This window comes from Cheilinus undulatus, linkage group 17, assembly GCF_018320785.1.
Source record: "Cheilinus undulatus linkage group 17, ASM1832078v1, whole genome shotgun sequence".
NCBI classification, from domain to species: Eukaryota; Metazoa; Chordata; class Actinopteri; order Labriformes; family Labridae; genus Cheilinus; species Cheilinus undulatus.
This window is the reverse complement of record NC_054881.1, coordinates 35,558,304-35,690,977: the sequence shown is the minus strand read 5'-3', so window position 1 is coordinate 35,690,977 and position 132,674 is coordinate 35,558,304. Positions and strand designations below refer to the sequence as shown.

At 40.2% G+C, this 132,674-nt stretch overlaps 3 protein-coding genes, 1 long non-coding RNA gene and 1 other non-coding gene across 5 annotated transcripts; 2 read left to right on the top strand and 3 right to left on the bottom strand.

Moving 5' to 3' along the window:
• Positions 1-36,239: 36,239 nt before the first annotated feature.
• Positions 36,240-85,617, bottom strand: zswim6 (zinc finger, SWIM-type containing 6). Its single transcript, XM_041810189.1, has 14 exons — positions 85,129-85,617; positions 55,977-56,333; positions 52,965-53,113; positions 52,738-52,888; positions 47,573-47,752; positions 45,373-45,549; positions 45,132-45,278; positions 44,741-44,887; positions 43,690-43,953; positions 42,324-42,459; positions 40,271-40,428; positions 39,890-40,053; positions 39,714-39,795; positions 36,240-37,529 (listed from the first exon to the last, which is right to left on the bottom strand). The coding sequence occupies exons 1-14, from the start codon at positions 85,544-85,546 to the stop codon at positions 36,667-36,669; spliced, it is 3,393 nt and encodes a 1,130-aa protein (XP_041666123.1). The 5' UTR covers positions 85,547-85,617; the 3' UTR covers positions 36,240-36,666.
• A 15,870-nt stretch (positions 85,618-101,487) lies between these two features.
• Positions 101,488-117,602, bottom strand: LOC121525622. Its single transcript, XR_005993236.1, has 3 exons — positions 117,544-117,602; positions 116,962-117,060; positions 101,488-101,606 (listed from the first exon to the last, which is right to left on the bottom strand). It is a non-coding gene; the product is annotated as an uncharacterized LOC121525622 (long non-coding RNA).
• A 47-nt stretch (positions 117,603-117,649) lies between these two features.
• Positions 117,650-122,115, top strand: LOC121525621 (iron-sulfur cluster assembly scaffold protein IscU-like). The gene is made up of 5 exons (XM_041811692.1): positions 117,650-117,805; positions 119,060-119,173; positions 121,125-121,235; positions 121,345-121,423; positions 121,509-122,115. Exons 1-5 carry the CDS (start codon positions 117,704-117,706, stop codon positions 121,598-121,600), a joined length of 498 nt encoding a protein of 165 aa, XP_041667626.1. The 5' UTR covers positions 117,650-117,703; the 3' UTR covers positions 121,601-122,115.
• A 1,967-nt stretch (positions 122,116-124,082) lies between these two features.
• Positions 124,083-130,212, bottom strand: LOC121525404 (transmembrane protein 119-like). The gene is made up of 2 exons (XM_041811390.1): positions 129,960-130,212; positions 124,083-125,257 (listed from the first exon to the last, which is right to left on the bottom strand). Exon 2 carries the CDS (start codon positions 125,239-125,241, stop codon positions 124,423-124,425), a length of 819 nt encoding a protein of 272 aa, XP_041667324.1. The 5' UTR covers positions 125,242-125,257; positions 129,960-130,212; the 3' UTR covers positions 124,083-124,422.
• Positions 130,213-131,632: 1,420 nt separating this feature from the next.
• On the top strand, positions 131,633-131,714 carry trnas-gcu. Its single transcript has one exon. It is a non-coding gene; the product is annotated as a tRNA-Ser (tRNA).
• The last annotated feature ends 960 nt before the right edge of the window (positions 131,715-132,674 follow it).

Genomic DNA, 132,674 nt, shown 5'->3' with positions numbered 1-132,674 from the left:
TCACCATGTAGCAGTTAATGGGCTACTGTTGATGTTATTGGAGAGAAATGGTGTGTCCCACATCACACATCCATCTGGTGATCCTCCCATAGACAGCGTTTGGGAAAGGGCAGAGCCTTTGAAAAAAAACACTCAGAGGGTGATTGGATGAACGTTCTGTCTGTCGCATCTTTACGGGCCAATCAGATCAACAAAACATGTGACGTGGAGCCGCTACAGAGGAACTGCATAATGTGAACCATGGCGACTGTAGACATGTCAATACATGACTTTTGTTGTTTTTGAAAAGAAACAACTCACTGCTATTCTTTGTTCGTCTTTTAACGAAGAAATGTCGTCAAGTTCTGAAACTGGCGCTTTAGCAGCATCCACGCTAATTTCTTCCACCATAATTGCGCCGGCCTCTGGGCTCTGCTTGCATATACCACGATTCCGCCGTGCCTGAAAGTACTGCCACTCAATGCTGATTGGTCCTGTCACTTTCTAACCGGATCCAAACGGTTCAGATAGAAGCTTTGCAAAATGGATTTGCCAGTAAGAAACACAAAAACAGGAAAATCCATCTGCTTTGCTAGGTTACATTTCATACTTCTCTTCTAAAAGCAACATCACTGAAATAACTTGAAACTTACAGCAGTAATTAAATAAAAATCTCACAAAAATTAACTGAATGAAAATCCAAGATTCAAAATCAATTTAAAAACAAACTAATGAGGGAGCACAGATGGTTGAGTGGTTTTAGGCGCTACCCATGTTCGCGGGCGGCCCGGGTTCAAATCCGGCTTGTGGCCCTTCACCGCATGTCTCTCCCCACTCTCTTCCCTGTTTCTTAGTCTATCCACTGTCCTTCCTCTATCAAATAAAGGCATGAAAAAGCCAAAAAAGAAATCTTAAAAAAAGAAAACTAATGAAACTGATGGCACCCCTAAAAAGATTGTAAATAATGTGACCATAGAGACATGCTAAACTAAGGTGTGTCCTGTTATTAGTGTCACAGGTGTCTTCAGACTTCTAATCAGTCTGCTTATTTAAAGGGTGAAAAGTGGCTTGTACCACACTGAACATGGCCACAGAAAGCTAAGGAGACAGTCATCCCACGAGATTATAGGACCATCTCCAAGCAGCTTGATGTTCTTGTCACTACAGCTGCAAATATTATTCAGTAGTTTTAGGTTAACGGGACTGTAGCCAACCTCCCTGGATGTGTCCGAAAGAAAAATTGATGACAAATTGAGTGGAAGGGGTTAATACGAATGTTAACCAAAGAGCCCAGAGCAACTTTTAAAGAGATTAGAGGTAAACTCCAAGGTCAAGGTACATCAGAGTCAGAACGTACCATCCGTTGCTGTTTGAGCCAAAGTGGACTTGATGGAAGACAACTGAGGAAGACTCCACTGTTGAAAGCAAAAAGCCAGACTGGCATTTGCCAAAATGCAAAGTGACAAGTCAAAAAGCTTCTGTGAGAATGTCCTTTGGACAGACGAGACAAAACTGGAGCTTTTTGGTAAGTCACATCAGTTCCCTGTTCACAGACACAGAGATGAAGTACTGTAGATACTGTTAAACATGGAGGAGGTTCAGCTATGTTCTGGGGCTGCTTTGCTGCATCTGGCACAGGGTGTCTTAAATCTGTGCAGGGTACAATGAAATCTCAAGACTAGGATAATAGCCCAAAACATGCAGCCAAGAATGGCTAAGAACAAAACATTCAACTATTCTGATGAGGTCTTCTGTGAGCCCTGATCTAAATCCTAATGAAGAGCTGAAACATGCAGTCTGGAGAAGGCACCCTTCAAACCTGAGACAGCTGGAGCAGTTTGCTCATGGAGGGAGCCAAAATGCCTGTGGACAGGTGCTGAAGTCTCACTGAAAGTTAAAGAAATCTCTTGATTGCAGTGATTGTCTAAAAAGGTTGTGCGACAAAATAAAGGGCACCATCAATTCAGTGCAGACCAGTTTTATTAGTTAAAAAAAATATTCTGTTGAACTACAATTTAAAAGCAATGTCTAATTTTTTTTATAAGTTAATTTTTAGTAAATTGTTTTCATTACTTCTGTCAGTTTCAGATTAATCAGTGACCATTGTGGGTTTTCTTTCTTTAACAGAAGGGTACCAACAATTTTGTCCACTTGTGCAACATGCAGGGGTGTGCAGATGCGGAAGGGAGTATATTGAAGGAGTAAGACATTGAAAAATGTTTATGTTCAATAAAATTGCATTACAGCAGTTTTTGATAGCCATACCTTCTATATGTTTATCAAGTTGTCTTGCATGGATCTTCTACACTGTTTCTGTGATGAGTTAGAGTAATGTGGCACAAATATCCAGTTTCACTCTTCTAAACCAACAAGCAACATAAACTGGTTCATAATACCATAAACTGGTATAAACGGACTTAAGTCTTTACTGCCTGGAAGCTCTGAATTTTGTCTTTTACTTCTGAGACATCAGCACGCTGAAAAAGTCTTGTCAGATGATGTTTTTTGCTTTTTACAATGTGATTCTATCATTTCCTGTCTGTCTGTTATCTCCAGCTCGTGTGTGTGCCCTTCCTGTTGCACCTTCTTGTCACTTATTTCAATATGTCTGTTCAATGGCGAGATGATAAAGCCATTATCTAGCCTATTCAAAAACTGTCACACGCCGGCACCAGGCGGGTAACAATTAATTTTCTCCTGTGACAATGCCTCTGCCTACTTGAATTGAGATTACATTTATTTGTCAATTTGTATTTGAAAATGTATATTTCACAAAACGAGCATTTGACGTTCAATCGCTTTGCTCACAATACATTTGATTTCCCTCAGTGGGGCCTCCGAGCTGTCAGCTGCAGAGTCAGTGGGATGCTGTGGATGGTGACAAACTGCAGGAGATGACAGATGAAAGATGACTGTGAGTGCTGCACTGCTGGCAGATTGGGAATTCAACATAATATAAGCAAGGCTGCACATTTTACATACATTTTAAATGAGTACATGCCATTTTGCTGTTGTATAAATCCAAAATACAGTCACCCAGCACAGGTGCATTGCAATCAATCAGAATATTGTGGAAAAGTTGATTTATTTTGGTACTTGAACTCGAAAACTGAAACTCATAGATTGTATAGAATCATTACACACAGTGAAAAATTCAGAGTCTCTATTTCTTTTAATTCTGATGATTATCGCCAAAATTTAGTACCTAAAAATTTTAAATATTAAAAGAGCAATAAAAAAAGGCTTTAATTCAGAAATGCTGGCCTTCTGAAAAGTATAGTCATTTATATGCAATCAGTACTTGGTTGGGGCCTTCTTTTGCATGAATCACTGCATCAATGTGGCGGTTTGGCATGGAGGCGATCAGCCTGTGGTACCGCTGAGGTGTGGAGATTGCTCTGGTAGCAGACTGTTTTTGGGTCCAGTGTCTCTCATCTTCCTCTTGACATTTCCCCATAGATCTCTACGAGGTTCCGGCCCGGTTTTGTTGCCCATTGTTTTTTAATGGATTTACCCATAGTGGAGAAATATCGTGGATTTTTAATGTCAGACAAAAAGCAAATTACATTTTAGTCTAGTTTTAGTTATCTTGAAGAACACTAAGCTCACTTTTTGTCAGTTTTAGTCATCACAGATTTACCTTTGGCTAGTCTTAGTCTAGTTTTTGTCGACAAACATTTTTAGTTATAGTTTTAGTCAACGAAATTAACACTGTAACCCTACAATGATATAAAATCTCCAAGCAGTTCATCTCAATACAGCCTGTCGTAACCTGATGTCACTACCTTCGTTTAAGTTAACAGCCAGCTACATGCTTTGATTTCGTTCCTTGTGAGGTAAAAGCTGGAGAGCTTGTCTATTTTTGACTTGAACCTGATTCAGCTGGAACAAATAACTTACCTGCTGAAGGTGTATTGTAATCCATATTTCATTTGTCTTTCTTGGATGATTAACAGAAGTGGACTGGGGCTTTGTCTCTCTCGAAGCAGCTGCAGCTCAATCTCACATGTCTGTTAGCATCGTGATGCTAAAGTTTAGTAAAGTATCCATTAATAGACACATTCTAACCCTGCCAAGTCTGTCACAATAAAAGCCTCCAATGATTATCAACATTGAAGACTTTTATGGAGTGTTTTCAGGGGTGATTTAACAACACAGATAGATGGGAGAGAGACATAGCTTCACATAACTCATAAAATGAGATATAAGGAACACCTGAATAGTTAAAAACAGAATGAAAAAAAAGAAACATCGGCCTTTTAAGCTCTAAAGTGTTAGTCATGACATAAATATGATTATTTCTCTGGTGGCTTAAAAAGAGAGTTGTAACATAGCAGAATATCAGACAGAGGATTCCCCAAATCTGGTTGTTTTGTTTTTTATTTCAGAGGATCCTATTTCTTGTGAGTGGGCGTAGCTTCAGCTCATTCAATGACACACCCACATCATCCAAGAGCAGACATTACTGCCTCCGTTTTCATGATTTTGAGGCTTAATTGTACTAACTTAGAGATGTTTTTCATGACTGAAATTTGGCCCGGTGGTTAGTAGCAGAGTGGCCTGTCATACAGCAAACCTAAAACACAGAATTTTTTATCACTTTATGGACACTTTAAATGTGCCGATGAGTGTGTTATATAGCCCATTAGAGACAAAATGTGAGTAGGGAATGAGCGTGGGATTTTGGACACAACAATAGAGACTGCATGGACCTCTTGGAGGCTAGTCATAACAATTAGACCGTTTGCTCATGAGGCAATTTGTTTGATCATGGCAGTTTTGTCTTGTGGCTTCCAACATTTCTATAATTCTAGGTCAAGAATGCTTTGAACTTACGGTAAGAGCTGTACTTCTGGGAAATAAACTGCTATGGAAAGAAAGATAAGTGGATAATCTTATTTTTCACTTCATTCATCTGAGTCATTCTATTTCTGGTCGTCTACTTTTGCTTTGCCCTGCTACAGCCACAGTTAGACTTAAAGCGCACAGATCTCCTGAATAAATACCTCTCATTAAAGACCAGACTGATGGTTTTAACCCAAAACACAAGGTAAGCAAAGACTAAGCCAAACTCCACTTCCTCAGATTTCTTGGTGAGCACCAGCAGAGTCCTCTGAGTCTGTAGGCTGGTGGGGAGAAAACATTTTTTCACCATGAAATATGCATGGTGTATTCAGCACAAAATATGTCACGGCTATCTTACTCCAAACTGCTTTCCATGAGCTTCTTTTTATGAAAAATGCATGTGTTGTTGTGCCTGAGAACTTGTGCTCAGCCGAACTTCAGTTCGATTAGGGGAGAAATCAAAGTGCTGCTCCTCAGTGAGGAATAATTCATCTGCACTGAGACACATTTGGATTCCCAAAAAAGTAACATGACATCGAATGAAGCCGAGGATTCCTCCTTTGCACGAGCAGACTCCCACATCGTGGGGATACACAAAAACAGAGCGACAATAAATCTGTCTCTGTGCCACTGATCCTGGAAATATGCTAATAAATCATTAATTGCAGCACATCGCAGAGGGATAAAAAGTTTTAAAAGAGCTGCACAGAGTAAAAACAGCCCTTTTTAGTATGATTGATAGATTTAACCATAGACAGAGATGCATCTTAATGCTGCATCCGTCATTATTTCCTTGAGAAGAGTAGATTTATAGCATTAAACCTGCTGAAGGCCTCGCCCTCCACCTCTCAGACAACTATTAATCACCTCCACCTGGATTAGAGGAGCCTGAATGGCCATAATTAATAACCATGAACCTCTGGGGATTTCATGCAGCCAGTCATATTTATTTCTAGACTTTTTGCCCTGAACCAACCTCTATTCGACCAAATACCGATGCCTTATATTAGCTGTTTCAGAAATCTAATGTGTGCATAAGTTATTTCAAAGAATCTGATTAAGCAGGTTGAGATCTGAGATGCTGCTGAACAACATGCTGCATTTACAGTCATTGACCGTTAGGGGGCACTGCACGCCTCTGAACATGCCTGACCTGTGAGCGCTTTCATGCAGCTTCAGTGATCACAGGATAGCGTCCACTAAACAGAAGGAGATGACAATAAAGACAGTGAACCAGACAGAATGAGGCCTCATGTGTATTCATTCAGACAAACATTTCCTCACCATTTAACACAGAAATGCACACAAACTCTCTTTAGACAGCCCCATCAGCATGTGGTTGTACAAGTAAAATCCCATTCATTTTTTCCATAGCTGATTTACAGTGCCTGTAAGAAGTATTCACCCTCTTGGATGTTGATTTTACACATTAATCATGGTATTCATCAGTATTCATGGCTACCATTACACCATGAGGACAAAGGAACACCTCAAGCCCCTCAGAGAAAAGCTTAATGAAAAGTACAAGTCAGGGGATGAATACAAATACATTTCCAAGGTGCTGAACATCCACCGGAGCGCAGATAAATCCATCATCAAGAAATGGAGGGAATATGGCCCATGTGTGAATCTGCCTGTACTCAAGCTGTCCCCCAAACTGAGTGACTAAGCAAGAAGGAGGCCAGCGAGAGAGTCCACCAAGACAACCATGACTACTCTAAAGGAGTAACGAGCTTCAGCAGCTGAGATGGGAGAGACTCTGCATACAAGAGTGGCAAAGAGAAAGCCACAGTTGAAGAAAGTTACTCTGAATTTTAAGAGTTCACCAAAAATTCACGTGGCAGACTCCATGGTCAAGTGGAAACAAGTTTGTTGGTCTGATGAGATGAAAAAACTGTGCTTTTTGCGATCAGACGAGATGCTATGTTCGGCAGACACATAACCAGAAACATGCCATCCCCAGTGTGAATCATGGTGGTGGCAGCATCATGCTGCGAGGACGCTTCTTGGCAGCCGGACCTGGAAGGCTTGTAAAGTTAGAGGGTAAAATGAATGCAGAAAATATTGGAAAGGGGCTAAATGCGGCCAGCAGTTTTTAATTGGCCTTCAGCAAATTCTTGATATAAAATGACACATGGCCCACATTTGAACATGAACATTGTGCTTGACTGTGTTGAACTTTGTAGCCTATCCCAGCTGTCATTGGGTGAGAGGCGGGCGACACCCTGGACTGGTCGCCAGTCAATCACAAGGCTGACATACAGAGACAGACAACCACACATGCTCACATTCACACATACGGCCAATTTAAAGTCACCAATTAACCTAATGAGCATGTTTTCGGTGGTGGGAGGAAGCTAGAGTACCTGGAGAGAACCCACGCGTGCACAGGGAGACCATGCAAACTCTGCACAGAAAGGCCCTGATTGGGAAGCGAACCAGGGACCTTCTTGATGTGAGGCAACAGCGCTAACCGTGCAGCCCTGTAAACAAACATTTTGAGAAAAAAACATTTATGCTTTCTAACTAAATCAGAACAACACTGTAAATAGTAAACACATTTTCAGCCAAATAATAATATCTTGATTTATAACTCCCTAATGGATTACAGCAGCAGTAATATTCTAGCATGAATCTGAATCAGAAAATTGCAATAGAACGGCCCTTGAGCTCAGGGCTCCGACTCGGGAATTCGGGTAGGATCCTAGCAGCCCAAGTCGGTCAGAATGACGTAGCAATATGGCGTCGCACACAGTGAGAGTCACTTTCTCCTCAACTTTTACTTTTATGTGTGGTCTAATTTAGCGTTTATGTAACTACAGTACAGGCCTCTGCACAGCTCACTTTGATGCCCATATAAATTCAATGATGCATGCAGGATTTCCCTCACTGGTGCGTTCAAGTCATACATACGTTTCTCTTTCTCTCTCTCCCTCAAGTAGCTAATATATTTCCCCAACAGTAATTTCTGATCCTCGAAAAACATCAAAACAAACATCAGCTTACTGCAGCATGCCATGTTTTCCGAGCTTATGCAATGAAACGCATTTACCTCGGAAGCCGGAATTTCCGACCCGGATCTTTCCAAGTTCTGAGTACAATCGGACGCAGCATTACGCTACTTTTAACAGCTTTTCCTCTTCATTATGTATCATTATCATGAAATGAAAACAGTGGTTTATTGCTTTGTTCATACACCTTATAGAGGTCCCAGTTTAAAATAATTAGGAAGCAATGGAGCTGTACAGCATCTCTACTCATCATCTTTTGTTATTGTTTTGATTGAGAGCCCCCTGCTGGTGGATTTACACACTGTGCACTTAAGTGAGGCATAAAGCTGTGCTTGAATTAATCCAGACACAGGTGGCTGCATTCAATTCCAAATTGTTATAGATTTGTCAGTGTTACAAGGTTGCAAATGAGGCTCTGTGCATAATAATGACTATGGGAATTTAGACTCAATTTGGTGTTGAACATTAAGAGCTGAAAATATTTATTACAGTATTTCCCTTGTGTTTGAAACAGGCTTTTGAAAAAGTGTTTATTCTTGTTCCAGCTTTGTGTTGTTTCTGTTTCTGGCCTGTAAATATATTCATGTAGAGGCTCCCTGTCTCCCCCTCAGACATTCATTTGGTCCTCTGGCAGCTTTGGCAGCAATCACTGGAATGACCCAGCCTAATGTAGCGGGGAGATCAGTAGACCACAGTAAAAATCATCCAGCACACACACTCCCTACACACACACAATCATGCGCATGGAGGCAGAAACATCTGCGACAGACTGAACAAAGGAGCCGAGAGTCCAAACTGGATCATCAGCACTGAGCCGATACCAGCGTGTTTGTTCACAGCTGAGAGGATAACTCTAAATGTTCGTGTTATTTTGTCTCCCTCTCTCTGTCTCTCTGTGGGGTTTATATACAGGGCCTGCTCATACTTTCACCTCTCAGAGGCAGTTTTGATCTGATGCTAGGTGACTGATGCTGTGAAAAGAGCCCGGGGCAATGTTCTTGTAAGCATTAAAATGTGTGTTTCATCATGGCAGCACTCTCCCAGATGAGTAGCAGAAGGTGGGACAGCAGCAGGATGTGGTGTTAGAAACAGTGGTCACTGCATGATGACACACAGTGTTGCTTTTATATTATCCTGTACGGTGGCCCTGAGAACTCAGTTTCTGCAACTATAAAAAGACGTGATTATTTATTTCACTTACCGCTCTCAGATGTTATTGCGCATGTTTACGTCTGCTCTACTGTAGGCTTTTATGCATGCACACAAGTGAACAAAATTGTTGGTACCCTTCTGTTAAAGACAGAAAAACCCACAATGGTCACTGAAATAACTTGAAACTAACAAAAGTAATAATAAATAAAAATCTACTGAAAATTAACCCATGGAAATCAGACATTCCTCTTGAATTGTGGTTCACATCTCATACTGTGCGACTGAATCGTTTATGACGCACAACCATTGCGCACGAGTTGTGTGCTCACACTGTACGGTCCGACGGTCGTGCATGACCTGAGTGCTCACACTGTGCGACTGAAGTCGGGACGGACTGTGACAGAAATCCGCAGAGTTTCCTTTTTAAAAAGTCTCAGGGTCTGAGGGTGAAGTGTTTCTAGTCATATTCTCTCTCTTTCTCCACCCTTTTTCTCTCCCGCTTTCTCTCACTCTCGCTCTCTCTCCCTCTCCCGCTATCTCTATCCCATAGACACAAACAGCATCACCGTCTGTGTTTATTTACGCTATCACAGCGGGATGCATCAGATAGTCATTCCAGCCATTGTCATGGTAATTTAGGATGTTGTCGGACAGTTTAGAAAGGAAAACAATCCCCCAAAGTTGTTTATTCTGCTCGTGTTTCTGCTGTCACTGTGAAGTGTTTGGAGTCATATGATGAAAATATCAAACATGCCAGAAATCCTCACGACCAGTCGGGAGCAGGTCATAAGGTCGTACGACGGCTGTGGTCAGCCGTTGTATGCCCCTGTACACAGCACAAGAAACGATCTCCAAATTCATGGCTGAATCGCAGGAAAATCGCACAGTGTACACCCGGCTTTAGTAAGAGAGGTGTCCAAGAACCCAAAGGTCACTCTGACTGAGCTCCGGAGATCCTGTGTGGAAATGGGACAAAGTCCCAGGACAACAATCACTGCAGCCCTCCACTGATCTTGGCTTTATGGCAGAGTGGCTGGATGGAAGCGTCTCCTCAGTGCAAAACACATGAAGGCCTTCACCTCCATGTGAAAGCAAAGCAAAGTTCTTTGCAGGAGTTATGACCCTCTGACACCGACGTTGCATCACAAGAAGAGACACAAAACTTTTGAACCATAAATTGTAGCCACTTACTATTTTGCCCTCTGGAAGCCCTCCATTGTGCCATTCTAATGACGCTATCCATGCCTGTACAGCCCTAGCATATGCTTCTTGTTGTGTCTGAAACTTTGGTGACTTTCTGGGGCATTTAAAGATTACATTCACAGTGGTGTCTCTGATACTGAACATCTTTGTACCCATTTTTAAAATCAATTTTCCATTGTTTATGCTGCTGGGGGCTAATGCTGTTCACCATACTGTTGCAGACTGGCACTGCTGCTATTCCATCATTCAGGCATGTTTGCCAAACTGCACATCTTTCCTCAGAGCCATTCAATAGACGGCTTGTCAGTATGTAACGGAGAGTAAGAGAGCCCATGACGTGGCCCTCTGTGTCACAGCAGACAGAAACTGCTTTGGATAATGGCACATAAAGAGCCTTTTCAAAATAAGTGCAAGGACTTTTTTTTAGAAAAATGTGAATATTTTGAAGACGTTTTGTCACAGAATGGTTATGTTTTCATTTTTTGGTGCCCAAGAGATGGGAGAACGAGTTTGTGAAAACATTTTCTTAGTCAATATACTTTTCCTTGTGTCACACATAAAAATCTTTGAGTTTTGATTTCCATTTACTTTTTCTTTTTGTCCTTTGTTTTTTATTTGTCACGGCACTTTTGTTTCCCTTAGGATCCATAACAAGTTCCTTTTATCATGGTTAAGTTCATGTGAAAATCTTAGATCGGCCTATAAAAGCAGGTCCAGATCCAAACAGGAAGTCAATAAGACGATGAAAAAAATCCCAAATGTCCCAAAACCAGAAAAAAGAATGTCAAAATGTGCTAAAAGGATGATTAATCAAAATTAGCTACAGAAATTCTGAGATTCATCACAATTAAAATTTTAGTCTTTTGACAGCCCTTATTCCGTGCATGTTATGTTTTCCCATTACCTTATAGTCTGACCCTTGTGAGGCTGCAGAATATTGAATGATGGGATCAAAAGTTCTTATAACAATTCATATCTCTGACATTTTATGTGCTCAAGGGTTGCACATTGTGCCCCTGCAGAAAAAGCAATCAATGTCCTCAGCGTTTCTCTGCGGACCCCCGATGCTCCGCAGTGCTGGGAGAGTGTTTACCACACACGGCAGCATCCTGCTCCTGTGCAACCCTGGGGATCGCTGTGCACACAACCCTGAGGACCCACACAAGGTGAAAAGGTGGTGGAGATGCTGCTTACTCATCTATTCTGCTCACGCTTGAGCCAAGGAGGCAGACAGACAAGGGGAGGAAGGGAGGGGAAGGGGGGGGCACCTCCTTCACAGCTAAACCCCAAAATGTCATGGAGGGGGCGGCACATTATTGCCATGGAAACTCAGCCTCAGAAATGTTTGATTTTTAGCAAGGCTCAGATTGTTCTCACCTGCTTTCTGCTCTCCAGGTGCAAGATTTTTAAAAGTTAGGAAGCAACCTGAAACAGATTAGAGACATGCAGCTGCATGGATCTATTTTAACTCTACTTATAATTTGGAAAATATAATCATTATGAACTGACTACTTATGGGAGAACGATCTCTTTTAAGGGACAATGTGTGTGGCCAGCTCCAGCTTCTGTTCCTAGTGCAAGAGGAAGGGTCCTCTACTGTTTCAATGAGCTTCAGTAGTCTGTGTGAGAGCAAAAGAGGAATAATGTTTTGGCTGTTTCATTGTTTCAACCAGCGTCAAATAATTTGGCATTTTTGGCAAAACAAGACTCGGGTAAAACCAAGCAACTGTCTATGAATCCTGTTTAAATGCCTAAGTGTAATTGTGTGTTGTTTGGGGTGTGTAATCATGCTGTCCCTTATGTCCGTGGGTTGAGAATTGAAGGACCCTAAAAGTTCAACATGCCAGATCAACAAACCAGGCCAATTGCACTGTGCACATGCGCAACTCTTGTGCATGCCACCATTGCCTAAGATTGTTAATGGCAGAGCTTCATCTAAAATTGATTCCAAGGCAGGCCAGGAGATGTGCTAAAACATCTTCTCTGACAAGACAAGCTTTCGTTGTGGCTCTCTGCTGTGGTTTTTAAAAACAAACGTGGTCCAGTTATGACTGAACTGCCACTTTCCTTCAGCTACATCAGAGCTAACGGGTACCGCGGCAGCAGCCCCTGGATACCACGGAAAACCACACTGTAATGATCCCAAACCCATACCGAAACAGAGCAGGAGAAGAGATAAAACTAGAAAAGCACTCAGAGAGCGCAGACCTCTGCCATTAGCCCAATCTCTTAATAGTGAAGAATCCTTGAAAAACACTCCTGGATCCAGACGGTGATCTGAATCACTCCCGCAATCTACTTTGCCGATTACTCCCTACCCGGTGGGGTGGAAACACGGTGAGGCAAAGCATTGGCTTTGCTACATGTGGATTGTCATGGCGGAAGCACCCATGGTCTCACCGGACAACTGAAAGTCATGACAGAGGGTGAATATTCCTCTATTCCTCCCAGCATTGTGAGTATTCTTGCTACAGTTCGCTGTCTTTCTCTCTGTTACGCTTCGACTTGTCTTCTCGACCGGGCGTGCATCTTTCAAACTCTATAAACTCCTGAACTAAACTTTGAATAGAAACACTACCAAAATGTTGCTGGGATTGAAGTTACTCATGTCTGCCATCTCCTGGTGTAAAGTGGTTACAGCGCAGACCTCCGCCATTAGCCCATTAATGCAAGTGGGAGTCCTTTGTAGACCAGGTTGTCGACTTTCAGCTTGATTTGAGCTGTCTAAGCAGGTTTTGAAGGCTTGACACTGGATACTTTGGTGGGTCTCTCAAACTAGGATACTTCCTCTGAATTGGGACACAGCTTATAATAGCCCATCTCTGAGATCAAGGAAGCAAGACCCCTTCTTTTCTTCCCTTTCTTATTTGATGTTATACTTTTGTAAGTTTGTCCAACACATATTATCTCTTCATGCTGACATACCTGCTCTGAACACAAAGATCTAAAGCGCCATCAGTGTTCTAATACACCACAAATTCATTTCATTTTCAAGAGTTGAAGACACACAAAAACAATCCACCCTAGTCATGAACAACATCCAGATTACTGTATCTAATACCGCTGTATCTAATACTCTAATACAGCCGGGCTGCCTGCAATATGAACCCCTATGTCTAGACACACATTACCCGCCTGCACCTAAAACACAGGGATCAATACAATCGCAGGGAGTCATAATGGGCCAATTACTGTTTGTAGGTTTGTCAATGCCCCGTCTCTGAGGATGCCTGCAAAGGCCACACGAACATACTGAGCATTTGTAATGTGTGTATGTTTGTGTGTGTGTTGGATTGTATATTCTAGTCTGCTCTGCTGTGGCATTTAAGAGAAAAAGGTGACCGAGCTGTTGTGTTCAGACTTCTGTTTATATTGTGGCAAAGGGTTTTAACAACCGCCTGAACACATTTAATGGAATGAAATATCTTATAAATCAAGGAAAGCAATGGGTTATCAGAAAATCATGTGAAAAGCCAAAAATGTTCTTATTCTTATAGACTGAAACAAAAGGGTATGTGACAACACTTATTCAATACCACTATAATCAATATTTTTCACAAAAAAAGGTTAAGTGACTAGAAAACTTTTCTAATGCAAGCAATGCTGATATTAAAAGTTAGTGATAAAGATTTCAAATAAAACAAAAAAACATTTTCTGTCACATACTGAAAGACAGTTTGGCTGCACAGGATACATCAGCTTCTTAATAAGCTTAGCTTGAGCTACTTTAGCTATTTATCTACATTATCTGTAGCTAAGTTTGCTTTAGCAACATGAACTTTAGCTTGCATAGCTAAAGCTAACTTAGCTTTGTAGAAAATGTAGATGCATAGCTTATGTAGCTGCTTTTAGAGCTTAGCTTAAGCATTAGTAGTTATGTAGCTGCATTATTTATAGCTAAGTAAGCTTTAGCAACATGAGTTTCAGCGTACATAGTTAATGCTAACCTAGCTATGCGGACAATGTAGAAACATAGCATACGTAGCTCCTGTGCAAGCTTAGATATGTTATCTATTGCTTTGTAGCTATGTCATCTATAACTAAGTTAGATTTAGTAACATGAGCTTAGACAGCTATGTAGATGATGCAGACAGCTTACATAGCTGCTTAATGAGTGTAGCTTTAGCTTCATTAGCTATGTAGCAATGTTATCTATAGCTAAATTTACTTTACCAACATGAGCTTTAGCGTACATAGCTTAGCTATGTTGATAATGTAGATGGTAGCTTACTTAGCTGGTTTTTTAGTTTAGCTCTGGCTATGTTAACTACATAGCAACATTTTCTTTAGCTAAGTTAGCTTTATCTATGTAGATATACAACTAACGTCGCTTGCTTAGCTGTTTTGTTATTGTAGCTAGATATGTTAGCTATGTAGCTATGCAGCTACATAAATGAATAGACATATGGTCTTAAAATGATCTTCAGAGACCAAAATAATTTCTTGAACCAGGCTATCAAACTCTGCTGTAAAGTTTAGTATTTCTATATTGGGCCCTGTGGGGATTGACTCATTTAAGGGCCAGCATTTAGTGGCCATTTGAGGAACTGCAGAATCAGGGACTTACTTTGCTTCATTTTTTAAAACAGATGGCCACTAGATTTTCAATCTTACTCTTGTTAAGTACATTTTACATAAAACACACTCTAATTTTGATCAGGGTTTGTATGGAGGACTTTTACTCAGTTTGGATTATTTTCAAAATAAGACATTGATATTTTTCCACCCCAAGTGCTCTCTGTTTCTCCAGTTTTGCTGTTACAATCCTTTCGTTGAATGGTTTTTTAACATTAAGGCAGCCTCTCTGGAGGTCAGTGTGAATGTCATTGTAATAGCTGCTCTAATAACGTATGAATGAGAGTCTTTCCCCTTTCTACAATGTCATTAATTAATGTGTATAGCTTTGTGGGTAGGCCAATTGCTTTCTTTGTCTTAGCACTTTCTTGCCCTCCATTTCTCATCAGGACTTTGTTCTCCACCCCCCACTTCTACCTTCTCATGAAGAATGGCTTCATATGAACTACATAAATCAACAGCCATAGAGCAGGTACACACCTACAAATGGGCAAAGCTTACTGTGAAGATCAGTTAAGGAGAAAAGGATGAAAAATGAACAGAACAGAACTAGATTCATGTGAAATGGTCTTTCCTTGAACAGACCATCCCCACAAATATGGCCGTATAGGTTGCCTGTTCTTGTGGCTTAAATGTGTAAAATTAAAAGTGGACTTTAAATACAGAAGTGCCTTTAAGTTTGAATTACTTCTTATGGCCAGAAGGAGGCGATTTCACCACGAGCAAAAGAGGTGTTATCTATCGAAGGTAAGCTAATTTAATTCTGAGTTTATAGTTATTCCTTTTTTTTTTCTTACTATGGCATAGTCTCCATAGTCCTATGGAGAAGGACTTTCAGTTGGCTGCAAAGTTGTTCTGGCAAACTCAAACTGGGAATATCGTTTGTCGGTGGAAAGAACTCTTTGAGAAACTCCTGAACCCAGCCAACACGACCTCTGAGAAGAAGACCCTTGCACAACTTCTCGAGGGAGCATGGGAGTTTGCTCATCCAGTCCACATGCATTTTGTGAACTTGGAGAGTTTACGATCAAGTCTTACGAGGGTCATGTGAGGGGCACTGCAGAAATATGGGGTCCCAGAGCCGCCGAGGCGAGCTGTCAGGTGTCTGTTTTATCAAAGAAAGAGTTGTGTCGGCACCCTAAGCACAAAGTCGGACACGCTCCCGGTGCGTGTTGGCCTCCGCCACGGCTGCCCCTTATCCCTGATCCTGATTGTGATTTCCATGGACAGGATCTTGAGGCAAGTTCAAGCAGTCAAAATGAGTTTCCTCAGGAGGGAGATTCAGCTTTAGCGATATGGTGAGGAGCTTGAACGCGAGGGTGGAGCTCAAAGTAGAGCCTCGTCTCCTTTGTGTCAAAAGGAGCCAGTTGAACCGGTTCGTGCATCTTATTAGGATGCCTCCTGGATGCCTCTCTGTGGAGGTCTTCCAGGCGTGTCCGACTGGGAGGAGACCCAGAACTCGCTAGAAGGATTATATATCTCATCTAGAAGGATTATATATCTCATCTGGCCTGGGGCGCCTTAGAATCCCCCCAAAAAGAGCTGGAAAATGTCGCTGAGGAGAGAGATATCCGGGCTGACTTGCTTACCCTGCTGCCACTGTGACCACTACTGGATAAGCAGGAGAAAATGGATGGATGGATGGATGGATGGATTGATATCTTAGCCTTTTGGTCTGAGGAGTTGTAATTTTTAATCATCCTATCTATAATCTAAATAATACAATTGTCACTGGCATTGCCAATAAGTTGCACCTTGATAGCCAAACTAGCCCTGGCTTTAGCTCACAACTGGTTTTTAAGATTTATTTTTGAGCTTTATTGAGATAGGATGGTGGAAAGAGCTAGAAACTGGGCAGACCGAGAGTGGGAACTGACATGCAGGAAAGGAGCCGCAAGTGGAATTTGAACCCAGGCTGCCCAATTCAGGGATAACCGCCTATGTCTGCACATTGGGGCAGCCAGAAAGACAGAAGAAATATAAGATGGCCTACAGGGCTTCAAAATGGTATTTTGCTCACTAATGGATGTTCACCATAACCCCAATGTGAAGCTTAAACAAGAGTCCCAGGGCTTATATTTTAAGACATTTATAATTTGATAATTGGTGCCATAACCTAAGGAAATACAGCCTTTTCACCACTCTCTGGAGTGTTACATGTGTTACTGACTCATGTGAAGTCATTTCGGGAGTTAATAGTAATTGAATTATTCTGCTTGGCTCCCTGTTCTACACAGGTATCTCGCCTGTATTTGACTGACAGGAAGGTCACTCTGATAAAAAAAGATTCGACATAACTTGCCCTCCCACCCTGCCTCGCTCTCCCTGGAGGTCTGTATCACACTGAGAAAGGGGAATTGAATAGGCAGGCTGTAAGAGGCTTCTTTTTAGGACCATTAGTCAAAGGCGGGGACACTATCAAGGCTTTGATTACAACGGTGTGGAGCATTCCCGCGGGGTCCTCTCTCTTCATTCATATTCAGCTCCTTAAACATCCCATTCATCAATTACCACCGCTGCAGCCACATGGTCGCCATTGTTCATGTGCAGTAAGACCCATACACATACTGTGGGTGCTCACACATTATGCAGGGTATGCATAAGCACCCCCCATACATGCAAGTCCATTATCATTCACATGCCCGGATGCACACTTGCATGCACAAATGACAAATTTAATGATTTGCAAGATGTTGCTGTTTGCTGGCCGCACACAAAGACACAACTGCTGATCTGTAGAGGAGAGTGAGATTGTTCTCTTTGTGCTCTTAGAGTGGATACTGTTGGGGAAAAATATCTTGGCACTTAAATTTACAGACACATTTAAGCCTGTGCCATGCCACAGGAAGGTCTGTCCACCATATTGGTTTGAATGATGCCTGGGTACAGAAATTGTACAATGTGTCTATTAAAAGAATTTACCTCCTTGGATGTTTAAGCCTATGAATGATCTATCATGGTCAATATAATTTGGCTTTTTTCCCAATAAAAAGACAAAAATCATCTTTTTCAGGGGGGCTTTCACAGCGGTGCAGGGGTCAGTGCTGTTGCCTCACAGCAAGAAGGTCCCTCGTTCGCTTCCCAGTCAGGACCCTTCTGTGCAGAGTTTGCATGTTCTCCCTGTGCATGTGTGGGTTCTCTTTGGGTTCTCCAGCTTCCCCCCACCACCAAAAACATGCTCTTTTAGGTTAGTTGGTGACTCTAAATTGACCGTAGGTGTGAATGTGACTTTGCCTGGTTGTCTGTCTCTATATGTCAGCCCTGCATTTGACTAGCGACCGGTCCAGGGTGCACCCCCCTTTCGCACAATGACAGCTGGGATAGGCTCCAGCCTATCCATTACCCTGAACAGGATAAGCGGTAAAAAAAAATGGATGGATGGATCTTTAATATGGAACAAAAAAACAGATTTCTACAAAGTAATGCCAATTAAATAAAATTCTCTATTGGATCGAGGTCTGGGTGTTGACTTGGCCACTCCTGAACATTCATATTGTTGTCCCAGGCCATTACAGGTTTCCCTGTATGCTTTGGGTCATTGTCTTGCTGGAAAATATATATTCTCCCAAGCCTTAGAGCTCTTCCAGACTGAACAAGATTGCCCTCCAGGATTTTCCTGTATTTTGACACATTCATTTTACCCTCTAACTTTAAAAGCCTTCATGAGCTGGCTGCTGAGAAGCATCCCCACAGCATGATGCTGCCACCACTGTGCTTCACAGTGGGGATGGTGTGTTTGCATCTTGTCTGATGGCCAAAAGCCCCATTTGACCACTTGACCATGGAGTCTCCTACATGCCCTCTGGTGATCTCTAGTCAAGATTCAATGTGACTTTCTTCAACAGTGGCTTTCTCTTTCCAACTCTCCCATAAAGCTTTGACTGGTGAAGAATCCAGGCAACAGTTGTTGTTTGCAGAGTTTCTCCCATCTCAGCTGCTGAAGCCTGTAACTCCTTCAGAGTAGTAATGGCTGTCTTGGTGGCCTCTCTCACTAGTCTTCTTCTTGCACGGTCACTCAGTTTGTGAGGATGGCCTGATCTAGGCAGATTCACACATGTGCCATATTCTATTCTATTTGTTCAGTGCCTTGGATCTTTTTTTGGTAACTCTCTTCTGACTTCTACTTTTCAATAACATTTTTTCTGAGTTGCCTGGAGTGTTCTTTTGTCTTTATGGTGTAATGGTAGCCAGGAGTTCTGATTAACCAGTGGCAGGACCTTCTAGACATAGGTGTCTTTATACTAAAATCACTTGAGACACATTCACTGCACTCAGATGATCTCAATTTCACTAACTGTGGGACAACTAGCACCAGTTGGCTGGACCTCTGTTGAATTAGGTCAGTCACTTTAAAGAGGGTGAATACCTTTATTGGCATCGTATTCACTATGTGCTCCTGTCCTGATTTTCCTTCTCTTAAGGTGTTTTTAAGGGGTACAATCCAGGCTTGTCTTGATTGGTTAGTGCATACAGTTTAACAACAACTTCAATTTATTAAACAGAAATAAAACTGGTTAAAACATATGGATGGCAACAGAGACCATGTACTTGTCTATAGTGTGCAGAAGGAGAAGGCAGGTAGTGGCAGCTAGCTGCTGACTTTGATTGCCACATTTCATCTGTAGGATACATCACCTACAGTATGATCACCAGCTTTCCAAACAATGACACTTACCAGCAGAAAATCCCTTCAGAAATGTGTGGCTGTGAACAAAGAAGAGAACAGCACAAGGCAGAGCTGGACATCAAACCAGATCTGGCCCCCTTTGAGGCCGGCAGCTTCAGAGTTCATTTGTCACTTTACAGATCACTACCTTCTCTAACAGACACAGAGGGCCATGAACCCAAATCGAGCACAGCTAGACACAGGATGGGGCCGAGTGGGGGTTGGAGGAAACTGGTGGCAGTGGAGCCAGACATGAGAAGATATCTGTGATGTTTTTATGCGAGGAAGAGGAAGGTGGGCTGGATGAGGGTCTTATTTGTGGGTCAAAATGAGATAGGCTGAGGTGTATAGAGGAAAAACAGTCTTTATGTGGTAAACAAAAACATAGAGACATGCCATACTACATACTATCATAGGCAGTGTTCTATTGATATTAGTCTCTGTGAACACAAACAGTGCCTATAAAAAGTATTCACCCCCTTCAAGTCAGTATTTAGTAGATGCACTTTTGGCTACAGTCACAGCACTGGCTGTGTGGATAGGTCTAAATCAGACTTGCACATCTGGACATGGAAATTTTACTCCATTCTTCTTGCAAAACTACTCAAGCTCTGTCAGGATGCATGGGGAATTGGATGTAAATAGCCTTTTCAAGTCCAGCCTCAAGCTCTTCATCAGGTTGAGGTCTGGGCTTTACCTTTACAAGCCTTCTGAGACCGTCTGCTGAGAAGCATCCCCACAGCATGCTGCTGCCACCCCAGTGCTCCCCGATGGGGGGATGGTGTGCTCACAGTGATGTGCAGAGTTTGGTGTCTGCCAATCACCTGATGGCCAACAAGCACCGTTTTGGTCTCATCAGACCAAAGAACTTTCTCCCACATGCCTTTTCAAAGTTTAATAGGAGTATTCCTGTATTCCTTCCATTTCTTGATGATGGATTTAACTGAACCCCAGGAGATTTTCAGTACCTTAGAAAGTTCTTTGCATCCATCCCCTGACTTATACTTTTCAATCACCTTTTCTCTGAGTTGCCTGGAGTGTTCTTTTGTCCTCATGGTGTAATGGTAGCCAGGAATACTGATTAACCAGTGACAGGACCTTCCAGACACAGGTGTTTTTATTCTACAATTACTTGAGACACATTGATGCACTCAGGTGACCTTAGGCATTGTATATATTTCACTAACATTCTTATTTGTCATGTGTCTTCATGGCCTCTTACTTCAGCTGCTCTCCTCTTTCTCCGTGTTAGAGTTACCCAACACTACCACCTCTTTTACAGTCTGATAGTATCTATATAATTTTTTCAGCCACACATCCTAGCTGTCAGTCACAGCCTCCCCTCAGCCTTTCATCCGCTCCTTCCTTCATCTGTTTTCCCCCTGGTGCCTCATTTGCCCCCGTGCTCTGTTTGTTTGCTCTGCAGACGTTCAGGTGGGCTGGACCTCAGCGAGTCTCAGCTTGCTCTTTGGAGGATTGTCTGTGCAGCTGAGATAAGGTATAGGGTCAGGACTAATTTAGAGTAAAACCACAGAGCCTTTATTTGGGCTTCTGTGAGTCAGTCAGTGGTCAGTTATGGTAGGTATATGTGTATATTATGTTTTTCTTTATATTTTACTCTAAAGCAGCAGTTCGTAAACATGTATTATTTATTTTTTGTATGTAGTTGGGATGTACAGTGCTTAACAAATTTATTAGACCACCTGTCATATTTGTCTCAGAGACCATCCAGCACCATGAAGTGCTTTAATGCAGACTCTTTCATTTCCACTGAGCTCTCCATGTTTTACCATTTTGAACAGGAATGAGGGATTTCAAACTGAATTCACCCTAATTTGAGCTGGCTCGCTGGGCTTCTCTGAGAAGTCAGAAATTAATCAAGCATAACATTCAACCACTAAAACTAATTTTTCTGTTCAAGAATGCAAGTAAATAATTGTAATTTGACATATTAATCAAGCAATAATAATGTGCTTTACTATTTTTTCAGTTTTTTTGTAAATCAGTAAATTTGAAAATCCATGGATAACAATAATAATTCTATTTTAGCATTAAAAATATCATTTGGGTTAAAGAGCTTCTACATATTGGTGTATTAACCATTGCAGAAACATAAAAAATGATTTTGGTAATTACCAATGCTGTTAATTTAGGGCAGCTGTGGCATAAACCTGACTTTGGGTGGTGGTCTAATAAATTTTTTTAGCACTGTATGTGTGTGATTAAATGGCTTAGTATTTTTTCAGTATTATTTGTTTTTTTTTTTGCCTTTATTTGATAGAACAGCTGAAAAAAGAAAGGGAATATGGGGGAAAGCATCCAAGCAGCTGCAGGACCAGGATTTGATCCTGCAGTCAGTGCATCTAGGACTATAGCCTCTGTATGTGGGTGCCTGTTCTACCAACTGAGCTAAACTGACAGCCATGATTAAACACCATTGCTAGTTCTCTCCTGAATAACTGGCAAACTAGACTAGTGGACTAAACTAACTTTATTTTTATCATTGTGCTGACAATGTAACCTTGCAAAGCAGAGGGATACGCCTGTTTTGTTTCTCACTGGTGAATCCATCTTACAAAGCTCCAATCTAAAACCGTTTGGACGCTGTTAGAAAGTGACAGGACCAATCAGCGACGAGGGGCAGTACTTTCAGGTGCGACGGAGTCGTGACATAAGCAAACAGCAGCAAGAGGCATGTGCAATTATGGCGGAAGAGATTAGCATGGATGCTGCGAAAGTGCCAGTTTTATCAGAACTTGACAACATTTCTTTGTTAAAGAAGAACAAAGAACAGCAGTGAGTTCTTTTCAAAAACAACAAAAGTCATGCACTGACATGTCTACAGTCACCATGATTCACGTTATGCAGTTCTCTGTGGAGTTTACTCCTCCGCAGGGGCGCAGCTTGGTAGCAGCTGCGTCCCGTAAAGATGTGACGACAGAACATTCATCCAATCACCTTCCGACTTTGAGTGGTTTACCACACCAGATGGATGTTACAAACTGTAACTGAGCTCTCCGGGGTGGTAGCTCTGGTTTTAGGACAGCTCTACTGCTCAAATATCAATCAGCACAGTGGATAGATGAAACTAATGAGAGCAGAGCAGGTAAACTGACAAATAACCACTCAACCTGATCACTCCGAGTCCTCTGAGTTGTTTAGAGTGTTCCTTTGTCTTCATGGTGTAATGGCAACCATGAATAATGTTTAATTGACATAACTTTGTGTTACACTTTGACATTAGCATTTGCTTTTTTTGTCAAAAAATCCAAATTTTATTGACCATGCATGATTTATAAAACCAATGAAAGGGTAATAATTTTTAAAGGCACTGTAATTACTTGGTCTGGCTGACTCTCACTCTGAGGTTACTTCTGTTGAAGGCTTCACTGTGAGGCTTCCTCCACTGCTAGTTTTTACCATGCTGTGCTATGCATGTTTTTTAATTCTCCAAAACATTGAAAATCTTCTGATTGCACCCGAACATACACTGACTCACCCTCTACCACTTTAATGAAGCATAGATGGTGGTGGTGGTAAGAGATGATATGTATGACACATTCAGGCTCCAACCCGAAACGTCTCTTTCATGTCAGCGAGTCAGCTCTCAGGTTCACACAGAGTGTCCGACGTTGAGAGGCTCTGAGAAGGTTTGAATCACTCATGAGGCAGAGTCTCATTTTTTCCATCTCCTCCGCTGTCACCTTTCGCCTTTGTCTCTGCCTCGGTTCTCCACAGCTGACAGAATGACACCAAAGCCTTGTTTTATCTCTGCTCCTCAAGCAGCCGATGACACTTCATTCAGGTGAGGAACACGGGGTGAGTGACACATTGCTGTGGGTGAACAGAAGGAGACAGACTTTACATGATATCTCATCCTTGGGATGGGGCTCGGTGGAGACAGAGAAATCAGGATTGATCATCATAGAAGCAGGGGCCGAAAAACCGCCGATGCAGGAAACTGCAGTTCGTTGCGTGTCCACCTTCCTGGGATGAGATGTGGTCACTCTGGTGGTCTAAGTTACCGAACATAACTTTTCTGCTGTATTTGTGCAATTTTTGTACCCTTTTTTGTACCCTTTCCAACTTTTGCTCTATGGAAACACACAAAAAAAGCGTGCCGTTCCGCACCGAACAGAGCCAGACCGCTTGGTAGAAATGACCTATTTGAAGCAGACCAGAAGTGGAGTGAAAACATCTTTTCTGTTAAAATAAGCTTTCAGTGTTGCTCTTTGCTCTTGTTTTGATAAAGTAATGTGGTCCAGTTCTGATTAAACTGATGCTACACCCTTGCTAACCGCTAATAGGCTGCAGCCCTAGCTACAGACTCACAGTAAAACATAACCACCCGAAGCTACGCGTCTCTTTAAATAACACTGATTGGTCTGAACTGTGTTTGGTTCAGCACAAACATTGTGGATTGGAGGTTTTTAAGATGGATTTCCCTGCTTACAGACATGGAGTCTGGCTGCTGCATCGACTTTGCAAGGTTATCATGACCTGCCAGGCCTGACTTTTTCTTGCAGCTTGCTTAATTTTTTTAATGTTTTAATTTATTCACTTGCATATGATGATTGGCTTTCCCCAGCAATGTGGAGTTATCATACGTCCATATGTCCGTTTACCCTTTGTTCCCTGTCAGGCCTAAACTAGTCCCCAAAAACTCTCTTACCAGAGATTAAAGTGAGCAAGCTATAAGTCTGCTTAGCCTCAGAAACCCTTTAGCATCACACATCAAATCAGAAAGGTCCGGTTATATCAGATTCTTTAACATATACTGAAGAGGTAAATCACTTAAACAGGTAATGCACGGTCAACATTAGACCCAGTCTTTAAACAGCCCACCGAGCTTGAGATCACAGATGCAGTCCCAGAAAAGCACATTAATTAACTGCTCACACTTTAATATATTGTAAATGTAATAGATGCCCTCAGGTGATATCCAACAAAGGCACATAAATTAAATTTAATGTATTAATTTCCTTTTTTTACCATAAATCTCACAGCACAATTACATTACACAGTTAAATTGGATGGTGGGGAATTATTGCAGCGGGTTCAAATGTTATCAAGAGGAGCAGTTCTGATATTAAATCCAGGCTGTTTTTTTTAAAGTGCTTTGATTGAAGAGATTGCTTCATTTTCCTAAAAGCTGGGTTTGCAGGCTTCTCAACAAAGTGAACAAATCAATCATCTGACAGGGTGGATGTGGAAGACTCTGCTCAGGCCGTGATACCTCTGGAGGTATTAATTAGTGTTTAATTACAGCCCCGGTCATAAATATCAATAACGGAGTTCTCTGATTCCACTGGGGAGTAGACGCGTCTCTCTGGGGTGCTTATGTGATATTTTAGTGCCTGGAAATGTCAAAAAAACAGGGACATAATTACCTGACAATGATTACTTGACCACACTAAGGATCAGTCCTGACAGAGGGGTACAGGGCTGTATAAAAAGAACATTTCCAGAGGTACTCTCCAAACCAAGACCATGATATTTCAATGCATTATGATCTTTTTATTTCAAATATGCATTTTTGAAAAATTCTAATAGTAGAAATTGTCTGCAATGTTGTTTCTGTTTAAGAAAAACTACTTTAGAACAGCTAAGATCGAGTCATATGACCACCTTACACCTTATGACTGAGATCAGGGTAGCGCACTGCAACTTCAGCAAGACTCTCATGATTTTACTCTGACTTTGGAATTTTGTCTGTAACTTTGAAATCACTTGAAATGTCATTAGGTGTAAGGCCAATTTTTTCCAAACCTCCCCAACAGTGAAGCATGGTGGTGGCAGCATCATGCTGTGGGAGGTTTTTCCAGCAGCAGTGACTGGGAGACTGGTCAGGGTTGAGGGAAAGCTGAATGAAGTAAAGTACAGAGATATGCCCAGGACCTCAGACTTTGGACCCCATATGGGTCTTTGGGTATAAATGCCAATACAGATATTAGGGAATAAAACATTCTGATAACCAATAAATGAAATTTTAACAATCTTTAAAAATTCTCTATAGATAAAACAAACAGCTGCTTCTAATCCCTTGAGTATAGGTGAAAAACTATTGTGAATGAAATGCTGTGCAAAAATGCAACAACCTCTAGGAAACAAAAATGGTGTACATTACTTTGCACAGATGTGTCTAATGAAGTGGTCAGTGGTTGTGTTTATAAATGATGAATTAAGTGTCATTACTGAGACTTTCTGGGGTTACAAATGTTGTTTTATCACGAGTGTCTGATGCTGAGTGTAGATTAATGAGAACAAATGAATACAACAACAGTAGCGTCAGGCTGCAACATAAAACTGAAAAAGGTGAAGGGGGTCTGAGCACTTTCTGTATAACAGAGATTTAAACTACAACAAAGCAATCGCAGTAAAATAGGATATATACATACTTTACTTTTACCACTGACATTATTTTAATACATTTTATAGAACAAATAGGCCTATTATTTGTCTGTAAACACAGTGGATGGCTATGTAGGCTCAAATTTTGATATGTGAGCTTTTATTTTGAAATATTCATCTTTTCCAATGGGTCACATTGCTTTTTTCTCAAGTATTTCATTAAAACAAGAAAACAAAGTAACGGAACTGAAATAAACAAAAATGGACAACTTTATTAATATTTTGCTATTTGTCTTTCTGTTTTTGACTGAAATGATTCGGTGTTTTTGTCGAAAATTAAAAAAAACAAGAACACGGATTGTTTTTTCTATTTTACTTTCAAATAAAAAAAATAAAAATAAAAATAATAATGAGAGTTTGTCCCATTGTCCCGAAAATACACTGACCCGAGAGCATACATGAAGACGAGAGAGGCTTTTAGTGTTTTACTTATAATAATAGTGGCTCTTGAAGAAAGTTCATAACTGCAGCTGTTGGTCGCGAATAATTTCCAGCAGAAACTCATCCTCCATGTTGTCTGAGCGTCTTCGTGGTAAACAATCCAGCATGGTCTGCCTTTGGCTAGGGGGGGCGGCTCCTAGCTTAGCTAGTAAGTAATACGGGGTTTTTAACCCTTTACCTACTGCCAGAGCGCCGGCGCTGTGTTTAATATGTCCGTGGTATTACCGCAACTCCATCAAAGTTTGTCCGATCAGAAAAATTCCAATGGTGTTGGAAAGCTGAGAATTGTGGGCATGCACACATATATGGCTCATTACGGTACTTGCAACCATATGAGGTGGGCATTCATAGCAAAACACCAGTTTTGTCTTGTTCTTCTTTTAAACTGCTGACAATTCTATATTATGTGCAATAATCATTAACCAGATGTTGAAAAGTCAAGTTCAAGTACTCCTGGGAAAAAAGGGACCACAGCTTTCAAACTTCCAGCCATAATAACAAAATATGTCCAAATCGCCATTTTAAACTCAGTAGGTAAAGGGTTAAAAGTCTACGGGTACCTCAGTTGATGTCGCGACAGTTTGTGCAAATAACTTCAGTCTTATCTGGCATTATCTTAAATCTGAACCTGCGATTCAAAAGTCTATCCTTTATCCGTATCTGCTCGCTTGTACCTCATCACCACGGCACCGCTTCCTGGTCTCAAGAGTACCTTGAGGCAGACAAGATGGCCAACATTTCAAATTCATACCGGAAGTTTCAACCGGAAGTCCGTATGTCTAAGGTTAGGCTTAGGCATTAAAACCCGAGTGGTTAGGTTCAGGGTAAGGCGGTGGGGAAGGTGATATATTTGAGATCCAGCACCAAGGGTTAGGCTTAGGCGTGAAAAAGACTGACAAAGACTGGCAGCCGAGTCCAACACGAAGAAGAAACTTCCGCTTGGGACTTCCGGCATGGATTGGATGTATAGTGACGCCCATGTCAGCCTTCTTGACTCTCCCTGGTCTCGCAAACTACAGGATGGGTTGAGGGTCATAAAGAACATGCGTGTGCTAATTGTGCGACAAAAAAATAGTGGCCTCAAAATGAATGTAATTTAATGCATTAATAGTGCTTTGACAGCCCTTATACAGAGGAAGTTAGAAACAAAGAAAATTAAATAGGTAATCTATAGTTTATGAATATTTATGTTCGTTTTGCAGATAAAAAGTAGAACAGACAGAAAAACATTAGTGTTAAGAAACCTTTCATGTCCATCAAATTATTGTTTGTGACTTAAAAAATCATTATGTTTCATGAAAAGGATCACACCAATCATTTTTCTGATGCATTTTTTGAATCATTGTTCTCATCTGAAAAGCTCCTAACTAGGAGATAATAATAAATAGTTGGGCTAAAGAGCCTCTCCATCAGCCACACTCGTTAGTGCCGATCAACAGGAGGAGAGGCCCGCTCTGTTGCCAGGCGACAGGAGAGGTTATTTTCAATCGGTCCTGGGAGACTATCATTACTGGCTGCTTGTGTAACTGACCATGAGAGCAATTACTCCATATTTGTCTCCAGAGTGACAGTTTTTAAATCGAGCACATTTTTAGGTAAACTGACTAAAAGTAGCTGAAAGGTTTGGCATGGTGATCAAAGCATTTCAAAGAGCCTGTAAACATAAAAAGGCTTGTCCTGGCTCTACTAAATGGAAATAAAAGGAGGACTCTGAAAGAAAAACATCTTTAATAAAATACAAGAGTAAATTAAAGGGAACTGAAATTAAAAATCAGATTAAATTGGTTGTTTTTCACTCGATGCTGTCTTTGTGTGCTTCAGTAAGAAGGGTTTGGCCTTTTAGGAAACACCTAATTGCTATTGGCTGTTCCATCCGCTCTGACATTTATGAAAACTTTATGGGCAGCAATCGCTCCGGCTTGTGACATTTTGGATTCCCTCTAAAGCTGTGAATATGAAGGTTTTTTTCACCTTACGGGTTGCTGGACTCGAAATGAAAACGACAACAGCTCCCACACAGAGTTTCTCTTTGTTGCAGATGAAAGAGCGATGAGAGAAAAGAGAGCGACGGCGTTTTCATCCTGCCAGAAAAAAGGTCATAAATATGATGCATCCTGATGGAGACAAAGGTCCCGTTTGGTTTGGAGACTAAAATCCTTTCACAGCTGGTTTAAGTCTGCTGGTAATTGAAATGATAAAATAATGACCAGAGAGTCTAGCAGAGGCACACCAGCTCCAAAATGTTTCTCCTGATACTCTAAATAACGGTTGAAATAGCACGGTAAGTCTCAATAAGACACGATACGATACAAGATGATTAAAACAGGATACACCAACTTTGCAGTAAGTCCTATATTGTTAATGCACAGTATGCAAATTCTGCATGCTACTCAGCTCCACCTACATACATTACTTACTACTTGTTCTTAACTGAGTCCTGTATTCAATAAAACTGCTCTTGCCAAGGTGTTTTCCCTTTCATGGATGAATTTCACATAATGTGGCAGAAAAGCTGTTAAAAGTGGCCTTTCTGCTGCAAGCAGATTGTAAAACAATACTGGATTGTTTCAAAAATACACAGACCTCTCTTTAATGTAAAAGTGAAAACAGATTTCTGTACAGTAATGCCAATTAAATAAAAATATTTTATGTGAAATAACTGACTGCATTAATATTCACCCTCTTAAAACTGACAGTCCTAATTCAGCAGAGGTTCAGCCATTTGGTGCTAGTAGTCTCATGATAAGTTAAATGGGGATCACCTGAGTGCATTCAGGTGATGGTTGTATAAAGACACCTGTGTCTGGAAGGTCCAGTCACTGGTTTATCAGTATTCATGACTACCATTACACCATATAGACAAAAGAACACTTCAAGCAACTCAGAGAAAAGGTTGTTGAAAAGTGTAAGTCAGGAGAGGGACATGAAAAAGTTTCCAAGGTTGTGAACATCATGAAGAAATGGAAGGAATATGGCATGTGTATAAATATACCTAGATCAGGCCGTCCTTAAAACTGAGTGAGCGTGCAAGAAGGAGACTAGTGAGAGAGGCCACCAAGACACCTATGACTACTCTGAAGGAGTTCCAAGCTCCAGCAGCTGAGATGAGAGAGACTCTGCATACAGCAACTGTTGTTCTTCACCAGTCAAAGCTTTGTGGGAGACTACAAATGGACTCCAAACACTGCACATCACCACAAACCCACCATTCTCACTATGAAACATGGTAGTGGCAGCATCATGCTGTGGGGATGCTTCCTGGCAGCCAGACCTGTAAAAGTAGAGGGTAAAATGATGCAGGAAAATCCTTGAGGACAATCTTATTCAGTCTGCAAGAGAACTACAGCTTGGGAGAAGATTTATTTTCCAGCAGGACAATGACACAGAGTAACAACAAAAGCTACGCAAAAATGGTTTCAAGACAACAAGGTGAATGTTCTGGAGGGGCCAAATCAAAGTCCGGACCTCAATCCAATAGAGTGTTTGTGACTGGACTTGAAAAGGGCTGTTTATGCCATATCCCTGTGCAACTTGACAGAGCATGAGCATCTTGCAAAGAAGAATGGAATAAAATTGAAGTGTCCACATGCACAAGAGAACCGATCCACTCAGACTCAGAGCTGAGATTGCAGCCAAAGGTGCATCTACTTAAAAGGGGTGAACATTTATACAGTCAGTTATTTTGCCTTACATATTTATTGACATTACATTGCATAAATCTGTTTTCACTTTGACATTGAAGAGATTTTTTTTTTAAATCAAAAATCCAAATTATACTGACCATGGTTGATTTATAATGCTAATAAAAGGGTAAGGCATCCAACAGATGTTTTGTTGAATGGAGACAAGGGTCAGTGGGTGCAACAGGAATGATAAACATGCCTTCCAAACATCCCCCATATGAACATTTCTCATCACAGCATCATCATCTTTGCATGTGTGTTGAAATGCTTTCAGCAGGACCAGACAGTCTAATTACCTAAGATAGCGTAACCGTCATGGCGCATTAAATCAGTGGGCTCCTTTGACATGGTTAGGAAATAGAAAACAACATTTCACATACTGCTTAAACTGCTGCTGTTAATCTCAAAGAAGGCTAAACAATGTTAGCTATCCCTGCTGTCTGAAACTGTCGTTAAACTCCTTTTTACTACCTTTTAAACTCAGTCGTTCCAGCTTCTCCCCCTCTTTGCTTTGAGCCATTGTGGTCCTCAATCTGACAGCTGATCAGTATTTAGGGGCCACTGGTGTTGTGGGGCAGGTGGGATGCTCTCCCTGCAGTCACCCTGCTGTGTCTTCATTTGCATACTGGATCAGATTATCATTACATTATGTATTCCAAGGACAAGCCTAAGCGTGATGGATGATTGGTGCAGTCTAGTAATCTTCACCAAGGTGTTTTGTCCAGCCTCATATTTCTGCCTCCAGACCGAGCTGCAGTGATCAAAAACGCTGCTGCATCAGGGTCAGATTATCAGTCCATGACTTATTCATGAGTAGTTTCTATTAATGCCGCTCATATTGTGTTCCATTTATTAATTAACCAGGTTTCTCTTATATTACACACATAACAGATAAAAAGACTCCATAAATTCAAGAATTTATATACCCTAAATTTAAAGGTATCTTTTCTTTTTTCCTTGAATCCCTACAGATATTTAAATCACTCCAAAAACCCTTAAAAGTCCATGTAAAGTAAAATCCAGACTTTGTGTCTTAAAGGGGACATATTTTATCCCTTTAAGACAAGTTTATATTGGTCTCAGAGGTCCCCAAAACATGCCTGTGAAGTTTGTTGGTGAATAAACACTCCAGCATTGGATTTTTGCATGTTTATAAAACCCCTCTGTTTCAGCCCTGCTCAGAATGAGCTGTTTCTGTGTCTTTATATGTTAATGGACTGTCTGGCTCCGCCCCTGGCCACACCCCTCTCAGGAAATGGATGTGGCTTAATCAGTGTGGCTCTCCTGATTCTGCTCTCAGCTGGTGAGGAGGATCAGGAGAGGAGGGCAGAACTTTCTTGCAAAAGGGGAGGGCCAACCGATGCTGGGGGCGGGGCTAACTTCCCACATGACATCATGAGGGGAAATCTGAGAACAGCTTGTTTTTTGAAAAGTGTGTGTATGTGTGTGGTGTGTTTCTGGTACTTGAGGGGATTTTGGAGAGGCCAGGGAGAAAAGAGAAAAATGTCCCCTTTAACACACTATACATGTTGGAATAAGGTTGCTGTAAACGTGTTGAAACACAGATGTATGTGTGACTGAATTTTGGAGTTAGAATCTTAGAAAGTTGTTCACCTCTTTCTTGGCTTGGTTTAATTTGAGTGGGGCAAATAAAGGGGCCCATGACATCACCAGTCTTGATGGGGAATTACCCCGCCCCCCCCCCCAATGCTACAATGATATAAAACCACCAAACAGTTCATCTCAGTACAGTCTGTCATTAGCTGATGTTACTGCCTTTATTGAAAGTTCACAGCCTGCTATGTTTTCGTTCATTGTGATCTCAGCAGAGGTGTGCAGTCAGGGGTAACAAGGCTAGCACTGCCCTGTAAAAACAAAAATGATATTTATATATACAGTGCTTAACAAATTTACTAGACCACCTGTCATATTTGTCTCAGAGAGACCATCCAGCATCATGAAGTGCTTTAATGCGGACTCTTTCATTTACAGTGAGCTCTCCGCGTTTTACCATTTTGAACAGGAATGAGGAATTTCAAACTGAATTCACCCAAATTTGAGCCGGCTCACTGGGCTTCTTGGAGAAGTCAGAAATGAATCAAGCATAACATTCAACCACTAAAACTCATTTTTCTGTTCAGGAATGCAAATAAATAACTATAATTAGACATATTAATCAAGAAATAATAGTGCGCTTTACTATTTATTACGTTTTTTTGTAAATCAGTCAACCTGATAATTCATGGACAACAATAATAGTTATATTTTAGCATTAAAAATATCATTTCAGTTTATGAGCTTCTACATAATGGTGTATTAACCATTGCAGAAAGACACAAAATGATTTTGGTAATTACCAATGCCGTTAATTTAGGGCAGCTGTGGCATAAACCTTACTTTGGGTGGTGGTCAAATAAATTTGTTAAGCGTTATATATATATATATATATATATATATATATATATATATATATACATATATATATATAATTTTTTTTTAGTGAACAAATGGTTACATTTGTGGCACATAAATTTCCAATGTCCTAAATGCATCACAGCTCCTTTCCTCTGCCAGGGCCAGCGGTAGTTGCATTGCAAGCCTTGAGCTGAAACTGGGCGTTACTTTTGGGGTTACAACATTAAGTGACAGTGTCATCGGCCAATCAAATTTTGATGTGTTGACAAAACACCCTAGGACCAGCAGACTTTCTTCTGCTGGTCTGGGAGTGGCCATTCAAATGAGCGGAGGTGCTTGGCCCATGATCGGCACACTACTGGATCTCAGCCACAGTGGCCTACGGGTCAATAAAAGCATCATAACAGAGAGATTTGTGCCAGAAAACAGTAAATTTAATCTCCAACATCTCTCTGCTCTGGCACAGAGCCAGACAGCTCCGCTCTGATCAGATGTATTTTTTTTAATTTAAGAGGATATTTTTTCTTATTAGTGGGTGTGTCTTTCTTCAGCATTCAACTGACACGCCCACACCACCTGAGAGCAGATTTTACTGCCTCATTTTTCAGGAGTTTGAAGCTTAATTTTATAAACTTAGTTATGTTTTTCGTGACTAAAATTTGACCTGACATTTCACAACACTGTGGCCGGTCTGATAACAAACTTAAACCAAATATTTTTAAATCACTTTACAGGGACTTTAAAGAAACATAACACTGGGATTCAGCTAGAAAAATCTGATTTAGTTGAATATCCTTGATTTCAGAGGGCAAGAGCTTAAATAAAACAGACACCATCCTCTCAAAACGCTTTTATTCAAAACAAATGATTCATTAACAAGTTTATAAAACAGTGATTTAGTTACATAAATAAATTGATCAGTGTATCAAATCTTAGTAACTTCATGAGCATGATGACATGGTTGTACAATCATTTACCTAACGTAATAAATAAAAGGGAGCATACTTCTCAACAAAAAGGAGCTACTAACAGACCTCTAATGAGGCCACCGACAAGAGACAACACTGAGAAACAGTTGAAATGAGCTTTAAAAGCACAGAATACAGAGCTGGTTCAGCTACAAATTAAAGACACTAAAAAAAGGTTGAAACCAAAGTTGTTTGTCATATGAAAAAAGTTTGGTAGTTAGAACTCCCATTTGGTTATTTTAAAGCATTAAGAGAAGGCAAGAAAGAAGGCTGTTCTTGTGTGAGGAATTCCAAAGAGAAGTTAAAACCATTTCAACTGAGGAAGAGGAACAATTGGAAAAACAGTCAAGACCGACAGTATAGAGCAACTTTCTGTCCTGCACAAAGTCGAGGTGTCAGAATAACAGGCATGGACACTGGGCGTAAAAGACAGCATTAAAGAGCAGATCAGAATCTGGAATCCTGCAGCAGGCGCCAGCTGAATGATGCTACAGCTCTGCATCCACAGTCGTCTCTTTCTTTCAATCCTCAATACGCCTCTGTATTCAAGAGAATACCACTTTGCAAGTCCGTTTCCTGTCAGAAACAACTGGCCAGTATCTGCAGGGCATTACATGTCTGCAGAGTTAACCATTCGAGTCTTTGAACTGGCCCCTGCTGCAATGCAAGGCGAACATTTTGAAGTCCTTCTGATATGTTTTCTTTTTACTTGTTTCAAAACCAAAAGTACTGCAGCTTCAAGTATTGTGCCTTACATAGAATATTCTGTCATAATTTAGTTAACATATACATTATTTCAATATTCAGACATATACTTTCATATATACAGGACAATAAAATGCTTTTGTTCTCTTTTGTTTTCTTTTTTGTCCACTTTCTTCCAAGAGAAATCCCTGAGAATGAATGTTTTGCCAAGTTTCCACAAGAGCAAGCACTGCAACTGTTTGTTTTTGTGTGTCTCTGTAAAATTAGCATACTGAATGTCTGAGGCAACACTGCACAGCCAAAACAATCAGCCCAGAGGTGGCGAGAAACAAATCCATACTGTGGAAATGCATTCTGACAGTAAATCTGGAGTTCTTCGTTTACTCCACAAAGCGGATGGGTGAGGTGTTTTAGAAGGGGGGCGCTGTAGAGTAAAGCTGGGTCCTTTAAGAAGAGGTACTTGTCACTTCAGATGGAGCTGCTCCATTTGGTTTAAAGCCGTTTCTTTTCTTTTTGAGGCTATCAGCGTTATTTGAGGGAAGGAGTGCAAGGTAGACATTTTGCCACTGGACAATAAGGATATACTCAGTGTACAACTATTTCTCTCTTACTTCCATACATATAAAGGGAAACACAATAAATTTGACAGATTTCTCCTTCGGCAACTCATAAACACAAAAATGCCAGCAGTCTCTTTTATGTTTGACAGATTTTTCTTCCATTTTTGAGCTCCTAAAAGGAGAAAAATTGACCAAAAACATCACGTCATTCCTGTTTGTTTGGGGTGGTATTATTCCAAACACTTAAATCTGGGGTGTCAAACTCAATCTCGGGGGCCAAATCTGGTAGTACCAGATCATATTTTTATTATAACTGGCCAAGCAGTATGTGGTCAGCAGATTTTCTTCAGTATAAAAATGTAAACTTAACCCTGATGATGTAAAATATCCTTGTTAATACAAAAAAAAAAAAAAAGTTAAGAATATGGGAAAAGAAATGTATGTTTCAATTTCATATTTTCAACTCACAATTATGACTTAAAATGATGGTTTAGACTTTTTAATTCATGTTTTGCCCTTTTCAATTCAGAATTCTGACATTTTATCTTATATTTTGATCTTTTAGGCACAAAATGTAAAATGTTTTGACCTTTACAACTCAACTCAATGATTTTGGATTTAATCTCACATTTTGACATTTAAAACTCATACTTTTAAATTTTATTTCATAATCTGACCTTTAAATGGCATGATTTCAAATTTTATCTTAAATCTTGACCTTTAAAAGTCAAGATTATGAATTTTATTTCACATTCTGACCTTTAAAATCATAATGTTGAATTTGATCTAATATTCTGACCATTTAAGTCATGATGTTAGATTTTATCTCCAATTTTGACCCTTAAAAGTCAAGATATTGAATTTTATCTTTTGTTTTAACCTTTTAATCTTGTGATTTTGACTTTCATATTTCATCCTGATGTCAACTTTGATTTATTTTTTTCCCTTTTAAAAACCTTATTTTGACTTTTTATGTCATGTTTTTTACCTTTTCTCTCAGATTTTTAGCCTTTAGATGTATAATTTTGATTTTTTTCAATCTCCAAATCATTCATCATTAGTGCCAAGTTTTTGTTGACCTTTAAAAATCATAATGTTGAATTTTACTTCATATTCTGACTTTTAAAAGTCAAGATTTTGATCTTTATCTCATATTTTGATGTTTCAAAACAATGGTTTTTGGAATTTAACTCATATTTTTACCCCTTGAACTCATAACTTTGACTTTATTCTCATATTTGACCTTAAAAAAATAATTATTTTGAATTTTATCTATGTTTTTCAACATTTTAAACCCATAATTTTGAATTTTATCTTATGTTTTGACACTTTACACTCCTAACTTTAAATTTTAATCAAAGGTTTTGACCTTTGAGGTTCAAAATATTAAATTCTTATCACATATTTTGACATTTAAAAGTCATAAATTTAAATTTTATCTCAGATTTTCAATCTCAATTTTTACCTTTTAAACTTATGGTTTTGATTTTATCTCATATTTTATCCTGATGTCAACTTTCTGTTTCATATTTTTTTCTTTTAAAAACATTATTTGACTTTTAATGTCAAGTTTTCAACCTTTTGAACTAATAACTTTGACTTTTTATCTCAGATTTTGAGCCTTTAGATTTATAATTTTGACTTTGTTTAATCTCCAAATCATTTTTCATGAGTGCCAAGTTTTTTTTTAACCCCATAATAATTCAATAATTCATTTCTGATGAAAATGAGAATGAAAGTTTATGGTTGAAGGTTTACCCTGTTAGGCTTTCAGGTTAGACCCAAATCCAGAATCCGGCCCCTGCTGTGACTGAGTTTGACATCCCTGACTTAAATCAACCAAGGATCTCATTAAAAGTCATGACTAACTTTTATCCCTCATAGTCTAACCACTTGCCTTCAGGAAGTTGTGGTCATTTGGCCGTTTCAGTGCCAAATCAAAGGAATAGGATTTGCATGAATGTTGCTTTAGGAGTATTTTAACTTCAAGTTAAAGAGGATAAAAAAGGAGACTCAAGTAAAAACAGGCAGATTTGGTTGTTAAGTTCTCCGTCAACCAAACCTCTCTCGAACAAGCATCATGAGTTTCTTCTTGCCCTTGTATATCTGTTTCAGGTTGTCTATGAACTGTGTGAACTGGATGTGCCCATCATGAGCCATGAGAAAAGTCTCTCTGGCTTTACTAAGAAACTCGATGAATTCGCTGTAGTGGCGTGGGCTAATGTGTGTCAGCCTCGAGTGCGTCGTGTTGATGTAAGCTCCGATCGTGGCGTCCAGTAGCTGCCTGAGGGGAGCCTTATCCAGAGGCATGAGCTTCCCAGAGTTCCTTCGGTTGTGCAGAGCCACCATGCCCGGCGTGGTTAGCGTGCATCTGCGCAAAATATCCGACAAGACGGTTGCACATTTCACGCTCTTCACCACCAGGGGGATAACGGATGCCAGTTCATTTTTCCCCAGTGAGTGGCTGAGAGCGCACGCCCAGAGCACGTCGTTGATGGCCGGGTGCGTGTCCTGGTTGTAGCTGAGGTTCAAGTGAGTCAATGCTAATGTTGCGAGTTTGTAAGCCCTCATAGGATAGCCGCGGTGCTCCATGTAGCGCGCTATCGTAAACAGCTGTGTGTAGTTCATTCCTGTGGCGGCTGCGTCCAGTACAATCTGATATGCCGTCTCGAAGGCAATGTGGTCCTTCTCACAGAGCGTCAGAGCCGACAGGGCACAGTTTTGGGGGTCCTTCATGGCACACTGCAGGGCGAGGGTACGGGCGGAGTTGGCCAGATTTTCCTGCTGATGGCAGTCCAGATGCAGGCGAACGATGGTGCTGTTGGACATGACCGTGCTGGCCACGACACTGGTGGCTTCAGTGGGGGTGAAGAGAGTAAACCAGCTCTGCATGATGCTGTCTAGTGCAAAAACACCTGTGCAAGAGAGAAAACAAGAGTTTAGTTTAAGATATCACTGATGGAAAGTCTTTCTGTTTTCATTTTAATTTTGGCATCCCTCAAGGCTCAACCATGGGTCCTCTTCACTTTCATTTTTTTAAGCTTACATTTGGTACCTTCTTTTCTACATCGATTTTTTCTCTTTAGTTGGCAATTCCTTAAACCAGTGGTTCCCAGGCTTTATTTCTTTGGGCGTCCCTACTCATATCTAAGAAAAGCTAAGCCCCCAAAGGACCCACTTGGAAAAGTAAACATCCATTTTAAAGGTCACATATTATGCAAAATACACTGTATATGGCTTTTCTAACAAAAATATGTGCCCCTGGCCTGTCCACAATCCCTCGATTACCCCCCCCCCCCCCCCCCCCACACACACACACACACAATTTTCTCAACCCTTCAGGAAATGTGTGCTGAAACAAGCCGTTTTCAGTTTTTCCCCTCATGATGTCATGTGGAGAGTTAGCCCCGCCCCCAGGTTCGGTCATCCCTCCCCCCCTTGGAAGGAAGTTCCACCCTCCTCTCCTGAAGATCAGGAGAGCCACATCCATTAAGCCAGTGGTTCTCAACTGGTGGGCTTGCCCCAAAAGTAGGTCCCAGAGCAGTTTTTAGTGGGTCGCCAACTATATCACATTTTATTCCTTTTTTGTAATAATTGGTAAATTTGAATGTTTTAGCAATTTTTCAGTGCATTTATCACCTTTTCTTGCAATAAAAGAGCTGCTTTTGCCATGTTAATGAAGTTATTTCTCAAGACTGCTGGAAAACTGGCTAAAATTTACAGGTTACCATGGGGAAAAGGGGGGGTGTAAAACATGTCAGTTTTGTCCTGTGGCTTGTTCCTGTCATAAATTCTGTTCCATCCAAGATCTTTAATGCAACACTTTTATCTACCAAATGTACATTGTTGAAAATCTTTGGAAATTTGAGTCACGATTTGTCATCAATCACAACCCATCAATCCTGAGGCTAGACCAGTTGAGAACCACTGCATTAAGCCACAGCCATCTCCTCATTCATTTGAACATAAAAACTTCCCTCCCCACTCTTACAACAGCCTTTTACTGTCTAATAGGATATTCAGTTTCTAATTCTCTGACATTATATCGCCCGGCCCCAGTCTACATCAACAACTGGCGTGTTCTCAATGTGTCCATTCAAACGGTGCTCACAGAAACAGGGACTCCTTCACAAGAAATCATCCGGGTGGAGGGTTTCCCCTATAGAGCTCAGTCTCCTCTGAACGCAGCTTCCTGTCCACTCCAGGGAAATCTGCCTCCGGGTTTCAGTATTCAAGTCCAAACATGAGGCCCACTTAATCAGCCAACAGCCCACAATCTTCCATAATTACTACCCTGCCAGCCCACCATCCCACTGAGAGCTCTGAAATTCATTCTTTTAGTCTTCTGAAATTTGTCTTGGTTGTCAAAAATACTACCCCTTACAGAAATCGTTCATAATACCTTAGAGAGATGTGACTAACTACATGTCATTTGGTAACAGAAGCCTTAAAAGGGCATGCATGCAACTTGACTCTGTTTTTCTGCAGGTAAATGTAGGTTGTTGTCTTGATTCCTCAACTTTTTAATAGTCCTCACTGCAACTGGTAATCAAGGTCATGGGAAAAGGAGAAAAATAAAATGTATGGCTGTACGTCTGCTCTGTGCTACAAACTGCAAAATTACTAGGGCTGTCATTATATTTTTAAACGGTGATTAATCACAAACTTTTGTTAGTCAGTTGGGATTAATCACAGTTTAATTGCATGTTTATAAAGTAATAATTTTGCAACTCAAAATTGTTGTATTCCATATTGACGATATAAAGAAAGTCTTACCAGTTTCTAGATATGTGAATTAAATGAATCACAGTCTTAAGTTCTAGATTTACTATTACAGCGCAAGCTATGAGTGGTGCAACAGCCCTTTTGAAATCAGTCGGGTTTGTCAGTATTATCTTTATATTATCTTTATTATTATACCTGTGCTTTCGGTGTAAGGAGTATTTTACTAACAAGTCCTCTTTATTTTTAAAGATTTTTATTTTTTAAAAAGCAATGAGCTCTGTACATGTTCTTGCATGTTAAGATCTAAAATTTAAACCAGTAAGTAACACTAAAAATACAGAATTTTTGTGCCTTATATTGTCAAACAAACTCACCGGCCTCAGTCGCACAAGTGACAAGCCATCGCACCATCTCTCTCCTCCGCCAGTTCAAGGTAGACAACGTCATTCTCATCACCTGTAAGAAAACCGAGAGCTTCAGTCTGCATCTGTTTTTTATAGATTTATAGAAATGTATCTGTGCTTGGTGTGTGTATTTGTGTTATATTTACCTGAAGACCCAGCTCCAGGGAGACTTTGAGCAGCGTGATGTCAGGCAGGCTGTCCATCAGGGTGGCAATCTTGAAGGCATCTTGTGCCAGTTTGAAGATGTGGGATGCTGAGTGGATGTTCTTCTGGATGGACTCTAACACTGTTTGAAGTCTGAGAGCATCACCTGATCACACACAAAACAAGAGTCGACTTCAGACCTTCGCTTTCTTAAGATGGAGCATCAGGAGAAGCTCCAGCTAGATGATTTAAGCAATAACATATTTTTTTAATCTTTGGAGGTAAAAAAGTAAGATTAAATTGGACCTAAATGACTTGTAAAACCAATAAAAGGTAAAATAATTAAGGGGTGTGTACTTTTGACTGTGTTCGATTGTGCGTACCTTTAGCAGCAGTGAGCATGGTGGATGCCAGCTCACACTGTTGTGTCTCGATGTGGCTGAGAGTGAACCAACGAGGGAGCCGGTTTGGAACCACGGACACGATGTGGTGAGGCCGGGACAAGTCAGCCGAGGGAGACGTGGACTCGAGGACTGGCAACCTAAAGAAGAGAAAAGAAAAGAAAATAAAAGAAAAGAAAAGAAAAGAAAAGAAAAGAAAAGAAGAGAAAAGAAGAGAAGACCATATTATTAGTTTCTGATTTAATTTGCATACACAGAAGATCACGTGAGCTCTAAGAGAAAATAAAAATGCTATCTTTTCTATCAATCGACAGATTTCACTCAGCTCAGTCAGGAAGACTCACAACAGTAAACTTGGCTCCTTTAACCCCGAAACACTCAGTTTTAGACTGAGCTGGCATGATCTGTGTTTCTGTAGTTTAATATTCTCTCTTTGTAATTAAAGTTTGAGATTACAGACTCATAAAGATTTACATACCACACAAATCAAAGGACTTTCATTTCGGAAATTATTCACACATTTTGTAAAGTCGATTTCACCAGCGCTGAATTATTTAGTGAATAATAAGGAGGCTTTTATCATGAAACAGTGCCCCAGTTCCTAAATCTGACTCTCTTTTACCCGGTTTCTCTATGTCTGATCCATCGCGCTCTTTAGTAACCGCTGAGACTAAAAGAAGGAAGAGGAAGGGAGAGTGTTTAAAGGTTCCGTTCAGTCAGGGTGGGAGTGTCATTTCTCTTTATTTCTCTCCCTCCTCTCAGAGGAACATGTTAAGAAGAAATGGCTCCAATCGTCCAATATGAACATAACTTGATGTACTTCTTCACACAAATGTGAAAATAATAAACACTCCTGTGATGTTTGGGTGTGTAGAGGAAGAAGTGCTCTGTGAGCACCTCCAGGTTTCCACGGTGATTGTTGTGGTCATTTTATTTTAAGACAGTGCAACCCAAGTTGCAGAGTTTTTAGGCTGTATTTTCTTTCTGTAACTCGTCAAAGCCATCTATTGGCTGAAAGAGTGGGTCATCCTCTGACATCACTTCTGGATGATTGCTGTGTCAACATGTCAAATTAAAGCAGCAAGGAACTAAAAAGAACTGCCATAAAACGCTAATTCAGCACTATGCATGCCCACTTCAGGGCTTCAATATGCATCAGTTATCATATTTATGCTGTTTTATTTGTTATAGCGGGTGCTACAAAACTGCTGATAGGAGCTAGGTTCTCAGAAACATTTCCTGAGACCAGCATTGACTCACATTTGGTGGTAAGTTTGGACAAAAGCATCTAAATGCAGCATTACTAAATTAAACAGATGATAAGGAATCAGCACTTTGAATCTAAACAAACTGAAACTGGTGATGCACTTTATATAATAATGTTAGAATGTTAGAAAAGGGTGGTTGGTTAAATTTGCAGGAAAAGTTGCAGCAAGTATAGTTAACGTAGCTCTGTTAGCTGCATAAACTACGTAGGCAATGTAGCTAACATTGCTAAAGCTAAGTTGTTGACTGGTTAAATATGTAAATTCATGAGGGTCTTCCTGTTATCGCAAACTCTCTCTGGGATCTCTATATTTAAACATAACTAAATTCAATCAAGTGTTTCAAAAGCACAGCAGTCCTTATATCATGTCTGAACCATATTTTTTTGCCTCTATATAGATCGTACACCACATGGACAAATGTTTTTGTCCACATAGTTTATGTGTAATTGCACATATCCACAGTTTTAACAGTATCAACATTTATTGGCGCATTTTCCAGAGTTTTATGCTCATGTTTGAGCCAAAATGGTGACCTATCATCGAGCAGACTCTCCTTAATTCTCCTGCTTCAATTTGATAAGTTGACACGACATCCAAGTCTTCCTCTCGTGTGCACCTGGATCTACTGAACTCACTCTCTACTAGTATTCAGCTCATCTGACAACCAGGCGACTCGTCTCAAACAAGAGATTAGCATTTAACTTGTTTTCAGACAGATATACAAAAATAGAAGTCTGTATTTGAAACAGGAGGTGTTATCTACTCACCGCATGGCCCTCATTGCAATCTTATACGCCAGTTCAGCGTCGTGAGGTAGCAGGGAGGTGAACAGATACTTGGCAAACGTGTGCATGGGGACGCTTTCTCTGTAGAGCAACTCCCCAAGACCACTGTAAGGACCAGCTGCAGAAAAAACAAACACACAGGATGTATTAGTGAAGTTGGTTCAGTCTGTACAAGAATAAAAAGAAGATGTACAAACAGACTTCAGCTGACTGCTGAGATTATTTTAAGAGTGACAGGGTGAATCTGATACTGCTGGGAGCCAATGCTTTAAATATTTCTTCAGTACAAAATATTTAAGATTTTAGAAGCACCAGCACAGGTCATATGAGAGTGGCTCTGCTGATGTGAATAAGGGTTTTAAAGCATGACGAGCTACATTTTAGACAGGCATGTAACACACCTCTGTACACAAGCATTCATTCACACAGCGTCAGCAAACAGACGGACGACGCTCACAATACGCTCTCATAACTGTGAGCAGCAGAGTACAAACAGTGAGAGTGTAAAAGAACACGTACGACACTCTTAAGCACACAGAGTTGACACAACACTTCATGTGATGGATAATCGAAGCACAAAGAGCCATTTGTGTTTCAGGGACTCATCCTGTGTGCAGATAGTGTGTAGGTCAGGGTTCTGCTGAGGATAAGAGAAGTGTTTTTTTGGAATTATATATGCAAAATGTGAACAGAAAGAAGGCAATTTTTAACCACTTTTCTCCCTTGTGTTGTGAAATCTGCCCATGAAACAAAAGCATTGGTTTACTGTTCATAAGTACAACAAATGGAGTGCCATTTTAACTAAACACAGTCAATTTAGTAAGCTACCACCCACCTCCATAGTAAGTAAGCACAGTTAAACAGTAAGGCTTACTCAGCCCTTCTGGCAAGACCTCTCATCCTTTTAAACTGGAAGAGTGATCATCCTCCCTCCTTTGGCAGGCGGATTTGTGAGGTCATTTATAGAAAAGATAAGATATACACCACTGGGAACCACTGGAAAGTTTGGTGCAGTTTGGCAGCCTTTTATTTCCTATGTGAATCTTTCTAAGCCTCTTCATACTTGAAAATAGTATCGCTGTGTACTCATATTAGTCTGTGAACAGGCACTTTTTAAATTATTTTTATTATTTTTATTCATATATATATATGTTTCAATTTTGCCTTTTAGTCACAGTTTTTTTTTTACTTTGTGTTTTTTAAATTTAGACTCTTCTTGTAGTTATTATGTCTGCACTTTTCATGTTTCTTTTGTCTATAAAGGAAAAATATATTGCCTAAAAATGCATGAAAGCTCATCTCTATCTATGACTTTTCCTTTGCAGAATTTTATGGAGTCTAAACTCACCCTCGAGCAGGACGGTAGCTTGCTTCCGAAAGATCTTCACCAACGTGTCGTCTAATTCTACTTCCTGGAGCCTGGCGAGGAGCTGCTCTTCATTACGACACACTTTCTCCTGAGCGTAGAGTCCTTCTGGCATCACGCGCTGCTGCCCCAAACCGATCAGAGCCGTCTCCACCGCCAGCGACACGAACGACTCGCCGTCCTCCAAGAAACCCTGCTGCGCTGGGTAAACAGGAAGTTCTGCCCTTCTGCCTGAACCCGGAGAGCCTAAAGGAAAGAGGGAAGGAGACAGGGTGGGTGAGGGATGACTTAGGAAGGAAAACGTTCCCTTTGGGCCAAATATTGATGAACTTATTGATCTATTTGTTCACTCTGGTTCTTTTTCAGAGCATGCATCCTCCTGAGGACTCTAATCATGTGGTTTAATGGCTTAATGATGGGTTGGCAGACCTCACACTTCATCCCAGGAGGGTTAATAGTCCCTGATGAACACTCTCACACATATACTATAAATACAGCTGAGTGTAGGAAGTCTAAATTGAAACCTCCTTGATTCTCCATCAGTCCACCTTCAGGAGAGAATCAAACCGTTCGACCATTTTGTCGAATTTGTCTCTCTTAGCTCGCTGCATAATTAATACGTTTTAATTGGAATGTTTTTCCCGCCACATTTCTTATTCATGAGCTGTTATTGGAGGATGACTGGAGGCCAATCAGCTCGTCTGTGTCATCACTGCTGATTACAACCTGGGGGCCTGAAGACACAATCACTGCAGAGTTAATGTCTGAATCAGGCTCAGGAAGCTGCATCAGTGTTTATGGTGACTTTAATCATTCTATGCTGTTTAGTTCGTACTTTTCAATTGGGGCAACAGTCTCTTATAAATGTTCAGGTTTTGAAAATAGGTTAGATGAAATTATGTGTCAGACCTTCGCTTCTGTTGAACTGGACTTCAGGGAATTTTAATTGATGACCCCTGCCCTACAAGTTTTGAAAAGCCTGCCTTGAAATGAAATAAAGTTATTTGCAAAATGCAATTTTAACATGGCGTACCTGAGGAGTCCACCAAAGTGTTGGCTCCGTCCTCCCTGCTTCGCCTCGTCTCCATCAGGGTGCTGAACAGGGTGCTGATGGGGTCCAGAGGGTGACCCACCCAGCCCTCCAGGTTGGTGATGGATGTTATACCTTTATGTAGCAGCTCTGTAGAAAAAAAGGACACAATTAGTCACTATTTACAAAAAACGATAATGCTGTAATGAAATTTGAAATGTTTAGAAAATATATCAAGTTTTGAACCATTCTAATACCACTTGGGAAACTATTTAGAGCTTTTTCGTGTTGTCAAATAGTGAAAAAAATCTGCATCCTAATTTTTCTTTTATTAAAAGTCAAGGTAAGAAGCTTTATTTTAATGTTAATAAAGAATAAAAAAGAATAATCTGACCTTTTTTGTGTGTGCGGAAAAAGCTGAGCTGTTTCTGCTGTTGTCTCTTCAGTGTGTTGACAATAGCGATGGCGAGCCTGAGTGCTTCCTTGGGATAACCGTGCGATCTCAGAGCGTCCACTCGGGCACACGCAGTCGGGACATGCTCTACAGGTGAAGAGACCAAAGGGGAATTATATTTATACTCTGTAAACCTATATTTACCCCCATTGTTTCCTTCTAAAGACACATTTTTCCTCACCGTGCCACAGCGGCCACCCCCGGGCGTCAAACAGGGAACTGTCGAGGTTGTCATGGTAACAGTAGTTGGTGTATTGGTCCTTAGTGATGATGTGCTGCAGGTGGGGGTCCTGCCAGTGCAGGTCACACGCCTCAATGGCTCGCGTGAAGACCGTCCGGTGAGGCCGGGTCAGTGAGTCTGCAAGAAAGGATCACAAGATGACAGTGGTTTTAAAACTCAAACAATAGCGGAAGGAAGAAAGGCAAAAAGACAAGAGCATGCTGGGAAAATGGGTGGGTTAAGAAATTATAAGGATTAGAAAAAATAGAAGGAAAAAAGCAATCTAAGTGAGGAAAAATAAAACTACTAAGGCTGCAAGCAGCACTGAAGGGCCCTCGGGTATGTCGCGACTGCAGGTGTGTGGGAATACCTGGGTGTTAGCAATCTGTGCAGCATACTGCAGCATGGTGGAGAGACCACGTAGATCCTCCTAGGCACTCATTAATTCAAAATAATGAGCACATTGCATATATGAGGTAGCACCTTCCATTAGAAGTAGGTAGCATTATAGCAAAGGTAGATGCTGATATGTGTAAGGTGATCAGGAAAGCAATATTTAGTGTGTAAAATTCAAAGAAATGGAACGTATCATGTAAGAGGTGCTACCAGAGGTGGTGCTAAAGCAAAACCAGAAATTAACATTTAAATGTATAGAGGGCCAGATTCTGATCATACATGTGAAATTTTAAGCAAATCAGACATTTCATATGAGAAATAGGCCAACTTCCTATCAAACTGATGAGATATCAAAATGCTTGCTATTGCCAGTAGGGCATCCTTTAATAAGACACATTATCAAAATCTGTGCTTAATATATTCAAATCAGTAATAGGAATAAATAAATGGTCCATGTGTGACTTCCTGTTACAAGTAGGGGGCTGGGGGATGTTTCATATGAGAGAAATTGCCACTTCTTGTGAACTTCCTGTGAAACTTTTGAAATATTGAAATGCTCATCACTGCCAGTGTCTATTAATAAAATATGTTTTATGTTAGTTATGGATGATTATTTCAGACTTCAGCTGAAAGATCTGAGCTACATAGGTTCAGCACAGTAAGAGAAATAAACAAATGACCAATTTGTGTCACTTCCTGTTGCAAGCAGAGGGCGCTATGATGAGATGTGTGTGTGTGTTCAGTGTGACACTGTTGTCTTGCCAGAAACTGTACAAGAAATCAGGAAGATTTTCCAACTTTGGGCTCCTATTACAGCCCTGCCACTATTGTAAAAAATATTTTTTTGTGTCTAGCATAAGCACAATAAAATCTGAAATATGTAGGCGGGGATCCTTTGGATGTAACACTAATGAGGCTGCCAAAAACAGCCCAAAGCAGCCAAAATCGTACCTTTAATTGTTTGTAGTGCGTTTCCTGTACATTTTAGAGAATGGTCCCAAGTGACTTATTTTATCGTCCAATCAGGATACATGTGTCTACCAATTTTCATGCATGTGGCTCTTACCCAGTCCTCTATCTTATGTTTGGAGTCCCAGTGCACAGGTCAACCAAAATATGAAAATTTCCACTGGGGGATCATTTTCTGGAAGGTTTATGGGACTTTTTAGGCATGTTAAGGCCCCGAAAACATGCCGTGAAATGTAGGAAAAATAACAATATCTTAGAACGCCTACAGATATAACAGGGTAGTCTCTCCAAGGACAGTGCTTGGGCCCTAATTAACAGTTTTACATGGTGCAAAATCAGTTATTTATCTCAGAATAGCTTAATCTTCTCAGGTTTTTGTCTGTATTGTGTCTGAGTAAATGGTAACATTTATATAGAAAAGTGTGTCTAAGAGGGTTAAAAAAAGGTGATAACAGAACAAATGCAGGCCCATTACAGAGCAAACAGCAGCAGTAATAACACCCTGTCTTCTCATTCGAAACGCTTTTATTGCAGCCTGATAGAAACGTCAACGTGTGCGTATTTTCTCTGATTTAGTGGGAAAAAAAGCTGCAGGACCTAGACTGTGTTATTAGGCTCATTCTATTAGCCACACTAAAAAGGTAATAAGGCTTGCAGGCACAGAGATTGAAGGGGGGAGAGTTGATTAAAAAGACAGAGGGGGGAGGGGGAGAAAGAAAGAAAGAAAGAAAGGTTGAGATGTGATGTAGGGAGGGATTCAGGGTGGTATCTCTCCTCCAGCCGGGTGTCGTCTCACCTGGGTTGCCTGCGGGACCCTGAGGCAGAGCGTTGGTCAGATTGGTCAGTTCGGCGCCATGGTTACCGTCCTCCAAGGGGCACACGTCCATGCTGTTCCACCTGCGAAGCTGAAGGAGCCAGAAGCCCTTCTGCTCAGGTTTGCAGTGAGGGTTCAGGACGACGCACATCCACAGGGCACCTGCGTGGAAACATGCACAACATTACATCCAGGTTTAAACTCGCAAACCCCCATCATAGAAGGAAACAATGTGTGGGAGCTACTAGAGTGAAAATATTCTCTCTGCCATAAAACACATCAACATTATATCCTACTTTTAGCAGCTATTAAATACAGAAATAAAGTTAACCAGTGCTTCCTTGAGTAAAATAATGACTAATTCCATAATAAATAAATTTTAAAACTACATACAAAGAAAAATTGTATTTGTTTTGTGCATCTATAGCCTAAATTCATTCATTTTACTTTTATGCTAGGCAAGAAAAAGCACAAAATTTCTCATTAATGATAGTGGGAAATGCAACAGAAATTTTTGTTTGTAATGCTAAAGTCATTATCTTGCTACAGTACCTATAAAAAGCAATAAATCCCTTGGATGTTTGTCATTTTTTATTGATTTTATTGATGAATCATGGTCAACATAATTAGGCTTTTTTAGAAAAAAAAACCTCTTTAGTGTCATAGTGAAAACAGATTTCTATGAATCACTGTCAATGAAATAAAAATATGCAATGTAAAATAAATGACTGCATAAATATTCAGCCCCTTTAAAGCGACTGCTCTAATTCAACAGAGGTAGTAGTATAAAGACACGTGTGTCTGGAAGGTCCAGTCACTGGTTAATCAGTATTCCTGGCTACTATTACACCATGAAGACAAAAGAACACTCTGAGAAACTCAGAGATTATTGAAAAAGTATAAGTCAGGAGATGGATACAAAAAATGTCAAAGCCATCGGACAAGACGCTGGACACCAAACACTGCACATCACCACAAACACCCCATTTCCACAGTGGCAGCATCATTCTGTGGGGATGCTTCTCAGCAGCCAGCCCTGGAAGGCTTGTAAAATTAAAGGCTAAAATGAATACACAGAAATGGCTTAAAGACAACAAGGCGAATCTTTTGGTGTAGCAAACTCAAAGCCCAGAGCTCAGTCTGATAGAGAAAGTTACTGGACACCCCATGCTCCCATCCTTCCACATTTTAAAGATTTAATTTCATGCCTTTATTTAAAGTAGTGGTTCCCAATGTATCTCCTTGGAGTCCTCCCTCATATCTAAACTAAGCTGAGCCCTCCTCCCAGACAGGCGATTATCAATTTGACTTGTTTTCACGGATAAATTCCCAACATCACAGGCCTGAATACACTGTTCTTACCAAAAGACTAACCTATAAACTATGCATTAAGTGTGTGATATCTATTTATCACAACTTCAGACCACCTTCCTGGGGTCTTAGGTGCCCCCTTGGGGATGTCTGGACCCCAGGTTAGAAGCCAATGAGGATAGGACAGTGGATATTGTTGGAAACAGGGCAGAGAGAGAGTGGGGAACAACATACAGAACAGGACTGATAGGCTGGATTTGAACCCCGGGCTGCTCACTTTGAAGATAAAGCTGCATACATGAGGCACGCAGATGCAAGTACTAGACCATTGGTGCCCCCTCAAAATTTCCTCTGTGGCTGATAATCCATGCTTTTGTCGTTGCTTCTCCTTCTTTTTCTTTTCTCTGTGTTGGATTACTTGTTCTGTTCTGTTCATGTCTAGCCTTTGTCTTGCAATGAAAACAAAAATAAAGAAATCATTCCAGAAAGAAATAAAATGCTATTTTTAAAAAGAAAGGACAATGGTTGTATTATACCGTAATTACTTGCATCCATCTACAAATATGGTTGCAGCTATTAACTGTTATCCTTTTGGGTTAATTTGAAGAACATTTTGTCCATTTAGTTTTGAATCATGGTAAAAACATGGCTGGTTTTAATCTGTTATAGCCCCAGCCTACATCTCAAGCATCTTGCATGGCATAAACAACAGATGTGAACTCTCCTGATATCCACATCAGAGAGAGATTAAAGAAAAACTTGAAATCCACACACTGAAGAAGCGAAAACAACAGGCTTGTTAATGAGAAGAATATTACTGCAACCATGAAGGTAAAAGCCAGCAATTAAATTACTGACAGCCGACAAATTGTTGCAAATTGTTCAAACCTGAGCCGAGATCACGGTTATTGTTGGCTAAAAACATGCAGACACTAGAGAAGGAGGGAGGGAGGGGAACAATGAATATGTTGAAGGATAAATAAAGGATGACAGATGACAAAATGAAACGGGAGAAGAAAAGAAAGGAAGTGAAGTGAGAAAAAAAGAGGACAGGGAGGAGAGGTGAGGGGGAGAGAAAAGAGGGGGAGGGAGGCTGAGGGTGGGGGAGGGGAGAAGAGGAGAGGGGGGTCTATATCCTCCGTCTCTTTGTTACGGCTGCTTCAAGGACGACGACGAGGAGGGGAAAACGGAGCGTCGAGAGGAGGGATGTCAGGCGTGAGTGACGAAACGCAGAGCAAGAACCCACAACAACAACACGGCAGGGGATTATTGGGTAACGAAAAACAAAAACAACAGTGGGATGAAGAGAATTTAGACCTACAGGCTGCTGTCTTTTAGCTATAAGAGAGGCCCGATTCATTTACAAGCATGAGACTATGAGAAAAAGTCATTGTTTATGCTGATGACTGTTTTATCTACAACAAAGCACCAACATGACTATGTGTAAGAAATCCATCTTTTAATAAACCTTTTAAAGCGTTTTTGAGATACCAGAACATCACAGTTATACACCTGGTGAGCAAAGGAGGGTTAAATTAGATAGACACCTGTCAGTAAATCTGGCTGCTGTTTAACTCTTTGGCGTGAGAGGCCAGAGCATAAAAATATGATAACTGCACCTTTAGTTACATTTTTTTTTTCTGTTTCTATGTGTAATTGCTCTGGGACACAAGAGTGTTAAAAATTCTTTCATTTTTAAGGGTAATGTTTCTATTTCAAGCTTACAGTATTATCTTGCACATAAAACTCAAAATATTTTCAAGACTTTGGACATCCCCCCCTGGGTTTGCCAGTACTTTTTAAGATTTAAACTAAAAAAAGATATGTTTTTTATCAAAGGTGGGAATCACTAGCTACAATATTATCACAATACTTCGGTCACGATTTGATATTATTGCGATTTTTTCAACTGTTTAGCTGATTTAGCATTAGCCTTGCCCTCATGCTTGTCGTATTTCTGCAGTATTTTATATCTATGTAGCACTTCTTGCAAACCTCATGTGTCATGTCCATCTCAATCATGCCCTGCTTGCAATCCTAATGTCCTTCCTCTGGTTATTTTCCATTATCATAGACTTCAGTTCATATTAGCAATTAATCTGAAAAAAAATGGATACTTGGTGGACGAGACGATTCGATATATCACCAGACAAAATATCGGGATACTATGCTGTATTGCTTACTACATAAACAGTCTGTATGTCGTTAATTATGTAAGTAGATGGAACAATAAGCCAGGCTAGCCAGCAACTACATCTAAGCAGTTTTTCTGCTAACTTTATCAAATATGGTTTGCTAGCAGTAGCTGTAATTTAGCTAAAAATGCATTTTAAAAAAAGCAACATTTCATAAACAAATAGTAAAAAGACCAGAAGTCTAATCCGGAATTAAGTTATATATAGGCCTGTTTTAAAAGTAGAAACTCAAATGCTTGCTTTCTTTAGCTTCATTAGCTTAAGCTAAGAAAGCTATGCTAGCTACATAGATATTGTAACTACATAGGTCAATGTAGCTATGCTACCTTTAGCTTAAGCAATGTTAACTTTAGCAAAAGCAGTAATGCTAATGTAGCTATCTTAGTTTCATAGCAAGCATAGCTAAATTAACTTAAGCAAACAGAGCATAAGCTAGCATAGCTAATGTAGCATAGCTAATGTAGCATCATCAGCTTAAATTGGTTATGTTTGCTATTTTATGTGAATAAAATAGGGTTGATGAGATTTGCAAATTATAAACTAAACAGTCTTCATCTAAGTTGCATAGGTAGCTAACGTAGCTTCATTAGTTTTAGCCCTAGCTACACTAGCTGCAGTAGAATGTTTTCATGGAGGACAAGCATTTTTACTGCAAGTAGACTGATTTATTGGCTTTATTAAACATCTTGCAGGTCAAAGTTTAAGTGAAAGTTTAATCCATTTTTTCTTAAGTTTTTGTGTGTATTTCCTGACAGGGGTGACATCTTACAGTTGTTGTCTGTAGAAGGGGGCATCTTAGGTCTGCAGTCTGCGGCCTGACTGTTGTGGCTTTGCAAGGATAGCTGTGTGGCTATGTAATTTCACAGGTGGAGAAGTCCTGGGGTGTATAAAACATTAGCCTACATTCGTACTGCACGATGATGTAGTGGTTAGCTCTGTTGCCACAAAGACCAGTCAGGACAATGAAGCCAATGTAGCTAAGTGATCTTTAGCAAAAGTAGAAATACTCATGTAACTACCTTAGCTATGTAGCCAATGTAGCTAAATTAGCTTGAGCAAACACAGCACAAGGTAATGTAGCTAATGTAGCTTCATTAGCTTTAGCTATGTTATGTACATAACTATTTCACATGAATAAGATATGGTTTTAAGATGTTTGCAGAACTACAGTCTTCAACTATGTTGCCTACGTAGCTAAAATAACTTCGTAAGCTTTAGCCAAAGCTACCTTGGCCACGTTTGAGTGTTTTCATGGAGGCTACACATTATGCAAACTAAGTGGCAACATGAATGTTGTTCATATTAAAGTTTAGGTTCACAAAATTTAACTTTCTTGCTACATGTGAGACCTTACGTGCTAGTTAGCAAGCTCTGTTTTAAGCTAACATCAGTATTGCAGGTCCTGGAATTTTTTGGAGAGTGGAGAGATAGTTGATTTAAACAGGGATAGCTGCTAGCTTTACGTTTTGACACTAAGTAAATGTTGTGCTGTGTATTTTATAGCTGTAGCAAGAAGTAGATTCTGTTTTACTTTGTGTTTATCGCTCAACCAATAAAGGGAATCCTGGTTTTACAGCAGTCAAAACAATTATAGACTTTGTTGCATCATGCTGTATTTGAGTGTGTTTGTTGACACAGTACCGAGTTCGTCCCACAGCTGCCTGTATTTGTCCGTCATGGTCGTCCCCTGTTGCCTCCACAGCACCAGTCTGGGGTCGCCCATGAACTGCTCTGTGATCAGCGTTAACATACGAGCGCCGTTTGAGTCCCTCATCTTCAGCATCTCCCTCACCTGGACAGACCAGAGGGCATTATGGGTAAACTGAACAACATTATGAACAGTTTGATGTGCTGTAAATGCCTCTTACCTTGCTGAAGAGTAAGTTGAGCTGCTTTCCTGAGCCGTGGTACCCGCCCTGCGACAGAAAGAGCTTGACCTGTTCCTGAACCTGCTCCTCATCCAGATGCCAGCAGTTCTCGTCATCCACGCTGGCGCCAGCTGTCGGATCTGGAGCTCCTGCAGAAAACAGAAAAGTAAATCATTTAATAGATAAAGATAAAACTTTGGAAATGCAGGGGGATTTTGTGCTACAAATATAATCACAGAATAAAACCAAAGAGTGATACTAGTAAAATCTATGGGGAACATATTCAAACCCTTGTTCTTAACAGGATTTTTTATTTCCCTGATTACGCTGAAAGAAAAGGAGACAATAATGTGGTTGCATCAGTGTATGGTTCAGCTTTTGCATTAATGCATTTATGCAGAGCTGCTTAAGCTTAAACACAGATCAATACACAAACTGCAGAATCAGCAACAATAACAAGCTTACATGAGTATAAACGACAGCCAGGATTGTTGTTGTCTTCGATTAAATCAGACTCACGCAAAAAAGAATCAACTGTATTAACTCAAAGCATTTAAGTCCATACATCTTCAGAAAGATGTCCTAATTATGTACACAGGCAATACACTGTTGCATGAAATCACATGGGTTTTGCTAAATTGTTGATATTTATACAGGAAAATTTGGTGCATGCTACAAGACCCTATCACACCCAAGGAACATCCCGAAATATTATGAAACTCTCGACCACATATTCAGCAGGATAGAACTTTCCCTGGCTTTCCTGTGATGCGTTAAATTCAGACTTCATGAAGCCTCATCATTCTCTGTGTGTGTCCCTCTCGTTCTCCCTGAACAGCTTGGTGTTCCTGAGTTGTCTCCCAGGACAGACGCTTGCAGCTGGACTTCCACTGGTGCGAAACGGATTGTTTCTGACGGTGGTGCTGGCATTCTTCCTGCCTTAGTTGAAACTGGTACTTTATATGTTGAAGAGTTAGGGGAATGTTCAGTCTGTGTTGGTTGTAAATGTTGTGAATTTCTTGGGATGCATGGTTATTTCTGATTAATTATCAACTTTTTTTTTGTCATTTCAGACGCAAAGTCCCACTCAAATGCTGCATCTAAACTGTAAAACAGTTGCCTAGCTTCAGCAGCCCCAGTTGTTCTTAAAGGGTCACTAAACCTCAGAGTTTCAGCTGAGGTGCATCTATGCCAGACTTAGAAAAGAAAAAAAAAAAAACTGCTTAGAAATGGCTGGGAGGGAGACGAGATAAGACATGCCCACACCTCCCTTCCTACTGTCTCTCATCAGCCACAACATTATTACCCACGCCGATGAAATCGGCAGGGGGTTATGTAAAGGGTTCTGTATCTTTCTTTGATGTTTCTTTGTTTGTATGTGTACAAGATAACTCGAGAATGGAAAGTCGGATCTTCACCAAACTTTCAGGAAATATTGGGATGGTAACAGGGAAAAATCAATTCGATTTTGGTGATGATCTGCACACCCGTTTGGTTTTTCTCTGACTTTCTCGAATTTTGAACACCATAGTAATCAATGGGAGCGTGAGTTCCTCGGTAGCGTTCTTAGGCGTGGGTCTGCCGCCTCAGATGGCCATTCTAGTTCAGTCTATGCTACATTTTAGATTTGATTATTAGCCAAACTGTCATAACCACTAAAGGTGGACTTAACACACCTGAGTATGAAACGATACATGGTCATGTAAAACAGTGGTTCTCAACTGGTGGGTAGGGACCCAAAAGTGGGTCGCGGTGCAGTTTTCAGTGGGTCATGACTAGGTGTCTGAAAAAAGAAAAGGTGCCAAAAATCCTGCAGTCCTTATCGAGCATGCATCAATACCTTTGTTTTTACTGTGAATTGATCAAATGTCTGATCAATATTTCAACTAATTTATCTCCCCTTCTTGCAATAAATGGCTTCTTTTTCCATGATAATGAAGTAATTTCACAAGTTGATGGGGAAAGAGGTTATAAAACTAGTCATTTTTGTCCCTTTTCTTTTTTGTGTTTTGGTCCAATTATGATTGAAATTGCAACGTATTCAATTAACTAAACATGCATTGTTGAAAATTTTGGGGGATTTCAGGAAACAGCACTACATTACCCACAATCCTAGAGTGGCACATCAACGTCTTAGATCCCTGGAAAGTGTGGGAGGTAACTGTTAAGCTCTGTGGTGATGATGTATGGCACCAAATACGCCACTTGCCACCAGATCAGCCAGTATACATTTTTTATTCAGTTGAGGCAGATGATTTTAACCTGCAAAGGACAGTTTATATGCGCATTTTTAACACAAAATGTAGAATTTGAATAATCCGAGCCAAAACATAAAGGTTTATCTGACTGACCCTGACCCTTTAATGACCACTGCTGTGCTGCCACAACACTTTTATTCTCTGATGTAAACAACTGCTAGCTGATAGCATCAATAGCATCTTGTGGGGACAGTGCAGTTAAGCACTATTTTGATCAAGAAAATGAGGTTTAAGTTGTCCAGAGGCTTTGTCAGCTAATTGTAGCATAATTCACCGAAGCAGTGACTAACGATATTCAGCACGGGAATGTGGACATTAGCCTTTAAAGCAGCTCGAAGTCTGGCGGTGCTAGCACTGCTAACATTAGCCACATTCTGTACACTAATTTTGCATCGTCATGGTGCAAAGTTGGTTTACAGAATGTATTGACTTGACTTTAGACTAGATGGCTGAATGCAATTATAGTTTGCAATAAATAAGATGGGAAATTATTCACTTTTGAACATCCCTTTAAATGCCATGACGTTTGTGCACGACTGCTAAGCATAAATACAGCTGAAATTCTAAGTAAGCCTTGATACTGTTTGATACATCTCTGTCCACGACTCTCCAAGTACAAAAGGATTTTCAATAATGCTACAGAGAAAACAAAGAAAATTGGCAGTTTTACTTGCAAAAAACAATGTTGAAATTCTCCCCTATATAAGGGAAAGAAAACAGAAATTACTACCAATGTCCCATCTCTAAAACTCACCATGAACCTGGTTGATCTCAGAGTTCTGTGACAGAATCTCGTCCGCCAGTTTCTGAGCCGTGGGCAGAACCTCGGTGTGGTGAACTGTGATCAGGTACTGTACAAACTTCTGCAGCTGATCTCTGTTCATCTGGAAAAGAGTCTCTGAGATGGGCAGGCGCAGTTTGACCTGCTCGGGCTTCCGTACTCGGTACAACGATAGCGCCACCACGTGCGCGCAGTAGAAGATGTCCTTGTTTCCGCAGCTGCAGGTCACTGCTGTGATTTTGCAGCGGTCGAAGCTCACGCTGACGTTGCAGAGCAGCTCGGGCTCCGAGGAGGTTGCAGGTTCCCTGACTGTGCCGCTGAGGTGAAAGCCTGCAGAGAGAGAGAGACAGACATTATAAAACACTGATACAAAATGAGTTAAACAACCAAAATGCTTAGTTTGGTATTGTTTCCACAGCAGTGAGACAAGTTTAGTAATTAAAGGTTGCTCAGTTTTTTAAGTATGGATTGGATGAGGTGCTTCTTAGTAGTTGGAGATGATGGCCTCTCTGAACCTGAATTGATTTAATGTCTTTAATGTCATTGCATGTATTTATTTCAAGCAGCACTGTCAGAAACAAATTATTCTTTTCTCAAACGTCACACTCTTGCACTTACACTAAACACGAACTATAGTATTTTAAAATAAATAAGCTCTACAAATCTAAGCTAGGGGAGTGTGTGCAGGTTGTAAAAATGTACAAGAAAGAAACTTAGGGAGAAAGATGAGAGCAGAAACCCCTAAATAATCTTGTTTCCTTTTCATTTCCCTTCAACAACACCACCAGAGTTTACCTTTCCATGAACCCCCACACCCTCCGACGGTGAGACAGGATCATTTATCCACGAGCAGAGAGAGTGGTTATTGTATGAACCTATGGCCACATAGATTTAAACCTAAAGACCTCCATGTGTGTAAACATAAACAGAGAGGCAGGTTTCAATATGACCTTTAAACTTCTACGGCTCGTGTCTGTGGGTAGGTGAGTCTCTTACAGGAAAATAAACTGAAATATTTTCTGTGGGTAGGAAGATGTCAAGATAAGTGAGCTCTCATCTTCCACTTAAAAAAAAACATGAGTGATATAAAGTTGAAAACAGCAGCTGTACGTGGGAGTTCATGTGAATAATGTGTCAAACCAGATGGACAACGATGACTGTGCAGCCAAAACGTAATGATCAAATTCTCCTGGCATGAGAAAAAGTACAGAGAGAGAGTAAACTCTGTTTCTGACTGGGTTAGTGGGTTAGCAGTGGAAACAGATGGTGTCAGGTGGAAAACTGAGGAAAACAGAGAGAGTTTGTCATCCCTGTGGGTACTTTTAGCTGAAGGTTTGTTCTGATCCACTTTCAATGAGCTTCTGAAAACAAGTGTTTAAGCAGTATCAGAGAGCATAAATACTTGTAAGCGCTTACAAAATTCACAAACCCCAAATCAAAAAAAGTTAGGACAATTTGTAAAATGTAAATAAAAACAAAATACAGTGATTTGCAAATCCTTGTCAACCTCTATTTACAGTATAAAGACAAGATATTTACTGCTAAAACTGATAAAATATGTTGTCACAGATGTGCAAGTTACCCATACTATGGACACCAATACACCCAAACACCATCACAGATGCTGACTCTTGAGCTTTGCAATGATAACAATCTTCATGGTCCTTTTCCTCTGTAGCCAAGTTGGGTCCGGCTGCAGACTACACATCTCTGGCCGCCACCCTCATATACTATTCATCTGTGACACCGTCTCTGTCAGAACGGAAACACACGCTTTCAAAACAGCATTGGCTTAAACTTCTGCTTAGCTTTAAGGTAAGGGGTAGAATACTAAAAGTTGTAAGATAAAAACCCGACTTGCAAAACCTGATCAGTAAACTTTTTATAATGCAGACTAAACAATCTGCTTACAGGAAAAAGGCCATCGCAGTAAACTACAGGACAATGTAGCTACATAGCAAACATAGCTATGTCACTAACATAGCGACATAGCTAATGTGGCTCAAGCTAAGGTTACAAAGCAGCTACTTAGCTCATTAGCATAAGCTACGTTTGCTTAAGCTCATGTTGCTAAATATAAAAGCTACATTTGCTCATGTAGTAATGTTTATTATGTAGCCGGCATAACAATGTTAGGTTTAGCTAAAGCTAACAAAGCTATAGTGAGCCACTGTTCATGTAGCTACTTCTAAAACAGGTCTATACATAATTTTATCCTGGATTAGACCTCTGATCTTTATCTGTTTTTTTTCATGAAATGTTGCTTAGTCTGTCATGTTTGCAATGTGGTTATTTCATGAATGTAATTGCCAGACATTTTATGAAATAAGTTAAGTTAAAAAGAATTAATCTAAAAAACTGTACTGGAAAATTACAGCACTTCTGATCTCAAATAGAGGGCATCTCAGATGAACAGTCTGTGTGAGTCGCCATCAAAAAGTACGGTCAGCCAGACAGTCTGCTTTAGCCTGGAGGACTTAACAGCCATTATTACCAAAACAACTTGCAATGCAGACTCGCCGGACCAAAGCACCCCACTTTAGGTCAGTCCATCGGACCTTCTCTGCATCTTTTGATGATATTATGGACCGTAGATGTTGAAATTTCCTTGCACGTTGAAGAATGTGTGTATATTTTGTTCATATTTACAACGCCCAAACTTTTTTGGTCTTGGGATTTGGATATGTACTGCATATAAATTCTGCCACCAGGGAGCGATCAGTAAAAACAATATCCAAAGATGGCATATAGAGAAGAGATGCTCAGCTCTGCTTAGTTGCACTGTTTACTCCCTGTTTAAAATTGAGCGCTCTATTACATAAAACACTGCACTCCATAAACTTACTAAACAGCCACAGTTTTCTTTTCATGGATGAATTTAACACCATGAGGGAGATCACCCTCATTGTGAAAAAAAAGTAAAGACTGCAGTTTTTAAATAGTGTGTCTCTGGGTTTTCCATTCTCACCTGTTGTGAGTCTAACTAGCAGCTGAAAATTTTCACATAATAACAATCACAAGTGTTATTCACCCTGAAACATTAGCTGGAAGATTTGATTTCCATTTTGCACAAATGTTCTAGTATATGTGTCACACATCGACAGCACAGCTGACACACACGAGCCTGCTGGTAAACAGAGGAGGTGTTTGTGGCTGTGAAACCGAGTGGAGCAAACAAAAAAAGACAACATTTGCGACTGAAACAAAAAAAAAAAACATGTCACCTCTAAGTGCTGCTGTTCCTGCCCTACAGACACACAAACACGGTCCACATCCTGTCTTTTTAAAACGCTCACACAGAAAAATGCAGGGTGTTCTCCGTTCCACAGCCCTGCCCCGGTCACGCCTGGCCTGCAGCTGAACTACTGACGTCACAGAAAGAGAGAGAGTGACTCGAGGAGGAGGCTGGAAGAATTGGTATGCTCACAGCTGAGTGTGTGTTTGTGTGAATTTGTGTGTGTGTGCACATGCAGGAGTGTCGGCTTGGCGGCGAGCCAAAGCCCTGAGCTCAGCATTTTGTAATTCACTTCCTCTCTGTGTGTCTGCGCTCCACAGCTTGCATAATACAGCTCTGTGCAGAGCGTGGCAACCAAACTTAACCCCTTCACTCCCAGTCACAAAAAAGAGTCAGAGTTTAGAAAGTTAGATTTGAGACTCTCTGACAGCTTTTTCAGCCCAGCTATAGAGCGGTTTCACATAAAAGTAACCTTAAGAAAACATGTATGGTGGAAAATCAGCTCCCGTCCTTGGAGAGTTGCGTACGAAGCAGAGAAGCAGCTATGTTAAACCATGTAAGTTAGCTTTGTTTTCAAAACATGCAAATTTTAATCCTTTTTTGACTCATGTTTGTTAAAACTAGCAATGCACAAATGCATTGATGGAACATGGGCTGATGGTGGTCTTGTGAATGCTCATTGGCAAAAATGTGTTGAGCGCTTTTAACAGTTGCCAGTGTGTGTCATACGTGGAGATTGGACAAATCTGAGTAGCATTCTGTTGTGAGAGTCAAAGCTCAAATATGAAAAGAGCAATGATAGACAGCGGTCTGACAAGTTTTGCTATGTAGTGTGCACACCCTCCAGCTGGCTGTCTAGATTAGTTTGCAGCACTCTGCATTCTTGGTTGTGGTAGAATTTAGCTAAAACATAGTAGGACACTTCAATCCTTCCCCTCTTGCCGACTCACGTATGCAGGCTGTGCAGGTTCACCTGGAAATCAAGCTAGAAAGACAACAGCTATACAAGCGACTTGGTGGAATGATGGGCTAAATTTCACGTGATGCAAAGTTTCTTGGAACAAAAACACACCCACCAAAAATATACAGCAGGCTACGATATCCACGCAACTTCAACCGCATAGCAGTTTGTAAACTTTATCGCACTGCTCTCTCCATTTTAACAACTGTTGAGAGAAGTCAGTGCGTCAGATTTATCCGCTGCCAACGTGATCCTCTCGGTACGAGCCCCGTTTTTTTTTTTTTTTTTTGTAATGTACAAAGGTAGTCTCTGATCACAGAGTAAAAACTACACTAAACTTAAACAAAAGACTACTTTTTGTGAGTCTGTTTACAAAAGACTTAAGCAAACAGAGTCTGATCTACTTTTCTGAATTGCTGCCTTATTAGACCCTCAATATGAGGATTGCTGTTTTGATGAGGAGGTTAAAGTGCATGCTCGCCACCAGGCTGCTTCACAGCCTGGATAAAATAAAAAACAGACTGAGCTGCAACAAGGCAGAGAGGCCAATCTGTGCAGGGAAAATCAGGCATCTAACTAAGAAATAGACTATGAGGTAAAAATAAAAACACTGCATTTTTAAATTAGATATAAGATTAAATATGATTTATTATGACATTATAACATGTAACAGTTTATGTTGGGGGTGATTTGAAACTAGTATGCAGTGATTTATTTCAGGTTAAAGATGCTATGCTTCAATCATTTTAAAACAAAAAGTACTTTTGTGAAATAAGTTTAAATAAAAAGTTGTATTGTGGATTTCTACGGCTGACTTTGTCTCCTCTAAAGTAAGGAGGAATAGAACCATACAGTTGTTCAACAGTAAGAATAATATTGGTACATTGGCATTAGTTAAGAGGAAGTTAACAATCATAAAAAGCAAACAAATAACAACAGATGATGAAAAATCATTGGTATTGACATCTGTACTGACCAAAATACTATCTTAAGCATCGCTATCTGCCCTGATTTTCACAATCAGTGCATCAGGTATTAAAAAAATTACCCATTCAAATATATAAATATTAATAAACAAAGTTGGCAAGAAAAGTTTTAGTTAGGAAATTAGGTACCCACAGGCAGAACAAGGATAGCAGTCTCCCCAGTATCAGTTGTTAAATCAAGCTAAGCTAAGCTAAGCTAAGCTGAACCAAGCTAGGCAAAATAAGTATTTACAAAGCATCATTCATATATAGAAAACCTCAAGGTACTTGTTAAGGAAAATATCAGCATTAAGAACATCAATGAGCAAAAAAACAAGAAAAAAAAAGAAAGAAAAAAAGAGCCTTGGTCTTCAGCATAAGTCATGTTCTGAGGTCCTAAACAAAATATTAGAAGCAACTTTATAAGTCAACCAATCAGTATGTTGTTTGTGTAGTGCCTTAAATTCATGCAGGTTCTTTCTGAATAAACTCTTTTAACTCCTAAACTCTTGACATTTCTTATTGTTTTAAGCTAGGCTACGCTAGCTGTTAGCCATTTTAAGGACACAACAGAACAACTATGGTTTGACCGTTAACAGTTTCTAAATGTTAGATGTGAAGATTGACACAATTCTCATGTTTACTCAAAAATGAACCTGTCACTAGGACGTTTAGTAAAATTTAGCCTAAAAACAGAATGCTAAGACAGCTAGCTAGCTAGTTAGTGTACTGGACCAAGTAATAGTCTGTTTTTTTTTTTAAAGCTACACAGTAGGAGGAAATATTCAATAATTTCTCTTTTAAAAACAGGGGGAATAAGATATCCAGACTAAGTTCTGCTAGTCTTGGCTTATAGCTTAGATTAGCATAAAGACTGAAAGAAAGAGAAGCAGCTAGATGGGGGAGAGTCCCCAAATCTATCAAAAAAAGGTCAGGCAAGTAACTGTATCACTTGATGTTTTTTGTACTTAATAACCAAATACAGTAGATTTATCAGTGACTCTTATACAGCTTTTACAGAAGATTTGTTGCTTTTGAATGGAAACAGGTTAACCAGTTTTGTCCTTTACCAAATTTGTGCCAAGAAAGGCTAAACCTCTTTAAGGACCAGCTTCAAATCTCAATACTATTATCAAGCTATTGGCAAAAAAAGCAAATAATCCAATCCTTTAGATCCAGATTAGCGTCTTTAAGTGTGTTGAGGGATTAAACAAGTGAACAGTGGTTAGTTTTTGTGGAAACACTGCAACCCTCGACTCACTGGAGTTGGCATTAGTGAGCATTTTCCACAAGTTTGTTTGGGCGTAATGAAACTCAATGAAATAGGATTAAAACGACTCAGTAGTCACAACAATCAAACCTTTATTTTGTAGGTGAATAAGGGTACTAAAACATTGTAAAATCAACGTACCTGTCTGTGATAGGAAATAGAAAGTAACCAGTACAGTTATTGGTTTAATCCAAGTCATTTTAATAACTTTTAAGGCCCTTTTTGGTTACACTACCTCAACAGTTTGATACCATTTTTGAGAACTGTTGATACCCTCAGTGCTCTCGGGTGGAAACCAAGGTTTAACACTTCACTCCCAATTAAGCCCCAGGTAGTCGACTTAAGCCATCTCTATAGGATTCAGAGGGGAGGATGTCTCACGGAGAGTGGGGAGGGGGTTGATGTTTCTATGGTTGAATAACTCGGCTCCCTATGGGGTTCAACCTGAGGAGATCTTCATTCTCGAGGCTGTGAGCAACAACGCCAATGAAAACTTATGCTGCAGGGGGGTAATTTTCAGCTTTAAGGCCAAAAACGACATCTAATATACTGACCTCCCTGAACCCCCTCACACACCACAGCCAGTCGTTCAGCTGCTCAGCTGAGAGTGCATCGTGCTCGCAATTGTGTGCGAGTAATTATGACGACAATGTGGGAAGCTAATCTCTCACCCGTGGAGATGTAGACACCTCTGGGGCTGCAGAAAGTAGAAGTAAATAACCAATCAATACTCATAGTGCTCTGATAACCATCTGTCCTTAATGCCACTTCCAGATCAGCTTCTCATTTAACTCTCAAGAGTTTATGGTGCTATCAGGAAGCAGGTCTGCAGGCTAGGGTTTTAGTTTGTTCTGGTTCCCCTCTGGTTCAGACAGACTTCCCTAAATTGACCCACAACTGCTAATTAATACTGGTTTTTATTATTTACTTGAGACCAAGATGGCAGCCATTAACGCAGAACTTTCTCCTCTTATAACCCTTTATATGGCACTCATTGAAATACTTGAACATTCCAAATTTAGCCCTAAAATAGTATTAGTGGACAGACACTTTCTTAATGTTGTATGTATGCAGCATATGATTTGTCCCAATATCAAAACTTAAAACTCAGTGTGGCCCGGTAGCTAACTGACCTTAGCTAAGTGTTGGCAACACTACAAGAGCAGTTCTTTGCAGCTTTGAAACAGAGCTTTTTAGTGTTACATGGTTGCTTCCTTTTTTGTCTTTGAAGAAACATAAAAAAAAAAGATTAAATTGTCTGGCTATGTCTTAACCTAGCATACAAACATTCTCAGCCACATAGTTTAGCCTAAACTTATTAAAATAGAAATCTAGCTGAGCTTTACTTACAAGACAGGAAGCAAAAGTATCAGAAATTACTTTCATGATTTTTGGGAGTTTTAAGAGATAGATTAATTCCACAGTAGCACATAATAAGCCTGCAGGATGGTCTTTTATGTTATACATGGTGTAAGTTAGCATTAGCAGCTATATTGATGATGTTTAACAGCTGCACAGGGGAAAATAATAGTTTGTTTCTTTTGAAAATTTTACATTGTAATAATAACCATTTACTGGACATTCACATCAAAGTTTTTAATGAGCGAGCAAGATAAATACTTCCTAGCTTTATTTAATTATTATATATTTGGCACATGATGTGAATATAGCAATAATGTACCAATCTTAGAGCACTGGTTTTCACACATCATTTGCCCAAGGCACACCAAAGATCAAGCTATAATCTTGAGGCACATCATGTTCATACCAATCTGTTGAGTTTTATTTTTGAATTTCATGTTCAGATTGTTTTTAAATAAGGGAGTCGGCTCTGTGTTTTATCTCTCTTTCACTGCAGGCTGGTTGGGGAGGGCAGGAGCACTGCGCAGTCACGGCTGCAGCTTGTTAGGCGTCTCACCTGCATCACCTCTTTACCACCTTGTGTTGAGCCCTCAGATGCCAGAGTATCTCTTCCGCTTCATAAGTGGTATCTGGCTCCAGCTACCTTTGACTCAGTGTGCTTTTCACTAGAGATATTTTTTCAGCAAATTTTTGAAGTTTTTCAAATACACTGTTGTCTTTACTCTTGCAGTGTCTTCTACTTCCTGCCAGTGCTTCTGCCTGCCACCAGCTAGTGAACTCACGTTTATTGCGCTATTGTAACCTATTAATAAACTTCCTTTCACCTACAACCTTGGCTCATGCTCTGCTTCTGGTTCCTAGTCAGATATTCATCACAAAATAGGATCTATAACATGTTAAAGCATCTTCAGTCATTTTATATTTATAGTAATATCACACAGATGTGCAAATTCCTATGCACACCTTGAAGCTAAAATGTTTTAGAAATCAGCTAACAAAAAATGCTCAAGGTAGACCCAACATGAGAGCCTCTCTTTTTTAAAAACTTCCACAAGTTTGGAGCAATGAATATGCCATGGTTGTTTTTGCGGACTGGAGTCTTGGCAAGGTCATCTGAGTTCACGAGCCAGCAGCCAACAGAGCCGTGTGTCAGGGGAAAAGGAGGTGGGGGGATGTGAGGAGTGTGTTATAAGGAGCTTGAGGATGCACCTCCATGTACGTTCGAACAAGGTCAATGAGGGTTAGAGTTAACTAGGTCAATCTGGTCCCTGAGTAAGCCGTTGCCAGCAGCTATTTATGGCAAAAACAAACTAATCAATATGTTCACTTTGTGTATGTGTATTTTTACTGGTGCTTATAACCTCTAATGATAACATACCTCACTGAAATTCCTCAATTCTGTTGGAAAAAACCATCATACTGCCTTAAGCATTCTTGTGCTCAGTTAGAGCATAAAACCATATCTCTAACAGCAAAAGCCACTGAAGATGCTCTTTGCCAGCTTCCACTGAACCATCCCAAACAGCTCCTGTAAGGCCGCATCCAACTGGAACCACTATGAAGAGACAAACTACTGTGCCTCATGGTTTGTACAGGAACACGCAGTCCCACCAGCGTATTTGCGTCAGTGTGCCTTTGCTCAGATGGTCATCTGAGGTTTCACAAGCTTCTAAAGGGACAGAAGAGGATTTCCCCCCCTCCGTCTCTCCCCATTTAAGAGCATTTGTTTGAGTGCTGTTTGTGCTCAGAGAAAGTCATTTGTTTATCCTCTGAGGACCATCAGCAGGCCAACCAGAGCATCTCCTCTCCAAATGCATTTGTTCCCACCCAAGAGATAGCGGAGTCTCTGTGGAGATCCTCTCCTCACAGAGCTTCACTGCTGCTAATGATTTTATGTAAATATAATCAAATAAGAGCTTTTAGTGTCTGTTTACATGCTGATCTAATATTGTCTATGAAAGGTTGTTATTGAGATGTCAGCCCTGATGTGATTAATAACCATTTTCGGAGTTTGATGATACCTCACATGCCTGGGTTTCTTTATGTGAAGCTACAGACCGTTAGCTTAGCTTTGCATAAAGACTCGAAGCATGGCTAACTATCAAAAGACAAGACAACTCATTCTGAGGCATATTCAGAGCCTTGGAAATGTTTCTGTAGCCTTATGTTTTCCAATAACAATTTCTCTGGGTTGCCTGGAGTGTTCTTTTGTCTTCATGGTGTAATGGTAGCCAGGAATACTGATTAACAGTGACTGGACCTTCCTTCAAAAAAGCCAAATTAGACCATGACAGATTTATAAAAATCAATAAAAGGCTAAAACATCCAAGGAGGTAAATACTTTTTTATAGGCACTGTATTTTATTATGTATTTGCGGTATTTTTCAGATGTGTATCAAAGTAATATTGTGTTTAATTTACAAAAAATAAACAAAAAAAGTCTTGTTTAACAAAAAAGGTGGGAAAAATCCTCAACCAGCCTCAGCAGAGTATTTTTAACCAATGGGGAAGTTTTATTGAGTTTTCTGTTTCCATATAACTTTTCTTCATAGTTAAATCTGCAGTTTCTTTCCGCTTTTTCAGAACTTTATGGTGAATAATTCACCATAAGTTTTCTGTTTCTGCAGGACTTTGTTTTTTTGTGTGTGAAGAAGCTCCATATAGCCAGTGGTATATTCCCTGTTAATCAGAGTTGATGAGAAGCTGGTGATTGGGATAAAAATGAATCATTTCACAGAAAAGGAGCCAGATAAACCCTCCAGGAAGAAGTGGAGACCGAAATCAGAGTTGAATGAAAATACTGGACAAAAAAATGACTCCAATCATTTTGCCTCATAACTGCAGAATCAGCAAGTATGAAGACGATTCACCATTACAGCTACATTTATACTATTATACTCTGATCTTCCGTGTGGGAGGTGCTGAGCTTTCAACTGTTAAAACTGTTTGAAACGTGGTACAAATCAAGCTGAGGTGAACACCCTGCAGGAAACTCGTCCAGTCTACTGCTGTCTAAACACTCACACAGACACACACCTGCTGCAGACTACACAAGGCAAGACCATCCTCCTTCCTTCTCGAGAACCGGCGTGACCTCTGACATCTGATTTGACAGCAGTTGCTTCCTTCAGGTCACAAACAGTTTGACATTGTGAGTGTGTGGGTTAAATGTCAGTGTGAGTGTTAAAACGGCTGTTGAATACACAGTAGAGGACGCCAGAACATAAAAATTCTCTGTCAGTGTTCAAAGTTAAGAGCTTTAATTTGGTCTGGTCACATAAATAATCATGTAAATGAAGCAAAGCCACAGCATCAGAGCAGTATGACTTATCAGCAGTTGTGATATTACAAACACATCTGACAGGGTGGACCTCTTTCAGTAAATATTTTCATATCTATACTTTCACAAATTTACATAGATGCATTTAAAATACCAGATAAGCAGAGCAAAGAGAGAAACAGGGATGAAACCCTAAGTCATGCTGATGCAGAGCATCTGATCTGAGTTTTTCTGTTCTGCAGATGTGCACAGAATAAACCACATATTAGCACCAGGCAACAGATATTGTGCTATTTTTATTCAAATACAAAGTTTTGGTCATCCTTGATGATGTTATACTATTTTCTTATGTATATAATAATTTAGGGCCTGTTTCCAGTACATTTTAGAGCTGGCAGTACCAAAGCTTCAACCTCAGAGCACTCCTCACCCCTGAAAGAAGGAGAACATAATGTCTGCTATACACCCGCCCAACCCAAATCTCAAATCGCATACTTCTGTTACTAAACTGTATTACAGTGCACTTAAGTGCAGTACAGAGCACTTAATCTAAGCTGGTTAGTGTTGTCCAAAACTGAAGACAGTCTGGCTGCAGACCGCTACTTTGTCGGAGCAAAAATACACACTAAGACTTTTAAGATAAAATCAAACATAACTTCTGATTATGGTTAGGGTCAGGGTTAAGGTAAGGGTTAGTATACAAAAAAATAGACTGCAAAATCTGACTTTTAAAAATTAAGTAATCCTGTAACCAGTCTGCTTACAGGAAAAAAAGCTTATACTCCATGAAAACACTCTACAAAGCTAACGTAGCTAAGGCTAAAGCTAAAATAGCTGCATTAGCTTTTGCTTCTTTGTCAAAACTAGACCTGTTTAAGAGGTAGTTACACAAACCACGGCTTGTTAGCTTGACCTAAACTCTAATGTTTACACTTGTATTTTTACTGATAAAGTGCAGGGAATATGACTCGGTTTTACTGAGACATGATGTCTGTGCTCTACTATTTATCCAGTAGAGGGCGCTCTGACTCCTTTCATATCACACACTCCATATTTACCTCCTTACAGCAGAGTGAACTGGAGTAGAGCCCTGTGTGGGACACATAACAGCTGTGGGTCCAATCCACATCCTGCACGGTTTATGACAATCCATGTTAAATTTTCAGAATAACAGACATTGTGTTGGACTAAAGAAATGAGAGATGGGTGCTGTTAAACTGTTACATTCGTTTGTCAAATTAGCCCATGCAAGATTAACAAGAGATCGGTTAAACTAATCACCTATAATTTTTAATAAACACGGGCTTGAAATCCTGGTCTATACTGCTCTTTTAAACTGTGATGGACCTCCTGCCACTAGAGGCTGCTGTAACTTCGGTTAATGGCTGCTGCCTTCCTGTCTGAGCTCTCTGCAGCAATTCACCGGATGTAAATATGAGAAGCTCAGGGGTAGCTTAGCAGTCAGCATGTAGAAGGAACAGCACGGTATGGCAGATTTTCAAGTAGTAAATGGAAATAAAGTGATATGTAGGCTGTAGGCTACATGTACTCAGTGTGAAAAGAGGCCACATATCAAAGCACGATATTAATCTGTAAAGAGGAACGAAGGCTGGCGGCATTAGCTTTTAATGTTAGCCACGCTGCAGGGAGTATATGAGGCTAACATCTTATCTGCAAACACAGTGATCCTGTGAGGAATTTGACTGTTTTCTAAGGATGTCCTCCTCTTTATACAAGTCGGTTAAATGAGATTTAAATGAGCGTTTAACCAAATGGGGAAAAAGACACTTAGGAACATCACTGTGTTCATTTCAGTGCCAGCTGACAAAGTTTTCTCACTGAATGAAGGAGAAACACCTGCAAAACTTATCTACTGAATCTTTGTCAAGCATAAAGATGCCATACTTGGGTATAAGAGCAGCCAAGAGCCACACACTGATTTAACCGTCCTCATCATTAGATGCTTTATGCAATAAGGCCAATTTGCATGGAAAGGGGTGTTTTTCTCCAAATAGCAGCATAATGGCTCAGCATCTCTGCATGCCAGTGCTTCTGTTATTGTGCACTGTGCACAAAAAATAGCATTGAAGGTGCGCAGAAAGTGCTCTTTATTCTGAAGCTTTAAAACAGCATCACACCATCTAGCTTGCGTGGTGGCAAAACACAGATTATAACATGTTTATGCAGCACAGGTGACTCCAACTGATAAATAACAGCAATTAATTAGTGATTGATTGATTTCTATCAGCAACATGTGACACCTATCCTGTGATAGCTTGTTTATTAGGAGCATGGAGAGGTGCTTTACCATTAAACAGAGCTTACTTTATATATAATTCCTCTTTTCCGTGTCATTTGTTTGGTTCCTGCGAGCTTTCGCGTACAGAAATTGATGTACCAGCAATGACAAAACTGCCTGCTCTTGAGACAAAAAAAAAAAAACACTCAACAAAGCAAAATCTGACCAATCAGATGTGAGAATAAAACTCAATTAAGGACTCTCTTAATAGCATCTGACAGTTAGAGCAACATGTCTGTAATTCATGGACTGGACAAATAAGTGTTTAATATACAAACTGAAGGACAGTTGGTTGCGCTTAAATGTGACTCATCATCAAAAGGCTGTTGAGAAAGTTGCTGAATCGTTTCTTAAACATAAAGAAGAGGAGAAGCTGCTGCTAAGCAGGTTTTGGCATCAGGACTTGACGTCAGTCTAACGGCAGTCTTTGTGAAGTCATTAACAATCAAACAAACCCTGTGTGTGTCAAAAGTGTGTATCTGTGTGTTAAACAACTAGCCTGACAACATAATCTGGGTTTTATGTCATCTGCTACAGCCGTTTAACTGTCAGTGGTGTCATAATGGTGAGAGGAGAAGGGTGAGAAAAAGGGGGAGGAGGGTCCCCTTGCTGTTTAAACAGGATGTGGGTCACACCGTGCCAGCACTGATCACCAAAACCAGAACCACGCACCCTCAGACTCGTTCCTGTTCTCTCTGAACAGGTTATTTATACATGTGAGGTTGTTTTAGTGTCTGTTGGCTCAATTTCAACCATTCACTTTTTTGTCCAGCTGTGACTTGAAGCCTTGCATCACATCCTCACTTTGACTCACGTTTATCATTATTGGGCTGCTCAAACCTAACATTTTAAATACCTACTTTTGCTTAGTAAAAGTTGGAGACTCATCCTTCATTCCCCATCTTACAGCTTCACTCACGTTCATCTGATCCCTCTGCCTCGCCCTGAATAAAGTGCATTAAAACCCAGTCGATACAGTTTCAATCGCTCCGACATTACTCATCTTTAAATGATGAAAACAATGAGTCAACCTGTAGCCGCATGCTGAACATAACCCAGACTGTGTGGAACATACCGGATGGGTCTGCAGGGCTTGTGGGAGCTTGTGTAGTCTCTGAGGTGTGTGTGTGTCTGTAGAGCAGGTTCTTTAAAGAGCTGACTCATACGCTTAGATTTTACCATGTTGGACTAGTTTTAAATGAAGGTCACGTTTGCTTGTCCAGCTCAGCCAGCACAAACTTCTGCTGTTAGTTTATTTCAGCAATTTTGAGCAGACATACAGTGCATTCACACCCTTCATTTCTGCAGCCTGATGCTTCAGTAAAAAAGTTATCTTCATAAATCTCCCTTCAGTACTGGGGGTCGATCCATTATCGGCCTGGCCAATTATTGATGGCATTTTGAAGATCATCATTATCAGCATTTTATTTGACTGATAATTGATAGAATTGATTAATCAAACAGTGTGCTATTCCACTGCCAGGTGTGTCTTTCCTTCTGGCTTCACTCTACAGTTTCACCTGATCTCCTTTCACAACACTTTATGACCGGTTTGATATCACACAACCACCAGCCAATCAGCACTAAGGCCTGAGTGACACTGACACACGGAGTGTTAGCATCACTTCCTGTTTCCTGCAGCTTCAGTGCTGTTCCGTGCCGTTTCTTATGTTAACCCAGGGTGGGAACAGGTTCCAACTGGTTCCATCCATCAACATCTTTTACATTTAATCTCAACGCTTCCCTTATTAATGTCTTACTTCCACGAGCCTTTGAAGGCAACATATACAAAAATCACTTTTTCAGGCTTTTCTAACAAAAAAATGTATCCTGTCTGGAATCCAGTCATGTACCACAAAGATCTACCCCCCTCTCTCTTTCTCCACTGTTCAGAAAATGTGTGCTGAACCAAGCCGTTCTCAGATTTCCCCTCATGATGTCATGTGGGGAGTTGGCCACAGTCACCCATCATGATAAAATAAAATCACTTTCATTTAAGCTCAGGTTCCTCCCATTTCTCTGGATCTTTGTGGAGATGTCTCTACACCTTGCCTGGAGTCTACCTGTGGTTTAATACATTTTTAGACATGATTTAGAAAGGCACACACCTCTCTATAGAAGGCCTGACATCTGACAATGCACACCAGAGCAAAAACCAAGCCATGTGGTCAAAGAACTGCCTGCAGAGCTCAGAGACAGGATTGTTGCAAGGCACAGATCTGCTACACTAAAGATTCCCAAGAGCTCAGTGACCTCCATAACTCTCAAATGGAAGTAGTTTGGCACAACCAGTACTCTTCCAAGAGCCGACTGGCTGAGCAATCAGGGGAGATAGTCAGAGAGGTGACCAAGAACCCAATGGTGATTCTGAGCTCCAGAGATCCTGTGTTGAGATGGGACAGAGTTCCACCACTGCAGCCCTGCATGGATCTGGGCTTTATGGCAGAGTGGCTAGACAGAAGCCTGAATGCATGAAAGCCCGGTTGGAGTTTGAAAAAACCTCCATGTGAAAGCCATGTCAACAGAGACAGTCAACTTCTTTACAGTGTACAGCAGCAGGGAGGCTTTTGTGCCCCCCAGGGGGCGGTTTCACAAGTGTGTGATGAATTGGTGCGTGTGCACGGCCCTGTGCATCATTAGATCCTTCTACCATTCTCAGGGACAGAGGGGGCCCAAGTCTCTGGCACTGCTTCAGGGGTTGTGGGCTGGAATGTTTCTGTAACAGATAAATGAGTCGGCCTATACAATATCACCAAATAGCATGAAATCAGCCAGGGTTTACAAAGACCAACATGGTGTGTTTCTGTTTTGTTTTGCAGATAATTGTTCAAAAACTCAACATTTTTATGTCTTAAGATAACCACCACATAACTAAGAAGTTGGAACAAAATTATGAAGATTTGCTGAGGGTTTATTTCCATGAACACCTCCATTTTTTTGTTTATCTCACTAATGGCGTCATTAAGTAACAAGAACAATAGTAAAGTTTCATGTGAGGCAACAAACTTGTTGAACAGTACACCTACAAGTGTTCACACAAATAGTTTCAGGTGTCTTTAAACCAGACTCTGCTTGTCTAAACTCCATCATGTCCTACCTGTTGGAGCTCTAAAGGCACCAGCCCAAAAACTGCTACACATACCTGTGAGTCAGTGAAGGTCGGGGAAAGCCCTGCAGCTACGTTCAGACCAGGAGAACGAGATCACTGAGTTGTTATTTTAAATACACCGACGTTGGCACAGAGGCGGAGCGTGCAGAGAGACAGAATAATAAACTGAAACCAGACGGGGGGGATCCTAGTGTGTAGAGCGGAGGTGGAGGGCAGGAAGTGAATGGTTACGATCCCGTGACAACACCAGGAGGGGGCGGGCAGAGAGGGGGTTCTCATTGTGTGACACACAGACTGTGCGCTTTGTAAATTTGGCTAAACAAACTCTAATATGCTTTCTCTCACTGGGTTGGACAAGCTCAGGCATATAGAGACTGGGAGCAGATGGTAGGAGCGTTATCTGGCAGAGCAGGTTCACATACAGGAGGGTGGCTGGCATGTCTTTGTTCACATATACACTAAAAACCAGGATGGTGCTGCAGAAGACTTAGTTTGTACCAACTGGGTCTTTTCCGTTCTTTTAACAAGCTCTATAAGGAAAGCCTGAGGCAGGAAGAAAAGCAGCAAAAAACCCCAGAGCAGAGCAGGCATCTGTGACCACAGAATGACATTGATTAAGTCAGAAGAGGGATAAAGGAGGAGCTGGGGTGGAGGAGGGTTGCACAAAGCAGCTTGCAGATGGAGCAGCAAAACCAGGCAAGAGCAGTTTAAATATGGCAGCATGAGTGCAATTAGCCAATAGCGTGCTTAGAGTGTATCAGCTGGTCATCCAAGGCTTGTGTGAGATCAGCTGATCTCAGTTATGCAGCAGAGGTTGACTCCATAGCCAAGAAGCCTGTTGAGGTCTAATGGATGACACCTATACTCGCATTAAAGTTCAAATTAATTCATAAAAAGCTCAAAATTTACAATCAGGTTGGGAGTCAATAGACAGCCATCAGCAAACAGTGATAATTCGTTTCATTTAAAGGCCGTTAATTCATGTGAATCAAAAAAATAAAATATCTGGAGTTTGCAGTGACCTCAGAAACTCGCTCAGCAAGCTCATATGCTTGAAATGCTCGGAGCGCTTCACCTGTTAGTCACTGAAGAGCTCTGTTTGCTGAGCCGCGGAGGTCCAAAGGGCACTCCTCTCAGAGACCACCCCCCATGAGGCCCAGGGCTCCCAGGAGGCGAGGGAAGCAGCAGGCTTTGACTCGTGGAGATAGTGTGGGGTTGGATAAAATCTCCCAAGAGAGCAGACAGATAAGAGACTGCTCTGTGGAGAAGTACATCTAGAGCCAGAACACCAGGAAATCTCAAAAAGATACATCTTTTAATGCATTTTTCTTATGTAAAGTACCAATACTAATCATTTGTTGGATAATTGAGGTTTGATGATGCTACCTTGGGTGTCAGGAAACTATGATGCAAATTATTCGCCATTTTTTATATCTTATTGTTTTAATCAAGAGAATTGCTTTAGCATGAATCAGACTTTAATCTAGTTGCCATGTGGATTATTATGCTGATTTATTAAGAGTCCAATAAGAAGCAAAATGAGAGCGAAACAGCGTACATCAAGCTGACAGAGGGAGAATGGAGGTAAACTAGTTACTCCCCTCCTCCATCCCGTTCCACCGATGGCTCTCCTTTCCGTGGAGTTGAAGGTTAATGATGAAGAGATACAGCAGAGGAATACAGATCAGGGAGACATGGATGTGGAGGGGCTGTTAAACCAGCCTGGAGAAGATGTGGTCGAGATCAGGAGCTAAACTAATAAAAAAAAGGCAAAAATAAAGACAACCAATCCCACATGCAACGCCCCGCTGATGGAAAGACTCACCAGAGGACCAAATGTGGATTCATTCATCCGCTGCAGAAAATAGCCCTTTCCTACTCCTGTTTTAGCAACGGGTTAAAAAAAACCTGAGGCCACAAACTGTTTGAGAATTTCCAAGCCCTATTATAAAGTAAAAGTAAGTATTTAAAGCTTCTTTTAGTGATTTGAATCTTTATAAATGTGACCAAATGGATTTAAGCTGTTGTCCTCTTAAAGCTCCACTCTTGACTGCAAATCTGAAAGTGTATCAATGGGGAATTTTGCTTCTTTGTGGAAAAGGGGATGAAAAACTCACACCACATTCCTCTTTGTGTCTGACACTGACCCGGAAAATACCTGGGCAGAACTCCAAGACTTCAACCAGCAACAAGGGGGGGAAACTCAGACCGCCCTGGTTAAAAATCCTCTGATAACATTCGCCGTGACTGGATGATTCCTTAATTTTATACAAGTTTGGTCACTGTAGCATGAAGCCATTTTTCAACATGGCAGCTTTTTGCCGGTCTTTGTGAAATCTAGCCGAGCGTTAGCCCCGCCACAGCTCCAATAAAAATTGATCCTACGGAGCAGAAACAGATTGAAGCGCTATGCATACACCATTAATGCTGGTCAACATGCTACAAGGCCAAGCGAGGTGTGTGCGCCCTCTCCCTCTGCATACTTACAAAGCTTTGCATCATTCAATAGGTGTGTGCCGATTCATTGATTCTTCATAAATTTGCAGATGAGAGAGCGAGCCGGCAGTAATCAGTGTTTACAAGAGGCCCGAGGCTTCATGTATGCTATGTGTGTGAAGGAGATAAGACAAAGTGTGCTTTGATATGCTAAGCTGGAGTATGATTCAATAAAGACTGCTGACTTTAGCAGTTAAGCATATGTACAGTATCATAGCATCAGAGATTAAGTCAAAGCTGCTTTACTTCATATTTTATAAATCATAAATCACCATTTAAAAGGGTTTATTGAACCTACAGGGAATTATCAGCTTAGTTTGCTGCTTTTTTAGGGGGTTTAAGCTCATTGTTAAATGTCTGACCTGGAATTTAACTCTTTCTTTTTTCACTCTCACAGCACTTTTAGCATTAGCTTTACCTCTTACAAGCACTTTTTCCTTCAGAGAAATGGGGAAAAAGCATATTTAAAATCATTTCAGAGGACTTCACACAGGATGACTGTTCCAAGGAAGCAAGAATACTGTTTTGTTTGTTGCCACCTTGGCTAACAGATTGGAAAAGCAGCACTAAGCTATGGCTAAGACGACACCTCGCAAACACCTTAAACAGGTCTAATTTGAAACAAATCCATCTGATGTGCTAGGTTAAAGAAAACTAGCCACAGATTTAACGTTTCATTCATTTATGAAGTTGGGTGTTTTAAAATAGGGCTCAATGGGGATCGACTCACTTTTGGAGCCAGCCTCTAGTGGCCACATGAGGATCTGCAGTTGCTCGCTTCATTTCCCAACAATGAAATTGCTAGAACTTGAAACAAGATGTTATCAAGGTGGATGACTTTTCAACCATTTGTGTGGTAGCTTATGCAGAAACAGAGCACAGCTGATCCATGATCCATTCACAATTGCTTTTTAAAATTCCGAGTCTTGTGTGGACAAGACAAGACGTGTAAAGAGTGACATTCATTACAGGATGACTGTCTCATCTTGTCTCGTCTCATCACACTCCTATTAGCAACTATTTGTTGACATAATCAACGTCCTGGGACGGGTTGTGAAAAAACAATTTGTTCCCAGCTTGTTCAAGCTAAACAAAATCGGCTGTAGTTTTGTGTGCTGGTTATGAAATTAAAAATATTTTGAAATAGAGGGTTTTCTACATTTTCCTGCATTTAATTTCTGGGGCCAGCTGCCAAGAAGCACCCTCCCAGCATGATGCTGCCACCACAAATATAGTGTCTTGTCTGATGGCCAAAAAGGACCATTTTGGTCTCAGCAGACCAAAGAACTTTCTTCCACTTGACCATGGAGTCTCCCACATGCCTTTTGGCAAACTCTGGTCGACTTAATCAGAGTTTTATTCAACAGTGGTTTTCTCTTTGCCACTCTCTTATCTCAGCTGCTGAAGCTTGTAACTCTCCTTCGAAGTCGTCATAGATGTCTTGGTGGCCTTGCTCACTAGTCTCCTTCTTGCATGGTCACTCAGTTTCTGATCTAGGCAGATTTACACGTGTGCCATATTTCTTATATTTCTTGATGATGGATTTAACTGAACTCCAGGGATGTTAAGTGCCTTGGAATTTTTTTTGTATCCATCTCCCCTGGTATGTATTTCCAGTAACCTTTTCAATGAGTTGCTTGAGGTGTTCTTTTGTCTCCATGGTGTAATGGTGGCCAGGAGTACTGAATAAACAGTGACTGGACCATGATTAATTTATGAAATAAGTAAAAGGGTAAAACATCTAAGGGGTTAATACTTTTTTAGAGGCACAATATCTGTTGACAATTAGACAGTTTTTGTCTAAATCGAATTCTTTTGAATAAAGAGGCTTAATGGCAAACAATTTATCAATGATGTACATTTAAATAAGGATATTGGTGACTTTAACGTAAAGATCTGAGTGTTTCTTTCATGACAGGAGATTAATTACAGCACCACAGCATTCTCTTTAAGGGCCGAGCCGGTGAAGTTTTAGTCAGACTGCCTCATTCCACAGATGACAGAAGTTCACCACAGACGCTCGGTGAGATTTCTCTGTGTGGTGACATTTTGCCGAGCTGACAGAAGAACCAAACCCATCGTCTGAGTGCAGAAACAGACCAGAGAGCCTCTTGAGCACCACATGACGAAATGTGTGGAAAAACTGCAGATACACAGGAGTTGGTGGATGTGCTGCCAGGATCCACAGGCTGTGGTGACAGCAAACATCGTCCCTCTGACTGCGAGAGAAACAGGACTGTGACAGACTTCAGGGCTCCGTCTCAAATTTTGCACTTCAGTGAACAAGATGACAGAAATGTTGATGCAAAGTCTGTGATAATCAGAGAGGAAATGTTCACCGTAAGAAGGGCGGTTTAGTCTTTAAAATGACTACATTGCTAGTATTCTTAGTCTTCCACAGGAGTGAACAGGATTTCTACTAGTTGTGACTTGGTTGAATAAAATGTGCAAATAGAACAAGTCAACTTGTGCTTGTGAGAAACTGTAATAAACATTTAATCACACAGGTGAGCTAGAAGAGGAGCAAGAGGGGCGGGACTGACACCTTTCAATCAACAACCAACAGGAGAATTGACTGCCTAGTGACTCTTGACCTCATGTAAATGGAAGCACATTAGTAAGAGATCAGGCCAAGACAGAAGGTCATATAAGGTGTGTTAAATCTGAACTTGACCTCCTTGTAAGGTCCAAGCAGCTTAACTGTGACCTTTAGGTAACAAACATATGACAGCGTATGTTTACCTTCCGCATATAGAAACCATGTTTGTCCTTGCTGAGGTTAATGTCACTGTGTACATGCATGTTTGGGTTTTCCTCCTCCAGATTGAGGCTATTTTGATGATACAGGTGCCGATTCTGTGTCTTAAAATAAGCATGCTCGGTACACACACAAACACTGCAGCCTATACTTTGACATGCCACCAAAGCTCATACTTCATCTTAAACCTTTACCTCAATGTGAAGCCACGCCAAGTCTAAAGCCCCGGTGTGAAGCCGCTTTCAGGTCAATTTCAGGGCCACAGCAAGCTAAAATGTCTGTTTTTAAAAGGATATAGGAACGAGAAGAAGGCCTTTTATACAGAAAATCACACTTGTTCTTCTCAGGTAGAAAACCACAGCACTACGTACTGCTGAATGAAAGCACACGATAAAAACAACAAGAAATACAGCAGTTGTTTTAAGATCACACACAAAAGGGAAACATTACTCTGAGGCTAGTGTTAGCTAAAATAAGAAACATAATTTTATAATGAGAACGAGTGGTTTGAAAACCCTCAAGAACAGCTACAAAGAAAAATTCAATAACACAGATATTTATGCAGATTTATAATAAATTTAGTACTACCAACTGTTAGTGTACTTAAAGTTAAACCAAGAGTGGATAATTTTGTCGCTTTTTAACCCAAATGCATTGTATATGTTTTTGGCCTTTGTTCTTTTACTTTTAACCCCACAAAGCTGTAATGTAGAGTGGTTTTACAAAGCCAAAACCTCTGATTATGATGAGCCCAAGGCAAAGGAGATTTTTAAAAATCTGCAATTCCCCGAGTGTCCACTTGAGGCTGACTCCAAAAACCATGATTCCCAATAAGGCCCCGTATAAAAATGACAATTTTTACGTCAAGAATAAAATTATTTACAGACTAGTTTAAAAACATTATTTTTGTCCCCATAGCTTGTTTATTTATTGGTTAAACTGCAGAGGAGCAGTTTAAAAAACAAAACAAAAAAACTTTAGATTAAATTGCAATATGGCCTACTGCAATTTCAAATCACATAAGGTGAAATATTTTTTCAAATGTGAAATTTGTTTCAACATATCAGTTCTTTTTTTTGCAGCAGAGATGCTTTGTCCTACACATCATGCAATTATTCAAGTGTATTTTTTTAGATTTTTTTATTACAGTTATAATTCTTTCCTCGTTTTTTGTATGTTTTTAAGGGATACACGCTATTGGATTTTTGCTGATATCCGATATGCTGATATTTACAGATTCATTTTAGCTGATACCAGTATAGATACCTGTATTTAAATGTGCTTTCAGACAAGAAATTTCAGTCCTTTTGGACATACTTTAAGGTTTGAGGATGACCAAGGAAACAAACTTTAGTCCTTAAAAACACTTTGAAGTTTTAAGAATGGGGATAGATAAAGAAAAAGACCTCAACTACAATAGATGTGTTTGTTCGGCCTATAACTCCACTAATTTATTGGTATGTATGGACAAATTTACAGCTGATATATGCTGAAATACACAGGAAAAATATCGGATATAAATATCTGCAAAAGGATGGATATCTGTCGATACAATATTTGCCTTTTTAATCAAATATCTACCAATGCCAGACCGATAGTAGCGTGCATCCCTAATGTTTTTCTTAATCAAAATAAGAATGATTGAAAATGATATCTATCTTCAATACAAAAATTCATAGTAAATCTAAAGTATGAGTCATAATAATCACAATATTCCTCAAAATTGTTAAGCCCAAGTTTAATGTACCTAATATTGTGTTGGTTAATGGTTGTAATACTTGTTAATTTTTCCTAAATCGTTCAGCCCTAGTAACTGTTGACCAACAGGTGAGCACATTACAGTAATTTTCCCGCGACTTAGAAGGTAATGCTAAACCCTCAACTCAAAAATTAGGTGGACTACATATTTCAATATGGCGACTGTTGTTGATAGGATTTACAGCACCTCTTCAAAAACAAATGGCTGACATCACTGAGACTACATCCATGCAATTATTACACAGTCTATCTCAATGCAGTTTTACTTTAGAGTCATAAAAGACATATTAGGGGTCGACCGATTATCGGCCTTGCCGATTATTGGCATCTGGATTTTATTTGACCGATAATTGATAATTGATAAACAGATAATCAGAAAGAGTGCTACTTTGGCTTCAAGGTTATCTTCCCTCTAGCTTTATTTTTACTCTCCAAAGTCTCATCAAATGTCCAAAATACAACACAATCTGACCAGCTAGATCTCACATGAGTATCAGCCAATCAGCACTTCAGCCTGGGTGCCACTGACAGTGTCATTTTTCAATCATGCAATTTTACTTTTGTCACATTAATATATTTTGTATGTTATAAAATGCATATAGGCTTCAAATATCAGTTACTGGTTGCATGAATTAAAAAAAAATCAGTATCCATATCAGCCCCGAAAAGACAGTATTGGTTGACCCTGACATTAAATGGTCCTGCACTGGGCAGGCAATGTTAAAGGGGCTGCTGGAAGTGGACGTTGTGTTAATGATGTCTTTCCACCAATCTGTCCCGTTCAGTTTATCATGGTGTGCAATTATTGCCATTACCATGGTCAAAAGTTTGGAAAGGTGCCAAAACAACTGATAGGTATCACCTTCTTTTCTGGCACCCTTCTGCTGAGGTCAAATCTAACCCTAAAGGGTAGAGCTAGACGCACAGCTGGCTTACACTCCTGTCTAGTTAGGGTACAGTTGGCTGTGGAAACACAAGCAAGCTCAGGGTTTACCGTACCAAACCGGACCACTTGTTCAGAAAAAAGAAACCCTTCAGCTTTGGTTGGTTTTACTCCATGTCACATGTCTCAAACAGGAAAAGTGTCCTGCTTCTTTGTTTCAACAGAACGTGTTCATATAATTCCCTAGAATGTACACAAACTGCTTTAACACAACAGAACTCCTCGCTAGCACTCAAACCCGTTCTAAAATACAAACAGATGTCATCTCAGGTGACAAATGACTCGTTGCATCACCAGATTGTCCACAGCTTTAGCTTAAGGCTCCACATTAAGCTTGTTTGGGGGATATTTTCTTAAAATAGAATGTAAACTTTTGTCAAAATGTTGGATACTTGTCAATACCACGTGCTATAATCCAGTTCAATCTCTGGTATTTTAAGGACAAGGGAAAGTCATGTTAGGTCTGTGGTGAAGAAAGCAGGGCATCCCTCCTACACAGCAGTAATGGTAACCTACAGAGAACTGTCATTATGGGACAAGGCCAGTTTTAAATCCTGCTTTTCATATTTTAGTCTGTTGCTGTAATGGTTTTATTTAACCAAAAAAGCCATGTTTCCTGACACAGGATGTATTTTTAACGTTTTGAACCTGAGAGTAAACTAAATCATTCCCTGTTTTAAACTTAAATGCAGGTGACTCCCCACCAGAGGAGCTCTTCTTCCTTTGAGCTTAAAATCAATATGGATGACTTTGTAAGATGCTGCCGGCCTGATCTTTGGAGATAGTTTGTTTTGGAGCTTGTAAAGTTCTTGATTTTAAATCATTCAGGCATGAATTTAGGAATAAACCTGCCTTTGTTTCTGGTAATTGGACTACTTACCATCTAACACTTCAAACTTAATGCAGCATATGACTTATTTCTTTAGTGTTCCTTTTAAAATGAATTTCACATTTCTTCTTCTAATAAGATAGTTTCTGAATGGCAATTTAATGACTCATAGCAAGGACAGCAGCAACTGCAAAACTTTGATTTTATTTTTTTCTCTTTTTTGCAGGTTCTACAAGGTTTTTCGGGTTGTTTTCACTCAAAGTTTATTATGACAACCTTTTTGATAATGCTTATTTTCAAGGAAATCCCAGACAAACAATTATACACAGTGCACCTGTTTTTCAATTTTGTCATGCAGCAGCCTGATGCTACAGTTGAAAAATTTATTTTTTATTCTCATTAATCTACAGTCAGTACCCCATCATGACAAAGTGAAAACATAATTTTAGAAAATTTTGCAAAATTATTAAAAATAGAAATAGAAAACTGAACTATCACATTGACATAAGTATTCAGACCCTCTGCAAAACACTTGAAATTCAGCTCAGGTTCCTCCCATTTCTCTTGATCATTGCCGAGAAGTTTCTACACCTTAATTGAAGTCCACCCATGGTAAATTAAAATGACTGGACCTGATTTGGAGAGGTAGCCTCTATAGAAGACCTCACAGCTGACAATGCATATCAGAGCGAAAGCCAAGCCAAGATTGTTGTAAGGCACAGTGGCCTCCATAATTCTCAAACTGAAGAAGTTCTGCACAACCAGGAGATGGGATAAAGTTCCAGAAGGACAACCATCACTGCAGCTCTGCACTGGTCTCTCCTCAGTGCAAAACTGTTTGCCTCAATTCTAAAAGTTAAGTCACGAGGAAACCAGGCATGGCTCATTACCTGCCCCATATCATCCCAACAGTGAAGCATGGTGGTGGCAGCATCATGCTGTGGGGGTTTCATGTGTTTTGCACTGAGGAGTGCCTTCTGTCTAGCCGCTCTGCCATAAAATTCAGATGGATGGAGGGCTGTAGTGATGGTTGTCCTTCTAGAACTTTGTTCCATCTCCATACAGGATCTCTGGAGCTCAGTCAGAGTGACCATCAGGTTCATGGTCACCTCTCTTACTAAGGCCCTTCTCCGTGCTTGCTTCCTTTGGCTCAGGGACCAGTCCTACCGGTTGTACCAAACATCTTCCATTTGAGAATAATGGAGGCCACTGTGCTCTTGGGATCCTTCAGGGTGGCAGGAATGTTTTTATAGACTCTTTTACAGACTCAATCCTGTCTCTGTTCTCTGTAGACAGGATCCGTTAACCTCATCGCCAAGTTGTCCAATTAATTTAATTTACCACAGGTGGACTCAAATCAAGGTGTAGAAACATCTTGAAGTGTTTTTGGGTCTGAATACTTCTGTAAATGTGATACTTCAGGTATTTATTTTTAATGCATTTGCAAAATTTTCTAGAATTCTGTTTTCGCTTCGTCGTGATGGGGTACTGAGTGTAGATTGTTGAGAATAAAAATTATTCTTTTCGACTGTAGCATCAGGCTGCAACATAAGAAAAAACAGAAACAGTGAAGGGGGTCTGGATACTTTCTGAATGTACTGTATATGGCGTTTTAGGATGTAAGGTGAGGATAAAGTAGGAAAATCCTCTCATTTTTGGAGCCGTAACTGTAAAAATTACTGGTTTTGCTTTAGAAACAGTTCAAGCCAATGACTGATTTACTAATCTTTTCACCTCTGGCCACTTTTTTATTGTCTGATATTAAACTGCCTCTAGCTTAGAGCGCACTTGAAGCACACTTTCTTCAGTATTCCTCCTCCTGGCTCAATCTCTCCCCAACAAATATGATATTGGCTACCGCTGAGGGAATAAAACAGCCCTCCAGTCCGAACTGTAAGCTGCAGCGGTGTTTACTCTGCTTGGAAAAGAAAAAAAATGGCTTCCTTTATCTTTGCGCTGATTAACAGTGAGGGTTTGTTATGGAGCGAGGGGGTCCACACAGAAAATGTGTGCCAATTCATTTCCTCAAGGTCTGCTGCAAGAAAAAAAAAACCCTCCCTCTTCTGGTACAGCCCACACATGGGGAGATTACATCTTTTATTTATCACTTCTTGGCTCTATTTTTCCAGCAAATTCCAGGCCGGGGTGCAATCAGCCAAGAAAGAAACCCTCCCTATGAGTGTGTGTGTTTGTGTTACAGTTCTTCCTCTTTGTAGGCATGCAGATTGAGCCCCCTCTGCTCTCCGGCATAACAACCTAGATTCTGCCCCCCCCCTACAGAAACATTTCTCAATATCTGGGAATATATAGGGCTCCTTTTTGGCAGGACAGAGCCTGGTGTGTTGGGATTGTGTGTATTCCCTGTGGCCCCCCTCACAAAGCCCACTCCTGCCTTTTTAAAAAGTGGGGGGCGGGTCACGCAGAAACTCAAGTGTTCAGATTGTATTACTATTCAAATGAAGCATGCGGAGTAATGGGATTACAGCTGTGGGCTGTGAGAAGGTGGACTCACAGGTGACAGACACGATCAAAGAGTCTCAAAGTGAGCTATCTCGAATACTTCTGCGATTACACGCAGACGGTCAGCATGAAGAGAGTGGCTGTGGTTCTGGTGTGAATCATGGGCCCATTTAAAAAGAAAACGTTTCCTCCTGCTGGATCTCCTCGACTTAACAAGGGAGTGAAAAGATGCTTTTGTTTGTCTTCCCTTTTCAGAGGCGACGGGAAGCTTGAGACACACAAATGGACATGAAAATAGGAACAAAGTGCCAAACTCACAATAGGAATGCTGGGCATTTGATATGTGCAAGACTCTAGAAGGCTGGGGCCAAAGCACGTACAAAATAAAGAGGAAATTTACAGCCAAAATAATGGATTTTTTTTTGGTCAAATGTTATCAAAAGAGGAGGAAAGTCATGCACTAGCAGCTGCCGCCTCAGAAAGCATGTGCTTGTTCCTGTTTCACTCATTGTGTCACACGAAAACATCTCACCAATACCCATGAACGCACCATGTCTGAATATATATCAGAGTCTGACAGCATTTTACTGCTTTCTCACTCTTTTTTTTGCACAACGTGTTCCGGGCTAAATCTAATCAAAAGGCACAATGTGTGCGTTATCAATTGTACCACACAGAACAACTTATTCAAATGCAATGCATGTCAGTTGGGACCCAACCCAGCACTGTTTGAGCACTTCCCTTATTACTCAATACTTTTATGTAAGCAGTTAAAACTGATTTTTTAAAGGTCAGGCTTGTAAGATGCAGTTTGGGATGACTTCAGTGAGCATGGAAATGAGTTTAAATGCCTCCATATGCATATTCAGAAACACACTATTCAGTACTTAGGGTAATTAAAGGCATGTGGAGTAGTTTACGTGGTTTCTAGGGACCCACAAGATCCAAAAATCAGCTTTAATATCTCACAAATGTACTCTCTGTTCTTGCCCAAGCTCCAAACTGTTGTTATTCTTATTTCTGTGAGTTTCTGAAAGAGGTTTGGTGCATGGATAATAAGGGAATCCCTCTTTTGTTATTGCCACAGCTTGATTTTCAATTCAATTAGTGGATTTTTTGGTCTTCATGCCCTGTGTTTCGCATTCAAACTGCCCCCAAGCAAAACAGGATTTAAATGCCCCCAGTCACACATTCCCATTCATGCACACAGCAGATTTAAAGCCCCATTGTAGGCTCTCCTCTGCCGCCTGACCGCATCCCCCTTTGTTGTCAACCCCTGTCACTTTAAACACCTTTTTCTTCAGAGTGATTTACATATATAAAGCGTAGTGTCGGTGTTCGTCTTGTTTATTTGAAAAGATATGGTTGATTTCCGCTCTTTTCTCGGTATCAGCACTCACCGACTTGCAGTACGTTGTCCACGCAGCCGCTCTCCAGCAGAGCGATGCCTCGTCGGAACGGCAGCCGCGTCTCGTCGCTGCTCTCCCCGCTACTTCCGATCTCCTCCCCGGTGTTGAACGACGAGTACATACAGATCTCCCGCTCGCTCCTCGGGAAAGACCAGTAAACGATCCGCCTCTGGACGGGCTCCGGGATCCGCTCGAAACGCTCCTCTACCCTTTGAAACGGCCACTTCTCCGCGACTTTTCTCGCCGCGATGTCCAGCAGGGACTCCGGGTTCAGGGTTTTACTCGACTCGGGGGAAGCAGAGGCTCCGCACGGCGCCCCCGAGGCCCGCTGTCCTTGCCTACATGTTGAATTGTATCCCGGTCTACAGCAGAGCCGCTTGGCCGGGGGCTGCTGTACGCGCTCCGCCATGATAGCTCCACTTTATCGGCGACAGAGGAAGTCAACGCACCATATGAACGGGATGGGGAAGGAAAAAGGTTACCCACGGTCTGATTGTTGGCCGTGTACGTCCAAATCATCCTTTTATGGAAACATGGAGGCGGAGCCTACCAGGCATGTCAAACCCCTTTGTTGACAAATTGAGAGAGGCGGGGCCTGTTCGGTAGTGATGGGAATTTCGAGACTTGTCAATGAATCGGACCTTTTGGCTAGACTCCTCAGTATGAGCCAGCTCTATCTCCAAATGGCTCTTTATTACTAAAATAGATCTATTATTTTTTATTTTTATCATTTTCAAAATACTCTATTAAACTATTATTTAGGGCTGTCAAAATTGACGCGTTAATGCGGATTAATCCATCATCATGATTAATCTAATCAAAAATTTTAACGCAATTAACCCATCTACAGCACAGAATGACTCAAAATCCCTAAAAAAGTCTCTGGCAACGCATTTTGGGCGGTTTGTCCAAGTTGGGTGCCGCCGTGCATGCAAATGAGCCGTTGATCCAGTAGTGACCAACCAACTCATTATGGAAGACGCTAAACAGCACGTTGGCCCTCTCAATGGGAAATTTGAGTACAAAAAAAAACCCAAGACGGAACAGTCGACCGACATAAAGTATTATGAACATTCTGCAGGAAGGAGTTTTCTTTTCACAGAAGCACTTCCAGCTTAAAATACCACATTAACTGAAAGCATACGTTTGCTGGAAATTGAGTCTGGTTGCTTATGCAAAATGAAATGTGGTTTATATAGATTAAAAATGAATGATATTTAATCATGATTAATCGAATTAATCCACAGCAACCCTGTGATTAATCTGATTAAAAAATGTAATCCTTTGACAGCACTTCTATCATTATAATCATATCATTTATGTAATATATTATTGATTATAAGATACATAATATAATATAAAATATACAAAATAAATTATGATATAAATCTTATTAGTCATCAATATTATTATACTCTTAATACTATGCTAATATTTATTTATTTATTATTATTAATTTCTATTTTCATTATTATTATTATTTAATATCATTTATTACTATGGCTCTATTTTTTAAATACTTTAATGGCTATTTATCACTTAATTATTATACTTTTCTAATTTTAATAATTCAACAAAGAAAGCAATATATTGATCCCTGTTCTTTTATATTGTCACTATAGTATGATGCAACTATGAGTTTTGAATAACAACTTGTATAAATAACTCAAATCAAATATTAAAAGTATTTTCATTTAGTCATTTTCATTCATTCATTCAAAATTAACCTCCAAATTACAACTTTATTTCACTAAAGAAAAACTTTTTAAAATTTAGAAATTTACCCTACCAGTGACACTGGGACAGATGTTTTGGTCATGTCATTTAGTCATTGCTGGGCCTCAATATTTTTGAGTATTCTCCTTCATTTGTAAGAAAAAAAATAGATTCAAATCCCTTCATGGCAACATTTAGTGTCCTACTGCAAAGCACTGACCAATTTCATACAAGATGACAGCAATAGCAACTGATTCATTATTGGCATGATTCTTGATTTTATTTAAGTGGAAAGCTGACAAACTCCCTTCCTTCATACAAAGGATTGAAGAGGTGATGATGTCCCTTGACACAAAAAGTTCATTCAGTTTCCGTGGTTTAACTGTATGGCCTAACTGACCAAGATGTGATATATGTAATTTTTATGTATATAATTATGGTGTAAAAGGGCTACAGAGCTGGTTTCTGATATCCCCTTTTCGATCATGCTCATTGCATCGATTCGTTCTTAACAGCCCACCACAGGATCTGTGCTAAAACAGGACTGGAGGGCGGGATTCCCGCATGGCAGCTCTTTAATCCCGTGTGAGTCTTATTTGTTGCCAGGAAAAAAACGCTTCAAGAAGAGCAGAAGGGTTCAAAAATACCCTCTTTGCTTCCAGAGTTAACATACCACATATAGAGAGACCAGGCAGTCCGCTTTGTTCGGAGTTGGAGCAGATAAGCCGGACTGGGGCTGGGTGGTGATTGGCCTGTCAACACCGGAGCCTCGTGGTTGAGGAGGGGGAGGGGGCAGTGAACGCAGCACCGCCCCGTGTGACGTTTAAAGGTCCGCTGGAATGTGGGTTTGTTGAAAGAAAACACCAGTCTGTGTGGAAAATAGTACAACATAGAAATACCACTGATGTGAAAAGAATGTGTTGACCAAAATCTGGCTCTTATCTGAAGAATACACACAATTATACACACTTATAAAGGAGCAATCCCACCTCTTGTTTCGGCCTACCTGACAATGTAGCCTTTAAAAAAAAGAAGAAGAAGAAAAAAAAAAGAAGTCATGGGAAAAATTGCATGTGGACAGCAGACAGTGTTTATTTGAACACTGAGAAATTACACATTCAGGTTCAATGGTCAAGTCATTAGTGGGCAAATAAGAGAAGTATGGCAAGCATAGATTTATGTGGATGCCTCATTGACTGGCAGGCATATGTTGACATCACCGCCAGAGGAAAGTCTGCTGTGCAAGGCAATACAAGTAGACAAGTAATATTTGAGTTTTCAGGAAAAAAATAATCACATTAAATTGATTAAAATTAATAATTCTTTACTCATTAAGCCATAATCATGAGAATCATGAGAATACTGATAATGAAAACCAACTACAAAAAAGTAAAAAAGATCTTATTAGTGGAGCACAGAAGTAGATTCTATTTTCTTTCATTTTAGCAATAAAACATTTATCCTCTATGAATTAAAATTATAGCTCACTCACCAGATATAAATGTGTAAACACATATGTATTGATATATCTTAAGCTATAGTTTATAGATAGATATTTCTTGAAGGCTGTTTTTCACCTTAATCGGCTTTATTTAATAAAGATATATTATACTGTAGGCAATAGTTTACGCCATATCAACTCAAATGCAAATGTTTTTATTTTACAAACCTTGTTCACTCTTTTGCCTCATTGATTTGAATCTGGGCTATTAAGTTCTAAAAAGATTAATCAAAATCCGTTTTATGTGAACACAATTGATTTTATTCAGTAAACCTGGAGTTTCCTCGTACTTGTAAATGCTAATAAGGTGGTCCTGCCTCTAGCAGTATGGCAAACACTAACGTCCAGGCGTCCATGTATCGTGTCTAGGATGGCAAGCGTAAACATTGATACCTTTTCTTAGGTACATGTACGTAGATGGGGCCCCAAGATGACAGTGAATTGGGACAGGGGTCCTGGGTTAATCAAGACCTATGGTCCGCCTAGCTAAAGAGACTCTATGAAGATGTTTATTCTGAGGAGAAGCTGGCTGTTATAACATGGGGCTCTATGTAGAGTGACTCCTTTTGCAAGCCAGCCTCAAGTGGCCATGTGAGGAACTGCACTTTGTGGTTCTTCAGCGACAACTTGACTTTTTAGCATTTGGAGAGCCACTTGTTTTGTGTTTTTAAGGGCTAGGTTTGATCTAATTTCACTAATGAGAGATGAACTACATTGCTAAGCATACAGATGTTCAACTCTGCCACTCACAGGATGGTTGGACTGTTTTGGAATATAAAAAATAATGTTTTTGTTTGGGGAAACAAGGTTGGGGAGAGAAGTGAGACTGAATTACAGAGTAATGAGGCTAAAGTAGCTAGAAAGCATTAGGATGATCCTCTGTGGGTTCTTTCACATTACCCAAAGTTGTCTGATTCAGTGTTAATTCAAGACGTATTGATTAATGGAGCTAATCAAGTCTCGCTGGTGTGCCACAGCCTGAGGGTACGCTAAATTGAAAATGTGACATAGACGGTTAAACTGAAATGTATTCTGGAAAGTGAATGTGGTGTGATTTAGTCAAATGAATGCAGAAATATGAGGGTGATGGATTAGGGTGGCAAGAGTTAGGCCCAGGTCTACAACAGTGTCAGGATTCTTTGATTTTTCACACATGCACCTCTGAAGATGTCCAGGACAGCCTTACCCTGAGGGCTGAGGCAAAACATGATGTAGAAAAGCAAGGGAGAAATCAAAGACAGAAAGATGAAGTGACAGAGTCTGAATTTATTAGTCCTTTGGCACAGATAAAACTTATGAAAGGTGGGATTCATTATTTCCTCACTGAGTTGGACTGAACTGCAAAAAAGTTCCCCAAGAGGGATTAATGGGAAGTGATGACATTTACAGCATCATATGGCCTGTGAGCAACTGGTGGAATCGTCACACAACAAAATTGCACCATTATTTCTGCTTTTTACCAGTTATTTCTTTTCTGCTTTGTGTTGATGTAATGAATATGCTGAAACAGCGGGTAACGTTGATTTAAAGGCAAAAGTTCTTTCATGGCAACAGACATTGTTGCCTCATCTGCCCTTTCCAAATAATTCGTTAACATGCCATGCCTCCTGAGCACCCAACCTCCTGTTTGACAGGAACTCTCCTCCGGAAAGGTGTATGCTTAAATAACTAGGGTGTTGTTTGAGCAGTGAAATTTTTTTTGTGTGGTGACCGAGCACAGTTTCTCCCCTCTCCCTTCTCCCCATCTGCTCTGCTTTCAGATAAGTAACATCTTTCTGTGCCAGATTACAGTTTTTCCCTTTCTCCCCTATGATCTGCTTTCACATAAGAAACATGCTGTGCTCGAGCACAGTTTTACCCAAATAAGGAACATCTTTCTGTGCCCAAGAAGAATTCTCCCCTCTTCTACTCTGCTCTCAAATAAGTAACGATGTTCTGTACCAGAGCACAGTTTTTCCCTTTCCCCTCTATGATCTGCTTTCACATAAGGAACATGCTGTGCTCGAGCACAGTTTTTCCCTTCTCCATCCGTGCTCTGTTTTCAAATAAGGAACATCTTTCTGTGCTCAGGAACAATTTTTTCCCTCTTCTTCTTTCATACAAGTAACGATGTTCTGTGCCAGAGCACAGTTTTCACCCTCTCCCTCTTTCACATAAATAAAATCCTTCTGTGCCCAAACACGGTTCTTCCCTTCCCCCCCATGATCTGCTTACACATAAGTAACATGCTGTGCTCGAGCACAGTTTAAGCCTTTTCCTTCTATGCTCTGCTTTCAGATAGGTAAGATCTTTTGGTGCCTGAGCGCAAAACTGTGTTACTTAAGCCGTGTTTCCATCAGGGCTTTGATTCAGTTTGGTTTGGTATGCTAAACCCCCAAATAGTTCAATTTTCCACAGACACCGGTGCTCTCACTTGGGTGGGCGGGGCTGTAAAAGCATGCATGTAAAGTCACAGACAGCATGAGTCAACTGTTGAAGCAGCAGAGTTATAGAAAGAATGAGTGGACAGAAATCAGTAGGGAATAAGTAGTAAACAGCTTTATTTCAGCTGAAAGTGCTTTTTAAAAAAATAACTGCATCTTAATGATGTTAACCGCTGTCAGTACAGATCCTCGGCTGATGAAATACGTTTACAGAGACGGTTTGAGTCATAATGCTACGTTAATATGTGAATATATCTAGTCTAGAACAGGTTACACGACAAAATATGAGAGTTTAGAGCTGTACTGTGAGAATTTTCCACATTAAAAATAAAGTTAAAGTTACAATCAAGCTAGATTAAGTCAGAAATCTGGGATGCGCTGATCTCGTGGTAAAATAGTCTGCAGCCTGAAGTTTTATGAGCCCGTTCAACAACCACAGAGCGATGTTTTCACAGGTTACCTAACGTAAGGTGTAGATTAATAACTAGTTACAGATGAGAGTGAACTGTTCTAAGGCTTCGTATTCACAAAACTTCTGCATTCATTTAGTTTCTCATCCATCGCGGATGGATCAGGCTGATGTGAGCCTTTGGGCTCTGCTTTGTGTTCTTAAAATCATCCAGATAAACGTCAGGAAACTTGATTTGTGGCCAGATATCAATATCCATAGACTAGGAAACAGTCTGGATCTCCATTGAGTCCAAATATTTCCCATTTAGGCAGATATTAGTCCATCTTTTTTCTCCGGTTTTCACCTGCTTCTCACAGCGCAGACTTCCTTGTTCGAAGCCCGGAGGCGAGCAGCTGAGTGGCGCGCTGACGTGACGTCAGTGCAGCTCCTATTGTCGTGTGTGTAGCTCTACCTTTTTGGTATGGTTAGGTAAGATTGGCACCCCTACGGAAGGGTGCCGAAAAGTGGGACGGTACGGGTCGGTTTTTTGGGACCCTTTCTCTATGGAAACGCCAAAAAAAGTGTGTCGTACCGCACTGAACTGAGCTGGACTGCTCGGTGGAAACGACCTATTATGTACTATGGTCTGGTACAATAGGTTGCAGTGTCCATGTAGTTGGTTTGCAAATCTGCCTAGAAGAAGAAAGATGAAGACGCAATGGTCACCAATGGCGTCGCCAACTGGGTGTCACTAGTTTATGCTCCATGTGGAAAAGAGCCCATCTTGCTACTGGAGGATTTTATTATTTTTGGGAAACCAACAACGTTCCTCTTCATACTTCCACATCTAAAAGTCCAAGTGAAGTTGAAGGGAAAAATTCAAGTTCATCCTTGAAGCTCACCTTGTCTATTTTTAGGATTTTTATTCATGTCTGAAAACACAAGTTTCAGTATATCCACGTTTCTCACTTCAGACACAGATTAGTTTGATTCACTTCTTCATTCACACATTTATTACCAGCCACTAATATATTAACCCTGGTTAAGGTGTAAGAAGCTGTAAAGATAATTGAATAAGGGTATGTTATCAAAAAAATGCTCAAAAACCACTAGATTACAAGAAAATCCAGGCTTACAATACCAAATTTATCCATTTCACAGATTAATTTCAGGCACAAACACTTAGATACTGTCATTCCCAGCAGCTTCAGAAAAAAAGATGTTTGATACCTCCTTTGATCAGCACCGGGGGAACACTTCAGTCGTGATTTGAAGCGGTTCTATTCATGCATAAACTCGCAGTTTGTCACTGTAATGACTTTATCCGTCTCCATGTTTTCTTCTCACAGCTACAGTACCACCTGCTGCTGCTGCAGGACAGAGTGATCAGCAGTCTTATTTCAGCACATCGCTCCATGCTGTGTAAATGATTTAGGCCCCCTGGATGAAAATCTTGACTGTTGTCTCATTTTCCTCGGCAGTCGTGCAGTAGAAGCACAGTAATGACTGAGCCTATTCGCTCAGCGTGGTGGAAGCAGCAGGAGGGCCGAGGGAGGAAGACACACACAACGGACTGAAACCAATAAGACACAGACACCTTCTGTATTCATTTTGTGAGCATTTCTCTCTACATTACATTTACATTCCAGATTCTCATTATGTAAATGGGGTTCTTATCTTTTTCTTTGCTGAGAGTGCACACATTTCATCAGGACACCTCATTTATTATACCAGGCTGCTTCATTCAGCTGTTTTATGCATTGACATGGTTTTACTTTAAATGCATAATATGCAGTTTTCACCACCAGGGGGCTCTCAATCAAAACAATAGCAGAAGATAACAAGCAGAGAAGTGCTGCTAAGCTCCGCCCACCTCTACTACTTCTCTGTTCAGTAAAAAAGAAACGGATTCCATGAGGTGTGTTTATTCAACAGTTAAACAAAGAGGGCCAAACTATGGCCTGGGGACCAAAGGCAGCTGGTGGTGCAATTTTGCAGTTCTAAAAATTAAGTAAAAAATGGCCAACAATAGAACATAAAGCTTATTCTTGAATTAAATATACGTCTTTGTTTCAGCACAAGCCAGGGCTACTATGCTGAATCTGTAAACAAACATTTTGACAGGAAGAATCATATAATAAAGGTGACCTGATCTATAATGCCCTGTTGGCTTATGGCAGCAAACAGTAGTACCAGTGGCATTATATTAACCTTGATTTCTAACGTCAATAGTGGTAGCCAGGGCTGGCCAAGCCCCCTGAAATCTAAATTGCCTCCCCCTAAATCTTTAAAATGATTGGCTGATTGCCTTATCAGCCATCAATTAGTCATTTAAGCTTCTGAAACCAAGACAGGAGGAGACAAGGGTTACTAAAAGCGAATTAACTTATGAACCATAAATCATAGCCACTTACTTTTTTCCATCTGGAAGTCCTCCATTCTGCAGTTCTAATGATGCTATCCATGCCTTTTTAGCCCTTACAGATGCTTCTCTGGCAAACCTGGAACTTGGGTGACATTCCAGGGTCTGTAAAGATTAAATTCAAACCAGTATGTCCAATATTGAATGTCTTTTCATCCATTTTTTAAATCCATTTTAACTCCCGCTAGCTTGGCATTAGCCACCATATTGTTTTCCTACAATGGTTGTCACAACCAATGGCAGGCTGTTCTGTCATCACGTCATGTTTTGCCAAACTGCACGTCTTAACAGTGGAGACGGCCTCATAATGGAGAGAAGGAATCCCAGACAGCCCGTGGTGTGGCCCTCTGTGTCTCTGTAGACAGGAACTGCTTTAAATAATGCATAAATTCAGTCATTAAAAAAAAAAAAAAAAAAAAAAAAAGTGAATATTTTGAAGAATTTTTGTCACTGAATAATTTTTTCACTTTTTTGTCACCAAGGGATTGGAGAACAAGTCTGAGCAAAAATGTCTTATTCATTATTTTTCACTGGGTCACACAAAAAAATCTTTGAATTTTAATTTCTGTTTATTTTTTCTTTTGTCTTTATGGTCCAATTATTTTCAAAAAATTCATATGGCATTACACACACACATTTTTAAGGCCCAGGGATATTTAGACTGACAGTGTAGAACAGCAGCTTTCATTAGCAGTTTATGTTTCCTCAGCAGTCTCTGATGTTATACCCAGCATTGTCCTTGCAATGATAAACATATCGTGTCTGTAATGGTGGCTGCAATGTCAAGACATGGACTATTACACCTCTAAAATGTAATAATATAATTGTGGAAATATTGAGGTAATGTCACTACTCAGCTAAAAAATGTATTGTTATTCTTCACTAGTCAAAGCTTTATGGGAGAGTGGCAAAGAGAAAGCCACTGATCAAGAAAATTCAGATTAAATCTGGACTACAGTTCACCTAAAGGCATGTAGGAGACTCCATGGTCAAGTGGAAGAAAGTTCTTTGGTCTGATGAGACCAAAATGATACTTTCAGCCATCAAAAAAAAGTACCTTCAAACACACTATCCCCACTGTGAAGCACGGTGGTGGCAGCATCATGCTGTGGGGATGCTTCTAGGCAGCTGGCCCTGGAATGCTTAAAAAGGTAGATCCCAATGCAACATGACAGAGAAAAGCCTAATTATATTAACCTTGATTTCTAACTTCAATAAAAGGGTAAAACATTCAAGGGGTTGAATAGTTTTTATAGGCACTGGATGATGAAGAAACATTTTGAGCGGGCAATGCCTTTAAGAACAACCCACACAAGTGTTTCCACAACATGCAATAAATGGACTTCTTCCTAATAAACACACCACTGCACCGCTCATTTAAAGAGGACACTGACTATTCTGATTGTTTTTGTTTTTTTTAGACTTATAACATTGATCTCACATGACAAATTTAGCCAAAAGCTGTTTTTGTCTGCAGTCCCTTGGGCAGGCACAAACATAACTTGCCACTGTTCCTACTTGTTGCCAAAATTTTGTTCATGGATCTCTGACAACAACAAAACAAAAACCCAAACCTGCTCTTAAAAAGCGCCCTGAGATATTGTTTGTTATATTAGGTGGTATACATTTCAAAACTCTGAACTGAGTTGAAAACATTGCATTAAAACATTCCCCTACAATGAGGTTGGTTTCTAAGTTGCAGGTCATATTTTAAATAAAATAATTTGTTATCCATGCCGATTTGTCTGTTAGGATCAAAGTCTGATGTTTTCTTCTATTAATGGGTGACTCAATTAAAGCACAGCAAATTAGAAGGACATTTCATGACCAATAAGACCTGATAAGTTCAAGCCAATTTGAGCTGGTTCTCCAGACACAGTACCCACTTTTATATAGTCTATTTAAGATGGGACTTTCCCCTCTGTTGTGCCTTGTTATCAACGTTAAACACAACCCTGCTTATTAAGATGTTTTTATCTTTTTTTAGATTGACATTAGTCTTTTATGCATTGAAAAACATTTGATTTCTGCATTTTAAAATCACATGTAGCCTGCCATTGTTGTGTACTGACTCTGGGATTCATATCTGATGGTGTTGTTCTTATCTATAATGCCTTTCTATATTTATCTAGCTCTGTTTAGTGAAAAGGACAATAAATAAGTAGAGCTGAAGCAGAGCTCAGAGACAGGCTCACCCCCTGTGAGCATGGGCCCTGCTACAGTGGTCAGTAGGTGTCTGCTCCACATTTGACTGATCTGGGTGGGGCCCATGAAATAGGATAACTTCAAGCTGGTGTTCCGCAAAACCAAGATCTGGCATTATTTGGAGTGAGCCCTAGTACCATCTCCAAACTGAAGGCCAAATTCCTAATAATGTGGGATGTCGAAGACAGTGCGAGCCCCAAGAAGACAGCACTCCAAGAAGACCGTTTCCTCACCTGTCAGTACGGTGTCTTCTACAGATTTGCAGTCAAGGTTTGCAGGATGATATGGCCGACGGCTCTCTACCTAGACAATCCAGAACGAGCGAACGAATGGAGCCAATCTCTGCACTCACAGGCCTGCCATGACTGCCCTTCACTGCCAGGCCCATGTACAATGGTATCAGTAACATGTGCACCAGAACATGAACAAGGTGAGGGACATCGTGTTCAGTGATGTGTCTAGATTCTGCTACAGCAATTGGATCATAGGGTCAAAGTGTGGAGAAGATGCACAGAATGATTGGTGCACTGATAGAGTCACATCTCCCTCACTGGAAAAACAAGGCTTGGCATCAATGGAGGCAATCTCAATGCAGAGATATCAAGATGAGATTCTGCAACCAGTGGCAATCCCATATCTCCACAGTCTGGGACTGAACTTTATCCTCCAAGATGACAACCCTCACTCCCAAAGAGCAGGGTTTATCAGAGAATACCTCCAGAATTTGGGAGTGGAGAGGATGGAATGGCCTGCCAGCAGTCCTGACCTCAACCCCATTAAACACTTGTGGGATCAGCTTGGGCGTGCTGTTCGTGCCAGAGTGACCAACACAACCACGTTGGCTGACTTTTGGCAAATGCTGGTTGAAGAATGGGATGCCATCTCACAGTAGTGTGTGACCAGACTGGTGACCAGCATGAAGCTATGTATGGTTCTTCCACACGCTACTGAGGCTCCTGTTTGTTAAGTGAATAAATTGTTATATTACCAATATGTCTTGTTCCTTCAGTTCTTCAATCAAACAAACAATAATAGAAAAAGCTGTTTGATATTGGCAGAGAAGATTTGACAATTTTTCCATGGGCACAACCCACATATTCAGCAATACACAGGCTTTCCAGTGGTCAGTTTAACCCGCAATTTCCACATACGATGACTGCGCTGCGCACAGAGGCCCTGCAGGTTTGCTCCGATCGAAGGTGAGCAACCTCGCCCACTGGAAGCGCGTCTAGAGCACTGCACCCTGTAGGCAGAGATCATGGGAGAACTGCAAGTTCACACAGGAATAGTATGTCAACAGCGGACTATATTACCCTTTGGGGTTAATTTACCATTCTTTCTGGTATAAGTCCATGTTATTATTGCATCTGCCATCTGGTGAGTACATTAGGAAATTAAAAGGTTAATGTTTGCCTAAAGGATGTGTGGTTTTATGTGAAATCTTTTGGCTAAATGTCCTCAAAAGTGAACTTTTCCTTGTCAATGGCACCGTTGTAGCTCTGTGACCCACTGACCTCCCAGTGATCCTTTGCTCAGGCTGAGACGTAATGTTGATATAGTGAAGATTTATGATTCCATACATTGTATTTTATTTTGAAAGAACTGGATATTGTACGCTTGCGACTTCCTCTTTGGAGCTTTCTGATCGACAGGAATTGACACGATTTGGCAGTGCTGAAAATAGACCTGCAGCGTATCTCGAACGAAGTGGTGCTCCAGGGACGTGCCGCTACCGGACTGGAGCGTGGGCAGTGGAACTGCTCGGACAAAGGGAGCGATTTGCTCCGCAGTACGATTCGTAGGCGGAATGCGGTGTGGTCGTTGTATGTGAAAATTGGAGGTAAGATTTAATGCCAAGAAGCTTTGTTGCATCAAGGAAATATTCTACCAAAAACACATATATCCTTCAAGGCCCTACTAGGTCAATCAGGTGCCAAACCATTTCTTTGTGGCAAGCGTGGTCAAAGTATACTTTACATCCAAAATCTAAACATCTAGCCCCTCTGCAGGTCATGCAAAGATCGGTTTTAAACTGTTTTTCTATATTCAGATGATTTCAAGCTTGCATGTGTGCTGTATTTGTTTGCACCCGGATAAATGAAGTTCATGCAGCATTTCATGCAGCACCAAATTTCATGTAGGTATTCAGGCATAAAGCTGCAGGACTCCCATTAATGTAATTTCTATGGATGGACCGGCTCTGCACAGCTTAGATGGCTAGTCTGGGCGATAATGACACTCTGGCTCACTCCTGGGGATAATCAGATACACACACACACACACACAGACACACACACAACACAAACCATACCATCCTTTCACGCTGGGCTCATTTGCATTCTCATCAGTATGCATGAAATTTCTGGCTGAACTTTAATACCCTAACTGCTGCATAATACACTTTAATGAGCATAAAAGTGAGCATGACAATTAAAACTCGCATTAATCACTAAACGCTGAGGGGCGGGGAGGTGGGGCCGAGATATGAGAGGGGGAAGAAAAGGGAGGGAGGGTGAAGGAGGATATAGAGCACTCAAGAAGAGAAAGAGACAGATACTGAAGTGAAAATGAAAAAAAGAACGATGGAGAGGAGCAGAAAAGAGAGATTAGGAGGAGAGCTCTTGTGTTAACATGTAGAAGAGCTGCAGGAGGCGTCAGCACAGGAACAGCAGATGAACTGATTGTTTTTTAGCATCACGTCTTTCTCCCTCTTTTCCTTTTATAAAACAGACGAGTATCTTTCCCTGCGAGCATCAAAATCCCTGATAATGGAATCTGAGCAGGTTATTTCTACACCTCCACCCCCTCCACAGAGCATAGATGGCATAGATGATTTGATGATTTGGAGGTTTATGAATATTCAGGACAAAATTTCACACATGATCTCATTTGCATGTGTCTCACTTCTGCACAGAGAACAAACACAACCAGGCACAGCTGTAAATGATATTCTAGTCTTTGAATAACACAAATAAAATGTGTTTTAAAATGCATGTAAAAACATTGAAAGCCCAAAAATGCTCAAAAGCATCAAATACTGAGTTATAAAGTTTTGTTTTAGCTAGACTTGTACAGATGAACTTGAAGGCTATGAGGTTTGAGTCCCTTTTTAAAGCAGGTGGTTTGGATCAAGTCCAGCTAGTGGCTCCTTTCCTGCATGCCATTCCCCAATCTCTCCCCCAAGACTGAAAGACTCGAGACTTGACTTGGACTTACAAAAAAATTACTTGTGTGCATCTCTGATATCTATTATTGAACTATATCCATCCATCCATCCATCCAGCTGGGTTACGGTGGCAGCAAGTCAACCCAGACAACCTTCTCCCCAACTACACCTTCCAACTCCTTCTGGGGAATCCCAAGGTGTTCCTATACCAGACAGAATATATCATTCCTCCAGCACATTCTAGGTCTTCCCCAAAATCTCCCCCTCGCGTCCTCCCTGGACGTGCCAGACGGTGCCCAGGAGGCGTCCTAATCAGATGCCCAAACCACCTCAGACGGCTCTACTCTAAGCTCCCTCCAAATGCCTGAACTCCTTACTTTGTGTCTAAGGCTGAGCCCACCCACCCTCCAAAGAAAACTCATTTCAGCCGCTTGTATCTCATTCTTTCGGTCATTACCCAGAGTTCATGATCATAGGAGAGGGTTGGGAGGTAGATGGAAAGGCTTGGCCTTCTGGCTCAGCCCCTCTGAACGGCACAACACTTGCACTGCTACTAATACTGCACCAATCTGCCTTACAACCTCACACTCCCTTTTACCCTCACTTGTGAAAAAGACCCCAAGATACTTGAGTGTCTTCTCAAGAGGCAAGGACTCGGCTGGAGGGAGCAATCAACCATTTTTCAGGAGAGAACCGTGGTGTCGGACTTGAAGGTGCGGACTCATCCCGACTCAATGGCAAACCACACCAGTGCTTCCTAGAGGTCCCCAACTGAGGAAGCCAACAGACCACATCATCTGCAAAAAGTAGAGATAAAATTCTGAGGTCCCCCGAACCCCATCAAGACCCTCCAGATTTCTTTACAAGATGGTGAATATGACACTTTGAAGACAACAAATCTGAATTGGAGGTTTTAATATTAAGATAAAGACTCACTCACATCCCCCTAGGACACAGCTGACAGTTTTATCTGGACTCAAAACTCATTTTTACTCACAAAGACTCTCCTGCAGTACCAAAGGCCTCCTGAGTAGCAGCAGAATAAATAACAGTATCATCTGCGTAAAAGTAATGCTTTCTTTTGGAAAATCAAATTCAGCTTTCTTTTAAAGGCTGAACATTTAAATAAATATGACCCTTTACTGTGGAAAATATTAAAGAAAAAGCATTTCTGCAGGGTTAATCACTTTGTCTGACACCTACCCTGCAGTAATGGATTCTGGCATTAAAAATAAGAGTGGGCTATAATTGTCTTTGTTTATGTTTATGGTGTTGTTTGCTTTAGTGGCTCATAAAGAGTCATCTGTGATCATTTCAGTCTGTTTCAGTGCCAGGTAAAAAATCCTCATAGGAGCTTTAAGAGAGTACCCTGAAGTTATTGTGAAGATTTTACTGGGTTTAATGAATAAAGTGTAAGATTTATATAAAGCTGTCAATACAGTGAAACACTGGAGGGATAGAGGATTAATGTTGATGCATTGATAATGTCATATAAACAATCAAAGAAGCCATCTTTTTTGGTGATTTTTTCTTTCATATGTTATGTACATTTTCAAACCCAGAACCGAAACACAGAGATGTGAATATGAATGAGCTGCTGTCTAAAATACTGTATTATGTATTGTGTCATTAGACGTGTTTATTACAGCAATTAAACATCAAGATGTCTGCATGCACGGATGTAGCCACGCACACACACAGCTTTAAGGAGGACAAAGATGAGGACAATCCTGCAGAAATTCTGCTGCTTGATTAGATAGAGTGTGTGTGTGGAGGGTAATAAGAACTCCATCTGCATTTCCATTAATCACAGAGGCTGGTTTGTTGTCACCCAGTTTAGGGGCCCAGTTATCACTGTGCTGTATCCACAAAATAGTCTGTAAAACATGATCTATTTTCTCATATTTGGTCATCCTTTTCTGCTTTGAGTTCCCCAAGGTCCCTCCGGTCCCGAATTTCTGCACTGTGCTTACCATTAATTTTAACTTAACCCATGCTTTTTATGTCTCCATGTGTGCAAAATCAGAGTTTGGAGCCATTATGCTATAGGATTGTCATCCGTCCGTCCTGGTCATCCTTGTGAATGTGAACTCTCAAAAACACTTTAAGGAATTTTCTTCAAACTTTGCACAAATGTTCATCTTGATAAAGGATGAGCTTATTGGACTTTGGAGGTCATAGTCATGCTATTAACATTCATACCACAGAAAAACACCCCAGTCCTTCTTCTTGACCCACCACTGTACCTCCACTGTCCAGCAAGTGGAAAACTGTGGAGGCATAGAACTGCCAGAAACATGTTATAAAAATTAAAATAAAGATTGATTTTCATCTAAAAAAGTGGCCTTGAATAATGAAAATAGTTTTATATGCTTTGAAACAAGGTAATTTAAATATGAATATAAAGTGTATGCCCATTCATGACGATTAAATGATGAAAAATGTACTGAAGAGAAAGCAAGCATCAGGACAAACACCAAACTTATCTATTCTCTAAGTCTCATACTCACACAGATATGACTGGACCCCTCAGCCTTCACACTGAGTTCAACTTTTCCATATTTCTGCCCATTTTTGGCAGCTTCCTGATACGCCCAAGACAGACCAGCGGCAGATCCCGGCTCTCAGACCACTAGACGTTGCACCTGTCAGGACAAAAAATCCATGTTTAAACTTTAAAGATAAAATTGAATTAAATGCCTTATTGACATTAGGGTATGGGTTAAGGTAAGGCTTTTCGGGTACCAAAAGTTAAGAAAAAAAAAAGGACCTATAAAACTAGATAACAGAACAATAATAAAGCAGAGTAAACAGTAAAAGGAAAACACTAGCAGAGGCAACATAGCTAAGGCTAAAGCTAACAAAGCTACCGTAGCTATGTTAGCTTCCCAGGTAATGTAGTTGAAGATTGTGCACCTTTTAAAATTAAGCAAATCAACCCATATTTTATTCACATAAAATATTTACGTAGCTAAAGCTAACGAAAATATGTTAGCTTATACGTCATTTGCTAACTAAAAACTGACTTATCTACATTAGCACTAGCTACACTTGCTAAAGCTCACATTGTTTTTTGTGTATGTTTCAAAATCACTACTTTAACTTCTACCCAAGTACATTTTGGGGAAATATTGTACTTCACTACATTTTAAAAGTATCATGTACTGTGGAATAAAATAAACAATAAAAGCTAAAATGAGAGAGTCCAAGCTTCCAGCCAACAACGTTAAACTGGCCAGTAGTTTGACTTTCACAACACGTAGCAGTCAGTAGGACACAGTGAGAGAATGATCCCACATTCCTAAACATCTGTGGCATTTTACTTTAGGGTGAGGCTCACTTTATTAACCAACCTGGCTGAAAAATAAATATTTTCCTGTAGCTTCTCCACATTAAGTAAAGATCATGTTTCGCGATGAAAGCCCTTTAAGCTAACATCAAATGACTTACATTTTTCATTTTTACTTGAGTAGATTTATAGCGCAGTACTTTTACTTCTACTTGTGTAAATTTTAACCTAAGTAACTGTACTTTTATGTGAGTATAATAATCTGGTACTTTTTCTACCCCTGTGTAAAACATACGTTGTTGTATATAAGTAGTGACCATTACATCATTCAAAAAAGTAAATGTTGCTGACGGAGCAAAAACCTTGTATCATTATTTTCTTTTCTTTTTTTTTAATAAATGCATGCTATTGGTCACCCTTTACACCTGTCGGTGGCTTTTAACACATTTTAAAGCTGTACAAATTGTCAAAATACCTTTCAGTATTAAATATTTGGAAAAAATTCTGCATTTTTTCAATCCCTGAAAAGTTGTTCTTTTAGAAATATGAGGTTTTGGCCCAACACCAGCGAGATTCAAATGTGAGGGATGCTTAAATAAGCCACGCTTATTTAGCCTTAAATCGGCCTTAATAAGCATGTTTTGATGCAAACAGGCTCACTGTGAGAAGACTGTTAAGAATCCTCCTCATCTAGAGCTGAACAGCATGTCCTAAGAAAATCTGCTAGATTCAAAAGATTCCACATGCAGTGTCCTGAGAAATGAAGCTCAGGGGACAAGGAAGAGGGAGATGACAAGGCACCAGTAGTGTTGGACTGGAAGATTTTCTAAATAAAAGTGCTAGATGCCATAATGTTAACGAGGTAAAATCTTATATCAAAAGCCTGAAGAATGAAGTAGATGCATTGTGGAGAGTAAGCATGCAATGCTGCGCTATGCTGCATGCTTGTAACATGCTTGCATCCTGTTGGGACTCAGTGTTTGTAGTGTATTGGCATGCTTATATTTGTAACTCATCATTACATTAATTAAGTACCTCTAAAGCTCATGGCATGCTACTTTTTCTGAGTTTTTTGCTTGAATACCATGATGTACAAATCTGGCCTGATGATGGCACCAAAGGCAGAATGCACTGCTGGTAGAACTCTAACCACATGCACTAACTGCCTCACTGCCCTCTAAAATAGGGGGTGTTAACGTGGTCCATGTCTATGCTTTGGTGATTTATTGTGTGGATCTTGTTATTTTAAGTTAAGAAGCATCTATGCTTTTCTCCCAATCAAAAATATCCAGATATTGAGTTTATGAGATTTCTCAGTCAATCAATTCAAACTCTGCTTCTATTCAATATGACTGCAGTAAGCAGTCGTATACACACCACAGCATAATCCTTAATAATTCATGCTGTAATGCTAATATAATACTACTAATATAATAATAATGTAAGCTATGTAGCAGACATGATTTTTTAAATGAGCTGTCCAAATGAATAATTTATTGCATGAAGCTGGTTAATAAATGTTTTAATAATCTGTCTGCTCTCAAAATCTATTAGTCTAAGTCAGAGGAACACAGCTCAATGATTTCATTATAGACTGATGCTGTTCACATTTTAGCTTTCAAAATATTTATACTAATGGTGTAGAATTAGCGCTTTCTGTTTGAATTTGCTGCTAGCTTAAAAGTTACACAGTTTAGATTTCCAGATTTTATCATTGATTTTTCCTATATTTTAGTGGCACAGGAGCATTGAATGAAAACCCTCGTCTCATAATCAAGAGTGATGCATTTTGTTTGAATTAAAACTCAAGAGATAAAAAACTTAAACCAAATTATTGTTGAATTTGGCAAAGAAATAAATCTTTGTTGAGAAAGCAACTTAAGTCCGGTAAACATACTGCATTAATGATTTTTAAATGTGTATAATATTTTTTGTTGTTGCCTTTTCACAACTCATCAAAAAACGTAGTCATGGAAACGTTTTGTTCGCCATGAAACAGGAAGTAGTCTCATCAGAGTTTTAAACACTGATAAAGCCATTAATCTTGACAGAGTGAATACAATGAGCCAAACAGCCTCATCATAAATAACATACAGAAGTATTGTTCCCTCAGCCACTGTTTTTGTTTTACAAAAACTTAAAATCTCTGTCCACTCAGAATAGGTTTAGTCTCAGGAAGTTTGTATGTTTAATACACAGCAACTTGCTTTAATAGGTAGAGATATCAAACCTTGCACTGCCTTGTCCTGTGAGTTTTGTTCACATGCAAAAAAAGTGAACAATAAAGTTACTAATGTTTGGATCAGATGAACCCCTTCAGTGGGCTTGATTCCCTCAGAAGAACCCCTCAGATTCTGCAGAATTTTCCAAAATTCATGTCGAACCTCTCTTTTTCTCATTCAAAAATTTCATGGTAAGATTCATGGCTTAAACAGTGTTGGAAGATTCTGAAAAAAAAAAAAAAAAAAAATCCTGTTTCATGGAAGCAGAAATCTCCCTGATTGACTTTTTTAAGGGCGCCTTGAGCTTAAACTGACTTGAACCCACTGACTGTTATTTGTGGGAAGCTGATAGCTTTTTTTCTATAAATGGGCTGTTTTGTCAGCTTTAATAAATGTTATGTAATCAGGTTTTGAAGGTCAGGTTTTTGACTTTTAACTTTTAGTACCCTAACCATTATCTTACCCCTTACCCTTACCCTAACCAGAAGTTAAGTCCGATTTTATTTTGAAAGTTTTAACATGTATAACTGTTCTGACAGATGCAGCGTCTCATCAGAGTGGTCTGCAAGGATGAGTGTCAGAAATTTGCAGTCTGCACTGTTTAAGGAGCAGTGTTGAAGTTGTTTAACATCACTGTGGTTCTAACTATAATCCCATTCCCCATACATCCCCTTAGTATGGTTGCTATATGAGTTGGCCTTATGTTTTGACATAGACACAGTTTAACACCACTAAACGGGCTTATGTCCAATAACTACAGTACTGTGCAGAAGTTTTAGGCATGTAGAGCACTAAAAGTTCTTCACAGATCCTGATGTTCCACAACCCTGGGCTGAAGAGAGAACAGAGGGTGGACAGAGTCAGTGTCAACACATGTGACATGTGTGTGTGTTGCTCAGCAGCCAAGGTTGAGCTTAACAGCATTTCTTTTGTCCGGGCCATTGCACCCCTGGTAACACACCCAGCAACCACCAACAGTTTTCAGGTGCTTAGAACACACACACGACAACCAGGGGGTTGTGGCAACCCTCCTACCTGCCCTAACAGTGCCCTAGGCTATGATTAAGAGCCACATCTACCCATAACTCCACCCTAAAGCTGTGGTTTTTGTTTTGTTTTCATCAGATTATTTTCCCATGCCCTTGGTAATGTACAAAGACATCCAGAGCATGATCTGGGTTGTGTCAATCCTTCTTCCTGGCCAATGGGACCCTCAGATGGGGGTACTCGCCATTACACGCCTTACTTCAGCCTCAAATTTTGGCCCAAACATGCCAAAAACTTCCGCACAGTACTGTAGTTCCAGGTTTTTTTAACACTAAAAACCTATCATAACTTTTAGCACTACTGTTCACCTTTATAATGCGTGAGTTTCATCATCTTACCACAGTTAGTTATGATTTTACGGCCGTTTGGGACAAAAAGAGATGTAAAACTGCACTTCGCAAGTTCTGGAGGAAACAGGAAGTTCGAGACGTTCTGGGCCACTCCTGATTGCTCAGTTGCTGTGATGTCACTTCTGTGACGTTGACTGATCACTGATTGGCTGGAAAAGTCACTCTGGTTCTACTGTGAGGGAAGCCATGATGGAAGCCATGATGGAAGCCGACCAAATGTGGTTCCTTGCCTCAAAGTGTGCTTAAAGGGACAATAAAGCATGTGATTAATGGCAATTAAAAAAAAGCACTAATTATGCCATCCATAACATTTGCCAGACCAGAAAGGATATACAATCCCTCCAGCACATTCTGGGTATTCCCTAAGGTCTCCCAGCCGGGCATACTTGGAAAACCTCCAAAGGGAGGAGTCCAGGAGGCATCCTGATCAGATGGCCGAACAACCTCAACTGGCTCCTTTTTTTTTTTTAAAGATTTATTTTTGGCCTTTATTTGATAGGACAGCGGATAGAGTCAGAAACAGGGGAGAGAGTGGGGAGAGACATGCAGGAAATAGTGCCACGGGCTGGATTTGAACCTGGGTTGCCTGCGTATATGGCATGTGCCTTAACCACTCGACTACCGGCGCGCCTCAACTGGCTCCTTTTGATTTGATTCTACTCTTAGTTCTCTCTGGAAGTCTGAACTCCTTAGCCTATCTCTAGGTGCTTAGCCCAGCCACCCTCCAGAGAAAACTCATTTCAGCCTCTGGTATCTGCGATCTCACCTATGGCATCATTACCCAGAGTTCATGACCATAGGTGAGGGTTGGTAGGAAGACTGACCGGTAAATCCAAAGCTTTACCTTCCAGCTCAAGTCCCTCTTTCCCGCAACTGTCCGGCACAACGTCCGCGAAACTGCTGATGCTGCACCAATCCGCCTATCCATCTCGCACTGCCTTTCTCGTGAACAAGACCCCAAGATACTTGAAATCCTTCACCTGAGGCAGAGACTCACTTGCCACCTGGAGGAGGCAATTCACCATTTTCCGGCGGAGAACCATGGCCTCGGACTTGCACTAATTATGGACTTTTAATAATTGCAATTAATGCATTATTGCTGACAGCCCTAATATGAATAAATGTCTGGTTTTGACAAAGGTTGTTTGAAGTGGGGTTTTGTGTTTAACCGATAAAAAAATGAAGACAAAAGATCCCACAGTAAAATGCAAACTAGTTAAGAGAGCTTTAGCCTAAAGCCAGTGTCCGTTGAAGAGATAATATCTGAAAAGGCGTAAAATTACCCTTCTTTAAAGACCTGTAATGCCGTCTCTATCTTCCTGAAACAGCAGGTAAATCAGGGACATGAGGGATGATATGGAGGGCAGGGAAAAAAAAAACTGACCCAGAACCTCTGGGCATGTCACACAGAAATTGAAATTAATTTGAGACTTTAATACGTCTCAGAGCCCATCATTTAACCCTCGTCATCATTTATGCTCTTTTCAATTATGACTAACTGTTATTAAAGTGAAAAATCTTCTCAGTAAATTCAATCAGAAAGTTTCCAAAAGAGAAGTTTACCAAAGATGTCATCACCCGGTCTTTTCTGGAGACAGCGTGGGCGTTTTAAAAGTCTGTGTGTGTTCCCACCTGATCTGATCAAGTGGGTTTGCAGCTGTGAAATTGATCCCTGTGGTGGATGCAGCGACAGGCCCGAGGAGCCGAATGAACAAGGAGGAATGGAAGACGACAGAGAGCGCTTTCTGTTTGTTCTGCCACTAAATAATACAACACGACGACAAGGCGGCAAACAAAAGCATCTGTGTAACAAGGACTGATACTAGTGACACCAAGTGCTTAAATTACAGATGAGAATTTTTTCTTGCATTTGAGGATATTTAAAACTCATGGGAGACAAACCAGTGAGGACTGAGGACTCTTTGACCAGCAAAGAAACTGGAAACTTGCTAGCTACAAACCAAATCTGCTCCCAAATGGACACAAATTTCTTTTTTTAATATTTGCCAGCGTAGAATATCTCCTAATTTTTATATTTTCAAGCTTAATTGTGTTGCTTCAGGCTGAAAAAACACAAGTGATTGCATCCAAACTCCCTGGATATGATTAAACATAAATGTGTAAAGTGGCAGCAGGGAGATTTAGCCCTGAATAATTAAGCTGTGTTATATTGCTGTAGGAATTATTCCGCCTTAAAATGCTCATTCCAGCCTGCATGTGTTTTTTAACATTCATGCATTGGAAAAAAAATTGAAGGGCCTGCGTACTGCTGAATATTTCATTTCGCTCTGCCTCTTTTTTTCCAAATATTCACAGGCTGAACGATGGCTTTAGCACCCAAAAAAAGAAGGATATGAATTTTTCAGGCTTTTTAAATAATTAAGTCCAAAGTGTTTGGGGCGGCAAAGCCCTGATAAACTAATCTGAGACGGAGGAGAACGAGGGAGAAAGGTCTGAGAGGGACATTAGGAATTTATTATTTTATCAGCAGCTATTTATTATTAACACAGAGAGATCCCATTAGCATTCATAGACAAAGGGACTCCTGGGAGGATGCCGTGTGGAGCTCAAGGTGATACATTAAAACAGAGAAGTTAAAGGAGAGAAAGTGTCCGCTTTAGCCGCTGATCTGCATGTCAGCCCACAGCTCTCTGGAGCGTTCTCTTTGTTGTCTTACAGTGGGGGTTTAACGGCAACTGTCAGATTCAGGACGGAATATGAATAGCAATAAAATTCAATTCAAAAACTACATAAGCCCTTGCATGTGCATATGAGGACATTACACCTGGGCTCTCCTACAACATAGTAATCTTTACTTCTGTCAGAATGTTTGAGTTAATTATCCAGATTTGGTCATTGTAAGCAGGAAGTAGTTCACCTGAAATGTTGGGCAATTTGCTGTTAATTTTTCCACCAAATTTCATGGCTATTTTGAGGAATTTACTTGGAAATTTTCAAGAATTGTCACTTAAGTTTTGTTGAGAGGTCTGGCTGAAGACCGTTCAACTAAGACGCCGTATATCTCAGACAGGAAGTGCTGTAATTTTCTTGCGGAAGGTATTTCCGTTTTTTTTTAAAATTCAACTTTAATTATAAACAAAGTCTGGCATTTACATTCATGAAATAACCACATTGCAAACATTGCAGACTAAAAATATTTCATAAATAAAACAGAGAAAAAGATCAGAAGTCTAATCTGGGGTTAAATGATGTATAGACCTGTTTTAGTAGTAGTAGCACGAACCAATGTAGCAAAGTTAGCTTTAGCAATGTGAGCTTTAACAAACATAGCTAGAGCAAATGTAGCATAATCAAAAGTAGATAAAATGTCAATGTAACTTACAAAGATGATTTTTAGCTAAGCTTTAACAGACAGCTAAAGAAAATGCAGCATAATGGAAAGTAGATAAAGTGTCAATGTACCTTACAAAGCTGCTTTTTGAGCTAAGCTTTAGCTACATTAGCTACATAGCTACATTATCTATACCTAAGCTAGCTTTAGCAATGTAGATACATACAGTACTGTGCAGAAGTTTTAGGCATGTAGAGCGCTAAAGGTTTTTCACAGGTCCTGATGTTGCACAACCCCGGGCTGAAGAGAGAAGGGTGGCCAGAGTCAGTGTCGACATGTGTGTGTGTTGCTCAGCAGCCAAGGTCGAGCTTAACAGCATTTCTTTTGTCTGGGCCGTTGCACCCCTGGTAATACGCCCAGCAACCACCAACAGTTTTCAGGTGCTTAGAACACACACACGACAACCAGGGGGTTGTGGCAACCCTCCTACCTGCCTTAACAGTACCCTAGGCTATGTTTAAGCGCCACGTCGACCCATAACTCTGCCCTATAGCTGTGATTTTAGTTTTGTTTTTTCAGATTATTTTCCCATGCCCTTGGTAATGCACAAGACATCCAGAGCATGACGTGGGTTGTGTCAATCCTCCTTCCCGCTGGATGGGGCCCTCAGGTGGGCATACTCGCCATTACACGCCTTACTTCAGCCTCAAATTTTGGCCCAAACATGCCTAAAACTTCTGTACAGCACTGTAGCTTACATTGCTGCTTTGTGATCTTAGCTTTAGCAACGTCAGCTATGTAGCTACGTTACCTATTCCAAAATTAGCTTTAGCAATGTGAGCATTAGCAAACATAGCTAAAGCTAACCTAGCTCTGTAGATATATAGCTTACATGGCTGCCTTGTGAGCTCAGCTTAAGCTACATTAGCTATGTAGCTATGTTAGCAATATAGCTCTGTTACCTACATAGATTAAGCAGCAAACGAGGTGCGTGAGCTACACTTCCCGTGTTAACGGAGGACAAACTTTTTCCTGTAAGCAGACTGTTTATTTTGCTTTACTAGGTGTTTATTTATTAGGTTTTACAGGTTTTGGCTTTCATCAAAAGTTTTACTAATTCATTTTAAGTATTTGGGGTTAATGGCCTCAAAATTTCAGGCGTGTTTTCATGGGAATGTGGGATATTTGGATGGTTTGGTTTTTCACTGGGATATGTTTATATATTTTGTAGTGTTTCAATGTTTTGGGGGATATTTACTTTAACAATTTTTGGGGCATTTTCATGGGAATTTGGGAAATTTGTTTGAAAAGACCTGCCCTTCCCAAATGCTTTCTATGGAAATTTCCCAAGATTAATATGGAATATTACACACGTGACTGTACACACACGTGGGTGCCTCCGGTTACTCCAGCTTCCTCCCACCACCAAAAACACACTCATTAGGTTAATAGATCCCTCTAAATTGGCCGTAGGTGTGAATGTGAGCATGCCTGGTTGTCTGTCTCTATGTCAGCCCTGCGATTGACTGGCGACCAGTCCAGGGTGTACCCCGCCTCTGGTCCAATGACAGCTGGGATAGGCTCCAGCACCCCCACGACCCTGAACAGGATAAACGGTATAGAAAATGGATAGATATTTCCATGCAGAAAATTAAAAATTAAACAGTCTATCCAGCATGTCAAGACCCCTCTCTGTGATTTTACTTGGGTTTCCACTTCTTGGCTGAGTTCCTGTTGTTCCTAAACGCTTCCACTTTCTAACAATATCACAAACTGCCTTATTCCAAAGGTGGCATCCATCATGTTACCGGCTACTAAGCTCTTCAGAACGACCCATTTTTTATCACAGATGTTTGAAAAGGGAGACTACATGTTTAGGTGCTTGATCTTGTACACCCGTGGCAACAGGTCTGAATAAAACACCTGTATTCAATAATTAACACGTGTGGCCAAATACTTTTGTCCATATAGGGTGTATTTCTTCCATAACAGTGAATTTGGAAATGAAATGAAACAAAAAGACATAAAAAGTCTGTTCAATTAATGCTATTAAAGGTTCATTAAGGCAGAGATTTGAGAGAAAACCTCACAGACAACATGAAAATATGTAGGAAAATGTCACATCAAGTTTGAGTGAATAGAGACAAGGTCGAATAAGGACACTGAATTTCATTAAAAATCATCTTTTGCTATTCTAATTCTGGCAGGCACTGAAGACACATTGAGAGATTTTGTTTAAGCTCTACTCTATGCATAAATAATCCCCTATTTTCATTTTGAATGTATAATTTCCAAAGACGTATAATCTGCTGACCTCTACTTTTAACCTGCGCCATGCAGGGGTGCAGGGGATTCTGGGTAATGTTAGTGGATATGCCCGGAGAGATGGAGCTCCTCTGTGGCCAAATACTCATCTCTTCTGTCACTCCAAAGAACCCCTTAACACTTCAAATTAATGGAAATAAGCCTAAATGAAGAATAATTGCCCCATATCAAAATTCAATTACTGTGAAACCTGATGAAGGGCTGATTGAAAATGAATAATATCGCTGATGGAGTTAAAAGGACTGAGAGGTAAAAATAAAGATCAAAAGAAGCATCTCAAAGAACATTTCAAAGTGGATTCTTCATTAAATACCAATAATTGTTCCTCCTAAATATCAGCTCTAAACTGTGCCTAATGAAATGAACTTTATAAGACAAAGACCTGTAAACAGATTATATACGGTTAAGATTTGATCTCATTAACAGTACACATTCAGTCTTTTTCAAAGAAAAAATGAAGTTATATTAATTAGAAAATGTGTCACAAAAGTTACAGAAGGTTTTAGACCTTAAAAGTTTAGTAAAAGCTTAACTACAATCTGCTCTCTCCCCAACGTTTTTCATTTTTGTTCATTTATTAATATTACTGTCATGTGTGTATCTTGAGGTTTCAAGGATCCTTGAATCCTTAAGATACTGTGCCTATAAAAGTAAGGTAAAATAGGTGACTGCGTAAATATTCACCCCCTTTAAAGCGACTGACCAGTTCAACAGAGGTCCAGCCAGCTGGCACTAGAAGTCTCACAATTAGTGAAATAGGGATCACCTGAGTGCAATGAAGTGTGATTGTAGTACAAAGACACCTGTGTTTGGAAGGTCCAGTCACTGGTTAATCAGTATTCATGGCTACCATTACATCATGAAGCCAAAAGCACACAAAGCAACTTGTGTGACTAGTGAGAGAGGCCGCCAAGACACGTGACAGCTCTGAAGGAGCTGCAAGCTTCAGCATCTAAGATTTATGGGAAAGCTTTATGGTAGAGTGGCAAAGAGAAAGCTACTATTGAAGAAAACTCAGACCAAAAGGCATTTAGGAGACTCCATGGTCAAGCAGAAGAAAGTTAATTGCTCTGATGCGACCAAAAATGGTGCTTTTTGGCCATCAGACAAGATGCTATGTTTAGCAGACACCAAACACACCATCCCTGCTGTGAAGCATGGCGGTGGCAGCATCATGCTGTGGGGATGCTTCTCAGAAGCTAGCCCTGGAAGGCTTGTAAAGGTAGAGGGGGAAATGAATCCTGGAGGACAATCTTATTCAGCCCAAAGAGAACCACAGCTTGGGAAAAGACTGATCTTCCAGTAGACAATGACTCGAAGCATACAGTGAAATCTAAACATAAATGGAGTGGCTGAGTCAAAGCCCAGACCTCAATCCAATAAAGAATTTGTGGCTGGACTTAGAAAGGGCTGTTCAATCCACCATGCAACCTGACAAACTCTGAGCAGTTCTGCGAAGAAGAATGGAGTACAATTTCAGTGTTTGGTTGTGCAAGCTTGATTGAGACCTATCCACACAGACTCAGTGCTGTGATTGCAGCCAAAGGTGCATCTACTAAATGCTGATTTGAAGGGGTGAATAATTATGCACTTACTTATTTTACATTACATATCCTATTTAATTGACATGAATTTGTAGAAATCTGTTTCCACTTTGACATTAAAGAGGTTTTTGTCATTCTTTTGGTCAAGTTACTGACCATGATTGATTTCTAAAACCAATAAAAGGGTAAAACATCCAAGGAGATGAGTACACTTGTTCATTCATATCATAACAACAAAACGTCACCTCTGAGCTTTGAAACTTTTTGCCTGCACTGTAGATGCTTTGAGTTGACAAAATTATCCAGTGTGCTACTTAGCATGCTTGCTACCAGCTATGATGAATGTGAGTATATGTATAACTTATAACCAAAGTACGGGGTCTGCCACACAAAGAAAGTAAAGTCTGGAAATAAAGAATCACAGGATTTGTAACAATGACATCACCCCTCTAGATGAAACTTTGTCTCAGTGCATTAAAATTATTCATTGATTTCTGGTAAATGCCTGATGCAGCTGTTACTCAGCAGATGCGTGACGTGTTTTTTGGCACCGCAGTAAGGATTTCCTCCTGGTGATGTTACTCACTGATTACAGTAACTGGGGCGACTCAGCTCAGGACTGTGATTCATTCTGTTTTATTGAACAACGGCTCCCTCTACTGGACTTTACCGGAACTTCACCAAGTTGTCAGCATACATGTATAATGCACACTGAATATGTACATCAGTGGCTGTACATTATGAGTGTTGCATCTCTGCCATCTACTGGACATATTTATAAAGTGATACAGTTTCATGGCAGTTACAATAGCAATAAAACAGTAAGAAATACTTGAAATTTGGGAGGAATTTCAATAAAGTTGTTGCATATAAAATCATGAAAATTCTTTCATTCCACTGCGTGTGTTTAAGACTCCAGAATAATAATATTCTAAGGAAAAAAAAGTGGCTATACTACAGGTGCATCTGAAACTGACCAGCCCAGGTCTGACCAGAACCCCACAGAGAATCTCTGGGGAAATGTAAAGAGGAAGATGAGAGGCACCAGACTCAACAATACAGATGAGCTGAAGGCTTCTATCAGAGCAACCTGGGCTCCACAACACCCCAGCAGTGCCACGAACTGACTGGCTCCATGCCATGTCACCTAGATGCATTAATTCATGCAAAAGGAGTTCCGACCAAGTACTGAGGGCACAAATGGGCATAATTTTACAGAAGGTCAACATTTCTCTGTTATGAATCCTTTTTTGGACTTGTGTTATGTGACATTCTGATATTTTTAAATAGTGTTTTTTATTTTTTATTTTAATGAGCTGTAAGCCAAAATCATCAAAATCTAAACAAAAAAGTCGTGAACAATTTCACTTTGAGATGAATCTAGAATATATGGAAATGCAACTTTCTGACTTTACACAGGAAAAAAATGAACTTTAACATGATATACTAATTTTTTAGATGCTTCTCTATGAGTTTTAAAGTGTAATTATAAGTTTAACCACTGTTTAGAAATATTGGACTGAAGACATAAGCGACAGGATGTGTCTAAAGTCATGGGAAAAGTCAGAGTTTGCTTGGGTTCAGTAAGGTAGGGCACAGAGGTAGAACAATAAATCATAGTGACTGCATGTAAAGAATGATTAATACATAGGAAATTACACAAAGAATTGTAGCGAAATGTCTAGATATTGAATTAAAGGGGACATATTGTGCAAAAATAATTTTTTCAGGCTTTTCTAACAAAAATATGTGCCCTGGCCTGTCCACAATCCCCTCAAGTACCAGAAAAATCCCCCCACCCCCCCTTTCTTTTTCCACCTCTCAGAAAACAGTGTGCTGAAACAAGCCATCCTCAGATTTTCCCCTGGTGATGTCATGTGGGGAGTTAGCCCCACCCCCAGGTTAAGTTGATCCTCCCTGCTCGGAAAAAAGCTCTTCTCCTGATCCTGCCAGCTGAGATGAGGAGCAGGAGAGGAGCCACATCCGTTTCCAGAGAGGGGCGTGGTCAGGGGCAGAGTCAGACAGCTCGGGGCAGCTCAGTAACATTTAAAGATGCAGACACAGAAACAGCTTGTTCTGAATGGGGATGAAACAGAGAGGTTTCAGACATGCAAAAATCCAATACTGGAGTGTTTTTTCCAGCAACAGACTCCACAGGCATGTTTTGGGGGCCTCTGAGACCAATATAAACTTGTCTTTACAGGGTAAAATATGTCCCCTTTAATGGAATGAAAGCAGCAGAGGAGAAACTGCTGCACGATGTGGTGATCCAAGCTCAATACGCGGTTTTCCCAGTCTACACATAAACACTTCAAATTGAGTTATTAAAATTCTCAATCTAGAGGGATTTAAAAAAACTTGGATTTTCAGTGACCTACAATGTGTGCAAAAGGCCAAATGTACATAAAACTTAAATGTTAAAAAACAATCGCCTATATGTGGCCTAGGCCTCGTGCTTTCTCTGCTTCTCCACCCTTTCACAATGTCTGCTTTCTGTCCATTCTTCTTCTGCTTAAGACAGTCCTGATTCAATTCTCTTTTCATTCAGTTTCCCTTCCTTAATTCTCTTGTGACACTCCACTGACCCTGAGAGCTGATAACCCTGACAGAGAGAGCTACAGAGATGTTACAGTCATCATAGCAGTCTTTCTATCCAAGTTTGTCCATACTCCTGGCAGCAGTGGCACCAAAGAGGTCTCTAAAATGACTCTGCTCTTTAGCACACATAATCCATACATTAGTCAGTTAATTCCTTTCAAAAGACAGACGTAAAGATGTGCCGTCCTACCAATCCCAGAACTCAATGTGCAAAATAGAGATAGCGTTCAGTCTCCATTTCCAGTGTTTTTATTTCCAAGGCTTTAACCCTCTGCCATTTTGAAGTGCATTCAATGATAACCATTTCTTCTTTTGTTATCCAAAATGACTTTTTCTCCTACAAATGATGTGAAAATCTTTGAAGATCCATCCATTCGGTTGAAAGCAGATAGACAAATTAAGAACAACATGAAAACGACTGCGTAGACCGACATCCTCCTCAAAACATACTGTAGGCCAACTACGTGTTTAAAGCATGAATTGTTGCATGCTTTAAACATGCCCCACGGATCACTACGGCGAGATGCTGCAAAATAAAATTCAAAAATAAAATTGGATTCAACTGCTGGCTAGGGTACATAAAAGTAAAAAACCTGACCTGCACAACTTAAATGCAATATATTTAATAAAGCCAAGTAAACAGTCTGCTTACAGGAAAAAAAGCCTGTTCGCCATGAAAACTAACATAGCTAACGTAGCTCAATCAAAAGAAGCTACGTAGGCTACATAGTTAGGTCAGTAACTTTGTTGTTGTATTTTGTGGTATCAACATATGGCTGTGTAAATTGCCATAGGTCACCTAAACTAGCCTCAAGGCACACCAGTGTGACTTGCCACATCATTTGTAAACCACTAGGTGTAGCAGCTATAGCTACATCTAAAGCTAACAAAGCTACATAAGCTATGTGGGTAATGTAGCAACATAACTAACATAGCTAAAGTTAAAGTAAACAAAGCTACATTAGATTATGTTAGGTTTGCTAAAGCTACACTCAAGTTGTAACGCGAACAGTAGCTTGCTTTAGCTTTGGCTAAAGCTAACATAGCTACATTGGCTTATGTGATAATGTTAATGATGTAGCTAGCAAAGCTATGTTAACTTCAGCTAAACTCAACAAATCTAAGGTGAGCCACTTTTCACATAACTACTTCTATGATGGGTTTTGATAATTTTATCCTAGATTAGACCTCAGACCGTTTTCCATCTATGAAATGCTGTTTAGACTGTAGTGGTAGCAATGCAGTTCAATCATGAATATGACTGCAAGACTTTGTTTTTTAATTACACTGAATATAGAACATTTCTGGAACGTTGTACCGGGAGATTACATACGTCCTGACAGATGTGGAGTCTCACAGTAGTGGTCTGCCAAAGAGGGCTTCTGAGATCTGAAGTCTGCAGCCAGTCCACTTGAGAGGTGAAATAACCACACTGCAAACATTAAAGACAAAACAACAGTTCATAAATAAAACAGAGAAAAAGATAAGCGGTCTAATCCAGGATTAAATTATGTATAGACCCGTTTTAGAAGTAGTTTCATGGACGGTGGCTTGCTTTAGCTGTTAGCCCCAGCTTGAGCTAACATAGCTACTCTAGCTACATAATAAAGTTCGCCAGAGTGAGTTAGCTTTAGCAACGTGAGAATTAGCAAATGTAGCTTAAGCTCACAAAGCTATGTTTATACTTTCATTCATAAATTAGTATTATAACAAGATATTCATATGTTAAACGTATGTTGAACAGTTTAAGGTCGCAGGGTTCATATGTGTGTCAAGGTTTAGTGGAGTTATTGTTTTCACATGTAAGTGTATCTAATACATTATGGTTGTATTCAACACTAAGACAACCCTAGATTTTACTATTTACAAATTTACCTCAATATAGAGTTATAGCTACATGACAAAGGGAATTTACCTGCATTGGGCTGATGTTACATCAATGTTACAACAGAAACGGACATGCGCTCATGCAAGTACCATAGCCCCGCCCTCTTTTGGTGACGTATGTGGCTGTGTTTTTGACTAGAAGCCGCTCTCCTCTTCTAAACTGCGTCATTCTCCCTCCGTCTGTGAACATGGCGGGTACCGTGGCGAACAAGTGCATAAGTCCTCTGGGTTTCCTCACCAGGAGGCTGTCTGCTCCGGAGTTTATCACCCAGTGCTGCTACCACAAGAAGGTAAGTCGGATACTGCCTCAAAGCTAGGCTGAAACTTGCTAGCTAGGTTTGCTAATGTTTACACTACCCTTGAGTCGTGATGGTGATGATAACAGTACAACGGGTGGATGGTGGATGTTATTACATGGAGTTGGTTTAAAATTAAGCTTGACAGGGTAAACCAGGAGGAATTAGTTCGCTGTGGTTGCATTTACATCAGTCAGTTGTCATGGGCTAACAAAAATATTGAATAAAAAGCGACAGTAAAAGATTTAACCGTCCAAGTCAACATTATGTAATTGTTTTATTCCAGCCATGCTTGCCCAAATTGAAGACCAAAGTAGCATCACTAATCTGCCCTCTAGTAAGCCACTGTAACAGCTTTAATACTCGGGTCACATCCGATTATTAAGCTTTGAGGGTGTCAGTACAGGGCCATGTGCTAGAATTAAGATAGATTTTTGGAATTAGTGTATTTTCCACATTCTGAAGCTGCATCTTTGTGTAATTTTTACAATTTTATATTATATTTAGACTCTCTGTTTGAACTGTGATGTCTGATGCAACATGTACAGTGTTGTGTGACATTAGAATCAAGGGTACATTCAACTCAAATTCATTTATGTAGGTAAACAGAGATTATTTCTTCTTGTTATAATGATGTAGATTGAATAAATCTTTGTTTAAGGTTTATTTTTTTTGGCTGTGATTCTCAAAACCAATAGTCTGCCTTTATATCTAACATTACATTTAAGAGATTAAGAGAGAGATTAACATGTCCTCCTTTAAAATTAAACCTCATAAATAATTAAACATAGTCATCGACCTAGTACTAAAGCTAAAGGTTAAAATGACATTTTTGAGGCAAAAACACAGGATCAAGCTTTCCCTAATAAAATAAAATGTAATTTTGTGTGGATATTTTACTGTTTTTTGGTGTTTTGGGGGTTTTATACCTCTGGCCATATTGTGTGGTCAGAGTGACTCAGCAAAAGCGAAGGAGAAAGGGGGGCAGGATGTAGGATGCAGGACTCGATGTCGCTGACAATGAAATCCACTGCTAATCTGTTTATTTCTCTGTGTTGTGTAATAATGACAACTCTTGTTTGATAACAGTGATGCTCAACACTTCCTTATGTTCATTTTCTTGTTGCAGAAATATTAGAGGATATTACTGTTGTTTTCCTTCATCACATGGTCCATTGTTGTGGAATCACCAGAACAATTTGTGCTTTTTCTTTCTGACACAATGCACCCTTTCTTTTCTTCCTGAAGGTGGTGGACCATTATGAAAACCCAAGAAATGTGGGCTCCCTGGACAAACACTCCAAAAATGTTGGGACTGGTCTGGTGGGAGCTCCAGCCTGTGGAGACGTGATGAAGCTCCAGGTACGGATTGATTACAACCTGATGACTTCATTAAATTAACTTCTATTTAAGTACAGATCACTGATACATTACACTTTTTTTATTAGATAGATTGTGTTGAGTATCAGAGTACCCAGTTTCAATCAGTCAGTCAGTCAGTTTATTCACAAAATCAATAGAAATTCAATACAATCTATCATGGTCATTGAAAAAACTCTTTTGTGAAATGGAACTCCCCAGAAGCTACATGGAGCTGGGCCCAGACGTGGTTATACAATTTACCAATAATATAGCCACACAGTTATACATAGAATTCAACCAGCATTCCTAATATTACCTCATGACTCTAAAGTACCCTAAATTTTACTTTAAGGATCCTAAATGTACTGTGACACTAATACAGTCCCTGTCACTTTGAAAATTGCAGTATAAATTAATTGAAGTAGTCTATATTTTCCATATTTGGAGCTATTTAGAAATGATCAGAGATCAACATACTTTAGTTCAAGCAGCTGTCGTCTAAGGCTCTTTTTGAAGCCAGACAGTGATGACTTTTTTTTACTGTGGTTTCAAGCTCGGTCAAGATTTGTGGACCTCTGCAGGTCACACTAAACCGTGTGATCCAGCTGAGATGCTGAATAGCTCAGTGGGTTACCCTGCTGACTACTGTCTGGGAGATTGATGTTATACCAGTCAGGTCCAAAACTTTGGATTAAAGTGTCTGTAACATGAGGAGTGCCACATCCATATCCTGAGAGGGGCGAAATCAGATAGCTAACTACCATTTAAAGCTACAGACACAGAAACAGCTCAGTCTGAGCAGGGCTGAAACAGAGGGGTTATTAGACATGCACAAATCTAATACTGGAGTGTTTTTTCAGTAAAAAACTTCACAGGCATGTTTTGGAGACCTCTGAGAGCAATATAAACTTGTCTTCAAAGGTTAAAATATGGCCCACCGATGCAAGGTCAGCAGATTTACTCCTGTATAAAAATGTCAATTTAACCTTGATAATATAAAATATCTATGTTTATTCATAAAAATGTGTTCAAGTCAAGAGTAAAAATAAACAAATAAAATGTCAGGAATGTGGGAAAAAAAATCATATTTAGAATTTTGCATCTCATATTTATGACTTAAACTTAAAATTGTGACTTTTTAGATTCACAATTTCAAATTTTAAGTCATATTTTCACCTTTTTTTTTCACAAAGGATTTTTAATTTTATTTGGTGTTTTTTTACTGTTTCAGATCCCTACTTTGACTTTTAATCCAATATTTTTATCTTTTAGACTCATGATTTCAACTTTCTAGCTCATGTTTTTGCCTTTTAAAAACTTTTAATTTGTGTTTTGACCTTTTGAACTAATTAGTTTGACTTTTTATCTCAGATTGGGGGTTTTTAAACTTCTCATTTTGGCTTTTTACATCTCAAAATCATTTATCATCAGTGCTAAATTTCCCCCCTACATTTAGTTACTGGTGAAAACGAGGTTGACAGTTTATGGTTAAATGTTGACCCTGCTAGGCTCTCAGGTTAGACCTAAATTCAGAATCCAGCCCCTGTTGTGACTGAGTCTGACCCCCCTCTATTAGATGAAGTAACAAAACCATTAACACAGAGAGAAAAAGGAGTGGACCTGATATTGATCCTTCTGGCACCCCATATTTATTATCTTTGAGCTTGTATACATGTACATATTGTTCCCTTCCACCAGTTTAAAACCATGTCCCTGACACAGGGGTGTAGTTTACCTGTGAGGATGTTAAAATCAATCGTATCAAATGCTTTTGACAATCAAATCAGTTTGTGGCTATATGTTTTTAGGGAAAACCCAGCTTTCACTATTTTAACAGCAACAGGAACTATTTCTAACCCTCTGTTGTCAAATGAAAGGCTCCCTTGTTTATTGTTGTTGTCTTTTGAGCCTTTTCAATTGTTCTTGCTATAAAATTCTTGTGTTGTGACAGATCGAGGTGGACGAGCAGGGGAAGATTGTGGATGCCAGGTTCAAAACATTTGGCTGTGGTTCTGCTATCGCCTCGAGCTCACTGGCAACTGAGTGGGTGAAAGGCAAATCTGTAAGTAAACACAGTCCACACAGTGCATTCTTTCTCCTCCTATTCTTTCCTTTCCCTATGGCTTATCTTTGTCTGGAATAGTTTTCAAGCTTCATGTTTGTCTTTTCAGGTGGACGAAGCCTTGATGATTAAGAACACTGATATTGCCAAAGAGCTCAGTCTTCCACCCGTCAAACTCCACTGCTCCAGTTCGTATTTTACTGAATTGATATAATTATGTTCTTTTATCTTAATCTGTGCCTGTGGCTCTAACCTGGTCTTGTTCCCTTTCAGTGCTTGCAGAGGACGCCATCAAGGCTGCCCTGGCTGACTATCGCCTGAAGCAGCAGGACGACCTGCAGGAGGCAGCCAGGGCCAACAATTAAACCAAAGCAGTGACACTGAGCAGGGCGTCGCTGTTTCCTTCCTGCTGCCGAGAAGAGAAGTAGCAGTAGTGCAGCACCACCACCACCAAGATTTCCTGCAGTATTGACGAGTAAACCTAATATATACTGATGACACCACCGTCAACCCTGTAGCAGTGCTACACCAGGCTTCCTGTGTTAGTCTGTGGTCCTCTAACTGTTAGCCTGTCACGTAAACGCACAATATAAACACTGTTTGGGTTGTTCGTACTGAGATGAGCCTTATTTTTTAAGACTGTGTTTAAGATTTTATGCTTGAGGAGGAGTGTTAATGGTGTGATGCATTCACTGCCTAAGGATAAAAAGCATTCCCACGTTTCCCCTCACTCTGTCTGCACCCCCTTGCACTGATGTTTTGATATGCACTTAAGCAAAATGGCTTGAAACAATGAAAGGGTCTATATGTTTGAGTGTAATTTATATTGTATTTAGTAATGCTTCCTCAACCGCCTACAATAAAAGTATTTAAAAGTAAAGACATTGAGTGTAATTGATTACTTTGAGTTGCTTTAACATTACAATCTGATGCAATAATCAAGCAGCATCTCAGTGGTGCTAATATTCTGGGACTTTTTAAGTACCACTCAGCCTTTAAATCAGGGCTTGGCCTAAAACGGGGGTCCTCAGCTTCACTTATAAGGGCCAGCTTTTGTCCTCTCAGATTCTGTGGGGTCTTGCATGGATGTTGGTCTTCAGTTCACCCTACAGATTTTTAATGGGAGTCAAGCCAGGGCTTTGGTCAGGCCAGTCAATAAGGTTAACTTTGGTCTTCTGGAGGTAGTTCTTCACCAGGAGCCATGTATGTTTTGGGATATTATTTTGTTGGAAGACAAAGCGATGACCCAGACCCAGTTTTGCTGCGGACTGCTTCAGGTTTTCTTTCAAAATCTTCACATAACTACGGTGGCCCTGAAGGCCAACAGGATTAATATTTCAAAAGTGCAAAATACATTTCACCAAACAATATTTTGCAAAGAGGATGTAGTGGAAATCTAGTGTGTTTCTTTATATAGCATACATATACAGTAGCAGACTTATGCTAATTTAATAAAGGTCAACATGTCTTAATATGCAGGGTTCACATTTGTACATTTTACTTCACACCATTTGCCTGCAATTAAAAGCATTTCTGGTTGTTGTCTTGAGCTCCCTGACTTGTTTATGTCTCCCATGAGAGGGCGACACTGATTTTACCGTAACAGGTTATTTTCTCCAGAAAACAAGTTCTTTAATCTCATCATGAGAAAAAGGACACCAAATAAGTTTTCCATGTCTTTTCCATGATGTGATGTTTGAGGAATTTAACACAAGAACAAAGCAAGATATGTAAGAAAAACAAAAGTCATCCCATAGAAAGAATTATGTTTATATCCAGAGTTAATGACGTCAATCCATAGAAAGTGTTTATGAGAGAAGCATGAATAATATGTCCAGTATGAGCAGAGTAACCGGCTGCTGAATTTTACCCTTCAAACTTGATACAAACAGACTTAACAGGAAAAACCAAGAGCTTTTATGATATTCAGATTAAAGTCCTGTGAGGAGTTTTTAGCTGCTTATGAAACAGACTGAAATTAATATTAATGCCTGGGGGGTATGTGTCAGACAAGTGATTAGCTGCATGCTCCCAAAAGGCCTTTTTGGTTTTAATTTTGAACTTTCACCAAAAGTAAGAAAAACCAAAAAACTAAATGTGTGATACATCCTGGAGCTTTGACCACAGGGGGCGCCACATTGACACATAAAAACTTGTTCACATGAGCTTTAACCTCCTGAGACCTGGGCTTTTAGTTTGAGTGCAATTTTTATTTCCCCCACTTATTTAGGATAAGTAAAAGTTCTTATTTTCTTGGAAACGTTCCTTTCAGAATTCCACCTGCCAACCTAAAATTTCACAAAAAATGTCCAAAGCTTCTGTAAAAATTCTCAAACATATTTTTAAAGTATCTTATAACAACAGCCCCAAAATGTTTGTCAAAAAAGCCTAAACATTCCACAAAAAGATTACCCATAAATTCCACATGAATCCCTGAAAAATTTTGAAGCACATTCCCCCCTAAATTCAAATTCCCCCAAAATAAAAAAATATAATAAAATAATAAAATATTAATTCCCCAAAATGTCATGAAAACTCTTGAAAAAGTAAAAGGAAATTCCCACCCACATTCCTTAATAAATTTTAAAAAAGTGAGAGAAAATATAAATTATTTTTTCAAATTTTTTACACAAAATATCTAAAAAGTTTAACAAAAATTTGCCTAAAGAATATAGACATATCTTTAAAATGTTCATGGAAAAAGCTGAAAATTTCCAAGCACATTCCCCAAATTATCCTAACAAATTCCCTTAAATCTTTATGAAATTTTTTTGAAAAATTAAAAGCAAATTCCCATCCATATTTCTAAATACCCCCCCCCCCCCCAAAAAAATACAAATAGCTTTCTCAAATTTTCACCAAAATACTGAAAAGTTTTACCAAAAATTCACCTCTAAAATAAAAACATATCCTTAAAATATTAACGGAAATAGCTGAAAATTTCCAAGCACATTCACCTAAATATCCTATCAAAATCCCTTAAATTTGAAATGAAGATTTCAGAGCAAGTTCTCCAAACATTTTGAGCAACATACTAAAATTCTAAATTATGACAATGCTGTAAGACGGCCAAAATGTAATGTCCTTGTATGTGCATGCAGGGTCTTAGGAGGTTAAAGCTTTACATTCATGGATTCAAAGTGTTACATATAAATATGTATTTTCCTGGTAAAAGTGTTCAGAATACTCAGAAGGCTGTTTTCTCTCCTGCGATGAGCTGCAGAGTAGCAGAGTCATTGTGAACGTGCAGAGATGGGGGCCTCAGACTGCGGCCCATCAGAGGCTCCTGTGAATCATCTCCTGTCTGCTCAGGAGAATTCAGCTCTGTGCTTCCTGCTGCTTCTTCACTCTCTGGCTCTTTCTCCTCAGGGAGACTGGCTAGCTGCTCCTCCAGGACGCTGCCATCTGGTTTGGAGCTGTCTTCAGGACTGTGGTCTGCTTCTTTCTGGATGGGGTCACTTCCCTCTGCAGCTGTGGAGGATTTATTTGGTGTGCGCAGGCTCTTTGCAGCCCTCATGATGTCTGCCTGGAGCTGCTTGTGAGAGTCCATTGGCTCAACTTCCTCCTCTGGAGTGGCTTTTTCTGGCACTTCATTAAAGAATTTAGCACCTCCAGTTTTGTCCCTGTGGTCCACGTACATTTTTGAGGGGAAGGAGGATGGGTAGTAGGCGTTGACTTTGCGCCTGCGGCTCATGAAAATGGCTCCACAGATGATGAGAAATAAGAGAATGAAGAGGGAGCATGCAACTAGGATGAGGAGCATATTCTCCTCCAGGAAGCTCCTAACTTGACTCAGAAACTCTGTTTCTACATGTGTGGGACCGGCAGGTGTGGTCTGGTACTCTGAGGACGGGTAGCTGGTGGGCAGAGAGGAAGTGGAGTTGGTGAGCTCTTCCTCGTCTGTGCTTCCCTCTAGTTGACTGTAAAAAGGTAGAGGTGTGGCCGAGCCGCTGCTGAGGCAAAACGCCAGGCTCAGACCGGTGAGATGGAGGGCCATCTGGAGCATCGTTTCCCCTCAGGATCTGTAAATAACAGCAAACTGAGACATCAGTGCCATCCGTGAAACATGTTTGAGCTCTGTATGTTTTAAACAGATGTTCATTTTACACTTATGCTGCTCTGAGAGTTTCCACAGCTTAAGGAATTTAGGTCTGGATGGAAAATCATGTCTGCTGTAGAGGTTACACAGCAGGGATAAATGCATGTTTATTTCAAAGCAGAATTTAAATCAGTGGGTTTAAGGTCAGTTAAATTGTGTAAAAATTATGTACATAATACGTTTTAGGACCTTTACCTTTTTTTGCACTCTACAAACCACATTTTTGCTTCATAGCAATTATATTTTTGCATATAAATGAGGTATGAATGTGCAGTATATCATGGCAAGTGATTGTGTTACTAATACATAATTCAGTTTTGACCAAGTGTGCATTTTAGGATTTCTTATATTCCTGATTTTAACCCTTTCTTAAGCAGAGGCTTAAGTCCTCAGCGCACTGGTCTGGGATCAGTTCCTAATCTGGGAATTCTCTCTCCCTCTATCCTCTGTCTCTCTTCAGCTGTCCAATCAAATAACGGCAAAATCTCCAAAAATAATCTTTAAAAAGTGCTAGATTTCCCATTTATACAGGGGGGACTGAATCCACACAGCAGAACTTGAATATTCAATATCTGATATTCACCGTGAAAAAAGGAGATTGTTCTGGATTGAAAATGAAACTAAGGGAACAGTGAAATTATTGATTGCACAAGGCACTGCCACATTTAGACGCGTCCATTTTGTTTACTGAATTAAGACATTAAGGTTTAAAGGTGCACTTAGCACCTCCCTGTGGCTGCTGGGAGACACTGCAGTGTCTAAACCGAAATGTGCTGAGAGGGACAGTCAAGCATGTGATTAATGCAGTCCACACAAATGAATGCACTAATTGAGGGCCTAAATTACATCATAATTAATGCTGACAGCCCTAGTCAAAATGAAGGAAAAGTTAAAGAGAAGAAGAAAAAGTTATTTTTATGTTGGTTTTTAGTGTTTTTCCTCTTCTGGTCATGAAAGTGCTGTATAAAAGCAACTTCTCACTCTAGTAGGGATGTGTATTTTCAGTGTTCTGATTACTTGGGCCCACAGTTAGGAGGGACCCTTAAGAAGCCTGCAATGAAAAAAGTGTTTTTTATTTGTATTTTCTTAGTAACTAGTGTCATTATTGATTATGTGGGTGCGACCCACATACTCAGCTCTGCTGCTCATCCTACAAATGCATGTTCCTTACAAATGTGGCACTATTTAAAAGGGAAAGAATCAGGCTTTCCAACAGTATAAGCTTTATTGCCATGAAGCATTGTTAAAACAAAGAAATACTCTACCAAACACAAAATTCCTTACTTTTTGTACAATTCTTTATGTGCATCTGTATCTATATTCTTGTCACACTTGTCTGAAAGCACTGGCAGGAGTAGGTGTCACATGAAGTGACTTATTTCATGTTGCTGGAACTATTTTTCATTTTTCAAGACAAAGATTCCTGATTGGTGACATGCATGACTATTAAAAGAAAGCAGGAAGAATTCCTTTAAAAGAAAACATGACTTAAACATGTACAAAACAAAATCATCACAAAGTGTTCTGACTGATAAAGAGCATAATGACCTTCCCTTTCTGGTAGTGAACTAGTCAAATATGTTTCTGCATGGCTAGATAGCACATTCCTCTATTCCTAAGTGGCTGAGTAACCCTTAGACGTTTGCTATTATTATCAGTCATTTGGATTGAAATCATATCTCTGCTCAGTCTGTGTGTAAACTGGCAGCGGCTCACACACTCTCCTCCTCTGCCTGCTCCATCTGTGTTCAAGCTGGCCCACATGAAACTCTGCTCTCATCTGGAAAAAGAGAGGGGGCGGGAGGTGTGTTTTCTTTTTTCTCCACGTTTAATCACACACTCACCCCAGACCAAATAATCAGACACATAAACACAGGGACATAAGGCTGCCATATGCAAACTAACACTCTAAAGTTAGCAGATCTAGTTTCAAAATGTGTTTTTAACACATTTGTTTAAATTTTTTCAAATTATTAAAACAGAAACAATAAAGCGTGGCCTAGATTCTGTCTTTTGTACATTTTAAAGCTCCTGTTAGGAACTTTTGTTTGGGCCCATTTGGCGCCCCCCTGTGGACAAATCTGAACATTTTATCTCTTGCTGATTTTGTCCTGTACACGTCTGAGTAATGTGCTTCAATATGCCTCATCCTGATCTTCTTTAACTGTCAATTATTCTGAAACTATGGGGTACTTACCCTGCATTAACAGCCATTCTGGGCATTTGGATACCAGTATGCCTCCACTTAGTAAGTACGTCCACGCTGTGCATTGATGCGTCTGCACTGTTGACCTACAATCTGAACGCTCATTTGTCTGTTTCATATGCAAGTAGAGGCCTCATTTATTATTTTCCAGATGTAGGGGAAAATGTATGTGGTACACAACATACTGTGTGTGGTGCAATTACTGGCCATACAAATGAAAGGAAGCAAATTAGCCACCAGCTAATAGGCTAGTGTTGCCTCTTTAACAGCTTTTCACCCTCATTTTGTCATTAGCTTTCTTTGGTAATTACTATTTAGCAAATAAACTTTATGTTGTTCTGGTTAGACTGAAATGACAAATCAAGACAAAGTTATGAGCCAAGAGTGATGTGTTGTTGTGAACCGGCCGGTCTGAGTACCAGATCTGCTCAGGGTCTCATGTCTGCTAGGGATGTCACACAATAGAGTTCAAGAAAGTAGTTTGCAAGACCGCAAAATGTTGAATGATTAATCAAAATAACCTCTACGTACACAGTAGTGTGCAGAACTTTGAGGAACATTTGGCTGAAAAAATTGACGTTGAAGTAAGGCGTTTAATGGTGAGTAAGCCTTCCTGAAGGCACCATTGGGTGGGAAGGAGGACTGACACGACCCCCGTAGTGCTCTGGATGTCCTTTCATATTACTTCCAGGGGCATGGGAAAACAATCTGATGAAAAAATAACAAGGTCCACACCTTTAGGGCGGAATAAGAGGTGAATGTGGTGAGTAGGCACAACCTAGGGATGCAATGATCCCCTGGTCATGCTGTGGATGTCCCGAGGGCCCGAAAACCACAGGCAGCCTTTGGGCATATCGCCAGGGGTGAAAAGGCCCAGACAAAAGAAATGGGACACATGCATGAATCAAGCTAAACAGCTACCTGAGTAGTCATGACTACAAAACATTTGATTCGGCATGAAACGACTTTCGAAAAAGGCAAAGGTACAAGACTGTGTGCGTATATCATTACAAGGAGGGAACTACGCATCACATAATCCATTCATTCAATTCGTTGTTAATGATTGCTTTTTAAGCTTTAAAACCACATTGGTACCTTTTATGAATGCTTATCTTTACTGTAATTTACATTTTAAATTATAATGTTGTTTTATATTTTAGTTTGCTTATTCCTTAAGACTGCAGCAGCACTTGCTTGGTAGACATTTCAATCACCTGTTTAATCCTGATATGATATGATATTCATGTTTTGGGCAACAAAAGGAAATTTGCCAATATCAATTTTGATGTGATAAATAGGTAACACAGCTTATTTTTTCATTATAAATCTAACCTGAGATGGTGGACTGAAATCAGTGTATCAAAGGGGGTATGAGAAAGTGGACTTTTCCCTCTCTGTTTATCTGTAAAGCATGTATCAGACAACACTTTTGCTACATTAGCTTAAATGATATGAGAGTGGTTTTTAACCGTGCATAATCTTATATCGCTCATGTAGTCTGCAAATGAAGGCAAGAGTCCTGGTATAGTTGCTGTCTGAAATATTTCCTCACAGCTGAAAGAAGAGTGGATATTCTCTTTCCCTTAAATGCAAAATTTAGGCAACTGCTGCTACCGCTAGCTTGCTGAGGATGCTGCTGGTGGGTGGAAACTGTGTGTGTGTGTGTGTGTGTGTGTGTGTGTGTGGGGTCAAAATAAAAGCTTTGCTTGAGATCATTGTTTTGACTTTATATCGATCTGATAATCAACCAATCAATTTATCGATAGACAATGAAGGATTGTTACACCCCTAATTACCATGGTAACTGGAGACCACCAATCAGGGATGTCAGTGTGACACTCAAGGATTGTGGGAATTGTAGTATATTTGGCCGAGATTGTATTTCATCGTTTCACTCTTGGGTAGCTCATGGTAACTCTACTTGTGATAATACTGCTATTAATCACATCTGCTATAATGAAAATAGATGAGATTAGCCAAAAATAATAAAATTAATCTTTAAAAACAAAAGTAGAACCACTTGGTATCTGAATAGCCCAAACAGATGTTAATCTGTGTTAATGCACGGTATTAGAAGAGTTTTAGCTTGAGAAAAAGTCAACATAGGCTGTTTCATTAAAAACATTCGTATTGAAATGACCAATCTCACTGCTGATGCTCCTGCTTGCTTTTGTATGTGGCATATAGACAGCAGTATAAATATCTCTCTTTGTTACAGCCAGTTCAAAAAAATTCCTCTCACGAGCTTTAAAGTGAAACTAAATGGACTCTGACTCCTGTAGTCATATTTCAGCTGCGACTGTGGATGGATGCTGCACAATGCCCAGACATCCTACACTTTATGAGCTCATATGAGCTCAAAAACCCCACATTTTCTTACAAATCAGACAATTTTAGAAAGTGAAAATATGCTACTCACCATGCACTGTGGCAGAAGAAGAGTTTTGAGCTGCCTCTGATGGAGGATGGCTGAGACCAATGTGGAAAAAATGAACTCAGAGAGTCAAGGAGAGAGCAGCAACGAGTGGCGAACTGTCTGCGTGACACGCCACTTCTGCAGTTTCAGGTTTCAGGCTGCAGATTTGTCTGGGTAGCCCAAAAAAAATGTTTTTAACCAGGAGGACAAATCCCTCCTTCTCCTCTGTTCTCCTCCCCCCTTTCCCCCAAGAGTGTCTGCGCTCTCCGGCCTGCACACAGATTGTTCTTGTTAGGTAGGAGCTTATGATGTGTAGTGGGGGCAGGGACCTCTCCCCAACTCTCCTGTGTGACTAACTGGACTTGCACAGGCAGAATTAACTTTATTTCTCCATCTTTCTGCAGATGGAGCTTCTTCTTATTATTGACTTTCCCTCTAATCTCAGCCTGCGACTCCAGTGACTAACGGCAGGCCTGCTGGGCCAAAAAGAGTCAGGGAGCAGCTGGTTAGAGTGACCCACTAATGCAGGAAGAGGTTAACGTTTCCTGTGTGGCCTAAACACCCATAACACCCAGGAGGAAGAGGGGCACATGCTAAGAAACAATGTGGTGTTTTTCCTCCTCTAGAGACAATTCAGCTCACATGGCATGACTGTGAGAGTGTGTGACCTCTTCAGGAAGAGTGTGTGAGCATTGATGCATTTTTGGCGAGTTCTCTGTCATCAATCAAGGCAGGCGAGCTTTATATGGTCAACATGAGGATGAGATGAGTCCTGCATCCTCCAAGTTTACATTGGTGTCTGCTCTGTTGAAAGTCACAAGTGTCTGCTTCTATCGCTCGAACAAAAACAGAAAAAAAGGAGAAGAAAAACACGGCTTCATAAGCATTCAGGGCTTTGCTTTCACAGGAAAGGAAGTGAGTATGAAATCCAGTCCAGGGCAGAAGAAAAGCCTTTTATAAAGCCGTTCAGCAATAAGGGAAGTGTCTATGTCCACATAGCACACACTTCTATTATGACCTTTAACATTTGTTGTCACATACGCAGCAAAATGCTCTGTTTTGTTTGGGTGTAAAGTCTTTTACTCATGCTTTCTGATAAAAAAATTTCCGTACAAAGTTCATCTGCTCAAAACTCACAAAAATTACACAACATTTTTGAAGTGAGCTCCGTGTACTGTATGTGTGCGACTGACAGTCATATTAGGAACTAAGAATCCTTTTTTTTGGTATGGTTTCAGATTGTCATGGTGCAAACTTGTGGCAAAAAGTGAATTTAGTGGTGCTTTCACACATGCACAAAACTCTCATAAATTTTCTAATTGAGTTAAGTGTGTGGAAGCAAAGGGCTGAATTCTTCATGCTGATTTTTCCTACAAATTTTCTAGACAGTCCTCTAGTAAAAGTCAAAGTAAGCCCACAATGTCATGAAACAGATAATAATTTGAAAGTTTACTGTGAGTAAATGGGTGGGGATGATAGCCAGTGTAGGGTGGCATTATTTTTTATTTAAAGATATATATTTTTAGGGCTTTTTATGCCTTCTATTTGAGAGAGGAGAACACTGAGTAGAGTCTGAAATAGGGATGAGAGAGTGGGGATGGGACAAGTGGCAAAGAGGCAACAGGTCAGACTTGAACCTGGGGTTCATATTAGGGGCCGTAACACTTAAATTTGTGGACGAGGTGGCCGAGTGGTTAAGGCGATGGATTGCTAATCCATTGTGCTCTGCACGCATGGGTTCAAATCCCATCCTCGTCGAATTATCCTTAATAATGTGGGGTAGGACTAATGTTTAAGCGTGGTTCACAGTCTGACCTGCAGAAAAAAGCCGAGTGAACAGTCTGCTTAGAGGAAAAAAGCTCTTCCTCCATGAAAACACTAATGCAGCAAGTACAGTCTACTTGGTACCATAAGCTGTCAGCCACATTGCTACAATATCTATGTAGCTATGTTTGAAATGTGGTTATATCAAAAATGTAACTGCCAGATTTTTTGTGTGAATTAAGTGGATTTTTTTGTTTAATCTAAAAATGGAAATACATTGAATCAGAAAATTGCAGCACTTCTGTTCTGAAAGAGACAATGTCTCAAATGGTTGGTGAGAGAGGCCAACAGAGATTAAATGTGTGCAGCCAGACTGTTGTGGATGGCCTGGATAGATAGGAGATTCAAGATATTAAAGTTATGATTATGCAACAAAGATGGGATTCAAACCCATGCATGCAGAGCACAATGGATTAGGAGTCTGCACCTTAACCACTCAGCCACCTCATCTTTGAAGTCTAGTTCTTCCAGGCCTGTTGTACAGACCCCAGGTTCAAGTCTGGCCTGTGGCCCCTTTCTCGCATCTCTCATCCCTATTTCAGACTTTACTCACTGTTCTCTCTAAAATAAAAGGCATAAAAAAAAGCCCCAAAATCATCTTAAAAATAGTAATGCCACCCTGCACTGGCTCTCATCCCCACCCACTTACTCACAGTAAACTTTCATAATATTACCTGTTTCCTGACGATGTGGGCTTACTTTGACCTTACATTGAAATTTTACTAGAGGACTGTCAAGAAAAATTGAAGGTAAAGTCAGCATGAAAAGCTTAAGCTATTTGCTTCCACACATTGAAATAATTAAGAAAATTTTATGGGAGTTTTGTGCATGTGTGAAAGCACCACTGAATTAAACATTAACTAAACGTTCTATTATGAGGTTTTACAGGTCAGA

Bases quoted from the DNA above. Each gene is read 5' to 3' on its own strand.
- zswim6 (XM_041810189.1), bottom strand. From the start codon at position 85,546: ATGGCGGAGCGCGTACAGCAGCCCCCGGCCAAGCGGCTCTGCTGTAGA. The intron at 52,889-52,964 runs GTAAGAGGCATT...TGGTCTGTCCAG, and splicing joins TCAACTTACTCTTCAGCAAG to GTGAGGGAGATGCTGAAGAT. The intron at 39,796-39,889 runs GTAAATATAACA...GTTTTCTTACAG, and splicing joins CCCTGGAGCTGGGTCTTCAG to GTGATGAGAATGACGTTGTC.
- LOC121525621 (XM_041811692.1), top strand. From the start codon at position 117,704: ATGGCGGGTACCGTGGCGAACAAGTGCATAAGTCCTCTGGGTTTCCTC. The intron at 119,174-121,124 runs GTACGGATTGAT...GTGTTGTGACAG, and splicing joins GAGACGTGATGAAGCTCCAG to ATCGAGGTGGACGAGCAGGG. The intron at 121,236-121,344 runs GTAAGTAAACAC...TTGTCTTTTCAG, and splicing joins AGTGGGTGAAAGGCAAATCT to GTGGACGAAGCCTTGATGAT.
- LOC121525404 (XM_041811390.1), bottom strand. From the start codon at position 125,241: ATGCTCCAGATGGCCCTCCATCTCACCGGTCTGAGCCTGGCGTTTTGC.